The sequence below is a fragment of the Indicator indicator genome, chromosome 4 (assembly GCF_027791375.1).
Source record: "Indicator indicator isolate 239-I01 chromosome 4, UM_Iind_1.1, whole genome shotgun sequence".
Classification (NCBI taxonomy): Eukaryota; Metazoa; Chordata; class Aves; order Piciformes; family Indicatoridae; genus Indicator; species Indicator indicator.
Window position 1 is genome coordinate 745,376 of NC_072013.1, and position 144,179 is coordinate 889,554.

Genomic DNA, 144,179 nt, shown 5'->3' on the forward strand with positions numbered 1-144,179 from the left:
GCCTGAGACTTGCCTAGCAGCGGGAGGGGGAAGAAAGAGCCCTGGGGGGTTTGGGTTTACCCTCAGGTGGGAAGAAGGGAAGGATTGGGAAGCCTCTGGGAATTCTGTGAGGGGTTCTGTACGCTTTGGGATACTCTTTGTCACTATGCTTTGTAGTTTGTAGTTTTTTTTTTGTAGCTTCACCAATTGCTTTTTCCATTTAAACTTTCCATCACTCTCCAATCCGTTTGTGTGTCTCATTCTTTTGTCCCTTTCGGGGCAAGAGAGGATCTGTCTGGCCCCAAACCAGCACAGATTTTTGGTAGCAGAGGATGGTTTCGATCCATCGACCTCTGGGTTATGGGCCCAGCACGCTTCCGCTGGTGGTTTGGCCCTGGACTGTGGTGGTTTGGCCCTGGCCTGGAGGCCAGATGCCCACCAAAGCCGCTCTATCACTCCCCCTCTTAAATGGACAGGGGGAGAGGGGAGGAAGAAAAAAAAAATTGACCAAAGCTAATAATAAGATAGAAGCGGATTTAATAACAATAATATTCAAAAGCAATAGACCGCGCGGAAGCAAGAGAGAGATGTTAGTCTCTACTTCCCATCAGCAGGACGATGGTCGGTCTCGGGAAGTAGGGCTCTCTAAGCTTGGTAGTTGCTTGGGAGGATAGACGCCATGGACCAATCCCCCCCACTTCCTTCTTTTACTTCATTCTTATATCTGAGCTGACGTCATATGGCATGGAATACTTCTTTGGCCAGTCCAGGTATGCCAGCTCAGCCATGTCCCCTCCCAAGATCCTGCCCATCCCTCAATATACTCTTGGGGCAGGGAAACATTGAAAAGACATAGCCTGGGTACTTATTCAACAGTAGCCAAAACATTGCTGTGTTATCAACTGCTGCTGCAAAACACAGCACTGGAGAATTAACTCCAGCTTGGCCAAACCCAATACAATCTCCACCCCTTATTCCATACCATTTGCGTCACGCTCAGGTTCTACACAATTCAGTACCTTTCATCATCTCATTTGATTCTCATGCTTAAATCCTTTCTTACTCGTACTCGTGATTCAATCTACATACTTAAACCATCTCAATATTTCACACAAAGAGACCCATATAAAAATATATAAAAAAAAATTCTTCTGCTCCTCCAGATGTTACTTAGGAGTGTTCAGGATAGGAGAAGCAGGATATTCCACTCTTGGACACCAACACCAGCTTGGTCTCAGCCATTGGGTGGCTCTTGTTCTTTGCAGGCCTTCATCAGTTTGAATCCTTCTCACTTTCTGACTTTCTGCAACATACAACTCACATTACTCACATCTCAAATTACCTTTCCCCCAATGTCATATCTCCTTGAGGCACACACTGGGTTTCCCCATCCTTTCTCATTACCCACCAAGTACATCCAGGCCCCTGAGCAAAGACAATCCCATGAATGGGTTTGCCTTTCCCCATAGGAGGAGCAACCCACACTGCCTTTCCCAGCCACTTTCCCATGTGCACTACAGGGACTTTATCTCCCCCCACAGTGTGCAAGGGTTCTGTTTGGGCAGAGCCAGGACGGTTAACAGATCCTCAGGAATTAACCAGCCAAGTAGCTTCTGCTAAATTTGCCTCCCAGTGCCTCCATGCCCCATTACCCAATGCCTTCAACATAGTCTTTAACAGTCCGTCATATCTTTCAATCTTCCCAGAGGCTTGTGGGTGGTAGGGAATGTGATACACCCATTCAATGCCATGTTTTCTGGCCCAGGAACTGATGGCATTGTTTCTGAAATGAGTCCCATTGTCAGATTCAATTCGCTCAGGTGTACCATGTCGCCACAGGATTTTCCTTTCAAGGCCTAAGATGGTGTTTCGGGCAGTGGCATGGTTTACAGGATATGTTTCCAGCCAGCCTGTAGTTGCTTCTACCATGGTGAGGATGTAGCGCTTGCCCTGGCGTGTTCGTGGCAGTGGTCCGATATAGTCAATCTGCCAGGCCTCACCGTAGCGAAAGCCCAGCCACCGCCCTCTCTTCCAGGGAGACTTAGCTCTGGTGGCTCTCTTGATGGCAGCACAGGTTTCACAGTCATGTGTGACCTGCGTGATGGCTTCCATGGTCAAGTCCACCCCTCGGTCTCGAGCCCATCTGTACGTAGCATCTCTTCCTAGATGTCCCGATGTTTCATGGGCCCATCGAGCCTCAAACAGTTCACCTTTACGTTCCCAGTCCAGATCCACTTGGGCTACATCGATTCTGGCAGCCTTGTCTACATGCTCATTGTTTTGATGTTCTTCATTAGCACGGCTCCTAGGTACATGAGCATCAACATGGCGTACCTTCAGAGTCATGTTCTCTATTCGAGTGGCAATATCCTGCCACAATGGAGCAGCCCAAATAGGCTTGCCCCTGCGTTGCCAGTTGGTCTTCTTCCACTGTTGTAACCATCCCCACAAGGCATTAGCCACCATCCAAGAATCTGTGTAAAGATAAAGTATTGGCCATTTCTCTCTCTCGGCAATCTCTAGAGCCAGTTGGATGGCTTTCACTTCTGCATACTGACTCGATTCACCTTCTCCTTCAGCAGCTTCAACAACTTGTCGTGTAGGACTCCATACAGCAGCCTTCCACTTTCGATGGTTTCCTACCACACGACAGGATCCATCAGTAAACAGAGCGTAAGGCCTTTCATCTTCGGGTAACTCGTTGTATGGTGGTGCCTCCTGGGCACGAGCCACCTCCTCAGGTGATGCTCCGAAGTCTCTGCCTTCTGGCCAGTCCATAATCTCTTCCAGAATTCCTGGGTGGTTGGGTTTCCCTAGTCGAGCTCGCTGCGTAATCAGTGCTACCCACTTACTCCATGTAGCACTAGTCGCATGATGCGTAGAAGGGACGTTCCCTCTGAACATCCAGTGCAGCACAGGTAACCTGGGTGCTAAGAAGAGAGGTGCTTCTGTACCCACTACTTCTGAAGCAGCTCGAACTCCTTCATAGGCTGCTAGAATCTCCTTCTCAGTTGGTGTATAGTGGGCTTCTGATCCTCGATATCCTCTACTCCAAAATCCCAATGGCCGACCTCGGGTTTCACCTGCTGTCTTCTGCCAGAGGCTCCAAGTAAGACCATGTTCCTCGGCCGCGGTGTAAAGGATATTTTGCACCGATGGTCCTGTGCGGATGGGCCCAAGTGCCACTGCACGAGCTATCTCTTGCTTGATCTGTTCAAAGGCTTGTTGTTGCTCACTGCCCCATTCAAATTGATTTTTCTTCCGAGTTACTCGATAGAGAGGGCTCACAAGCTGACTATATCCTGGGACATGCATTTTCCAGAACCCCACAAGGCCTAGGAAAGACTGTGTCTCTTTCTTGTTGGATGGTGGAGACATGGTTGCTATCTTGTTGACCACGTCCATAGGTACATGACGGCGTCCATCCTGCCATTTTATTCCCAGGAACTGAATTTCTTGTGCAGGTCCTTTGACCTTGCTCTTCTTTATAGCAAATCCAGCCTTCAGAAGTATCTGAATAATTTTTTCTCCCTTTTCAAACACTTCTTTTGCCTCGTCACCCCATACAATGATGTCATCAATATATTGTAGATGTTCAGGGGCATCACCTTTTTCCAGTTCACTGTGGATCAGTCCATGACAAATGGTGGAGCTATGTTTCCACCCCTGGGGCAATCGATTCCAGGTGTATTGTACACCCCTCCAGGTGAAGGCAAATTGGGGCCTGCACTCTGCTGCCAATGGAATTGAGAAGAAGGCATTGGCAATATCGATGGTAGCGTACCATTTGGCTGCCTTCGACTCCAGCTCATACTGGAGCTCTAGCATGTCTGGTACAGCAGTACTCAGTGGTGGCGTCACTTCATTCAGGCCACGATAGTCAACCGTTAATCTCCACCCTCCATCAGACTTCCGCACTGGCCAAATGGGACTGTTGAAAGGTGAATGTGTTTTACTGATCACTCCCTGGATCTCCAGCTGGTGGATCAGTTCATGAATGGGAGCCAGGGAATCTCGGTTTGTGCGATACTGCCTACGGTGCACTGTTCTGGTAGCAATTGGCACCTGTTGTTCTTCAATCCGAAGCAATCCCACAACAAAAGGATTTTCTGAAAGGCCAGGCAGGGTAGAGAGCTGTCTGATTTTCTCTGTGTTCACTGTGGCCACACAAAAAGCCCATCGATAACCCTTTGGGTCCTTGAAGTACCCCCTCTTGAGGTAATCTATACCAAGAATACAAGGGGCCTCTGGGCCAGTCACAATGGGATGTTTCTCCCACTTGCTCCCTGTTAGACTCACATCAGCTTCTAATACAGACAGCTCCTGGCAGCCTCCCGTCACTCCAGAAATCCAAATGGATTCAGCACCTTTGTGCCTAGATGGCATCAGCGTGCATTGTGCCCCCGTGTCTACCAATGCCTTATATTTCTGTGGCTTTGATGTGCCAGGCCATCGAATCCACACAGTCCAATATACTCTGTCATCCCTTTCCTTCTCCTGGCCAAAGGCAGGGACCCTCTACTCTTGGTCTTCATCAGAATATTCAATGTCTGATCCAGGTGGTACGTGGCCAGAGGTCCCCTCATCAGGATCAAGGGGTGTAACCTCAGTTCTTTTCCTCCTGGAAGATCGTTGATTGCTCTCCTGGCTTTCTACAGCAGATACCTTTGCTGCCTTCTTAGATGATCCCTTTTTAACTGCCGTCTTCCCTCTTAGTTCACGAACACGAGTTTCCAGTTTATAAGTGGGTTCACCATCCCACTTCCTCATGTCCTCTCCCTGGTCACGCAGGAAGAAACAGAGTACTCCACGTGGCGTGCGCCTGGGTCTCCCCTTCCCTCCAACTGGGGCAGAAGGGGACTGGTTTCTTCGGGTACACCTAATAGGTAAGGCACTGGTTCGTGGGAATGAGTTGGTGCAGAGGTTATCTTCAAAATTCTGGAGCCAGGCTGACACTACCTCCACAGGCCGTGTGTCCTCATCTAGATAGTACATCAACGCTAGGCTGCTTGAGTACAATGCTGGAGCACCTTGGATCACTTTCCTCCACATGGCCCGCGTGCATGGGACATCCTCTGGGTCTGTGGAGACACTTTGATCATCTAAGTCACCATAGATAACTTCCAGCACCGCTAATTCTCTTAGGTACTGGATGCCTTCATCTGCAGTATTCCATTTCCCTGGAGAGCTCATAAGGTCCTCCTTGCATGGGTACCTTGCCCTCACACTTAACAAGAGTCGTCTCCAGAGGCTACATATGCCTGTCTCCTTTGCAATCCCTTTTTCAATACCTCTGTTTCTGGCAATGGGACCCAGTTGTTGGGCCTCTTTCCCTTCTAGCAGTTGACTATCAGCCCCATTGTCCCAGCACCGGAGCAGCCAAGCAGCAATCCGCTCTCCTGGTTGGCGGCTGTAATCCTTGCGCAAGTCTCTCAGCTCTGCCGAGGTTAAGGACCGAGTAGTTTCTGCTTCTTGTTTGATCTCGCTCACTGCCTCTGATCTGCCAGTTGATGGACCAGCCTCTTGATCATAATCTTCCTCATCCCTTATCAATCGATGAGAGGGACCTGTTGACCTCCTTGTCCACTGTTTCTTTTTCACTACTGGGGCAACCTCTTTGGCTGTCATTTGGGTCCCCATCTCAACCATGATATCCTCAGGTAATGTTTGAGTACCTGCCTCAGCCACAGTTTTCTTAGAGCACTGAACTGTGGCTCGGTAAGCACAGGCCAGGCCCCAGTAGAGTGCAAGTTGTTGGTTCTCATTGGGATAGGCAAGGCACCCTTGTATCAGATGGTGAGTCAGCTTAGTGGGATTGCTCAGCTCTTCTGGGGTAAAGTCCCAGGCTATGGGAGGTGATAACCGTCCTAGGAATCTGCCCAAATCCTTCCACACTCCCTGCCACCCAGGGACCGACCACCTCAGGGCACGTTTCAATATATCCCCACCCAAGGGCTGTTTCCTGTCATACCATGATGGAACCAAACTCCACAAAACCCGTAACATGCCAGTGACGTTGATTAGCAGTACTAGAGAGCTCACGTAAGGATGGATCAAAATCTTGGGGGCCTGCATAATAAAATTCTCTATATTCATTTCAGGCGGGGAGAAAGAAATGATAACCTCTCCAGCATAGCTCCCACAGAACAGTAGCCCTACAAGTAGGAGAAACAAACACATAGCCATTATCTGCCTCGGCATGTTCCCAAACAACCGAAATGTTTCCAAAACAAAGCAAATATTATCCACAAGCCACGTGACCAGCACAGAAGCTTGTATCTTCAGCAGGCTTATAGAAAAACTACAGAATTTACAGCTATATTATGTATATATGTATTTTCTTTTTCTTCTTCCCGGGTTTTGGCACCAAAATAGACTGTGGTGGTTTGGCCCTGGCCTGGAGGCCAGATGCCCACCAAAGCCGCTCTATCACTCCCCCTCTTAAATGGACAGAGGGAGAGGGGAGGAAGAAAAAAAAAAATGACCAAAGCTAATAATAAGATAGAAGTGAATTTAATAACAATAATAGTCAAAAGCAATAGACCGCGCGGAAGCAAGAGAGAGATGTTAGTCTCTACTTCCCATCAGCAGGACGATGGTCGGTCTCGGGAAGTAGGGCTCTCTAAGCTTGGTAGTTGTTTGGGAGGATAGACGCCATGGACCAATCCCCCCCACTTCCTTCTTTTACTTCATTCTTATATCTGAGCTGACGTCATATGGCATGGAATACTTCTTTGGCCAGTCCAGGTATGCCAGCTCAGCCATGTCCCCTCCCAAGATCCTGCCCATCCCTCAATATACTCTTGGGGCAGGGAAACATTGAAAAGACATAGCCTGGGTACTTATTCAACAGTAGCCAAAACATTGCTATGTTATCAACTGCTGCTGCAAAACACAGCACTGGAGAATTAACTCCAGCTTGGCCAAACCCAATACAACGAAGTAGCTCAGGAACCCGATAAGCATTATGTTCCATGCACCAATTCATGCACTGGTGGAAAATGAAAAACAACCCTCCTAGGATGTTAGAGGAAGCTTATTTCATAGGATTAATTTATATTATTATTTATAGTACTAGCAATTATTGATTGAGTGGTCTCTGTTTTCTTTATACAGTGTGAAAGACTTGCGTCTTTTGATCAAGTTCTTTGTTTTCACCATTCAGTGCTTGAAACAGCTTCAGAACCTCACTTCTTCGAACAAAGTAGTCTGGGGTTTATAATCTCTTGTTAACAGCAAATAATTAGTATTCATATTACAGGCATATTACAGGTAGGAAGGACTTAATGTGGTAGCTGAATTGATGAAATCTACTACATGTTAATAATTTGAACCCATGCTTTTCCACATTCTAAGGTTTTTGGTTAATGCTTCTGATGTTTCAGTCCTAGCTCCAGACTGTGCACCACATTTATCCTATCCTTTTCTTTTTACTTTCCCAAACTTCATGTCCCTTTTCCTACTTCTCTTTTATTTTAATTGGGCATCAGCTGTTCCTTCATGCTGTTGGTTCTGAAAAGCTCACCCACATTTCTTTGATGCTGCTTTGTACAGAAGTTTTTAGCCTTGCCACCCAATCCTGACTGAACAATAACTAATTCATCTTCCCATGGAAGCTCTTTTGTAGGTATTTTTTCTGAGAACTTCAGTCATATTATGGAAGGGAAAATTACACCTTGGTTCTCCATTTCATATTTAATAATATGTTTCAAAAAGTGATTCTTAGAGTGAAGGTAATATTTCAATTGCATTAGACTTTAAATGAACAATAGGACTCATAATGAACCATATCCTATGGTTCTCCATATTTAGTCTTTATTAAGTAAATGTCAAAGTTGTTTTTAAGAAATTAATCAAAGAGCATTTCATAGAATCATTCCTTTTATTATTAAAACAGGATAGTATTTTTTGCAGGTTAGTAATTCATTGCAAATCCCTACCAATTAATAATCAACATTCCAAAGAAAGATTTCTATGCCTTTGTTAAAAGTACTGAGGAAATGGAAGGCCAGAGGATGCAACTCTGTGGCATGTTGCCTTTGAGAGAGGCCAGCCCAAGAGACTTTTTCCCTGTGGAGTTAATTACCAGCAGACTTGGGGCACCAATCCAACTTTGGGGGTGGCAGCTTCCTCAGCTAACTGTGTGACCAAAAACCCTCTTTCCTTGCTGTGTAGAAACTCACCTCCACTAGGGAATTTTGAAAATAAAAAAATAAATCCAAGACATCCTACATCAGAATAATACCCTGGAAATGCTACTAATGGTAACATTAAATCTCACTATGTTCCAAAGATTAAGTATTTTGACCTGAAAGGAGAAAGACTGCTCACTCAACTTGGGTGTCTTGTGTGAAGGGCTTTGGAGATGAGTGTATAGGCCAGGTCTGAGGCAAGTACACAGTCAGTATTACTTTAGATGCCAAGGAAAGATTTTCAATCAAGTAGATGATGAAAATTTATGAGATTCTGGTGATTTCATTGGAAATTTGAATCAGTCTGTGATTCAGGGCAGAAACTGTTTGTAGATGCTTTTTTGTGGTAGCCTTGCTATTTGATAAAGTGCTGTTGTTGGTCTGCTCTTTCCTTTAAATGTGCTCATACAACCTGGGCACACTTACTGCTTTTATTGGGAAATAGGTGTTAAGTTCAGCCCTCTTGTCTGGAAATTTATTTTTTTCACTATGTTTTGGTTTGATTCATGCCCTACTGCTGTTGTTTCTGTGACAGAGATGGAGTCCTAGAGTTCCCAGGGGCATGGGCTGTTCTATATACATCCAATGTGCCTTCCACCTGAGCTTTTAGTTGAGAGTCAGTTGTGAGGGTAAATAACAGCTAAGATAATTCAGATACTTCTGGAGAAGAAAAAAATGATATGAAATAAAGAGTTGCTCAGTAAGGGGATGATTATTTTTTTCAGAGGAGACCCACATTAGACCACAGGTAATGTACAAAATGCAGAGAACTGAAGATAACTCTTAAATACTTGTCAAACACAACCTTTTGTAGGTTTTTTTTTTAATTTGTGTTTGATCTAGTATGATAATACCTCTATTAATGGAGACAAGGCTATGCACAAAAACTTGTCTGAACCCAGGGGATTTTCCTGATTTATGTAAGGTGAACCCTTCCTTCATGAATTTTTTTTCCCTGTCAGTTGAAACTAATAGTTATTAGTTTCAAAATCTATTCCTTTCCATTTTCCTTCACTTTATTCTTATTGGATTCGGTGATTTGATTTATGTTTTACTTCTGCACAGGAACATGCCATTATTCAAAAGCTGGTGTTTCTTTAAGTGACTTACTCCTCTGTAACATCTGTATTGATGGCATCTCTGGATGTTTTTGTATATTTCACAGAGAATGTGTTGTGAGTTCAAATGGCAGTAATGTCTCCAAAAAGATCATGTCATTGAACTCCAGATATTCCCCCAAAATTTAGACTGTGGTTCCCAAAAGAAGAGACTGCAAAAACAGGACCTATTTAATGAATTCCCTTTAATGAGTATGTGCGGCTTGAATTTGTCTCATTTTTCTTTAATGATGAAAGTAGCATGAGTCTTATCAAGATTGAAAGTATGGTAACTGCTATTAAGGTTGACATTTTCAAGGTATTGTGTGAAAGTATCCCAAATCATTTTAGTCCAAATCATAAACAATTTTGAAAAAAGATCACATTGAGTTTTCCTGCTGACATGCTGTTTTCTACATTTTGCAGACACTCTGTACTCAGAATTAATTTTTAAAGAGATTGTCCCCTTGTCCCACTCCAAAATTTCTTAACTGCTTTTTTGAAGCAAGAAAGCAAACAAGCAAGATAAAAATCATTTGAACTAATGCAGAAAAGCTTTTCACCACCTTTACTCTGGGGACAGTGTGGTAACTATGTAATAAATTTGATGGTCATGAATATTTGTTTTACTCATATGCACTATAATCCCTAATTAATCTGAGATGGCATTTATTCTCAAATGCACTACCAAAGTGCTATAAAAATATTTTCTTCCTTCTTAAAGAAATTAGCTGGTATGAAAATATAGCTTATTCAGTCATGTACAGTATTGGTGTATCTCTGGAGGTCAAAAGTGAGCTTCTGGCAAAATTTTAAATAAATCAGGTGTTTGCTTCTTAGAATGACAAATATCTCCTCCTAATGAACTATATGCTTTAAGCTAATGAACTATATGCTTTCCATATTATTATGTCAAGATATATTGTGATGTTTAGATAAGTAATTAGATGTGTACCTTAAGATCCAGAATAACAAAGTCACCACAAACAGATGCATGCTGTGCTTTAAATACATGTTATGTTGTCCTTAATTAATTTGAATATAGGTATTTGCTTGTTCTTGTTAGGATTTATTGAAGGCAGTCTACTGTATATCTCACAGGTAAAATTCTAATGTGTTGTCATGACCCAGTATCCTGAGGCAACGCTGGGCAGCAGTGCAGGTCGTGCTAGGATTCAAAAAATTCCTTTATGTAAATTAAAGTGAACTGATGCCAAACAGTTAATGAGTTAGGATTGTCAGAGCCAGCAAAAACTCTCAGTAATGGACCAGAGCAGAAGGAAAGTGGGAAGAAAAAAGGAGAGGTAAAAGGAGAGAGAGAGTTAAGAAAACAAAGGATATCACTGCCTTTGGTTCCCATAGGGTCTCATAGGCATAGTAGAAGTTCTTAGTGGTGGATGTACATTCCAGCAGGCAGGGTCTTCTGTGGTAGATGCAACATGTGGACCCTGGAAGCTGTGATCCTTTTATACCCTTTTGGCAGGTGGGGTGATCTCTCCAAGTCACAAAGAGAGGTGTGCATGAGTGGGGTGGTGAGGTGTGCACAGAAGGGTGCCACTGATAATTCAGTGGTGCTGTAGCTATGTCCCAACTGGCATTACTGAAACTTGGTGGGACAACTCCCATGACTGGAGTGTGGTTTATTGGTAGTTATAGACTATTCAGAAGGAAAAGGAAAGGAAGGGCGGGTGGAGGCACTGTCCTCCATGTCAAGAAATGGATAGAGTGTGAGCCTCACCTCCATCCCTGTAAAGATGATGGAACAGCTCATCCTGGAGGTTATCTCTAACCACATGGAAGACAAGAAGGTTATCAGAAGTAGCCAACATGGATTTACCAAGGGGAAATCTTGTCTAACTAATCTGATAGCTTTCTATGAAGTTATGACCAAGTGGGTAGGTGAGGGAAGAGCAGTGGATGTCATATGTCTTGACTTCAGTAAAGCTTTTGATACTGTCTCCCATAGCATCCTCATAGAAAAGCTCAGGAGATGTGGCATAGATGGTTGGTCTGTGATGTGGATTGCAAACTGGCTCCACAATAGAGTTCAGAAGGTCATCATCAATGGCACAGAGTCAACTTGGAGGCCTGTGGCAAGTGGTGTCCCCCAGGGATCAGTACTGGGTCCAGTTTTGTTCAATATCTTTATCAGTGACCTGGACGAGGGGATTGAGAGCACCCTCAGCAAGTTCACTGATGATACAAAACTGGGGGGGTTGGCTGACAGCTGTCAGGCTGTGCAGCCATCCAATGTGATCTGGACAGGCTGAGAGCTGAGTGCAGGCAAACCTCATGAAGTTTAATAAGGACAAGTGCAGGGTCCTACATCTGGGGAGGAATAACAACAGGCACCAGTACAGGTTAGGGACTGCCCTGCTGGAAAGCAGCTCCACAGAGAAAGACCTTGGAGTGCTGGTGGACAGCAAGTTCTGCATGGAACAACAATGTGCTCTTGTGGCAAAGAGAGCCAATGGGATTCTGGGATGTATCAAGAAAGGTGTGTCCAGCAGGTCTAGGGAAGTTCTTCTACCTCTTTATTCTGCACTGGTGAGACCACACCTGTAATACTGTGTCCAGTTTTGGGCTCCCCAGTTCAAGAGAGACAGAGAACTGCTGGAGAGAATCCAATGGAGAGATGGGATGATTCGGGGACTTGAGCATCTGCCCTATGAGGAGAGACTGAGATCTCTGGGGGTATTTAGTCTTGAGAAGACTGAGAGGGGATCTGATCAATGTCTATAAATATCTGAGGGGTGGGTGTCAGGTGGAGTGGGCCAGGCTCTTTTCAGTGGTTCACAGTGATAAGACAAGGAACAATGGGTTCAAACTTGAACATAGAAGATTTCACCTCAGCATGAGGAGAAACTTCTTTACAATGAGGGTGACAGAGTACTGGAACAGGCTTCCCAAGGGGTTGTGGAGTCTCCTCTGGAGAGTTTCAAAACCCACCTGGATGCGTTCCTGTGTGGACTATCCCAAGTGATCCTGCTCTGGCAGGGGGGTTGGACCTGATGATCTCTTGAGGTCCCTTCCAACCTCTGATATACTGTGATACTGTGAATTGACCCCAAAGAATATCCAGGAGAAGGTTGAGATATTATGGGTAAGACTTAGAGACCAAGGCAATAAAGAGAACTTTGTGACTGGTGTCTACCATGGGCAGCCCATTCAAGAGTGGAGCAGAGGGGGAGCAGGCCTTGTTGTAATAGGACAAGGGGTAGTGGTTTTAAACTAAAAAAGGGTAGATTTAGACTAAATACAAGGCAGAAATATTTTACAGTGAGGGTGGTGAAACCCTGGAACAGGTTGCCTGGAGACATGGTAGCAGCCTTATGATGGAAATATTCCAGGTCAGGGTGGACAGTGCTCTGAGCAACCTGATCTAGTTGGGGACATCCCTGCTCATTGTGGGTGAGTTGGACTAGATGACCTTGAAAAGCCTCTTCCAACCTAAGGCATTATATGAAAAGAAGCATTTTGTCAGTGACTGGAGAGGTCAGTCTAGACTTCACTGAGAGAAAGAGGTCAATAAATTTCCACTGTCAGATTTTTTCTTGCTGCCTTTATAACTACTGAAGTAGATGTAAGTATAGGTGAACAAATTCTACATGCTTCCACTGTGAACAATAATAAACTTTATTCACTTCCTTCTGAACACAGTTGAGTTTACCTGTGTTTTGTTTTGTTTTTTTTTTTTTCTTTACTGTGCTGCTGGTGCATTATCTCATTTCTTTTGGATTGTTCTTACTTTTTTTTTTCCCTACTAACTTTTGTAGAGCTTTCACTAAGCTTTCAAAGGCATTTAAGTTTTTTGTGTTTAGTTCTTTCAAAGACTTCTTTTCTTTCATCAGTTTGTAGGAGTTTTGTCTGGTTTTTTTCTTCTTTTTTTTTTTTTTTAGGTTTTACAGCTCTTCAGGTAACACTTTAAGTAATTGCCTTACTCTATTTAATTGGAATGAAAAACAGTAGAGGGTTAATTAACAAAACAAGAAGAAAAGTTCATTTCAGAGCAAATTAGTAGAATGGTAAAGATGTAATGATTTACAGTATTTGCACAACTTTTTTTATAAAGCAATTGTTCTTCATTATAATAATGCCGGGAGAGCAAAGAGAAAAAAAAGTGTTACAATAGCAAACATTAATGAGCATTTGTAGCTGAATGGAACCCACTTTTATGTATTATTTCATTAAAGGTTTACAGGATCCGAGAGACCAGAGAATAAATAAAGGTAATGATTTCAAGGTAATGGTCTCCTAGGGGGCATGAGTATTGAACAAATGTGTTAGTCTTGCCTACTTACCTAAGCCTTAAAACCAGGGGTTTTTGTACCTTAATTTTTCTACTCACTCTTTCATTAAAAGATCAAAGTATGCTATTAGATAAAAGAGAAACTGGCACAGGTATTTCAAAATTATCATTAGAGTTACACTCTCTGTTGTAGCTTAACAAGAATTCCCCTTTTATGTAAAATCCCCCACAATTTAAATCCTTTTTTCCATTGTGAAGGATAGCCCTTTGTGTCCTTGCAGAAAGTAGCAAGCCTTTTGTAGAGGGTGATAACTTTTGAGAGAATGATCAACATTTCCTTGGCTGTATACCAACCTACACTTTTTATTTGGCAGTCTTCCAGCAAATCTGCACCACCAATCTCAATGCCTGGATGCACACTTGTGTAACAGGGAGGCTTTTCAACATCTTCTTCATTGTTCCACTACTTTTTAGGGTGTCAGGTAATGATAGGACTAGGGGGAATGGAACAAAAATAGAAATGGTTAGATTCAGATTGGATGTTAGGAAGAAATTCTTCACCATGAGGGTGGTGAGACACTGGAACAGGTTGCCCAGGGAGGTGGTAGAAGCCTCATCCCTGGAGGTTTTTAAGGCCAGGCTGGATGTGGCTCTGAGCAACCTGATCTAGTGTGAAGTGTCCCTGCCCATGACAGGGAGGGGTTGCACTAGATCATCCTTGAGTCCCTTCCAACCCTAACAATTCTATGATTCTATGATACTTGGCATTTGCAGGAAGACCTAGTTAGCACTAGACAGGTTTGATAATGGTTTCAACACGATACAGCTGTCTTGGTTCCTTATGTCATGAAAATATCACCTAACTGATAGACACAGACTGTCTGCAAAGACAACTGGATTTTCTGTGAAGAAACCTACCCATGAGAATCTTGGGAATTTTAGAATGTTCCCTGAATCCAACAGTTTAGATATGTGCAGAAACAGCTGCTGATGCTCATTTTCTTGTTTTTTTTATCCTGTATTCTTCTGTTGGTTCTTGCCTCACATTTAGATATCAAAAGTTTTAGAAACAAAATTGCCTCTGTTGTGTGTTTCTGCAGAACCCAGCACAAAGGAAAGTCTTGGCTGAGCTTCTTATAAACCAGACGTGAATGTAAATAATTGTCAGGATTCTAGTAAACCTCTGCAAATTTACCACTACTTTACCATGCCCATTTATAACCCTGTCACTGTAGTGTAGAATTATTTTTATCTAGTCCACAAACTGCTCCTCACTTTATTAAATGGCTCTCGAATTTGATAAATGTTGTTTTATTATGAGTGTGGCAGAATTTGGCAAGAATTTGGGCAGGTTATGTGGAACACGAGTGTTCTTTGTGACCATACCACCCGGGTCAGATGTCTTGCACATCTGTGAATTGGGCACAGCCACATGTACTGGACTACCAAATACGAGTTTGCAACATGAGGAAACTTGTAGGCTGACCAATTATCTAAGAGGTGTATTTAAAAGGTAAAAGACTGTTATGCTGTAGTATCAGTTCTTTGTAGTGCTATAATTTTAGTTTCCCCAGCATGCAGACTGTCCATATACTTCCTTTTCAGTTATACTGTATGCTCCACCTCTCTTAAATTAATATTTTGTGGTGAAGTAAGCTAAGAATAGTGCAGACACCTGCTCTAGTCCGGTTGCTTACATTTGCATGCTCCTGGGGTGTAGCAGACATGCTCTTTGTAAGAGGTGAGAGGAAGCAGCACTCAACAAATGTCAGAGAATCACATAGCAGACAATGGGTCCACAGCAGCAGTAAGTACCAGCCTGCAGAACATATTTATAATGGTTTCTGTCACTGTGTGGCTGAATGAGAAGCTGAGATGACCTTGTTCATTTAATTGAATGTGTTATCCTAATATGTTCTCTCTGGAACACAGGATATTCCTTGATAATTAATATTGACCTCTAGCATGTAGGATAACAGGCTGTGAAGCCTGTAATTTGTGAGCAGAAGTGAGAGATAGCATCATAGTAGGGGGCAGTGAAGAGTGTTTGCGGCTGAAACATACGTCATGGGACCAGGGGAAGGACAAAATTGGAAGACTCTCTAAGGTTTTCCTGTCACTTTTGTGGAAGGAAAATCAAGCACAATAACCTGGAAGATTGAGAGGTCACATTGAGACTGCCACTCTTGAGCCAGATTTGCTCAACCTGAAGATGAAGTCTACTGCCTTTTTCTTTTTTTTTTTTCTTTTTTTTTTTTTTTTTAAAGGGGTGGTTGTTTTTTGAGGAGCAATTAATTTTGTTTTTCCAAATTGTGGAGCCATGAATGTCAATACCTAGAATTTTGTACTGCTTTCACATTAGAAGTTATTTACCCCCAACTTTACTCATGTGTAGACAGTTACAAAAGGTAAAGAATACTGGGAATACCTAGGGATGAGGAAAAAGTGGAGGTGTTTAACTTTTTTTTGGGCAGGCTTTAAAATAGACTTCGGGCTGCTCTGATCCTTGAGTTGGAGGACCGTGAAATGTGGGAACAATGGCTTATGTTCTGTGGACACTGTAATTATATGGGACCTAATGGATGAGCTAAATGTCCACAAGTCCATGGGGCCTGATGGGGTACATTCCAGAGTTCTGAAGGAGTTAGTGGATGGTATGGAAGGACCCTTCTCTATCATCTACCAAAGGTCTTGAAAATCTAGAGTGATCTCTGTTGTATAGAAGCTAGCCAATGTTATTCCAATCTAGTAAAAGGCTGTGAGAGAAGACCCAAGGAACTACAGACCTGTTAGTCTAGCCTCAGTTACTGGGAAAAATATGGAGAAGATCATACAGGGTTGTATTGAAAAGCATTTAATGTCAGCATTGGTTCCCAAAGGGAAAGTACTGTTTGATTAATTTGATACCCCTCTATGATAAGGTTACCCACCTAGTGGATGAAGGTAAGGTGGTGTATGTAGTTTTTCTGGATTTTAGTAAGGCATTTGATACTGTTCCTCACTGCATCCTTCTGGACAAGTTGTCCAACTGTGGGATGATGTCACAACCCGGCTTCCTGAGACATCCCTGGTCAGGAGGGGAGGTCCTGCTAAGACTCAAAAATTCCCTTGGAGTAAAATAAGGTGAACCAACATAAAACAGTTGATGAGTTAGTCTTATTTTGATCTAATGAAAGCTCTTGGTCACTTGTGTCTTAAGGATGCTTGGTTGGACCAGAGGAGAGGGAAAATGGGAAGAAAGAGTGGAAAAAAAAAAGTATATGTATTTATATACATATATAGAGACAGAGAGAGCAGTCCAGTAGAAAGGGATCTTGGTGTGCTGGTCAGCAGCAGGCTCAGTTTGAGTCAGCAGCGTGTCCTGGCAGGCAAGAGGGAAAACTGCATCCTGGGGTGCGTCAAACACAGCATAATCAACCGGGCAAAAGAGGTGATTATCCATCTGTATTCATCATTGATGTGACCTCACCTTGAGTGTTGTGTTCAGTTCTGTGCCCTACAATTTAAGAAAGGTGTGAAAATCCTTGAATGTGTCCAGAACAGGGCCACAAATCTGGTGAAAGCTTGAGAGATGTTCTCCTCTCCTTCCTTTCTGCCCTGGTGAGCTCAGACTTGAAGTATTTTGTTCAGTTCTGGGCTCCCCAGTTCAAGAGGGACAGGGAACTACTGGAGAGAATCCAACAAAAGGCTGTGGAGGTGATTAAGGAACTTATGAGGACAGGCTGAGAGACTCAGGGCTCTTTAGCCTGGAATAGAGGAGACTGAGAGGGGAACTTGTAAATGTTGCCCTGAGAGGTTGTGGAGTCTCCTTCTCTGGAGACTTTCAAAACGTGCCTGAACACATTCCTGTGAAAGGTGGTCTAGGTGTAACTTCCTTATTGGGGGGTTGGAATAGATGATCTCCAGATGTTCGTTCTAACCCCTACCATTCTATGAATCTATGGTTCTATGATTCTATAGTAGACAATTAATTGAAATTTAAAGTTCAAAATGTCCAGTATTAGAAAGAATTACATTTTGTCATTGAGATAAGTGACACTATTTTTTCTTCTTAGCTTTATATATTTCTATTCTCTGCAAAGTATTTGAGATATCCAAACTGCAAAACCGAGTGCAGATACATTTATCAGTACATTGTGGCCTGGTAGCTGAAAATTCTTTTGTGGGTTTGTATTAGACTTAACTGAGACAGAGTTAATTTTCCCCACAGAAGCACTCATAGTGCTGTGCTTTGTAGTGTTACCTAAAAAACTGATAACACAACAGTTTTGTCTACTGCTGAACAGTGCTTGCACAGCATCAAGGCCATGTCTCCAGCATTCACCCTCACCAGTAAGCTCTTGGGAAGGTACATGGCCAAGGCAGCTGACCCAAACCTACTAAAGGGATATTCTGTACTGCATGACTTCTGCTCCACAATAAAAATCTGAAAGACAGGCAGTGAAGGGAGAATGACAGAGTAGCTTTGCTGGGCCCCCGGCATCCAGACAAAGTCAACCCACCACAAAATTAGATAAATGAGCTTGGAAGTCTCATTGAAATTAGAGTGATCCTAGATCTCCCTCACTGACCATGAGGATGTGGCCAAAACAGTTAAGTGGAGTGTTATCCTCAGAGTATGACAATCCTACTTTACAGATTCATAATAATTTTACTTACCAAAAAGAGGTGTTTGTTTTTCTTTAAAGATAAATGCATTTAATGATTAATAAGCAGCCTCTAATGGGTACCTGCAGTACTCACATTTTGTGTTGGTGTTTTTTTGTGAATATGCAACATGGTCTTCATTTTGAAAAGGGATATGTAGCAGAACAGCTTTTTCTGGTAGTCCATCAATTCTGAGACTCACCAGTAACACTCACTTTCACTTTATTTCTCTCTGTCTCATGGCACTGATTTAAGAATTGACACTTAAATCATGGCATTCAAGGATGGATTTTAAATACTGGGGAAGACTGAACAAGGGATATGAAATATCTGCACAGTCTTTTGAATACTCAGGAAGGAAATGCCAATGGAGATTGAAGCTTTTCCTGAACTGGCTAAATTGAGATGGAGTCTTTGTGCAACTCTGGATTGCTACATTTTAGTCAAGCCAAATCCATCAGAAGAAGATTCAATAAATTCTAAGTGCAAAAGGGAACTAAAAGCGAGGTGATGAACTTCTCAGAACCACTTTACAAAGGCTGTCTTTAACGTTATTTTGGATTGTGGAATCATCTTATACAAACTGATTCACTTGTATAGAAGGGTTTGCATTCTTTATTAGTTTAATAGTTAGAAAATGTAAAAGGACATCTCTTTCCCCACTCTTCATGCAAAGAACACAGTTTCAAATTATTTTTGTGATTTGTTTGTTTGTTTTAGTTTTTATTTGTGTTTGGGCAGAGAAACTGAGCTCCCTGTGGGAGAGGGAGGCAGTATTTCTCTTCAGACTTGTCCATCTGATTATTTTTCCCAGCTGGTGCTATATGAAGCTTTTTACATGGAAGAAGTAATGGGACTGGAAATAGCTTCATAAAATTGAAGTCCCCTGACATTTCCTGATGAAGCAGGTGATAAAAAAAAGACAAAAAAATGTCTGACAGGCATTGCTTGAAGGTTCTTCCTAATGGGGAGTGACACTTCTTTCTTTTCTTTCTTTTATGTAATTCATCAGGGCAAACCAGGCCACAGATCTTTGCAATGGCATACAAAAATATTTCTAACCCCAAATTCAAACAGCACTTGTACAAGCAGAGTGACAATCTATTGTACTTCTTTAGAGAGTTCATTTTTGGTGTCATTTATAGCATCATAATGTGCATTGTATTGTTGTTCTACTTAGTGAATTGGTGATGTGTATAATGATGCACCTGTTAGTCAAGAAATCTTTCAAAAGCCAAATGGTGCTATAAAATTGACATACTCACACACAGCCAGAACTGTCAGGATATTTCCTCTGCATTATGCAATATTTTCTGCTTTATGGCCATTAAAGGCAATAATAAAACATCTGTTGCTGAGTGGTATGTTGTCAAGTCTCTGTGAAAAGCATCGAGATGATGATAGCAATGTGATGCACTGTGCAATAGCTAAGGATGGGTCAGTGTTTTTATTATCAGCTCAGGGTTTTTTTCCTGTGTGCATATGTCTTTGCCCTAGGCAGGAACTTGCCAGACAGCAGATAAGCCCTGGAGCTATGACCAACTTTTGCACTTGCAAAATTTTCAATAAATCTAACTGTGTAACTTCATTTAGTTTCTGGAAATAAAGTTTTGTGACAGACTGCCAATGAATTTTCCGGCTTTGTGGGTCTAGCACTGCTGCTAATAAGTCTTCTGATTTTGTCTCTCTGTTCAGCTGAACTGACTTTCTTACCAAGAGGTGATGGGAGAGGGTAGAAAAACATTCAGTGATTTTAGTCAAAATATCATAAATAATTTAATAGATATTTGTTTCATTTTGATTACATCTTTCTTAAGTATCTCACAAATGATCTGAATAGTAGGGAGCCCTGAAACCTTCACCCACATATCTATAGCATCTTTTCTGGTCAGCTGAGTTCAGTATGCTGATACCTGCAGTTCTGAGAAACACCTTGGACCTCTGCCAGATTTCTGGCTCTGTTTGGAATCCCCAGTCCTTTGAAACTATAACTTTTTCCTCTATAGTTTCCCCCTTCCCCCTATTTTCCTTCTGTCTACCTCTGCATTTGTTAGATTCAATAGTACTTGTGAGAAAATTTCCTTGGCTAATGAGTGTAGCTTTTGTATCAAAGCTGAAATATAATCTGTAAAATGGTTTTGCAGTTCTTATAACACCACTGGCTACTCATGAGGGTATTAGCATGAGGGTATTAGCATTTATGATAAAATAAAATAATATATCTGGAAGGATATTTGGTAGTAGGAACAGCAGGGTCCCTGTGCGTGGTGGGTAATAGAAACCTTGCATCTCATTTTCATCTTTCTTGGTGTATCTGAAGTGGATATTTCCTAAATGCTCCATTCAGTTTTTCAGTTATTATTATGTACAATTGCTTCTTAGCTTCCAAATAATCTAATTTGATTGAAACTGCTTTTTAAGAGGACTCTCAGCTAAATCTTAAGTTCCAGTCCATATCTCAGGTCCCACGTACTATTTTTGTTTAATACAATTTATTTTAATGTCATTAATTTTAATTATTTAAATTTATTCATATTATTTGAAATGCAGACAGTATCATGGGATCAGCAGCCATGATTCTCATCTTGAAACCAACCAGTACAAATATTGCATATACAAACTTAAACTCAAATGACTGTGAACCTTCTTTTTTTTCTTTGTTTTTGGTTTTTGTTTGATACTGCTTTTAAGCACGCATCCTGGTCTTCCTGTCTAGTGGCTGGAACATTCACTTTGAACAAAGAAGAGGTAATTTTGGATCCTCTTACACTGCAGAACACACTAACTCCAGCTCTCCAACTGCCTGATTACAAGCTCAGACTGCTGTTGTATGGTCTATACTACTGTCATTTTAAAGAAAACAGAGAACCCTGCTACTGGGAGTTACTCTGGACCCTGAATGGTAGGAGGTACACATTTGCTGGATGTAGTCAGAAGGAAGTTTCCTGAACAGTAGTCTACTTTGAACCCTGTTTGAGGTATCATAGTGCAAAGTCTGTAGGTATACAAATCAGCATGCTGGCAAACTTGTATGAGATTAATAGAGAGATAGGGTACAGTAATCAGAAGAAAAACTGAGGATTTATCTGCTAAGGACTGAATTTACTAAAGGAACCTGCGTTTACAGCATAGCCTGCAGTAGGAAACTAGGCTTTAAATTTGGGATTAAAGATGCTTATTTCTTTTCCTAATATTTCAAGATAATTTGTTTCCTATTATTTTTTGTCCCGGTAGGTTGGTACAGATGATTGCATTTTCTGCTGGAACTTGTTAGAATCTTGTTTCTTTTTTTTTTTTTTTCTCATGTTTCAGAGCAAAAGAGCAAACCTCTTTTAAAGCACCTGAGCCTACAATATTTCATGAATATATGGTGCAGGATCAGGAATTCTGTTTTTAGAAAATGATGAAGTGACTGATTTCCTTTATATTTAAGGATTATCTTCTTTAGTGTTAAGGATTAAAATTAAAATTCTAAAAACTTCAACTTTTCATTCTTCATGATATCCTGTATCAGTTTCATGAACTGCCATATGCTGTGTGTGAAAATACTTAAACATATTCGTATGGTTTTCTGGTTTTATTTCAGTTTCTTTGGATGATACCTTTTTGTATGAATGCTAAATGCTATATTTAATCTGAATTATTTTCCCTTTACTTCCAAGACTTCCATCTTACAATTTAAAGGGCCTCTTTCTCTAGGCGTGTTTCAACTGAACTGGTAACAGAATGTTTTGGAACACTATCAAAAACATCAAGGCCTTGAAATAACATATTTCTGACAAACCTGTTAACAGCTGCTTGTACACTTATAAAAGCAAGTATTTTAAATAGATGGTTCATGTTCCTCAGGAGATGAGTTCAGGTTCTTACCTTAAAACTTTATTATGGAAATATCTATCCCTTTATTCGCCCAGAGAAACGAAGATTATAATGGACTCCAAGAATGCTGTTCTGATTACTCTTTTAACATCTCACAACCTTCATTGATTTTTTTAATGAATGATTTATTATAGGCACTATAGCAAAAGTGGTTAATTCACCTGACTGACAGAAACTGGCAGAAGCTAATCCATGACACTGGATTCAGTAAAAATCCAAATGATATTTCAATGTTTACCAAGAAAAGGATGGGAAGAGTATAGCAGGAGTTCTAGTATATTTCAGAAAACATAGGCCTAATGGGATGTGATTTGTGAAGTTAGCTGGGATGACTGGGGAAGCTGAAAATCCACTGTGGAGAGTTCCCCTCCTCAACTGCGTGTCACAGCTCAGCTGTATGTAACACAATTTGAAATTAGATTTGGCATTTCAGGGCAAATACTAGACAAATATTTCATTAACTGTTATGAACATACTGTAAAATAAGGAAAGACTGCTTTAACTTCCAGGGAAAGACATTCAGTGTAAAATATTTCAGTTCAACAATGCTTTCCATAGTGAAGTGGTCAGTTATGTAAGGGTGAATCCTGTCCTTCTTTCCATCTGCAAAAGAGGCAGATGGACTCACTAGATACATGAGTTAAGATTGTTTAAGTACTTGGTGTTGGCCCCTAAATAAATCACCAGTGTTAGTAACTGAGATGATTAAATGGTTAGAAAGGTGGTTTTTTTCCAAGGAATATTGTTTTATAAATATATATTAGACTATCTGTTCTGTTTGCCTCAATTTTACAGTCTAAGGCTTCAGAAAAAATCATGTGATAATCTAACACTTTATGAGTTTAATCTCTTCTTAAAGAGGAATGGGTACAATTTATTAATATGAGAAAATTGCTAGCAAACAACAACACCCAAAACAAACAAAAAACCCCAAGCCAAACAAAAAAAAACCTCTACCAAAATATTTGCATGAATCTTTACCTGAGGATTTATTGACATTATTTGGGAAAACATTCTTGACTTTTCTGAACTCAGGAAAATCCTAAATGCAGAATAAGACTCAAGGAGATACAGTTTGAAGCAGTTAGTGATTAAGAAGATGCTGACCTGGGCATTTGAAGAAATCAAGAGTCAACATGACAGGTGCAAAATGTGTTCATCTCTGACCTCTCTGATAAAATTTATCCTTCATAAGCCTATTTTGCAGTATTTGATACAGAGGTTGATATACTTCAATGACAGAGAAGTCTTCTATTCTTACTTTCATTCCAAACAGTTTTAAAAATGGATAAAGTTGCTGAATGAACCCTCCTTGCTGTCAAGCTTTAATGAGGTGTGAAACCATCATCTTGCAGAGTGAGTTTCCTTTGCCCTTAGAGGCTTTCTTCACTTCATTTTGAAGTTCCTCTGCCAAGATATGTCCCTTTCAATAGCTTCTGTTGTCATCTCACTCTCTCTGAATGCTCAGTAACATAATTTTTTATTCTTCTAGTGTGATACTGCCTTTATATGCCTCAATTTGTTATTGAGTAAAATCCGTCATGAAATGGTAGATACTGTTCAATTCCAGATACTGTGTTCACTGAGATTTACTCTTGCTTGGAACTGTATTGAACACCTTACCATTTCTAGGACTAGAAAGGGGAAAATAAATAAAGTAGTGATTTGGCTGTTTTATGACTTGTTAAGCTGTAATCCCTACATACAATAAGGGGCAATAACAAGTGAGCTGATGTGGACAGCAATGTGGACAGAAAGCAAACCTGAATTTTCTTTTAACCCTGCAATATAGACCTAACTTCAGAGGCTGGGACAACATTCAGGCCATGTGTTCACCACCCCAGATGCTATAAGGATTGTAAGATCAGGAGACTACAAAAAAATATCTACTTGCAAGAGCTGTATCACATTCTCCATTCAGGGTATAATACCAGCATATATTGAAATATAGAGGGACAGGAAAGGCTTAAATCAGCTAAAAGTGCCATTGTGCCTAGTAAGTGGTACCTCATCAAACCCCCTTCATGGCTTCTTTATGGCAAGAAATATGGTTTCAGCCTAGGGAAGTGCTGCCCACCATGCACATTTGGTAGTTTGGTAGACACATTTTGGCAAGGTCTACCTTGTGTGCTGCTGCTAAAAAGAAAATTTACAGGATGAAGCTATCCCACTGGTTACTGAGGAATGAGAGCGCTCCTTATCAGCTGTGGCAAGTTGAATTAAATCTTTGCAGCTAGGTAACAAAAAACAGTGCAGTCTAAGAGGAAAGCAGAAAAATGGACCCCAAAATGTGTTTTGCTGCTCCATTTGTCATTTAGCACCCATTGAAATAAATTTTCTAAGCATGCAAGATATACACATTCTAACTAAATCAGATAGGAAAAATGGGGAAAGGAAGAGAATATCAACTCTTATTATTGCAGAGAAAATCTAAACCAAAAAAGTACTGAGTTTGTTCATCCAAGCCAAAAAAAAAAAAAAAAAAAAAAAAAAAAAAAAAGATCATAACACATTTAGTAAATGTTTTGTACCATTTACCACAGTATCAGGATTGTCACTGCTTCTAGTCTTGTGTATGTTTTATACTTGTCTTTGAGTTAGAAACAGCATGCAGTTACATATCCAGAAGGATAGAGTAGTGGTAGAGTTGTGATTCTTGACTGCGAGGTTCGATTTATGCTGGTGATTTGCAAATGTCAGTTAAGTTTTATGATAGCTAGTGTGGGACATTATGTGTTAATAAGAGAAAATATTTTGATGAACTGCTTTTGTACATAATCATAGTGTGATAATTACAATATGAAATCCAAAGTCTTTTCTCAGTTTAGACAGTGAGACTCCTAGTGTGAGAGTTCTCGAAAGCTTTCATAGTAGATGAGATTATTACATGCTGGAGCTCAGTGAGTTGTGCGGTATTTAATTTACAATATGAATTGTCACTTTGTTTTTATTGTATGTAGACTTTACTGTAGTTTCCCTAGGTCTCACGGAATTTTCATTAGCTTTATAAAAACATAAAGGAAGGACTAGGTGAATCACAGTATTCTAATGAATTACTGGTTACTTGCTGCTAGAAGAACTAGGTCAAGGCTTTGGATATACTAATATTCTTGTTGATTTCCAATCCTTTTTAAGGAGAAATGGTTCAACTGATTGATATTACTTGATGTTACTAAGTACCCAGAGATACTAACACAAAACAGACATGTTGCTTTGGTATCAGGGCAGGTATAATGCCTAATAAGAGAATCATAGAATCATAGAAGGCTTAAAGCCAAGTACTAGGTTCAAAAATATATTGTATACTCTAATGAAAAAGCTAGTAAGTGATTCAGCTGTTATACACCAGGGGAGGATGACAAGGAGATAATATGGGGTCCTTCTGGAAGAACTGTGATGTTACTTGCTTCAAGACAGTGCTGAGCCAGGCTTATGGTTACTCCAAGAACTGACAGTCTCTAGTCATTGCCACCCAGGTATCTGTTCCCTGTAGACCTATGAACTTGAATAAACAAGAAAATCAAATGATGGAGGTTAAGCTCCACTCAAGAGAGCTGAAATGACATATGTAGTCAAAAGCAGAATGAGGAACTGGATGCATGAACTGCTCTATCCTGTGCCCATGCCAATCATATGCTCGATCTGCCTTTTCCAATCCTGAGCTTTCAAAGCAATTAATTTCTTTCTTTGTCTTTTAAATCTGCTCTCACCTTTACCTTTTCTAGTTGCAGATCAAAACCCAGAAATGGTGACTGGAAGATTACATACTCACTATGAGTTTCTATCAAGTACCAGAAACTTAGTCTTGGTAATACTCCTTTAAGCAAAACCTTTAGTACAAGTTTAATTTCTCACATAGAAACCAGAGCAGAGAAAGGCTTGTACAACCTTCTTGTTGACCTTCTGCAAGTAATAGTGTTAGGAAATGTGTCATAGACCTTTGTGAACATGTCTTCTGCTGGTAGTCAGAGTTGTGTAGCTTTTTGAAAGCTAGCATTGGCAAGACCTGACAGATTAATTTCCTAAATGTTTTTGTGAATTAAACAACTCTCTCTTACTGCTTGTTGGAAAGTAGAGATGCCAAAGAGAAATGTGATCAAGATGTATAGATCTGTACATGTCTGGCTTCCACCAAAGGAGCTAATGAAAAGAAGACAGGTCCATTATATACCAAGTTAAAGAAGCAGAGGTGTGTGCAATGTCCTTATGCTTTCAATACTGAGATATAAAGGGTCTAATGTATCTTTGAGATCATCAAATCTAACAACTTTCTTAGAGCTTACAATCCCACCACTACTGTTAAGTTACTACCACTAAACCACTTCTCTATGCACCACATCCATGCATCTTTTAAATACCTCCAGTGATGGTGACTCCATTACTTAAAGTGGTTACTTAAATTACAGTCCTGAGATAGCTTTTGTATACTGTCATAAGCACTGAATCTGGGACAGATCTTAGGTTTCTGCTCAGTGCCCATGCTGGAACATTTGCTAAGTACACAGAGTCAATTCTGGGTTTTTAAAAGCAGAGATTAAATATCCAGATTTTTAAAGCCAGCTTCTGTATATCACTAAGTATCTCTGTATCTCTGTAAGTTAGTTCCTTATTATTAAAACGAGGGATAAAATAGAAATTTCAGAAAATTTTCTGTCAAAATTGATTTACAGTGCTTCAAAAACTCTCGTGGTGTTGCTCTGACGACCTTTCTGATGCCTTTAGTAGGAATGTAGACCTCTTGTGAATATAAGGACTGAAGTTTAGGAGTCCAAGGCTCTTCCTCTCTGTTTCTAGCCTACCAGTTGTGAAAACTGTAAGACTGATCACACGCATATGATTTTCGGAGGAAGTATCTTGTTGCAGCCACTGTTCAGAGGGCAGCTGGTGGACACATGCAGGGTGCATGATTCCTTAGTTGGCCAATTCCTTAGCACGCTGCATAGAGCAAAACAATAACATTCCATGTGTGCCAAGAACAACATCCTCACGTTGGCACCCTGTGGCTGGAACATGCTGCAGAAGCCACTTCCTTGACATGATGAGACCTCTTAGTGGGAAAAGATTTTAGTTTATATATGTGGTTGTAATTTACTGGTTAAGGGATTGATAACAAAGAATATAAAAAACAGCCACTCTGAGCAATAGTTATCTTGGGTTAGGGACTTATGTAGGAACAGCTTCAGTTAGGGCTGCTGGGAACTTCTGCTTCTGTTTGTTAGCTTCTTCTTCTGGCTAGGGCTTTGGTGTAGGGATGCTGTGAGGGATATGCTTGGGACTTCTGTCAGCTGCTTCTTCTGTTAAGGGCTTCTGGGACTTCTTCTGTAAGTGGGACTCTGAGACTCTGTAATGCTAAGGATTCTACAACACAGCAATAAAGGACTTCTGGGAGGACTTCTGAGACTCTCTGCTCTTTGCATTTCTGGAATCTTGTTGCTATACAGGGTTCGTGCCTTCATTCATCACCCAATAGCAGTCCAAATTGGGAGGAGAAAAACAATAGTATGTGTGCAGTATGAGACCTGGCTTCCACTCATACTACAGGTCCTACACTGCCAGTAGTAAAGTTTCCTAAATGCAGTCTGGTTAGTGGATCAATCTTGTTCTGCTTCAATGATATATTTCAGGATTAAAGATAAAACTGAGGGTTAACCTTTTTTTATCTTTCTTCTGTTTCATCCAATTTGATAAAGAAACTTGGCAGGTTGCTTCTCATTCTTCTTCACTTGGCTTACTGCTGCTTATCTATGCCAGGTAACCACAGCAGTATTTAGAATCTGAAACAGGAAAAGTATGAGATACAAATAATTTTAATAGCTGTTTGCATGGTATGGTTTTATGCAAATCTTTTATTCTCACTAGCATTTAGAAAACCTATAGAAAAATGTATTCCTCTTTCTCATCTCCCTGGTAATATCTGATCACATTTGCACAAAGTGCTGGTGGCAACTTCAAAACCTTTAAAAATGCATTTCTTCAGGGAAGTACGTCAGTAATGTTCTTACCTTGTTTTGACTTTGATGCTAGCAACAAGTTAGATCAGAGCTGATAGTGCCAAGGAGACAGCCAGTGGGAAAATTTCTCAATTCAGCATAATCTTATGCATGGTTTGTCTCTTTTTGCTCTCAAATGACTGAAAACATTCATGTAAGGTCAAATCTAGTGTAAATAGAAACCTGTATCCTAAAGCATAAAGTAAACATGCAACATTTTTTCAACCTGTTTTGAACTTATATTTTTCCTTGCAGCTTTATATACTCTGTATAGGAAAGCCTCATAACTACTATTGCTGTTTCTGCTCGCAGGTGCAGTTGTTTGAATCTTCTTTCCCTCATAGGACTTGCTGTTTAGTAGAAAAGCCCTATGCAGTGAAGTTCAATAGCTGTCCTTTCCTTCAGACAATTGAGCTTTCTGTGCTCATGAGTGTGCTGGGAACCCTTTGACCTCTTCTTTCACATTTCTCTGTTGAACAAATAACACTGAGTTGTGGCTTCCACATATAGCACAGAGGGTGACTTCACCAGTTGCTGAAGCTTTCATTATCCCTCTCAAGCAAAACCAAAAAGTACTGTGACTAGGAGTCATGAAAATTACAAACCTGATCTTCAGCTGTAAAATCCAGCAGAACGTTGCTAAGGCTGATGCCAGTTTACAGGAGCTGAATTTCTCAACTTGAAGGGGACAAAAGGAATTTTGAGCTTTAAAATCCATCTTAAATATGGCCACTTTAATATGAACACCTTAAAGTGACCATTTTGTAATCTAGTTTGTCATAGAGTAATGCCCTCATGGTAGAATTTAAGTTCTGTGTTAATGGGAGATATAATAAAATGCTCTGTGTTTTCCCTTCTCTTCCTTCACTTGAGTAGTATCAGCTATAGGGTTTGTGGTATTGGACAGATAGACTTTAAATAGATCAAACTTGAGACATATCTCAGGGAAGATTGTTTTGTTTTGACCCACACATGTTGCATCTTCGTCTCAAACAAAATTATTGCCAAATGGAAAATATCATAGCCTTGTAGCTGTGGTATTGTAGCTTTACAGCAAGTCCTGAGCTGGAAAATGTTGTTGAGATTATATAATCTAATATGGCTGTGCATTACAGCATGGAATCTCTATTTTTTGTCCCCAAAATTCCACAGAAGAGGAACCTTGAAACAGCAAGTAGCTTGATGAGATAAGCACAAGTCTTAAGTGCAAGAAACTGCTCTCCTGCTTCTTAAGTGTGCATCCCAATGACCTTCTTTTAATAGTGTAAGGAACCTAAATGGCTTTGAAGCCAGAAGGCAAGAACCTTGTTCTAAAGATTGCCCAAGTTCTATTGTAAGGACCCAGCAACACTGAATTAAATTTCAAATTCTGCAGCTTTACTCTGGAATTACAACTCAAAAGTGAATATATAAGTTCAACTCTAATTCAATTTAGCCCAAACCCAACATTTTCTTGCATCCATGTTGTATTGCCACTCCACTGCAAAATATTTTTTTCCCAAGAATGCATACATGTGTCTTTATCTTGGTATCAGTCTTATCGTAATAGTTGTCTCATATCCTCAGTAGGATAGGGCATCAGAAAACAATGCAGCTGTAACAATATTAATAGGTCAGCTATCCCTAAGATGCTTCCTGTATGAGATAAAAGGAAGCTCGTTTGTATACTTAGGAGTGTGTATTGAACCTGAAAAAAAAAAATGCTGTGCTACAGATGGCTTTTGTGTGATGGATGATACTATAGGTAGAGAAAAATCGGATTCCCATGGCATCAGGTTGCTGTCTCTGGCAACATGATAACGTGGAGTTACAGATTTGATGACTGTCTTCTAATGTAAAAGGAACAGGAAAAAGAAGTTAACATTTGAAACGTGTTGCAACCATAGCTGGTATTAAGAAACTTCTCCTTGCTACATTCAGAAACTGCCAGTGCCCAAATGCATCACTGGACAAACAGACTTCACAGTGAGGTTACTTCCTACAGAAGGCAAGACTTAAAATGAACAGGCAAACAGTATATAAGAGACTGGCAGGGCCAATGGCTAGAGCTGTTCATTCAGTTACTTCCGTGTTATGACAGTTGCTTCTGAGGCTTAGCAAACTCCTAATTTCCAGTCTATTTTTTCTAGTGGCTGGATACATCTTCAAAGTTAACCCCCAACAAACTGCCAGGGATTATAGAAGAGAGAAAAATGCTTATAAAAACCCTCTTACCCTAGATATGAGTGCTGTGCAGATTTAATAATGACCATTCTGAACACAGAAACTGAAAGTTATTCTAATAGAAAGAAGACATAAAGCTATTCAAGTTGTTTTGAAAGACTGTGATCTAGAATAACAATAAAGAGGCTGAACACACTAATGGCTAAAAATGAAAGGCAAAGTCTCCAATAAGCTGAATTCCTATTGATGTTTCTAATGTTCTGCTCCAGTTTCCAAAAAGTCACTAGGAATACTGGCATATGATTCTTGCAAGTCTTAAGACAATATGTATATTAAGGATTTATTCCCCTGTTCATGGCATTTATTTAATCATGTAAACACCTATGAAAAACAGATAGTTCCCCATAATGAAAGGAGAAATAAAGAAGAATGCAAAACAGTCCTAATTAAAAAAAAAAAAAAAAAAAAAAAAAAATAAGAAGGCAGAGAGCCCATGAAGAAAGGCTCTCTATCCAAAGATGCAGGCTGTGGTAATTTGCTTACAGTCTGCACTGGCTTTGATGCCACTCAGCTACTGTAGTCACAGTTTGTAAGTGTTTTCTCTGAACTTAAATAGGGCAATCCAGCACAGAGGGGAAGAGTAGCTTTGTTAAAAGTCAAATTGTAATATTTAGTTCATCATTGTCATTAACTTTGTTTGTCCAGTGACACACCTTTTTTCTAACCAAGCAGTTATGTGTGCTGCCATTCATTTAGATATTACATGAACAAATCTATTTTGAACTAAAGTGTGCTATGCAGTTATGCAATATTTTAGGACTGATTTAAAAGGATTTTGACATTTAGAATTTTTGAAAACCACTGGAAGTTCCAGTCTGCATTTTCATTAGGGTCTAGAAATAACATAAAGTTCTTCAGAGATGTTCACTGCTTTACAAAATGTCAAAACAAATGAGCATTAGGAAGCTGATGTCTCTGTAACTTGGTGGGTTAGATCAGTTCTGCTGCTTTGAATTACTTTTATCTCTGTGATTATGAGCATCTATCTCACAAGTGTCACTCATTTTTAGGGGTGTCATCCATATTTGCATGCATGTTTATTATGTCTGCCTTATCATTATGTTTATCATGTCTGAAATTTGGGCTCTTTATACCTTAGGAATAAAATCGCCATTTAACTTAAAGAATAAAAATCAATGTTTCCAGAATATGGTTAGCATTTCTACACATCTATGATTTATACAGTAGGTGAAACACAGTTTCTGTTGGACTGTATTTATTTTTTCTAAATTTCTCATTGTTTTGAGTGTTGCATGATTCCACGCCGTTCATTATGGTTTTTAACAGAAAGTATTATCATGCATTTTTCCATGATTTCCAGCACAAGTAACTGAGCTTCTGAGACTTGAGTAGCTAAACCTTACCTAAACTGATCTTTTGACTTTGTAATTTTAAAAATTATTATTATTTGTATATTTGAGTAATTGTTCTTAATCTTTGCTTTCAGTTTTATGTGTGGATAAAAACCTTTGCATACAAGCGAACTGAAAGTAGTCTCAGACTTGCAGTAAAATGAAGCAGGTAAACCTGGGCCTGTTGTTTGTGAGAAGAGTCTTTTTTCCACGTAAGTACACTTTTATTTAAAGCTACTATTTAGAGATTAATCATTTTATTCTGGTTTTTGAATGTTTAATCAGAGAAACCCTGAGATTTAGACAACTGTTTTCTTCCCAGAATCTTGACTTTGCTGTGCATTACAGACTTTTATTCTAAAACCTGTTTCATCAGTATTTCCTTTTTTTTTTGGTCAAAGAGGCAGATGGAATATTTGAACATCTGCCCATCAGATATGGTATTACACCTCATTTATTGAGAGGGTTTACCCATTATCTTTCAACCAGTTTTGACAGGAGATGTTGACCTTGCTGGCCACCTGGGTACACTGCTGGCACATGTTCAGCTGGGTGTACATTAACACTCCCAGATCCTTTTCCACTGGGCTGCTTTCCAGCCACTCTTTTCCAAGCCTGTAATGCTGCCTCAGGTTGTTGTGACCAAAGTGCAGGACCTAGCACTTGGTCTTGTTAAATCTCATCCCATTGGCCAAGCTCATTGATCTAACCTGTCCAGATCTCTCTACTGTGCCCTCCTGCCCTTGATCAGATCAACACTCCTATTCAATTTAGTGTTGTCTGCAAACTTGATGAGGGTGCACTTGATCCCCTCATCCAAATCACTGGTAAAAGATGTTAAACAGAACGGGCACCAATACTGATCCCTGGAGACACCACTTGTGACTGGCTGCCAACTGGATTTAACTCCATTTACCATGATTCTTTGAGCTTGCTCATCCAGACGGTTTTTAATCCAGCAAAGAGCACATCTGTCTATGCCATAGGCCATAAGTTTCTAAAGGAGAATGTTGTGGGAGGTGATGCCGAAGGCTTTACGGAAGTCCAGGTAGACAACGTTGAAAGCCTTTCCCTCATCCACTAGGTGGGTCACCTGGTCGTAGAAGGAGGTCAGGATGGTCAACCAGAATCTGCCTTTCATAAACCCATACAGACTGTGCCTGATCTCACTGTTATCCAGCACTTGCCATGTGAGAGTACCTGAGATGAACTGCTTCATAACCTTTCCTGGTATCGAGGTCAGGCTAACAGGCCTGTAGTTCCCTGAATCTGCCTTTTGGCCCTTTTGGTATATTGGATTTTATAGATCAAATATGTGTCTTCCAAGGCATGATGGTCTTATATCTTCAGGGAAGAGTGTTTGTTGAAAGTTGAGTTACTGTGGTGTGTTGAGGGGAAGGGTTCTGTGAAGATGAACAAGAGCACAAGGTGAGTGCAAGAAACTGCCAGGATTCCTCTGACATCTTATTTCTGCTGAAATGCTCAAATAGCCTGTTGAAATAGTTCTACCTGTCATCGTGAATGTTTTAGGGCTTTCAAGTTTTGCTCAAAACTTTTTATGGAACCCAAAACTTTTTGTATAAAAATTACTTTAGTGTAGGCCATTTCTATAGCTATGGGAAAAGGCAGGTAAAAGGGAACACTGAGATGTTGTTGTTGTAACTTGATAAAATGCAGAGGCCACAGAACAGTAATACACCAACTTTTACATTTGTGGGCTAAACAACCAGAGTAGTCTCACTATACATCTACACTGACATCAGTAAAAAGGTGTGTAAAAATGGGTTGCTTTATCGACACTTTGAATTCTGCAACCTAAAGGGATCTTTTGTGTATCCAAAGACAAGCTGCCAGATTCTTGAGTGTTGGAGATAATCAAAACAGGCTGTGATGGCATACACAGTGCAGGTATCTCATTCCAGCTCCACAAAGCAGAGCAAGCTGATCCTCTGAGACTCCTTGCAGCTCCACACTGTGTGCATTTTATAGCTGAATTTGCCAACCATTGTCTGCAAGTTTGTGAGCTCTGATAGCCCAGTTCTTGGCCAAGCTTCTTAGCTGGGGCACAGCTCCTGGTGAGCATGACTAGATTGCTCCTAGGACTGTGGTGGTTGGTATCCATTTGCCTTAGGTGTCTCTGCTCATTGCTTTCCCACACTTCTTAGTCTGAGGTTATAGCTGATACACCTAAATCGGGTCTGACACATGCTTGCCAGCAGTAAAAATACTTGGCCCTTTGCTTCCCAATGCATTACTCTTATTTGATCTCTGGTGCAGTTTTACACAGAAGTTTACTAGTTTTGCAATACAGACACTTCTCCCCATTGCCAAGACCCTGCTTTCACAGCAAATTAAATACCTGGCAGTACAGGCAGCTAATTATGGTGCATTTACCACACTTTATGAATTGTGAAGATCTAGCAGAAAGTACTACTTCTTACAACTTCAACACGGTTTGTAAGAAATATTACAATGTTCGCAAAAGTTGCTTTCGTATAAAAGATGAACTTGTGTTTATGCATTTCTGTATTCTTCTAGTGCATGAAAGGTAGCAGTGAGTATATTTATGATATAAAAATAAATTCTTCGGTTTTGAATAACACTTCAAACACTTGTCATTAGTGATGAAGTGGTGCTGTACGATGAGTGTTTTTCTTTGCTCAGGGACATCTCTAAAATAAGGAAAGTTAAACTGTTCAGTATAGAATGAACCAGTGTTGTTTACTCATAGTCATAAGCTAAGGTTATATTACAAGCTTCAAAAGTAGAATTCTAATTGAGACGTAGGAATTTAAGTAAACAAGTATTTTAAATTCTAGTTAAAGTTTGGAAAACAAGCAGGCTGTTCCTATGTGTATAGAAATAAAAATGAAACAGAATTAAGGGGTAATAGTAAGTTTAGCACCACGTGTACAGATCTGTACTATTTATAATTTCTTTAGTAATAATATGTGCTGAAGTGAAATAAATTTTAAAATAAGTCCAGAAAAACTGAGCTGTTGTATCAGTATCTTTTCAAGGTTTGCTCAGAGTTAGGAAGACATATCTTACTAAGTCTCACAAAATGTTTCAATTTTGAGGTATCCTGCTTGCCCCATTTTTCCTTTCAAAAGCAATAAATTATTATTTTTTTTGTTTCCTTTTGACTGTCATATCTGTAGATCAGATTACAAGGCAATTCACATATTCAACCTCAGTTTATGCAGTAGAGTGCAGGGAAGGAGAAAGAGGCACCTTCTATACATAACTGGGAAGATGATTCAGATGCAAAAAGGAAACCGTGACACCTTGTCTCTGTTGAGTCTGGTTAAGATGTTACATATTTCCAGCCTCAGCTAGTGTCCTTGGGTATGATTCAATGATCATTCCTGGTGAAAACAGCTGCATAGAAATAGTTACAATGAATGCAACATGGAAGTTGGATTCTGGACTTGATGATGTTTTGTCCCCAAGCACTGAAGCATATTTCTAACCCTGCTATTTCAAGATGCTAATAGCACAATTGATGCAAAGACGAACAAATGCCAATGCCAGCAATGGTTCCACACTATTTTTGTGGTCATTGTAAGCAAAGGTCCAGATGCACAGAGGAGTGCATGCTGTCTTCTCTTGAGTGAGAGAGTAGATGTGAGTTTTCTGGCTCTGCCATGTGTGCCTGTTTGAGATGCAGCAGCTGGAAGCCCTATGGTTAATTGAGAGACCCAAGCCATAGGAAGGGATTGTTGTTCCTCCTCCTCTGTGAACACTGCATGAATCTGCATGATTGCAAGTCCCCTCACTACAGGGATGGCATGCTGTGTGATATTAATGCTTCACTAAAATTAGTACATTGACTCTGATATTGGTTTGGTGCTTTGAAGTTATTCTCTTCTGAACCAATAACAGGAAGCACTGTCAGTCTATAATTTGAAACTATTTTGAAGCAAATAGTTTCATATTTGCTTTAAGTTTTGAAGGAAAATTTGTCTTTCAGAGCTTTCCTCTTTTCCTGTGTTTTAAAGCCAGAAATTCTCATTACATTACAGAGTCTGCATTCTCTGTCTTGTGAAGTGTTAAACTGATCCCATTTACCTCTGCACAGAGTTCAGCAGCTCATGCTTGACTGAAGGTATCTCTTCCGAAAGAGTAACAGACCTTGATTACATGAAAAAAAGATGGAGAGTCCATACCTGTGCTTAGCAGGCTATTAAAATGACTATTCATCTTTGTTGTAAAGAAATACGAGCATAGTTTATAATGAGAACTTGTCAGGCTTTAGCTTCTACTTGCATTTCTTCCATGAATTAATAAACTACTTTTAAATGTTTGTGAAGAAAATAAATGTAATTCCATATTGTAACCAAAACAGTCTTTTGAACCAAGATACTTGGAACCTGTTGCATGTAATGTGACAGAGTTGTAACCTGTGTGGCTTAACAGACAAACTAAACCTTTGAGTTGACAGTGGAAGAGTAGAAAAACACAAACAGCAGCTTGCCAGATTCAGTATCAGTGACTCAGACATCTCCTTTGTCATCTCTTAAAACACCATTAACTCAAGTAACTTGGGCCTGCTGGATATATGGAGATGTTTAGCATTCTCTTCAATTGCTTTCAAACAAAATTTTTCACCCAAAGCTGTGAGAATGAGGCAACCTCAGACACCTTTCCAAATACTGAGTAGCTGTGAAAATCTCTGCCATCATATTAACAGGTAGGCTTTCCATTTTCTAATGGAGCTGCACAACTAGTTTTTGTTTTTCATATTATTTTTTTAAAATATATTTATTCTAAATCATGCCAGACATGAGTCCTCTAATCCCCTCAAGCTCCCCTGCTAACTGCATGTACACCAAAATGTCAGCTTATTCATTCCTGCCCTCTTCTCTTCTCCCCAATACGCACTTTTTATTGGACATATCTGCTTGCCTTTTTTTTTTTTTTTTTCTTTTTTAGTGTTGTGCTATTTACTTTATCACAAATCCAGGATTGGATTTTTATCCCCAAACTGTTCTCTTTCAATCTTAGAATAACATTTAGGCTTTATAATCAGATTTCCATATAAAAGTTTCACTTTCCTGCTTAATATTTTCTGACCAAGAATTTTTGCTGAAATTTTTCTTCAGCTTTGGGAAATTACAAGTAATTTTATTATAGAATCATAGAACCATAGAATTGTTAGACCTTCTCTTCATTGTTTCCCTGTCCTCTCAAATATTCTTGAATACACAAAATATTTAAAAGTGCTTTTCTTAGGTGCTTCCATCAATTCCCGCTCATAGAGATTAATAATTTAACTGCTTGTGTTTTTCTCTTGACTTTGGCTTAACTTGAAGACGCTCTGATTAAAATATGTAAGTTTTTTTATTAAATAGCAAACAATAACATGAATTTTAAAGTGCATATATATTTATGTATATATGTTTATATAAAAGCCCCATCCCTGGAGGTGTTTAAGGCCAGCCTGATCTAGTGTGAGGTGTCCCTACCCATGGCAGGAGGGTTGGAACTAGATGATCCTTGTAGTCCCTTCCAACCCTGACTGATTCTATGATTCTCTATATATGAATTAGAATAGGCAATTTGCAGATGGAAGTAAGTCTCTGATTTGAAATATGAGATGCTCTGGGGTTGCAGAACTGATTATCAGCTGCAAGAGCTATTAAAATGGACATGTACTGGCACTATCAAATCTGAAACAAAAGCACTAAAACCAGACAAACTTCTAAATTTTATTCAAAGTCAAGGAGAATGTAATAAATTAAATAATCTGTGTTCTCTGAGGTTCATTTTACAAATTATTAGACTGGAAAGACCAGTTACATTGTGTCACCTAAGCCAAGGCTTTCTCTACCCAGGGTTGTCCCCTGCAGCCTGATACATTTTGAAGTGAATCTCTGCTGGGAATTGTGTAACTCCTGGGAACCTAACAGCTACCAACGTTAACATATTTCCTTGCTTGGCTTAAGTCCTTCTCCCTTTCCCATTCCTCATGTTTCCACATTTCTTACCAAAATTAATTCCGTTTCACATTATGTATTCACGTCTTAAAGTTCTTGCATGCAGTGCAGATTCATTGATAACAATTTTCCCAGAAACACTGGGATTATTTTGCTCTGAAATGTCCAGCTCTGTAGAAAGACATTGGCCAACATTAGTACAATTCACAGTCAGGCTTTTTTAGTTTTTTACTCATTTTGAAGAACTGAGTGAATATTTATTCCTTTGCTCATGTTTCTTGTATTTATGTCAAGCTATAATCTCCAACAAGCAGCACTGGACTCTCTCATTATTTATTGTTTTGATGCAGAGAGCAATTAAATACAATTAACTGGATGATTATCGTTTGCTTGTAGAATTTGCTAAGAATGCATATGCTCCTGCAGGGAGCTGCTTGCTATTTCCTGCACCACTGATCTGATGCTGTTTGGAGACAGCCTTTTTTCCCTCTCTATTTACTGCTTCACTGATCTGGGGAAGGAAGTAAGTGTGTGAAAATAAAGTATGCCCTGGCTTGTGAGTAACTATCTCACAGAGAGCTAAGGGATAGAGTTTTACTTTGGCTTTGTTACAGTGCTCAGAAGCAAAAACACTAAAATATTCATAATTGGACCATGAAAGAGAAGTAACAAGGAAAGTTTTTTTTTACTGCCTATGTGATACTGGGGAACTCATTTAAGCCATCTTTAATAATAATAATAATAATAATTAGTCATTATTAGTCATTATTATTTATCATTACTATTATCATTATTATTATTTTATTTATTTTCCAAGAGATCTTTGCAGATGTGAGATTCTGTGTCAGTAAGATGCTCTTTAAGTGTGTGGATCTGATAAATTTCCTGCATTATAAGTGTATGTTGTTCTTTCCCCACAAACCCAGTCTGGTCTGCATGCTACTAAGCCCTTACTTAAGTCTTAAGATATTCTCCACATGAATTTAAATGATGCTTGGCTGAGGGATAGATATTCTGCACAATGGTTTTGTAATTGCCACTATTAAGCTGATTCCTCAAACCTGATGTTAATATACTGCTGTTTGCCATCACACAAGGTAGCAATTTGAGCTTCTGAGATATTCAGGAGCTCATCTCAGCTGAAGGTAAAATTCCTCTCATTAACTTGCTCCTTGGTCCTCCCTGTTGGAATTCAGACTTGAATCACATTTAACATTTCATACCTTGCCTTGTTATTAAAGTGAAGAGTTTTCTGTGAAGCCAAACTGTGGGTTGATACAAAAAGGACTATTTTTATACAGACGTCCATTTTACTGTCATCCAGAAAACCATTCATCTATTTTTTGTTTAGATTTAGTACTTTTGAGAACCACTATGACTACTAATCTTTTGCCCATTAGGTTGGTAATTCCAGTAAGCAATAAAGGTAAGAAACCCAACTGACTGCTTAGTACACTGCTTCAGTGAGATTTCTCTGATTGATTCTTGCATTCATATAACGCAACCTTACCTGTAAAATAGTTTCCCCATCTTTGCTTTTGAAAATCTGACTCCTTTCTTGCAGATTTTCAGGACTTTGCAAACTTCTGTGTATTTCTGTTCCTTTAGATTCCGCCATGTTCACTATGTGTGAATGCGAATGTAGCAAGCACCATGCTTAGAAAGAGCCTTCAGATGACTGTGCAAATGTTAGCTAATTATGCCTCCTGTCATTCTGTGAGATGGGCTAGTTTTATCATACATGTTTGCACAGATGGGAAATTCAAACAGATTTTAAAGTGATTTGCCCTCGGCCAAGTTACATGAAACAGTTTCAGAGCAGAAAATGGAGCCTGGGAATTGTTGCCTCCCACAACCCAGAGCAATTCACCTATGTTTTGGAGACTAACTATCTTTGCATAAATAAATCTGGTGAAAGTGCAGGGAGTTTTGTACAAAATAGTCTGTGTTTCTGGCAACAATACCTATCCTGGAGAGAAATGAAGATGCTTGCTTCATAGTGCTGTAAGGGACAGCTGTAATAATCCAGATGTAATTGCTGCAAAATATAGCCTGTGCATCTCACCCAGTACTTCTTGCATCTGGCCCTCAAACACAGAAGCTGAGTCACAGCTTAAACAAGACATTTTTTGGCATAAACGTTTCATGGGATTGTTTGGAGTCCTTTCTTATTGAGTGTCAATATATAAGTACACACACAGTTTTTAAAGGAAAAGCTTCTGGAAGGAATAGGCTTGCCATTTTCTACGTTATTTTAGTAAGTAAACATCATTATATACATAGTATACATATAAAAATGTATATGTGTGAAGCATTTTAATAGTCTTTAAGTCATGAAGCAGTTCTGAAAGAGCAAGAAAGCAGCATCTGAATGTGAGAAGACTCAGGGTGCACCTCACAGTACTCCAGTATTTAAAAGATGGCCATTTTTGTCATGATATCATCTTGATACTCACCTAAGGAGGTACATTCATACTTTCAGTCCAAGCAACTGGGAGAAGCAGTTCTTTCTCATTACTTGAAGGAATTAATTAAATTCAAGTTTGAGATGTTCCTGTCAATGCCTTCACGAGGGATCTGCTACTGTAAGATGAAATACTCTGTGAGGTTTTTCAACCTTTAATGTAGAGTCCTCTGCTTTCTTAGAGTCACACTTTAAAATTACACACAACATATTCTATACATTTAAATACTCCTAATCTGTTCAGAAATGTGATGTTGAGCATTCCTAGATGGACTAGCTCTCAGAGTAACAGTTTAATGAAGTTTCACCCGCTTGAGTCTTATTCTGGTTGTGAGAATTATTCCTCCTTTCTCTCTTTATTTTACTCTCTCTTTTTTTTTTTTCTGACCCTTTTATGCCTTGACAGATATGTTGTGAAATCTTAAAGGCAGTCTCTGAAAGGACCTACTGGAAGCCCGGCTCCTATGGGAGATACTCAGAGCAGGCATATAATCTGACAAAAAATTGCTCTTTCAAGATTTCCCATTGAGATAAGAATGGTGCACATTCTCAGCAGAACAAAATACAATTAAAAAAATTGTTCCTATGTAGAATTAGGATGAAATGTTGACAATTATTAATTAAAAGTAAGCCTGTCCGGTAAAGAATAATCTTCCTGTAGAGAAGTTTACAAGGTTTATTAAAAATTAAAATTAGAGCTTTCTTGTTTGGAGGTGTCAGGTAAAGCTTTCACAAGCACTTTGAGACTGAAGTACAAAAGATAATTGTTTCAATTTGGACTTTAGAGAATTGTAAACAGTGTTTTCCAATAAAAAACACTTTTTCATGAAACTTTTCTGACCAGTTATATCCTGCATTATTCGGCTCTCTGTTTCTGTATGTATAGAGGTATGTGGTACTCTGATTTCATAATAATGTCTGTTAGAAGATCAGAAAGAAAGAACATGTGAGTAAAAACAAGAAAAGGAAAGCGAGGGGATAGTATTACAACCCTATTAATCACACTTATCCTGGGAAGAGCTCCTAGGTAACACTATAGTTACTATCACCATAAAAAAAATATTTTATTTCTGTGTTATTAGGCATTCATTTTTAAGGCCTCCATTATGTAAAGTAGCTGTCAGCTCTGGTGAAATCTATTACAATTATCTTTATAGCTTACATTTCATTTATATGTGCACAGCCTTTTCCCTAGATGAGCTCAATTCTTGCAAGGGAATACTCAAACTATATATATCATTTTTTTTCACATTTATAAACCAATCTAAATATGAATGTAGCATATGTAATCCACCTATAGATGTAACTTCACATTCTTCCAGAAAGTATTTGACTTGGAAAAGTTACTGCTTGTCAGATCACAGGTACATTTCATTAGTAGTAGTTGGAAATTTCCAATACTACTCTATTGTTTTCATGTCTGTCTTCTCAAAACCTGCAACAATCTCTGTATATCTTGTTCCAGCTGCTGGGCTGTTAGCTCTGATAATGGGTTTTGGACTTGCAGGATATAATCGATCGGAGAATTATTTCAAAACACTGAATTAGCTTCTTTGCTGAAAGGTGTCAGATGTGGATCTTAATTCCATCCACTGGCTAAAAGGGGGATGTTTCGAATTTCCTTCCTTCCCTAGCCACAGTTACTGTGTTGTTTGAGAATTTTCTGTATTACCCTACAGTTAAAACTGAAATCTAAAAAACTGCAGAAGACTAAATACTGTATGTGGTATAGCTATTGGCATATGTGTGTTTATTTATTTATTTATCTATCTATCTATTTATTTATATTATTATTCTCAGTGTTATAAAACCTTCTAGAGTTTTTCAGCCCTTTGTAGGTGGTGAAATTGTTTAGGCAAAATTAAATTCAACAGATGACAATGACACTTAAGCCATTTCCTGCTATTTGCAGGAAGACATTATAAGGTTATTGTGTCGGTGTGAGCTGAAATTCCCCCCCCACCAACAATAACCAGGCTAGCCCAGTCTGGAAGCAAATGAAAAGCTGTATTTACAAGCAGAGTCTAAAATCTACAATGAAATGCAATGAATATGTACAAATACACAAAATTCACAACATTCACAAATATATACAATCAACAGAAAGAGTACAATCGATCTCCCTTTGCTTCCCCCCAAGGGGACCCTCCCAAAGGGGCCTCCCTCTCCCAGGAGCTTCCCCCCCAGACCCCCCTGGACAGAGAAGCACAGTTAGTTAAGCAGAAAATTGTTAACTTAGCTGCCAAGGTCAGTGTGTTATCTTCAGCCAGAAGAGAAGAAGAAACAGCAGCCAGACAGCCCAGCAACTGCCCCCACTGCCGAACGCAGAATGTGCAGAATGCCTACTTAATTTTGGGTAATAGTTCTTAAACATTTCTATCTATCCAATGGAAGTGTTTAGAACAATCGTTATTTTGCTTTCTTACACCCAATAGTGACTTATTTACATTCTTTCACTTTCTCTGTTCTGAACTTTGCAAGGAAAAATTAAAAAGACAGTTTCAAACCATCACAGTCCACCCCTTCTAAACAATTCCATTCGCTGCTACTATCATTTATCTAATCTAAAATAATACCTACAACAATAGGTGAATAAAGACCATAGTCCATTCCGGCTATTTCAGATGTAGATGATTCAAAAGAGTCAAATCACAGGAAAAACAGCAAACAGCTTGTTTCCTCGCAGATGGAGCGAAGGAAGGAACAGGGACTCTCAGGTGACTCAGGGCTCTCAGGGTTCGTGCACCGTAGATCTTATGAACTCTCCTCTTGGGCGCAATGCTGTATCTGCGCAACACTCTGAATTTAACCTCTCTCAGCCAAAGTTAGATTTCTTTGTGGAATACATTGAATTTCACCATTTTCTTGCATCACCCAATAGGTGTGACCAGGACCTTCAGCAGAAACCACCCCTCGGACAGGTTTGGCCTCTCCTGAAGGAGAAAATACCCAAACAGTTTTGCCTAACAGATTCTTTTCTCTGATAACAGGAACTCTATCACCTTCTTCCTTTCGCAACAAATCTGATTGGGCAGGTCCAGCTCGATTCACTGAACCTCTACTATTCACCAACCAGGTTGCTTGTGCTAAATGTTTCTCCCAGTTTTTCAAAGATCCACCCCCCATGGCTTTGAGAGTGGTTTTCAGCAAACCGTTGTAGCGTTCGATCTTCCCTGCAGCTGGTGCATAGTAGGGAATGTGGAATATCCACTCGATGCCGTGCTCTTTGGCCCAGTTTTTTACAAGATTGTTCTTGAAATGAGTTCCATTGTCTGACTCAATCCTCTCTGGAGTTCCATGTCTCCACAGGATTTGTCTCTCCAGACCAAGAATGGTGTTACGTGCAGTTGCATGAGGAACTGGATAAGTTTCCAGCCATCCAGTGCTTGCCTCTACCATAGTCAGCACATACTGCTTACCAGATGGAGAACGAGGTAGAGTGATGTAGTCAATCTGCCAGGCTTCACCATACTTGTACTTGGACCATCGGTCACCGTACCACAAGGGCTTGATCCGCTTTGCCTGCTTAATAGCAGCACAAATGTCACAGTCATGGATGACTTGTGTGATAGCATCCATGGAAATGGCAATGGATCTGTCACGAGCCCATCGGTAGGTTGCATCTCTGCCTTGATGTCCTGATGAGTCATGGGCCCACCGAGCTAAAAACAGCTCACCTCGGTGTTTCCAGTCAAGATCAGGATCAGGATCAGAGTTTGTGTCCACCTGGGAAACTCTTGCAGCTAGATCTGCCTGATAGTTGTGTTGTTGTTCCTCAGTAGCTTTGCTCTTAGGAATGTGAGCATCGATGTGTCTCACTTTCACTGGGATTCTCTCAATGCGAGCAGCAATGTCTTGCCACAGATCTGCAGCCCAGATTGGCTTTCCTTTCCTCTGCCAGCCATTCTTCTTCCAGTCTTTCAGCCAACCCCACAAGGCATTGGCTACCATCCACGAGTCGGTGTAGAGATAAAGCTTTGGCCATCTCTCACGTTCAGCTATGTTAAGAGCTAGCTGGACAGCTTTTACCTCTGCAAATTGACTGGATTCTCCTTCTCCATCTCTCGCTTCTGCAACTCTGAGCGTTGGACTCCACACTGCAGATTTCCATCTCCGCTTGTTCCCAACAAGACGACAGGAACCGTCTGTGAACAAAGCATATCTCTTTTCATCATCAGACATATCACTGTAAGGAGGAGCTTCCTCAGCACGAGCTACTCTCTCCTCTGGAGGCTTAGCACAGCTTGTGCCTTCTGGCCAGTTTGTGATCACCTCCACCAAACCAGGCCTTTCGAGATTTCCCATTCGAGCTCGCTGTGTTATCAGAGCCATCCACTTAGACCAGGTAGCATCTGTTGCATGATGTGGTGAAGAACCTTTGCCTTTGAACATCCAATTCAGAACTGGCAATCTAGGAGCTAGAAGAAGTTGTGACTCAGTTCCAATCACTTCAGAAGCAGCTTTCACTCCTTCATAAGCAGCTAAAATCTCTTTCTCTGTTGGAGTGTAGTTTGCCTCTGAGCCTCTGTAGCCACGACCCCAGAAACCAAGAGGACGTCCTCGTGTCTCCCCTGGAGCTCTTTGCCATAAGCACCAGGTTGGACCATTGTCACTCGCGGCCGTGTACAGAATGTTCTTAATGTCTGGACCAGTTCGGACAGGTCCCAGACCCATCGCTTGGACTACCTCTCGCTTGATCTGGTCAAAGGCTGCTTGTTGCTCAGGACCCCATTGGAAACTGTTTCTCTTTCGAGACACATCATAGAGAGGTTTCACAATCTGACTGTATCCAGGAATGTGCAGTCTCCAAAATCCCACTATGCCTAAGAAATGCAGAGTTTCTTTCTTGTTGATGGGATTTGCCATGGTGGAGACTCTGTTTATCACATCCATTGGGATGTGACGGCGACCGTCTTGCCACCGCACTCCCAGAAACTGGATTTCTCTGGCAGGTCCTTTCACCTTGTCTCGCTTGATAGCGAAACCGGCTTGCAAGAGAATGTCAATGATTTTGTTACCTTTCTCGAAGACTTCTTCAGCAGTCTCACCCCAGACGATAATGTCATCGATGAACTGAATGTGTTCTGGAGCTCCACCTTTCTCCAAAGCATCATGGATCACTGCATGGCAGATGGTTGAACTGTGAATCCACCCCTGGGGCAAACGATTGACTGTGTATTGAATGCCTCTCCAGGTGAAAGCAAACTGAGGCCTGCATTCCTCTGCTATGGGAATAGAGAAGAAAGCATTAGCAATGTCTATGGTAGCATACCATTTGGCCTGCTTGGATTCCAGCTCATATTGGAGTTCCATCATGTCTGGTACAGCTGCACTCATGGGTGGAGTTACTTCATTCAAGGCACGGAAATCAACTGTCAGACGCCACTCTCCATTCTGCTTTCTCACAGCCAGATTGGACTGTTGAAAGGTGAATGAGTTTTGCTGATGACTTTCTGACTCTCCAACTGACGAATCAAGTTTTGGATGGGCACCAAAGAGTCACGGTTGGTTCTGTATTGTCTGTGATGCACAGTTTGAGAAGCAACCGGCAGCTTTACATCCTCTATCTCATGTTGTCCCACAACTGCAGATTCATATGAAAGCTCAGGTCTAATGGACAACTTCAATTTCCCTCCATTAATTTCTACAGTTGCTATTCCAAAAGCCCATTTGTAACCCTTAGGGTCTTTAAAACGCCCTTCTCTCAGAAAGTCAATTCCCAAAATACAAGGTGCATTAGGACCTGTTACAATAGTATGTTTCTTCCACTGCTTTCCAGTTAAACTTATATCAACTTCTATCTTAAACAACTCTTGAGATCCACCAGTGACTCCCTGAATAGTTATAGATTCTCCCCCTTGATAATTTGATGGTATGATGGTGCACTGAGCTCCTGTGTCAACCAAGGCCCTGTACTTCTGAAATTTTGAAGTGCCAGGCCACTGGATGTACACATCCCAATAGATTCTGTTATCTCCATTATCCCTTACCTCCCCCTGGCGGAAGGCAGGGCACCCCTAATGGTGGGGATTACATCCACATGTACAGCTGGCACAACGTCCAGCACCAGAATTAGGATCACTGTTGGAGCTATCAGAGTTGTTCTGGGAAACTGAGGAAGCGACAGCTACCCTCCTGGTATTGCTACCTCGGGATTTGCCCCTCTGCAGCTCCCGTAACCTCTTGAAAAGATCAGAAGTTGGTTGACCATCCCATCTGTTCATGTTCTCACCAAACTGATCACGTAGAGTTATCCAGATACTGCCACGTGATTGCCTCTGCTGTCTGTTTTGGTTTGACCTATTCTGGAATGGCCTTCTTGGAGCACGTCTGTTTCTGACAGCTGAAACTTGTATCCATCTGGAGGAAGAGGAATTAGAATCATCCCCCTTCATCAAGTTGGATATGGAGGTTTTAAGTTCCTCCTTCAGCTCTTTCATGCAATTCTCCATCTTTCCAGACAAAGTTTCAATGGCTGAACCCAAAGAAGTACGTGCGAGACTATCCTCCAACTGCCTCATTTGGTCAGTGAAATGGCCAACAGTAGGAGGTGCTCCACCATAATTTCTTGCCACAATCCTGCTTGCCAGAATAGTAGCATAATTAGGAGGAGCAAGCTTAATGAGCTTTTTGGCAAGGTCTGTTCCAACAGGAATTTCATCAGGATTCAGAGTCTTATGATCTCCATACATTACTTCTCTCACAGCAAACTCTCTCAGACGCTTGATTCCCTCAGCTATTGTGGTCCAAGGCTTAGGGTTCCATGGTAAATCATCTCTGCTGGGGTACCTCAGCGAGACTGCCAGTAGGAGGCGTGCCCACAGAGAAACTTTACCAATGCACTTGCCTAGGTGCCTGTCTATGCCTGTATCCTTTGAGAGCATCCCCAACTGAGAGGCCGACTTGTCACTTACCACCAATGCTGGGGCTCCCATATCAAAACACCTGGCTAGCCAAGACAGGACTGGCTCATTATCTCCTCTGATGTAATCCTTCCTCACATGTCTAATTTCCTGTCTGGGTGCATTAGCTGACTGTATGTCATCCTCATCATCATCATCATCATCATCATCATCATCCTGAGGTCGCTGTCCCCATAATCCTATTTTAATCCTCCGTTGAATTTCTTTGAGTTCAGAGGCACTACCAGCAGTTGCTAATCTACCAGGTTCTACATCCTGACCTACATCTCCATCATCCATGTGGGGTCTCAAGAGGTCTACCAGAGTTTTAAGGCTAACCCTCTCTTCCTCATCAGAAGGATCTTTCTTAACAGAGGGACCCTGAGTAGAAGGACCCTCATCTCCATCTGCACCATCTCCTGTTCATCTGCATCTCCTTTACACTTTCTGGTTACAGTGGCCACCAAATTTACTGGCTTAGTTTTCACATTCACAGCAGAGTTGGAAGAGCAAGTAGCCTTATGTCTTTCTTGACACAGTGCTATCAGTAGCCATATGATTATTCCAAGAAGCAACAAAATTAAGGCAAGCACAAGATATCTAGGGTACCACTGGTTCCAAAGACCCTCTGTAGTTGTAAGAGGAGTAACAAACTCATATGTGTCTGCTAGCAGATCCATAGTTGAGTTACCATAGCTTCTTAGCCCAATAAGACCACAACAGAATTCACCAACATTCAGTAACTTGTTCTTAACCCAAAGAAACGACTTATATGCCACATATCTCACAATCTTGTCTATCATGCAAGAAATGGCCCATCTGTAGACAATTGCACCGATAATAGATGAAATAGAATGACTCAGAATCCAAAACAGCTTCATTTTGCTTCCTAATCTGGGCAGAAATAAATCACAAGCAATCGAGCCCCACGTTGGGCGCCAAAAATAAAAAGTGTGTCGGTGTGAGCTGAAATTCCCCCCCCACCGACAATAACCAGGCTAGCCCAGTCTGGAAGCAAATGAAAAGCTGTATTTACAAGCAGAGTCTAAAATCTACAATGAAATGCAATGAATATGTACAAATACACAAAATTCACAACATTCACAAATATATACAATCAACAGAAAGAGTACAATCGATCTCCCTTTGCTTCCCCCCAAGGGGACCCTCCCAAAGGGGCCTCCCTCTCCCAGGAGCTTCCCCCCCAGACCCCCCTGGACAGAGAAGCACAGTTAGTTAAGCAGAAAATTGTTAACTTAGCTGCCAAGGTCAGTGTGTTATCTTCAGCCAGAAGAGAAGAAGAAACAGCAGCCAGACAGCCCAGCAACTGCCCCCACTGCCGAACGCAGAATGTGCCGAATGCCTACTTTGTTTTGGGTAATAGTTCTTAAACATTTCTATCTATCCAATGGAAGTGTTTAGAACAATCGTTATTTTGCTTTCTTACACCCAATAGTGACTTATTTACATTCTTTCACTTTCTCTGTTCTGAACTTTGCAAGGAAAAATTAAAAAGACAGTTTCAAACCATCACAGTTATTGAAAACACATTTACTTCTGTGTTACTAATTTATGTTCCTGGGAAACAAAAATCAAATTCCTTTTATATCCTTTTGCAATATATTTGTAATATCAGCACATGCTTATTTCCTAGCTAAATGTGATCTTTCTGAAAAATTAAAATATTTCTTACCTCCCATTTTTAAAACAGCAGTAAATAATTCACTGTGCCCAAAATGCACAGTGAATTATTTACTGCTGTTTTAAAAAAGAAAACTTATTTGACTCCACTGTTCTCTTTTCAACCCTCTGTTCACTCTGTTTTCCTTCCATGTTCACATTGTGTTTTTCAAGGTATTTTTGGGAGCCATAATCACGAATGTCAGAATAATCAAAGGTAAACACTGCAAAAAAAGGACAACAACCTTGCTAAATTCTGATCAGATCTGCTATTTCAGAAGTATTACTGGGTTCTCTTCACTGTTTATCAAATGTTGAGTGTACACCATGACCAAGCTGAAGTAACAAATCTTGAAAAGTGGCAGTCCAGAAGTAGGGAAGAGCATCATTACAAAATTGCTTCATATAATTAGTGGGAGACTTTGCTATTCCAACATTATTCATGACCCCTACAATCAACATACCAAAAGGACTGAAAGTGAAGGAGGCTGACCTTTTAGCAAAGAATGTGCTTCCTGCCTTTAGCTTGTTTAATGATAACACAAACTCAATTGAGATAGTCTTCAAGGTACAAATAAGCAGAAGGTAATTACTGAGTTGAGGGTCAACTGTCTGCAGTGGATGTGATAAAGTTTCTAATAGCCCATGATAGATTAGTTCTGAACAACTGACTGGAAAAGGAGGAAAGAAGAAAACAGAAAAAAAATGGTCCCTTTCAAACAATATCAAGGCACAAAAATACTTTTTACCACATGGCCTTCCCTGGTGTTATGTGGAAGACAGTTAAAATTTGTCTAATGTTAGCTTTGCTGATTTCTAGCAGATATGGAGTTAATGTGATATATCTTGTAGCAGTTAACAAAAGACCACTGTGCTCTGAAGGTTTATGTTAAGCTAGCAGAGCTATTTCAAACCCTAGCTAGTAACTGGTGCTTTTAGTGGATTAAAAACATTCTCTTGGTAGGTTAGCAGCAGTTGTCCCAGGGTTTTGCATGCAGCCATCCACTGGTCCATTCAGAGTCCCAGCCTGTCCACAGTACTGATGGCTGGTGCCTTAGGCCAGTGGCAGGCTGGTGTGTGGTCTTTGCTATTGAAGGGACAGTATCCCGTCCATTCATGAATAATGGGGAAAGTGGTGACCTCTCTTTGCATAGTTGGTTACTTACCCAGGAACTAAAAGGCTGTGGAGGGAATAAACAATTCTTGTGTGGTGCCTCATCTGTTTGCTCTCTCTTTCCTTCTTATGCAGTGATACTCCACTGATGCGTGGAGTACCTTTGTGCATGTAGCATTCAGAGCAGGAGTCACATCTCTCTAAACATAACAAACTCCCAACTGGGAAAATGTAGGCCAACCCTACAGTCAAGAGATTTGTAACAAATTAATGCATAAAATTAGAGCATAGTTAATTTTGTTGTGCTAGAGGAAACTGCTGGAGAATTGTTACATTCCTACTAAAATTATCATGATTGTACATCCTATATTCAATATTTACAAAGAGAGCAGAGATGGCACATTTGATCATCTGGCAGCGGGCCAGGAGCACTCCTCTAGAACTGTGAGTAGAGGTACCTTGAAGTGAACAGAAAATGCCAGAAGCTTGTAAGAGAAATTACAGCTAATGAAATTATATAGACCTATAAAGTGGGCTCTACCTACAAAAATGTGTAAGTAAATAAGACCATAGGAGAGTATAACAATCAGGGAAAACTGACTGGCATATTTTCAGTCAGCACACTTGAAACAAAATTACAAACTTTTGGGTAAAATAGCAAAATCCAAATTCAAAAGGACTTTACAGATGTTTTACTAAATAGTCAAGGTTTGCAAGAAACTGTGAACTTGTTTGGAAAAGATTTACAAAATACAGGACATCACAATATTAAAGTCAAGAACATACAAAAAGTATGAGCTATTAAAAAAATATGTAGAATGAGAGACATGCAGAAAGTAGTATATTTACAGATTATAAAAGATTGTGTGAAATAAAGACCTGGATATTGAGATTCAATGAATTCAACCTATTTTATAGAGGAAAATGTATTTGTGACAGTGAGAATAAAATTATGTGTATAGTTGTTCATAATGAAATGCACAATGTTTGTTAGGAGAGATATTTGACAATTAATTTTGCATAATATTTTACATTTTAATTATTGTTTTTCCTTGCATTCTGACAGTAATAAATTAATTGTAGGCTAATGGAAAGTGCCAAGACGAACAAAAATAAAGCCTACAAAGGAGCATGCTGCATATCTTTATCTCCAGCAACTCTGACAACAATATTTGCATATAATTGGACTTCTGAGAAATATAGAGATTCTTTGGTGCAGTCTGAGAAGCTGCCTAAAAGCTGGTTAATCACTGTTTGTTTTACAATGATTTGATTTATAGAAAAGAGTTTAAATGATAATAAAATTTACCTTTCAGCCCCTTCCTTCAGCACATCAGTGGTCTTTCCCTTTTCCACTTTATGATTGTATTTAGGGTCTTTGGCTGGCTGAGAGTGAACAGCAGAGTGAAGGCAACATGGAAGGTGAGTTCTGCAAGCAAATAGCAGTGCAACATATCTACTTCTGTCATTGAGGTCAGAGAGACCATCCTTTCAGCTGCTCGGTGTTAAACTTGTCTGACTATTCTCTTATGTGATTCTGACTTCCATCTGATATTAAAGTCTAAGGGGAAAAATGGATTTAGAAATCATTTAGTCCTGTTGCACTTATGGTAGGATTTTTTAAACTGACAAAAAAAAAAGTTATTAGGCACAGTAAAGTTCTACTTAAGAAACAGTATATGCCAATGCATTTAAAGGCATTAAAAGCATGAAAGACAATTTCACAATTGGCTTTTGACATGCATATGCTCACTTAAGTTGCACTCAAGATCAACTGGTCTTATTCTGGCAGCACTCAGGTTTGCTTGCTTCTGTGCCCTGCTGCACTTATTTTGTGTTTAAACTGCTTTCCAGGAAAGTAAGTCATACACAGGAGTAAAAGGGCATCTTCTTCCATAACTCTCTGCTTCCATACCTCACTGTGCTTGATTTGTCCTTTAATGTTATCTAAACAGCATCTGTGGGTTTGCCTTTGCACGGGCTGGGTTGTGGGTCTAAAAAGATCAAATCTGTCAATAATAAATTCAGGGTATCTCACAAGAATTATCACTGGAGATTGATAGAAGTGGCATATTTTTCTAATAAGAATATTGATTTTGTTCTGCTGTAGTGATAAGGCAACCAGAGTTTTAAAGGCCAAGAACATTGCAACCTATAAATCTGTGTTATAAGTACATATATTGCATGTAAGTGTTTTGTGTTTCAGATTCCAAAATTCAAACTAAAAGTGTTATCCTTTATGACATTTATTTTGTTGTAAACTATGGATTTATTGGATCTTTACAATGCTTTATGCAGGGTGAGGCAATGTGGCATTTAATATATGGCATGAACATTTTTGGTTGAAATTTACAGTGCATGCATTATTTCCAATGAAGGAGTGAAAGCTTCTAACATAGTGTATGGTTTCCAGGCAAAATTAAACAGTGATGATGGACTAACTTTATGTTTTCTTGTGAATGCCAGTTTGGGCAGAAAGCCACATGTTATCCAAAACTGAAAAATTCAACAGACAGATAAAAGATAAAAAGGGCTGTATTCGATATACGTATGTCAATGAGTGTGTTGGTGTGAGCTGAAATTCCCCCCCCACCAACAATAACCAGGCTAGCTCAGTCTGGAAGCAAATGAAAAGCTGTATTTACAAGCAGAGTCTAAAATCTACAATGAAATGCAATGAATATATACAAATATACAAAATTCACGACATTCACAAATATATACAATCAGCAGAAAAAGCACAACCGATCTCCCTTTGCTTCCCCCCAAGGGGACCCTCCCAAAGGGGCCTCCCTCTCCCAGGAGCTTCCCCCCCAGACCCCCCTGGACAGAGAAGCAGAGTTAGTTAAGCAGAAAGTTGTTAACTTAGCTGCCAAGGTCAGTGTGTTATCTTCAGCCAGAAGAGAAGAAGAAACAGCAGCCAGACAGCCCAGCAACTGCCCCCACTGCAGAACGCAGAATGTGCAGAATGCCTACTTTGTTTTGGGTAATAGTTCTTAAACATTTCTATCTATCCAATGGAAGTGTTTAGAACAATCGTTATTTTGCTTTCTTACACCCAATAGTGACTTATTTACATTCTTTCACTTTCTCTGTTCTGAACTTTGCAAGGAAAAATTAAAAAGACAGTTTCAAACCATCACAGTCCACCCCTTCTAAACAATTCCATTCGCTGCTACTATCATTTATCTAATCTAAAATAATATCTACAACAATAGGTGAATAAAGACCATAGTCCATTCCGGCTATCTCAGATGTAGATGATTCAAAAGAGTCAAATCACAGGAAAAACAGCAAACAGCTTGTTTCCTCGCAGATGGAGCGAAGGAAGGAACAGGGACTCTCAGGTGACTCAGGGCTCTCAGGGTTCGTGCACCGTAGATCTTATGAACTCTCCTCTTGGGCGCGATGCTGTATCTGCGCAACACTGAATTTAACCTCTCTCAGCCAAAGTTAGATTTCTTTGTGGAATACACTGAATTTCACCATTTTCTTGCATCACCCAATAGGTGTGACCAGGACCTTCAGCAGAAACCACCCCTCGGACAGGTTTGGCCTCTCCTGAAGGAGAAAATACCCAAACAGTTTTGCCTAACAGATTCTTTTCTCTGATAACAGGAACTCTATCACCTTCTTCCTTTCGCAACAAATCTGATTGGGCAGGTCCAGCTCGATTCACTGAACCTCTACTATTCACCAACCAGGCTGCTTGTGCTAAATGTTTCTCCCAGTTTTTCAAAGATCCACCCCCCATGGCTTTGAGAGTGGTTTTCAGCAAACCGTTGTAGCGTTCGATCTTCCCTGCAGCTGGTGCATAGTAGGGAATGTGGAATATCCACTCGATGCCATGCTCTTTGGCCCAGTTTTTTACAAGATTGTTCTTGAAATGAGTTCCGTTGTCTGACTCAATCCTCTCTGGAGTTCCATGTCTCCACAGGATTTGTCTTTCCAGACCAAGAATGGTGTTACGTGCAGTTGCATGAGGAACTGGATAAGTTTCCAGCCATCCAGTGCTTGCCTCTACCATAGTCAGCACATACTGCTTACCAGATGGAGAACGAGGTAGAGTGATGTAGTCAATCTGCCAGGCTTCACCATACTTGTACTTGGACCATCGGTCACCGTACCACAAGGGCTTGATCCGCTTTGCCTGCTTAATAGCAGCACAAATGTCACAGTCATGGATGACTTGTGTGATAGCATCCATGGAAATGGCAATGGATCTGTCACGAGCCCATCGGTAGGTTGCATCTCTGCCTTGATGTCCTGATGAGTCATGGGCCCACCGAGCTAAGAACAGCTCACCTCGGTGTTTCCAGTCAAGATCAGAATCAGAGTTTGTGTCCACCTGGGAAACTCTTGCAGCTAGATCTGCCTGATGGTTGTGTTGTTGTTCCTCAGTAGCTTTGCTCTTGGGAATGGGAGCATCGATGTGTCTCACTTTCACTGGGATTCTGTCGATGCGAGCAGCAATGTCTTGCCACAGATCTGCAGCCCAGATTGGCTTTCCTTTCCTCTGCCAGCCATTCTTCTTCCAGTCTTTCAGCCAACCCCACGAGGCATTGGCTACCATCCACGAGTTGGTGTAGAGATAAAGCTTTGGCCATCTCTCACGTTCAGCTATGTTAAGAGCTAGCTGGACAGCTTTTACCTCTGCAATGAGCAAACCAACTGAACAGATCATGACTTTACTGTAGAGTATTTATAATATCACCAAAAATCCTCTTAAACTCTGAAAGGGTAAAAATTTGTTTCCTGGCACAATTCATTAAAAAGGCACTTCTGTATAGTGTCATAAGAGGAGATGTTATAAATTTGATTTAGGATATGACATATACATCTTTTTTCTCTTTGCTTTGAAATTTGCTTGTCTATCCTGGTCATATATGGGTAGGACTAGATGATGCCCTACCACCTGTGAAACAAAGTCTCAGCATGTTGCGTGTGGATCAGATTCCAGGATATGCAGTGTGCATTTCCTTAGAAGTAGGAAAACTGTATTTGATTTGATGAAATCTTGTGGTACCTCCTTAGTGAAAAATATATTTTCCAATTTCACCATTTCCTTTTGCCCATTAGTTTCCTTTTGTAAGCAATCGCCTCTGCCCCGCTCAAAAGGCCTTTTAATGCTGAAGCTGATATTATCCTGGCAGTTGGAGTAAAACAGATGGAGGACAGTTTAAACCCATGTTTCTAATACTACTTCATCTCACTACTCTTCTCTTTATGCAGCCAAATTTCCATGTATGTCAAGCCTTGATCCATTATAATAATATCAGCTGAAATTAAATAGCAGTTAATATTTATATAGAGAGATCTACAACTTCATGATTTATCATCAGTGAAAAGCATTATGTCAATCCCAGTTTCATGTAATAAAGCAACGTCTATCTTCTGTTTAAGTAAATACCAGAAGTCTATTCTGTCTGTTCTCTTGGCCAGCCAAAATGAAGGTGACCATTCTTGTCATCTAGAAGACATGCTTAGATTAAACACCAAAGTTTGTTCATATTTCTTGTGCCTGAGGTATTTGTTAAATCAAAAGAAAAATTAAAATATGTAAGGCCTAATTAATGAGCTCAAGAGAATAACTCATTTCTAAGACCATGACCTGATTGCCCAAAACTGGGAGTATAAAAGTGAAGAGAAGTTAGACAGCACTGAAAAGTCTATTGTGAGCTTCTTGTTACCTCTGGGACCTAGTCTGCATCATGGCACATCATGTCTGTGCCTTCCCAAACCTAATAGACTCATTCTCAATTCACATAAAAATCTGGTCTCCACTGTGTACATTGCTTGAAAACCATGATTGAGTTATTTTAAAAAAAGATTGACAAATTTGGCTAGATGCATCAGTATTTTTCCTTCCATTTTTCACTGGTACTAGGTATAGTCACCTAATTATTAAAAGTAATAATGTATTTTATTAATATATGCTGTTCGGTGCTTTCAGGAGAATAGTCACCACAGCTTTCTATGTGCACATCTGCCAGTTCAATTCAGGGGATATAAACAAAGGTGTATAACTGTGCAAAGGGATATAACATGAGTAAGTGGAAAGAAGCATCATCATAGCTAAAGCCTCCTCCTTTGATTCTACAGTGTTCTACACATCTCCTCTGGGCTGTATATGACACTCTTTATCAGGCATATTCTGTGGGATTGTACCAAATGAGGCTTCAGAAGAGAAAGGTTTTTCCAGAGAGAATTATTCTGCAATGAATTATTTTCAACCACCTGTATCACTGAACGGAGCACACTTTGTCGTCGGTGTTAAAATATTAGCATCTATCAAAACCAATACCTAAATAAACCTCAAAAGTTCATCTTATCATTTTCTTGTAAAGGAATACTTAGACATTCATTGTGTTGGTAATTAAAACTCACTGGGTTGATAGCAGTCAGATGTCAAAGGCATAGTGAGAGGTATCAAAGATTGGTCAGGTCTAGTTAGGCTGATGTCAGAAGATTGCTAGCTACAGCAACTCACAGCTTAGTCGAAATGCATTGATTGCACAAAGTCAGCTGTTTAAAAGCCTTGATCTTTGTATTGCAAGAAACAAATATGAGAGTTGTAATTGACAAAAAATGACCACTCCAATTTTATGTGGTTAAATTTAAAATTTTATTTGGTAAGTGAGCAAAAGCAGCGCTGGGCAGCCGGGAGAATCTCCTGTTCCTCCACGGCTCGCATCTGACAGTATCGTATAGACTCTTTTTATAGGGTAGGAGTTCAGCATCATCTCAGTCTCCTTGCATTGTTTCAGTTCCTTATCTCTTGTTCTGCATACTCGGAGCCAGTTTATCATTCTGCATATGCGTAGATATCCAGCAAGGAGTCGTGGATCCGGCTTAGGAATGTTAGAATACAGAACTTTGACAGATACAAAAAGCTGCCTATGATACACAAGGCTGTCGTAGTTTAGTTACAAGTCTTGGCAAATAAGCAAAGCAGCCTACATTCCACTATTAAGCTATTATAAAAGATAATTATTAATCTAACATCATTTAAACTTAACATCATATGATTAACAGATAATTCCATTTCTATTTATTACAAAGAGTTCAGATTAGATACGTATTTTATGGGTAAGAAATATGTAGAAAACAATTATTGTTGTGATAGAGTAGGTGGTTCATTACATTTTAAAGTCAAGGAATTTGAAACTCTCCACTAGCTACGGCACAGCAGATTTGTCCAGGCCAGTGAAACTCTTCTCCTTGCCATGAGGAGGGAAGCAATGTATATGATAGACATTATGTAACAGCTACATATTTAGTATCCACTCCTTAAATCTTGTTTTTCATATTTCAGTGGCTTTTTAGACATCCCAGCTCAGCTGCTTTCATTATTGCTGTGATTTGAACTCGAGCTTTTTGTCTGTCTGATACAGGAACTAGTTGAAGTGCCGAACAACCCAAATTCAGAGACCTGATGTCTGAACCCCACAGTTAAACACTCATTGCCCCAGATTTCCTGCTCCTTTAACACTGGCTGCAGGATTTAGCAGATAGGATGAGGAACTCTTTGTCAGAGCACTAACAGAATTTATAAATCCAATCTGCCCAATCTGGAGGCTCCCTAGCGGTATTCACAGCCCATATCAACCTCCCAGGGCCTTCAGTTTCTCCTGATGTGAGTCAGGTCTACAGCTCCCCCACAGCTCTGCCCTGGCCTGGGCATTGTCTCATCAGCAGAGGTCTGAATAGAGGAGACAAGGTGTGAAACGTTCTTCCCCTGCCCTGATGACAGCAATAGTCACCTATTGTCACTGGCCCCACAGGTATTTACCGGTGTGGGGAGAAGCCCTCTGGTATTTGGAAAGGTGATAAGGGGGCTATTTCACATTTTGGCTTGAACAGGTTGTCTAGGAAAGGGTAAGCAGAGAACAGTCAGGGTCCTCACATATGATGAACAAATAATTTCATTTTTATTTATTACAAGAGTACTGCAGATATGGCAAAGGTAGGTGGGGACTATCTTCATCAGAAACATACTTTGATCTACGCTAGCTAGCATCAGGTTTTGAGGACTCCATGGCAACCAGGGTAAAATACCTTGAGTAAAGCAAATGTCTCAGTCAAAAATGTATAGCATACCTTTGTCACTGCTCAGCATGAAAACATTAGAGAGGGTACAGAAGCCTCATCTGTAAGAGCAATGACAGATAACACAGTTCAAATACTTTATTTATTTGAGGTATAAAAAATAGAAGGCAAAAGAGTTGCAGTAATAAGGAAATACTTAAAAGACCTTTATTTTAACAGTATCACTCATCCATCTGCTCTAGCTGTCAATATTGTACCGGGAATTCTCTCATTTCTGTTTTACTGTTTCAGAGTTTTTGAATGAGGTCAATGGCCATCCTTTTTGGAGAAAAAAAAAAACACCCTCATTGTAGGCTAGAGGAGCTTCTTATTTTTACATTTGACTGATTTTAACAGAACTCTCTTTTCCTGAAGAAAGAAGGACAGTGTAAAAAGAGGTTTAAAAAGAAGGCTAAGTAACTCCTACTTTTCACAGTGTGTTTTTCTTAATCTTGCTGCTAAGATGTCACAGGGACAAAGCATGGCTTTTTCATTCAGTTTCAAATGTGGCAAACTTATGCTCAGCAAAGCTATTTAAGCCATTGTCTTCATTTAACACATTTTCTGACAGGCTTAGAGGAAGGCTGTGGAAGATACACTATGGGTCAGTTCAATCAAGCCATTATTAAACTGTAGGGGAAACTGAAGACTGAGAGATGAAGGCAAGGCAAGAAAGCCAGCCTCAGGGAGAAAAGGCTCTGCTTTACTTGCTTAGTGGTACCGAAGATTTATTCAAAACCTGAACTGGCAGTGGGGTCATTTAAGCTAGATTCCTTTGTCTTGCCTGCTCAGACCATCATTATGAGGATGATAAAAATCCATTGACATCCATTGATAACAGCTCTCCTAGAGAAACTAGTTCCTTTCAGCTCATTCATGGCAACAGTATAATAGTGTTAAGTCTTCTGCTGGCTGGTGGGGTAATCTAAGGAGCCTACAAAGTAATTGTGGGTGGAGTCACACACCTTCTCTTTTTCTTTTCTGTGGTGGTAGAATAAAGCCTCATGCCTTTGTGCACTTGTTTTCATGTGTTTAACTGGAAAATACCTTGCAAAAAAATATAATTATTGGTCATGAGATTTTGGAGCATATTGTTTTTGCAGACATTGAAGGAAAATAAAACCAATCAGATAAGGTATAGAAATGTGTTTCCATTATGGCATACTATTGGTCTTCTTTGAAGCTAGAGCAGGATATTTTATAATTTTCATTACAAGTGAAAATTAACTTAGCAAAACTCAAATGGACAGAAAAAGATATGCTCAAGAAACTACAAGCAGATCACTAGATCAGACTCTTCATTAACTAAAAATACCTCAGTATGGTGAATAAAGAGACTATCAGTATCAAATCAACATAAAAAGAAATTGTTTTTATAATGTCTTTTATGGTATACTTTTTAATCTCTAATAACTATATTGGAAATTCACTAGTATGAAGAAAACCATAGGAACCATATAGAAATATATCTTACAAAGGACCAGCACACAATAAATTTTACAAAAGGCATAAAATACCTTTAGGATGAATGATTGTTCTGAAAGTAATGTGGACTAAAATTGTAGGAGTGGTATTCACTCATTAGTTGTATGAAGCCATTAAGTGCCTAAAATCATTCTTTTTTGCATAACCATTTTTCATATAAAATCATTAGCTCCCTCATAAAATTGCTAGGAATGTGAAATGAATTTTCAAAAAAATCATTAGTTACAGGGTATTACATTATAAAAATCAGCAGCATATTACTTCATCATTTTCTGCATAAAAATGTGTCAGTTATGCAAAACCATTTATGTTGATAAATAACTTTTTAAGTAGCTTTATTGTCCAATAGTCAAGCTGTTAGCTGTTCGGTTTCAATAGTAATTTTTATGGCCAAGACATTTATTAGTTATGAAAAACTCCAAAATGAACTAGAACAAACATTACTTTCTACCCTGCTAAAATTGACAGTTTTAAAAAGTGATCCTGTTCCCTGTACATTTGCTCTCAGAGTTTTCAGAAGTGGCAGCTGTTCCCATTTATTTACTATCATTTTGTTACTGTTTGAATTATATTCATTACAGCTTTCAAATTGTCATTCTTGCATTCTAAGCTAAATTAGAGTCTTTCATTGTGGTGTTTTCGGTCTTCGCATGGATGGTTTTATACAGACCCCAGTTATACTAGGAAGAGTGATTTACAAATCAAATTGGTATACATTGTCTTGCTCTCCCTCGTAGTAGTCAGGAAACTTTTAATTGCATTGCCATCAATTATTTTTTGGAGATGAGAAATTTGAAATCTGCAAGTTGTGGTTTATCAGGAACTAATAGCTCTGAGAGCCACATGAAGATAGCCAGTGTCATGGAGGAAAACCCACAGATTTGTAGATCATAAGACCTTTGCTGGGGAAAGCAACTTTCTTTCAAGGCCAATTATTTGTGCACTTATTTTTTAATAATTTAGTTATAACACAGCATTGTGTGCAGTTCCCCAGAAGAGGGAAAATTATTTTCTCATGAGGACTCTATAGGATAAAACTTACCTATGGATAATGAATAAGAGAGAAACAGGCAACACATCACATGTTGAACTCAGTGTCACAGAAGTAATCTATGTCACGCCAAATACACTGAAGTTCCTTGAATTTCACTTGTAGTGGATTGTCTCTGGCGGGCAACTAGGCACCCACCCAGCTGGTTGCTCACTCCTTTCCCGTGTGGGAGAGGGAAATCAGAAAAGCAAAAGTGAGAAACAAATCCTAGGTCAAAGTGAACACAATTTAATAAGTGAAAGAAAGAGAGAAAAAAAAAAAGTGATGCAAAGGCAATCATTTACCACATTCCACAAGCAAGATCATTACCCAGACAGTCTCTGAGCAGTGGCTACACTACAAAAACTACATCCTCAGTTGTTATTGCTGAGCATGATGTTACAGGGTAGGGAATATCCCTTAAGTCACTTTGGGCTGGCTGTTCTGGCTGTGCTCCCTCACAACTTCTTGCCCACCTCCAGCTTGTTTACTGTGGTGGCAGAGTAAGAAACCTCATCAGAGAGAGACTTCATCCTGCTCCAGTACTGTTCACCAAGTGCTAAAACACCAATATTTATCAATACTGTTTTAGTCACAAATCCAACTATATGAGCTGCTATGAAGAAAGTTAACTCCATCCCAGCCACAGTACATCACTATATCACCTGTCTAGCAAAACTGGATCTAAGAGATAGCAAACAAAAACAGAGGAAAAAAACCCCACAAAATCAAAACCAGAAAAATCTGCCCCAAATTCCCACCCTTAAAGCTATGTTGAATTATTTTGAGGAGGCATGGCCACTGACTCAGAAATATGTTCTATCTGTAGCAAAAATGAATAGCTTAAGACAGTATTTATCTTTGTTTCATCTGTGTAGCTGTTAAAGTAGAAAACATCAACAAAATTGAAATTCAGCCTTATATAAATGTTTTAAGTGCACACAGAAGTACTGGTTTTTTGCTCTGGGCAGGTAACTTCTGGTTAAGAGCTAGGATCTGTACCAGCTTTACTTTCTAAGGTTAAGAATGAAGGAATGTAAATGGGCTAATGAACAAAGAAGCAGTAAACTGAACAAAAGTTAATTTCAAAAGATGTTGCACATATTCTCTTCGATCCCTATCTCACCCTGTTTCAAGAAATTTACTTCTCTTTAAGTCTTGCTGCATCTCTCCCTTTGGAATTTCATGGTTGGTCGTATTAGGCTCAAGAGCTTAAATGTTAACAGAGATCATCTATTTATCTATATAAAAGTGAAGAACAGTTCGCCTGTAGTCCTTCATGACTCTCTGTGAAGGTGTCTTTTTGCTTCTGCATGTGCTTTCATGAAATATTCCAGATTAAGTCCTCCAGTCCTGAATTGCTAATTCTGTGGCACAGTCCACAGGTATATTGTGAAGGGATTGATTTACTTGTCACAGAGAGAGTTTGGTCTTTCTGGTTGTGCAAATGCTTGGTAACAGGAAAAGTCAGATCCGGAGGCAATGCTTTATTCTTAGAATAGCAGCTAATTGGAATTTAAGTTTTCTTACTGTTACTGTTATGAGTATTGCTGTTGTAAGAAGGAATTTTTGTGACACAGATATATGCAACCCTGCATATGCAAACGTTTCAGCAAGTTAAGGGGAAAAAACACGGGAGAAATCAAGAGAGTGAGAGAGACAGAGATGGAGAGCATGAGAGGAGGCATGCAATTCCTCACAGGCTCCCAACAATTCATCCTGAAGAGGCAAATGACTCAAATGTGTGGAGTAGCTGAACAACTCCACTTAAAGTAGAAAGCATAAAAATCAATATGCCCTCCCTAAGCTATTTAAAAGTACTGCAGTTGTGGACATCATTATGCAGCAAACAGGCAGTGCATTTTTCACTAAGAAACATGTATTATGGGAAAAACAAGTTCAAGGCTTGGAAAAATCTCTTGCTGCTTTAACTCTTGTTGGGTGTCTAGCCACAAACCTGGCTGCTGGAATGAATAGATACGCCATGATGTTCCCCAGCTGGCGTCACCTCTTTCACCTCAAGGTATTGGTCTTGGCTTATGTATTTACAATCCTTGTTGTCTCTCATTCTCATTGCAGAGGGACATATCTTTAGAGACTTTTCAAGTGATGCTTGTAATTGCAGTTTTTCCTCCTCCAACCGCCATCTATCTTGTTTACATTTTCTCAATTTAGTGATTTTCCTCACTTAAAACCTGAAAGTAATATTATAAATGTGATTTGAGCTCCATTAGGTCTTCATTCTTCCTGAACTTTTTGCGGTCTATAATTTGACCATGCTATAATTTATTTATTTTCTGAGAGCCTATAACAATGCCCAGGAGGATAGAAAAAGCTTTGAAAGAATACCTGAACTATAGTCCTAAATGTTACCAAATTATAACTAGTACAGGTCAGTCTTAAGAGTGATTCTGTAAAGAAAATAGGGTTGGAAAAGATCTCAAAAGGACATTGCAATTTGTTCACCGCTGTTGCTGATAGATACTTGCCTAGCTTGTTCCTAACAACCTCTCCTTATTTCCAGGAGAAATTCTATAGCATTCTCCTGACTTTTTTTTCCCAATGTTTAAATCTTTGATATTAGTAATATTCCCCTTTTTGTGCAATTTAAGCTCATTGTTTCTTGCCTTGTCATAACTGATCCACAGCCTATGTTCTTACCCATTTGTCATAAAAACTAACTGTCCCACATGACTCTCTAGAACAGTGGAGCAACAGTTACAGATTTGGAAATTTTCTTTTCAATTCCTTCATTCTTCCCTCCCTACCCTCCCCCCCATTCTGATGCTTATAACAGAACAAATGCAACTCCACTTGACAAGACTGGGAGGCTAGTCTAAGCTGACCCATGAAAAAGTGCATGCCCTTTGGAGTCCTTGTCCAGTCTAAATTATTGGTGTTTTCATAGGAACAGCACAATGCTGGCATGTATAGAAACCACAAGCCAATCTATTTATTTATTTATTTATTTATTTATTTTAAAAGATTGTTTCAAAACAGATAAATGTGTTCTGTTTAAAATTATGGTTCAGAAATCAAAACAGAAACCAACCCATAAATTTCAATCTGAGGCAGGTGCTCAACATGAAAACTATCGCTCAAATACTCACAGACTGGATAATTTACATGCAGATAATAACTGTTGCTTATAGAGAGATGGGCAATTTTATTAACAAAGAATAGGAAGCCTCATCACTATCATGCCCATACTATTTGATTAAAATAAAATTTTCCAAAGTTGAAATAAATGTGAATAGATGTCTTCTCCTCCTATCCATGAAAAATAATCAGAACATGCAACATCCTATTTGAAGTGCAATCTTCCATGTCTGTGTGGAGGTTATCAACTGAGTCCTGAATTAGTCCCAGCAGCTTAGGTTGAAATAAGAGGTTGTCGTTGTTATGGTTGAATGCCCCAATGTCATATCTATGCATGTTGTGAAATCAGTGATAAATAAGATATGGGGTTTTTTTTGCCCTGAATGTTCTTTGTCAATAGAATATTTGTTGAGCTAGATAAGTGTTCTGCAATGAACCTATATGCCCTGGACTGCAAAACTTTACTTGGCCATGTTTCCTATCCTGCTCAGAAGAGAGGCTGATCCAGATAGCTCATGGCTTGTAGGATATTATACTGTTTCAAATAAATGCTGAGAAAAATTCAACCACTTTTACCTTGGGAACTTGATTGTGATTATAATCAGTCTAGTAAGCAACATGACTTTCATGTGAAATATTTTGTCGTCCTGCAGTAGCGCACTGATTGATGTATGTTAGTTTAGATTAAATGCAAATCCTCACCCAAACTATGCTTTCATGGGAAAACAGGATATACCCCTGCGAGCTAAGATCAGCACAACCTGTTCTATGTTAGGCTGAACATCTCTTTGTGCTGTGACCATCTCTGATGGTCACATGAATTACATGGGTTTTAAGGAGCTGCAGAACACAGGCATATATTCTAGAACCTTTTCTACAACCTTTCTCTGGATAAACATGTTTTTCTTTCCCTTCTTCCTGGATCTATAATGCACAAAACTGGAAAACTGAAGAGTAAACATTTTAGACCTCCATGTTACATGTTCATTCTCTAACCCAGCCTGTATTCTGATGGGAGGCTGTGGTGTGAGTTATGTCAAATTGCTTGGTTATTTTAGGTCCAAGTGGGTTAGGAACCATCAGTAAAAAGCAAAGGCCATGAACACCTATTCCACATGTGTCAATATGCTCATCACTGCTTGACATCTAAATCAAACCTGTAGCTCTCTGGCATCTGATTAAGCTCTGGTGCAATTGCTAGCTATGGCATTGTCCTGCAAGAGCTGAATATTTGACTACAGACATTTCCAGTACAACCAAATGCAGATGTCGATATTTGACTTGGAGATATGACTTCATTTAACAGCTAGTAGTGTCAATATGCAGTCATGCATATAGATAATCTGTCATGCAAATCAAGTGTTGCCAAATGCCCCTCCTTTGTTTGTGTGAGCTGGTTGCCAGTATATGTGCCAATTATCTTAGCATAGCTTTGTTAGCCTCAACTAGGAGACAATTTAGACATTTATTAGAAATGCCTGTAGCCAGCATCCCTGTTCAGCTATCAATGTTAATTTTTTGCTAATGTAAAGCAGGAGGCCCACAGCTCAGTTCTTTAATTTTTTAAAAGTTTTAATTTTTTTTCCCCCTGTAACTAAAGCTGCCAGCAGAGATGAAGCAGTATTAGTACATTAACTCCTTGAATACCCTTGGTCCAGTGTGGTAAGGATTAACAGTATGAACAACAAGTTTTACATTTGGAAGTACATACTTGCTACATGCATGTACCTTTAACATACAGTAAACATACATAAGGTCACTGTAAAGTTCTTGCTAGGTTACTGCCTCCTTTATTTAACTAAGGCTAAATTTTAAACTAGTGCCTGAATGGACCAAAGCTGTGATACGTCCATAGCTTCTGAGAGTGTCCACCTAAGGTTTAATGTCATGAAAGCACAAGAGGTTTCATTCAGCTGTCCCAGCTGGCCCTCCCCAGCATCAACCACTACGTAAGCCCATGCCTAAGCAGTGTAAATGACTGGAATTCACCTTCCAAACTAACAAAATGGTAAAGACATATACCCGTCAGTATTAATGTTTCATTGTTTTAAGCCTGTAAGTGAAACATTTCTTTTTCATATTGGAGAAAAAAAGAGAACGAAGCTACAATGTCTATTTTAAGATTAAATATATTTAATAACTAGTTTGGAAAAAAAGCCATAGAATTTGGTGTAAAGTTTCAGTTTTGCTTCTCTTTTCTTATGAAATGCAATGACTCTTCCGTGTGTTCCCTCTTGTGCTGGAATTTCTTGCCTTCACCTCATTTCCCTCTTCTAATCTTTGCTTTTAACTGCCTACTCCTTTCTTCTTTCCAAGAATCATCTTCTTTTGTCTGATTAGTGTCAGTCTCTCCCTCATCAGTTTTGAAACCTTTAAAATTATTGAATATTGTGTTACTATAATAAACTCATGCCTTATATTGGAAAGAACTATGAGGAAAAAAACACAACAAACAACAACCAACCAACAATAAATTTTATGAAAATAAACTGAAATCAAAGAGCCTGACATTAGGAATTTCAAATCTAGTGTAATAACAGAATTGATATTTATGAATTAAGAAATACTACTAATATTTTAAATATGATATAAGTAGCCATTTATTTTAGGCACCTACCTGTCTGGAACATTGATTAAAAATAATGAATATGCATATTAAATTTTAAAGCTATCTGTGTTAAACTACCTCATTAGCCTAAAAATTATGTTTGTCTGCCTTGCTACGCAGGGGAATATCTCTTAACACACCAAATCCTGATCTACAGGTGGATACACAGACTAAATGAACACCATTGTAGGTTTGGGTTGAGCCTGAAAGCTTTTAGATCTATAGATTTAGTTTTGCTTCTCATGGAGTTTGTATATAAACCAGCCCTAATCAACTGAGCTCTCTCCAGAATTTTCAGAGCAGCAGGATAGCTGTACCTAAGCGTCTGTTTGGAAGAGTAATTTTAAGTTAGCTTTATGTTTATAAAGGAATAAAATTTATTAATAACATAATGCTTTAAAGAAATAATTTACTTATTCAATAACTTTGGATGCAGTAAGTCTAGTTTAAACCAAAGAGCAATACCTTGTTGTCTTAGGTCTGTTTTCAAGAGTTTGCAATCTAAATAAAGAGAACAGGAGAGATTGAACAGACTCAAGTATCCTGAGTTTTATTGATGGAAAGTGAACAGAGATTAAAGTGTTTGCCTAGGGACACATTACAGGAGAATGATTATTAGTTTAATGAATACTTTTACTTAAGATGCCGTGTACTTCAATGTCTTCATATGTGTCTGCTTTGATCAGTGAATATCAATGCCACTTTTTAAGACATTTTAAAAGAGCTCATAAGGCAATTGAGAACATAAGGCAGAGCTGTTGGAGGAATATGTCATGGTTCAAAGAGTATTAAGAATATCTTCAGTTTTGTTCCTTTAACCTTGAAGTGTAACAGTCATTAGTGTGATGCCTAGGTAGAAGACAGGATATGAATTTTGTTTCCTAGTCCAAGTAAACATAAATACACTCTTAACAGGTATTTCAGACAAAATTTTGTGTTCAGGGAAGAACTGAGAAACAATTCTTGTGTATTTCTGTCATGTTGTTTGACAGGCATAAAAGCATATGGCAGAGAAAAAAAGCCACACCTGCAGCAGTCAGTGATAAGGCAGAGGTGCTTTCTTTGGAAGGAGCTGCCCTTGCTTTAAGTGATGTGGACACACCATGAAGGCATGCACTTGGTTGTCCCAGCAGGAAGCTTACACTTTTAACTTCTCTCTGGGATTCTGTGCCTGCCTCTGACTGTGTTCACAGCTGTCTCCTGCTGCCCTTGAAGTGTGACATCTCTCTCTTTTAGAGATTCTATTAAAGCTTCCTATCATCTCAACTCCATTACCCCAACACCTGAGAAGCAGCTGTGGTGTATAGTGCAACAATAAGCCTTAAAAGAGATGATTCATGAAAGGAAGGAATAATCAGGCCTAGTTTTCAAACAACCAATTGCACACACATGGCAAGTGTTCAGGGATTGAGATGCTTAGCCTGTACAGCTGTGGTTTGTTGCTGAGTGAGAACCGCACAAAAGTAATTTGCAAATGTGTGGCATCTTATGAAACAACCTGTGGACTGCCAGCTGCAGATGACTTTGTGCTTTATAATTTTCTGTCCATAATTTTGTAATCTCATAGTTTGACAGGGCTACAATGGCCAGGGATTTCAGGTGCTCAGAGATAGAAAGTAATGATTTGAAGAATGTTACACTTGTGGAAGAGGCAAATGTAGACAGTGTTGTTGTACCCAGGAGCCTAGCTGACTCATGAGCCTCCTGTACTATCTAGCAGTGTGCAGTATGCACCCTCACAAACAAGAGGTATGGTATTTTCTGACAGAAAAAGGGGGAAAAAAAGCAAACCAGAGCGTGCATCGATAACTACAAGAATTTTGTTGTAGCTGTTGCAAAATATGTTGCCATTTATTCCTGAACAGGAAAAGAAGGGAAAATACAGAATTCTGGAAATGTTCCTTTTCTGCCTCTGTGGATTGAAAGGATTTGTGGTTGATTGGGATTGTTGAAAGATCCTCATCATCGTTGCACATTTCAAAAGATTTAGCTGCTGGAAAAAATTGTTGAAGGAATCTGTTTTGTTGTGGTTTGTGGGAGGCAAGACTGCAGTGGAGGAACTTTGTGTTTCCAGCAGACCACTAGACAAAAGGAAATCAGCAAAGTGATTTGGTTCCATCTGAGCCATTTGAGGGCTAGATTTAGCTATTTACACACAGACAGTAGTTCTACAAACCTGAAATTATTTTTTCCAGCCCATGGTAGAGGTTATCTGAAGAGGTTACATCTGTCACCTGGAAATATTCAGACATTAGTTTATCATGTGAATATCCTCCTGCTTTGCACTAGAAAATAGTTACTTCTAGAAATATCTAGGACTTGTGAACAGTTTGGCTTGCCAAGGCATTGTCAAGGAGTAGTCCATATCTTCAGTCCTGTGTAAGGAGCAAGAGCATAGCAGAGAATTGTAGAAGTTGAAACATCTCAAAAAAGCTTATAGAAACTGTAACAGCCTCAGGCAGTTCAAGTCCATCAGCTTGTGAATATTAGTCAGTGGTAAATGATGGAATTTCTGTTCTGAAAGTATTTCAATGTTCTTTTGAGGAAAAGAAGAAGCAGAAACTAGGAATTTTGGTCAAAATTAAGAGATGAACTGTTGCAGAAATTTCAGGGACTATTTTTGATACATTGCCCATTCCCTCCAGCTGCACATTGGGATCTCACCAATTTTCTTTGAGGGTGGTACCTAATGCTTGTTAAAGTATTTCCATGTTCCCAATTCTGTATTGAGCCGAAGCTGAGACTTCCTAAAGACCAAACTCACTCACTTTCAAAAGAGGAAAAACATTCTTCCTAGTGCTTATTTAATTTGATTCTCTTATGCTTGTACCTGAGTATCTTAATGCATAGAAACAGGACAGAGCATTTTTGTTCTTCAGAAGAGACTATCTGGACATAGAGTAGTCTTCCTACACACCTGAAATTACCTGAAAAGCATTCAGAGTTTTAAAAATTGGAATAAATTAAAAACCATACACCGCACTGGAATTCCTACACCAGTGTCAACAAATAATTTCCTAGGAATCTATTACTACAAAAGAGAAGGTTGCCTTTCTCTGCATATCTGCCAGCAAGGGCAACCAACAAGGTTTGCATAATTCTTACGCTGCTCATATAGACATGCACTATCAGCTTGTAGACCCTCTACCTCCTCAATTACTACACTCACCAAGCACTCTCCACCTTCAGGGTGGCACTTGGTGAAAGAAAGAAAGAAAAAAAAATATTTTATATTTTAAAAGTAGAAAGAAAACCACTTGAGTGATAGGAGACAAAATTATCATAGGTATATCTGTTGTGGGAAAATTGCTTGTTGATACCACTACCCTAAGCATCTGTTTATTTAGTTAAAAAGGAGATTCACAGTGGCTTTTAAAGTGGCTTTGAAACTGATCAATAAATGACACTAAATTGTTTTTTCTGGTTTATTAAATAATACTGATTGAAGAATATTTGTATTCACTCTAAATGAACTGAAATGGAAGATAATATTTATTTTCTTTGCATAGAGGAGCATTACGATCTAATAAATGTACAAATATATTAAAATCCTGTGTGGTAGGGATCTGTTGAAATTAGAATAGAATAGAATAGAATAGAATCAAGAAGGTTGGAAGAGACCTCAAGGATCATCGAGTCCAACATGTCACCCTACACCTCATGCCTATCTAAACCATGGCACCAAGTGCCACGTCCAATCCTCTCTTGAACACCTCCAGGGATGGTGACTCCACCACCTCCCTGGGCAGCACATTCCAATGGCCAACCACTCTCTCTGTGAAGAACTTTCTCCTCACCTCCAGCCTAAACCTCCCCTGGCGCAGCTTGAGACTGTGTCCTCTTGTTCTGCTGCTGGTTGCCTGGGAGAAGAGACCAACCCCCTCCTGGCTACAACCTCCCTTCAGGTAGTTGTAGACAGCTATGAGGTCTCCCCTGAGCCTTCTCTTCTCCAGGCTAAACAGTCCCAGCTCCCTCAGCCTCTCCTCATAGGGCTTGTGCCCAAGGCCTCTCACCAGCCTCGTTGCCCTTCTCTGGACATGCTCCAGCAATTCAACATCTTTCCTAAACTGAGGGGCCCAGAACTGGACACAGTACTCAAGGTGTGGCCTAACCAGTGCTGTGTACAGGGGTACAATGACCTCCCTGCTCCTGCTGGCCAAACTATGCCTGATGCAGGCCAGGATGCCATTGGCTCTCTTGGCCACCTGGGCACACTGCTGGCTCATGTTCAGGCGCCTGTCAACCAGTACCCCCAGGTCCCTTTCCACCTGGCTGCTCTCCAGCCACTCTGACCCCAGCCTGTAGCTCTGCATGGGGTTGTTGTGGCCGAAGTGCAGCACCCGGCACTTGGATTTGTTGAATGCCATCATGTTGGACTCTGTCCATCTGTCCAGCCTGTCAAGGTCCCTCTGCAGAGCCCTTCTACCTTCTAACAGATCAACACCTGCTCCCAGCTTGGTGTCATCTGCAAATTTACTGATGATGGACTCAATCCCCTCATCCAGATCATCAATAAAGATATTGAACAGGATGGGGCCCAGCACTGATCCCTGGGGGACACCACTAGTGACAGGCTGCCAGCTGGATGTGGCACCATTCACCACCATTCTCTGGGCTCGGCCCTCCAGCCAGTTCCTAACCCAGCGCAGAGTGCTGCTGTCCAAGCCACAAGCTGCCAGTTTGGCCAAGAGTTTGCTGTGGGGGACAGTGTCAAAGGCCTTGCTGAAGTCCAGGTAGACTACATCCACAGCCTTTCCCACGTCCACCAGGCGGGTCACCTGATCATAGAAGGAGATCAGGTTGGTGAGGCAGGACCTGCCCTTCCTAAATCCATGTTGGCTGGGCCTGATTCCTTGGCTGTCCTTCAGGTATGCAGTGATTGCCCCCAAGACAATGTGTTCCATGATTTTCCCTGGCACTGAGGTCAGGCTGACAGGCCTGTAGTTCCCAGGTTCTTCTGTTCGTCCCTTCTTGTGGATGGGCGTCACATTGGCCAGTTTCCAGTCTTCTGGGACCTCTCCAGTGAGCCAGGACTGGTGGAAAATGATGGACAGAGGCTTGGCCAGCTCATCTGCCAGCTCTTTCAGCACCCTAGGATGAATCCCATCAGGTCCCATGGACTTGTGAATATCCAAGTGACTCAACAAGTCTCGAACTAATTCCACATGGATTTCAGGAGTACAACACTGCTCCTTGACCCCATCAACCAGCTCAGGAGGCCAGTTATCCTGAAGTCCTCCTGCCTTACTGTTGAAAATGGAGGCAAAGAAGGTATTTAGAATCTCAGCCTTCTCCTCATCCTTAGTTACAATGTTACCCTCCACGTCCAATAAAGAGTGGAGGCTCCTCTTGCCCCTCTTTTTAGCATTAATATAGTTATAAAAATGCTTTTTGTTGTCTTTCACAGAAGCGGCCAGTTTAATTTCTAACTGTGCTTTTGCCTCTCTAATTTTTCTTCTACATGATCTAACAACATCCTTAAACATATCACTAGTTGCCTCCCCCCCGTTCCAAAGCTGATAAACCCTCTTTTTTTTCCCTTAAATCCTTCAGGAGCTCCTTGCTCATCCAGGCCGGTCGTCTTCCACGCCGGCTCGTCTTACAGCATGTGGGAACTGCCAGTTCCTGTGCCTTTAAGAGCTCCTGTTTGAAGTAGGTCCAACCATCCTGGACCCCTTTGTTCTTAAGGGCTGTTACCCAGGGAACTTTCTGAATAAGTTGCCTGAACAACCTGAAGTTTGCCCTCCGAAAGTCCAAAGTGAGGGTTCTGTTACTGCTCCTCCCTATTTCCCTGCATATTGAAAACTCCACTATCTCATGGTTGCTGCACCCTAGACAGCCTCCAACCATCACATCTCCCACCAGCCCTTCTAATCCTTCTAATCCTTCCATCCAGTCTAAATCTTTACTTAATCAAAATATCCTGGTTTGTTTTTTAAAGGGAAAAATTGTAACAGTGGTGCTGATTTCAATCTATTTGCAATTTTAAATTACCAGATTTGCCAGATTTATGCTAATAAAAAACTAGCAGAAGTAAGATGAGAACTAACCCCAGCAGGTGCTCAGTAGCTTTTAGCCTTAAGATTTTGATTCGTAAGTGCTCTTGTGACCTTCACATTATATTTTCTCTAAAACGAGATTCTAAATCATCTGCTTGTGTTTCTTGATGAATAAATTACTCCTCCCTGGCAACTTAGAGAAACTCAGGGAGGAAAAACCAAAACCAAACCACCCCACACTTCACAGAATCACAGAATGAACCTTTTCCAGACAGCTTTTGAATATCTCCAGAGAGGGAGACTCCAGAACCTCTCTAAGCAAATTCTGCCAGTGCTCCTTGTGGTCAGACAGAGCTTCTCACCTTTCAACTTGCACCCTTTTATTTGGTCCTGTCACTGAGCACCATTGAAATGAGCCTGGCTCTGTCCTCATTGCACTCAGGTTTTTGTACATGTTGCTATGATCTCCCAGGAATCTTCTTTACTCCAGGCTGAACAGTCCCAGCTTCCTCAGCCATTTAGAGATGCTAAAGTTCCTTCATCACCTTGTTCTGCTTCTCAAGACTGAAGTGACATCAGATGTAATGAGGAGCTGAAACCAAAAATTTCTCTTCTTCCCATTTTGGTAACAGGGATGTGGCAGTTACCATCCTCTTCCATGCTGATATTTTCCATCAGCACTAAAGTTACCTGCTCTAAAATACTCATGGCCAGAGTCTGATTGTAGCATGACATTAGCAGTGGTGCTGTTACTATGGATTTTTGCAACTAGAGAAACTGAGAATAAAATCAAACCTTTATACATCCTAAATATCTTTTTCCTAAATGTGTCACATCATTGTTAAGCATAAACGGCTTTTAAAACCAAAGTAATCATCTTAAATACAAACATTATGTGAAGTTGGGACATTAACTGTCTCTTTACATAAACCTCAAAATAGGCTTCCAGTAGCAGACTCTGAAACTTGATCACAAAGAACTGAATGATCAGTCTCCTTAATTTTATAAATAACAGAGGGAACTTAATTATTAAATTTACTAGGCATCATGATGGAAGAAAAGGTTTTAAAATTAGAAAAATGTAAGCCACCAGGTTTGTATAAATATGTAAATGAAACAGTATTGTTAAAGGGAGATAGGAATAAATCTAATACATTTACAAGGGAGATGTGAAAAGATGACGTTACCATTTCTTGGAGTAATGATCATTAAGAAAGATGATTGTCTTTCACAGTTCAAAGGAAGGATACCAATTCAGATGCCAATTTAAATTATAAATCAAATATTTATCCTACAGTTCCAATGTAAAGTAGTCAAAACACTTGACAATTAAGTACTTAAGAGTTGTGAAGCAGAATTCTGGAAGAAGAGGAAGTTATTCATATTAGAACTACATTGCTGAACACCAGTTTTCATTTGCAACCCATTAACAAAAGTAAAATAGAAAGACGTGTTCAGTCTGAAGGAACGAAGGAAAAATAGTTTCCATATGAAAATAAAACAACGCCTAGTACATGGTATACAACAAGGGATGCTCAGAAATGTTCAGTCTTACCTAAGTGAGGGGTATGGATATTCCCCAGTTCAGGAGAATTTCTGGCTCATTTTGTGGAGCTTGGGTTCCTTTAGGAAGGCATGAGATTGCTACACATAAAAGTGAAACACATGTTTTGAGCCTAAAGGAATACTGAGTGTTGTGTGGGGTAAGAGTGAACCAAAAAGTCAGTTATTTCACATTAAGGTCCTACCAGAACTGCAGACAATTAACTGCAAGTCCAAAGTTTTAAGGGTCCTTTTTTTTTTCTTCTTTCTTCTTCCTGTAATTACTTTCAAAAACTTACACACCCTTTTCTCTCCCTCTTACAAGCTTTCCATGGGACCATACTGATAGTTAAAGACAGATGAGAGAGGCAATTCTTAGACTTAGCATCCTAGTATGATTCTAGTGCGTCATAAGACCTGGAAACAGCTCAGCAACAACAGGCAATAACATTTGAAAGCCTTATAGCAATGGACAACCTTTTTCATTTTAATAGGACTTCCCCCCCCCCCCCCCCCCCCCAGTATTCGTATTGGAGGATTAAATTAAATTTTGTCTTTCAAGGTAGGCAAAAATCGCATGAGATTACTCAGTCATGAGTTTCAGGAAAGTGTCCTGCATCAGCATTCCAAGGCCAAAAGAGCCCTTCTCTAAGTTTCTTTAAACGTTCCCCTCTATTATGGCCCATTCTCACAAATGGCAGATGAGAGCATGTTCCCTTTTTCCCATTCAGGATTTTCTGATTTATTCTGAGAGAACAACCTTAGAACATCCCCAGAGTGTTGAGAAGACAGCTAGATTTTCATGAATAGAGGATTCTCAGCTGACAACAGCAATTGGTTAATGTCCTTGAACAAGATAGCACCATTATTCATGCTATATGGCAAAATTGGCATTGGGTCACCTGTCTCTAGAGAAAGAGAAAGTTTTTTGTTTGTGGGCTACTGCTAGAGTTCTGGGCCAGTATTTCTTTCCTGTATAACAATTTTTTTTTTTTTCATAAGTGAATTGCATGCTTTCTCTGGTGTCCTAAGCAACAGATGTCTCATTAGCACCTGAGCTATGCCAACTTCTTTAGAAGGCTGCAAACTGATTAAACACATGCTCCATTTTTATCTCTTTATGAGTCATTACTTAAAGGTTTTATCACCAGATTGCCACACTTAATTACATGTAGCCATAATTAAATATGAATATCTGCAGACATGACTTTTTATTTTTGCTATGACTTCAATAATATTTTCCTGTTTGCTAATGAATTGCTGTAGGAAAGGAGAGAAATAAAAAAGGAAAGAAAAATCCAAGGGAACTATCAAAGATATATAAAGTATCAAATATCCTCATGAACTATTTAGAAAAGAACCTTTTGTTTTGTTTTGCTTTCTTCTTTTTGCTAAAGATAAAGTTAGAAGGGAGAAAGCAAATATTTGATATTTAAAGATGTCATATCTGTTATCTACTACGCAGTTGTAAGCATGCAGAATTTACTCCATGGGTCCATGGGAAACTCACAGAGTGAGTTTTCTTTGGAATGTGATTTCGGGCACATGAAGGAGAAGTCTTTTGGAACTGTCAACATGTATTTACCAGGGCTAAACAATGCCTAAGAAATGTCTTCATCTTTTATGATAAAACTACTAGGTTGGTGGACGGATAGAAAGCAATAGGTGTCATTTACTTTGACTGCTATGGTTTGGCTGAATAGACAACTAGCTGAGTGAACAAATGTTTGTGCACCCTCCACCCATTGAAATTTTCAAGACCAGACCAGGGATAAAACCCTGAACTACCTGGTATGATCTTGCTTGAAGCAAGTAGGACTGGAGACCTCCTGCATTTTCAACCAACCTGAGTATGACCATAATGTTTGCCTATTTAGGAAAGTGTCAGGATCTCTATTGATGCAGGATTTTGCCCACAGAAAGCCATGGCACTAGACTTTTTGTTGCATTAAAAATGTGAGAATTGTGAATTAGAAAATCACACAGAAAACTCTGAATTTTAAAAAAATATTCAGGTCAGAGTCTGGAATATGACAAATTATGCAATTCAAATGACTTCAGTACATTATGGACACATAATGATTGTTAAGTATATAAACAACCTTGTTCCTTTAAAGGAAAAGATGCATATAGACAGTTTCAATGTCCAGAAGTTCCCCACATAGATATAGTAACAAAAAAACAAAACAAACAAACAAAAAGTAATTGTTTCATTGAGATTATTTCACCAAGAAAATTGGTACGGCAAGAGCAGTGATAATGTTTTTTGAATGCTTACAAGTTTAGAAAGTACAACCTGACCAGAGCGTAGCACAGTTCATTAAATGTACCCTGCTGTCTTTTCTAGCTGACCTGACTCCTGAGTAGTTTCCAAACATACTGATGAGAGTGTTTTTTTTCTCCAAAGACTCTTTATCTAGCTGATTATACCTCTTTTAGTAATATAATATGCCTACTGCATGTCATTTGTTGAATGTGCTGTTATTCCTTATTCTTTATGTAGGTTGAGATCTGAGAAAATTTTCTCTGAGTTTCAGACCAACTTCTGTTCCATAAAGCTGACTTAGACATTTATAGATAAAATAGCTTCTGCATTTTCAAATTCTACTCCTAGCCCATGAAAATTGTCATTCTAATCACAGAGCATTCCCTTTCCCATCAGTCTCAGAATAGTATATTAGCTTTGAATTGTCTCATTATAACAAACCAAAATGGGATATTTAAAAAGAGAAAAAAGTCCAAACCTGAAAAACTTTCCATCACTGTTTAGTAATGATTTAGACAACCCTTTAATCTAAATTCTCTAGACAGACTCTAAACTACATTAGAATTCTGCAATGAGTAGAATAATATTATAATGCACGGTGAGATGTCATACCCTAAAAGAGCTGGAGTTTGAGAGGAATTAGAAGGGAAGTTAAAATTGGTTAAAATCTGTCTCTGTTGAAAGCAATGGGAATTATGTGCTGGGGATTTAATCCACTGTGGGTTAATTTTTCTTAACTGTTGAGTTAGTGGTTTTGAGTTGATATTTTGAGTGAAGAGATATATCTGGGTCCCCAGAGTATGGAATACTTCATCAGAAGAAAGGCTGCAATTTAATGGTATATATAGTCCTGGATTAGGAGTGTTGTGTAAACTGGACTGCCAGGAGAGAGGTGCAGTCTGCTGGGTGAACTGACTCACAGAGTTCATGACCACATTAAAGCAAGGAAATATTTTTTGCTGGTAGTCTGTATTAGCAATAAAGGTGCTCACTTGTGAGGTTCTGAATGTTGGAAAGTTGCCCTGGTATGCACAAATTTCTGAAATCACTGCTAATAAGCTCCATTAATATTTTTAAGAAAAAGAGCAAAATATCCTTTTCATTATTTCACAAGAGATCTGGGACCTGAAATTGATTAATACATGTTAATTGCCTGAAATATAACAAAGATGCTATATTATATATATGCTAGAAATGGAAATTACTTGCCCAAATAATTTCAATATTATAGAATTTAAAATATATTATTATGCAGTAGGTAGATGAAGATGTTTTTAAATGTAAAATAGTTTAATTTAGTTTCATTTTTAAATTCTAATCAGAATAAAGACTAAGATTTTTTTAAGGCAATAATTTTCATTATTTTTTTTCCCACAAAAGTTTTGAGTACACAAGTATAAAAGACACCTTTGAATTGGCAGTGGTAATTCATGTGAGTGAATTAATTTGTAAACTGTTGTTTGCCTGAGAACTCTTAAATACATGTCTTTGACATCTTTATAAGCTCTTTAAACTTTCTCTGGAAAACATCAGTGTTTCAGATGACATTGACACAGGCTGCTAAAGAAAGTCTGAGTATAATTAAAGACACCTGCTAGCATTTCCACGCGTGTTTGAAGTTGGGAAAAAAAGAGCTGATTTGAAACATCTGTGAAAATGGAAGGGAAAAAAGGGAAAAAAAAAAAAAAGAGAAAGTGAAAAGCAAGTCACATCATACTATCACTCTTTGAGAGGACTGGCTGCTTGAATGGTAACACATCCTCCCATGGTGTCTGGCAGTTACAGGCTTCCTGTACTCCCTGCGGGGACCTCAGGTTTCGGAAGGTGAGGGGAGTTTTGTTTCCTGGATCTTCGCCTTTCAGAGTACGTGAAACATTTTTCTCCTCCAAACCACAGAATCAGCAACAATGTGTTCAAAAGGAGGGCTAAGAGCTTTTTTCCTGGTTTTATTACCCTGGGAGTTCTTAGCACAGTGCATTAGTTTTATTTAATACTTTTACAGGCACAGATAGTGGTTTTATGCTGAAGCTCGTAAAGTTTCATAGCTCTGCCTCAGTGCCTAACTAACTTCTCTGGGCACTAACACAATGGCAGTTACACAAGTGAGATGAGGAGAGAATAAACTATATAATGAAACTAATGAATAAATGCTTGATAATAATTTTAAACATCTATAAACTGCAATACTTGACAGCATAGATGTCTAACTGCTGGAAGACGTATTCCAGATATAATTTCTGAGAATACTTTCTTATCTTTGTGGGCTAGAAGAATGCTGCAGTTCAAACATAAAGAGAAATTCCTGCAATTTAGAAATCATGGTCATTTTCTTGGATAAAATGACAATATCCATTAGTTATAAGGGAATATGTGCATCCAGGATTATACAGGACATAAAAGAAAAGAGCTTTAGGAGACTGAAGCCAATAAATACCCTACTAAAATCCCTAGGACCAATCCAAGGCCTATCAGAGAATTTTTGAGGATGAGGTTACAAGAGTAGACATTTCAAACACATGCAGCCACATCTTGCGTGACTGCAGTCACAACCTTTGTATGATCATAGAGAAATACTGTCATCACGCACATCTAGAATTGTATATGTAGACTCAGCAGGACAAATTAATATGGCAGAATCTCCAGTGTTCTCTTGCCTGACTAATTCTAGAACCTGAGGTAGATCAAGCTCTGTGGTGGCACAGCACACTCTACACTCAATCACAGCCTCTTTTTGCAGGATGATAATGGAATCAATGTACTGTGGAAAAGTTCCTTTTCCTCAAGTCATTGTCAGTTCTGTCACTGGGAAGTGGCTTCTTCATACGGAGATATCACAATGAACTACCTGATGTTACTATTTTAGAATATGAATTATGATAGACAAACAAATACATGACCAAGGAACTCTCCACTGAAGACAGAGCAAACTGCTGCAATTTACTGGGCTGGGCTGGGGGTGGGAACATGACATAACATAATGAGATGCTAGTTTATCAAGCAGGTTTATCTAGTCAAGTTACCTAGTAAGAGCTGAGTAAGTGGTGCTTCCAATGCCTAGATTAAAAGTCTGATATTCACAACTGAAATGTGCAGACAAATGATTCAGCCACATAGTGAAAGAAAGAAAAAAAAATAGTACGGTAGGAAAGAAGGAATAAAAGCTAGATTAATCTATTAACCTCTTGATGTTAAATCATGACAGAAAAGCTCTTAGTAGAATCAGTTCTAGGTTTGATTGTGGGTAATATTTTCTCCACTGGTATGCATACTTGGTGCATACACACCTGGTCTATGTACCTTAGTAAGCGTTAAACTCAAGGGAATAAATTAATCTGAACTGGTCCCTGTGCTAGGATGAGACTAAATGCAGTAATCCCAAGGGAAACAGATGACTGAACAAATACAATCATGTATGTTTGTTATGATTTACTCACGTGGTTAAACCTCACATTCAGCTTATATGGGATAGTTATCATGGGCCGTAATATCAGACTTCAAGTATGTATCCTTTATCTGGCCAACAACTTCGGTCTGACTCTGTAGTTCCTAACCTTTGCAAATGAGTCAATGAACTCTTCCTCCTCTACAACTGACCACATAGTTACCACACTACCCTAACAAGATTTAAGAAGCAACTGTTTAGCCTGGAGAAGAGGAGGCTCAGGGGTGACCTCATTGCTGTCTACAACTACCTGAAGGGAGGTTGTAGCCAGGAGGGGGTTGGTCTCTTCTCCCAGGCAACCAGCAACAGAACAAGAGGACACAGTCTCAAGCTGCGCCAGAGGAGGTTTAGGCTGGAGGTGAGGAGAAAGTTCTTCACAGAGAGAGTGGTTGGCCATTGGAATGTGCTGCCCAGGGAGGTGGTGGAGTCACCATCCCTGGAGGTGTTCAAGGGGGGATTGGACATGGCACTTGGTGCCATGGTTTAGATAGTCATGAGGTGTAGGGTGACAGGTTGGACTCGATGATCTTTGAGGTCTCTTCCAGCCTTCTTGATTCTATGATTCTATAATGAAACATATAGTTTTGAAGTCATAATTAGCAAAATAAAAGATCAAATGTCTTTGAGTCAGAAGAGAAAGGTGTAAGATAGCAGCACAACGTCTAATAACTGCTCACTGTGCAACTAAAGGGAAATTATTTACAGGAATATTTTCTGCTCTTAATCTCTTCCAGTGGCTAGTTCCTCAAAGGAAAGACAGGTCTGCAGGTACATGTACAGTGTTGCATTTCTGCACAAAATTATTGCATAGCTGTAGGAAATCTTAAAGAAAGCCACTCTATTGTTTGATTTGGTAGGCAACATCTGTAGAAATTGCTGCAAAAGGAATAAACTGAGCCATCGGGATAAGAATGGGAGTAGCTCTAATTCTTTGAATAAGTTGTGTGAATATTAAGCATCTTGGTTTCCAAAGCTTGGTTTCTAAATGGAAATAATAATACTGTTCTCCTTTGTGAATACTATGAGATCTACTGATGAAAAGAATATGTTAAACTATAGTAAAGATATCAGTAGTTCAATTTCTGAACATATGGTAGTTGCAGTAATGGATTCAAACAGTTAAATATATGCATTTTCAGATACTACAGTAATGAGTACTTCACATAATGTTATAGTTTTGCAAATGTACCAATAATTGGTTTAGAAGTGGTTTAGTTTCATCAACTGTTCATAAGCTATTCTGGGTGATTAACAGATTATTCAGAACCAAGTGTTTACATTCAATCTTTGATTTAAAAAAAAATCATAAAGATGTTTGTCATATTGATTCAAGTAACAAGCACATTCAAGAACATTTTGATGTCCCTCTGGCTATTTGTTGCCAGAGTACAGGATTAAACAGATTAAATGAATTATTCAATGAGAATTTTTGTTCAACTCTAAAGGAAATTTATTGGAAAAGTTACAGCTGCGTAAACTTGAAGCACAAGGTCTATTGAAATATGTAGGAAAATGCTGAGAATGAAATATTTATTTATGAAGCAGAAAGGAACAATATGCTTTCACCAGTCTGCAAAACAGGACCAAGATCAAGCCACAGGTAGGCAAAACCTGTGAAAGGGAAGACTTTCTACCTTATCAAAATTAACATTAAATAGGGAATGAATCTCTTTCCAAGTGATAACAGTGGTGCCATTTTACTGCTGCTCTTTGGCTAATCAAGCTTTTTGGATTAAATTTTTTCTTGTCCTTCTTTAAATTCAGTAAAGCATAAGAAAGAAAGAAACAAAAAAGAAACAAGGTAATATAAACATTAAATATATAAATATCTAAATATTAATATCTAAGTATTAAATATATAAATATCCAAAATGAAGGGTTTTAAGTAGAAGTGTTTTGGAACTGATATGATCAGTAGCAAGATATAAGTGGAGTTTGAGTTTTATAAAAGTTGTCAACTTATTGAATTAGAAGTCTCATAAAAATGATTTTTTTCTTAAAATCAGAGTGATCTGAGTAGTGTGATTGTGTAAGGATTGTGACTTTCCTTATTTTGTTGTTTTTACAAGACAGAAATCTTCATACATGAATATATATATATATATGAATTTTTCTAAAACCTGATTATCTCTCTAAAGATTTGTGAATTAGCCATGCTAATTTCAGTCATTTCTGAGAATAGACTACTCTTGTTTTCTAAACTTAAGATTTTATGTCTCCAAAGGATACAGAGAATTTCTCATTAGCTGAATCCAAACAGTGCATGGTAAAATTTGATGTTAAATGTTGTGTCAAGTAGCCTCTTTATTCTCCTACAACAAATTATCATTTGTCCATGAAAAATTATACATCTTTACATAAACCCACTAGAGTTCATTTGACTTGAAACAAGAGTTCTCTGGTACAGTGAAGAAGGCTCCAAGGATGGAGATGAAGTAAAACAAAGTCGTGCTCAAAGGTGTTTTTCACAATCTCAACAATTACATAACTACAGAAGGAGAATTTCATACATTCTGGGGACTTGAATATTGATAGTCCTATAGTGTGCAGCATTTCATATCAATACCTTGAATTTTGCTTCTTTTTCTTCCCTGGGCATATCCAGAAATAGTGATTTCCTCAAATGTAGTCATTATCTAAAAGGATTGGACTTCTTTATTGTAAGAAGATGAAGTTCATGAACATTGCTCTGCTGAATTTGTGTCTGAACTGTGCTCTTTCATTATTAACTAAGCAATGCCATATAGCACCTGTTCCTTGGGCACAAATGCTTTTGCATTTACCTTATATACGTTCTCTGAATATGAGTACACTTTAACACCATCTTTTGAATATGCAAAAGGCAACATGTATAAATTTATGCATTTTACATGAAAAAAAAAATCAACAAACCAAGAGCACTCAAACCAAACCTCCCTAAATCCTTTTTTTTTTTTTTGTTTGTGGGTTTGTATGCATATGTCTGGGTGTGGTATTTTTTTTAGCATTCTTAGCAGAGAAGCAGACATAAAGCAGAATCAAAATGTGACCATACTTGACACATGATTCATTAAGAGTAAACAGTGGCAGATGGGAGCTTGCAGATAAACTCCCATTGCCTAAAATAAGCTGCCTGGACTCTCACATGTCTCCAGAGAGTCCAGACATTACAAGGAGGTCAGAGTCCAAAAGATGAACGTATCCAAGAGAGGTGACTGAGATTCTGCTTTGGCCAGGTCTAATTGGTGAATCTCACATACCTTTGATATATTTATAATATTCCAACTCCTGAAATCCTGTGATTTTTACATTATTACTTATTTAAAATATTACTTAAATAATAAAAAAATACTTAAGAGGAAAAAAATAGCAAAAAAATTAAGACTGATCTCGTTTTTTTTTTCAAATTTGATGTGGATTTTTAATACTTGATGTCAGCACTGCTGTGTAAGGGAAGACAGGACTAACACTGTTGCTGTAGCAGGATTACTCCCTTTATGATGTCTCTTTCAGGTTAATGCCATAAATGGAAAGACACACCTAAGTCACTCTGTGGAGTAAAACAGAAGGGTCAGAACACAAAGCAGTGAAGCTTAAGCTACACAAAAACCTCCAGTCATGAAACAAAGTCATGAAATTGATGTTATTGCTTGTCTTTAGATTAATTTGCTACTCAGCATTTTTGTAGAAAGATTTGGAAACACCCCTTTTTAATGTGATCTATCGGTGATTATGTTTAGTCAGTAAATTTAAGCACAGTCTACACATGTTTATGAGGAATTGAGATCCAATCTTATAAGGTATAAAAAATTCATTACATTTAAATATTCATTGTTAGAAGCTGGGTTTCTGTTTGTGATAACAGAAATCAATTTGAGCAGGCAGACAAAATATATTAGGAAGATAATTCAGAAGAAAAAATAAAACCATGCAAAGTCTTTACATGTGTCTGATTTACTAAAAAATGCATAAGGACAAGGATATGAAACTGGCTTTGAAAAATTGTATTAGTTCATTGCAGAAATCAGATATAAACAATTAGAAACACCTCCCTTTTAATCACAAAGGTCACGAGCTTGTAAATTAATCCTTGGTGGTATTTCCTTGAGGAGTGAGCACCTGTCAGTTATTATTTCTGTAGTGCCCCCTCAAAGACTACATCTGTGCTGTGGGGCAGCTACACCACTTTGGCATCCCATATTCCTGGTTCCTCATTGCTGGAGCTGAGAGTAGCTCTCTTCTTTCCAGACACTTGTGTTTCTTTCCATGGGAAATCAAGGCAAATGGGGCATTTGGATCTGTCATGTTTCTTCCCATTATGCACTTATGATGCAGCTAGGAGGCACATCTGGGTACCAGAACCACAGAGGAAACACAGCCCATGGTATTGGCACAGCTGTAAATGTGTTGATGCAGGAAGTAACATAAACATATCCTAATATCTTAACAAGTCTGATTTAAATGCCTCAGACAAGGTGATAAAGATATATTTTATCTTGTAAAGGAACTCCAGAGGTTCAGGGTATGATAATGAGACATAAAGACTCTAAGCATTCTGTGTTCAACCTATGCTTATTGATAAAGTGAAGCATCTTACTAACAGATGGTTGTGGGGTGACTTCAGCCTCAGCAGAACTAGAACATCCTCTAGCCTTCACACAGTTCAGAACCTAAGGTAGTTTCAAAAGAGGGAGTTCAAGGAGAGAGAAAAATAAAATGTGTGCTCTAATGATGTCCCTCCAGAACAACACTGGGCTGTATTTGGAGAGCAATATGAGCAAATTTCTGAAGCTGCTTCTCTGGTTTGTAGGTTAAAACCCACAGAATTAGCTCTCTGGAATTTTTACCTGTACTGGAATTACACTGTATATTACAATTAACATGAAAATCCCCTTATAGTTTCCTAATTTATTTGCCAAAGAAAAAAAAACATATCTTCAATTTATTAACAACATTTTAGCATGCTGCTTCAATCTAAAAAGTCATTCTGCTTTAAGTTAGTGTCATCAACAATGATCAATGTAATTTATTGATGATCACTTACTGAAAAGAATTAATCTCTAATGAATTTTAAACTCTTTTTAGGGAGACTCAGAAAATCAATCACAAGACAGAAAATGTCATGAGAGAAGATGTTTCTGTCTTCTTAAAATATAGATACTGAATCCTGTCAGTAGATTGTTTACTGATGGTCTAATATTACATCTACCAAAAAGCATATGGATGAAAATGAGATAAAAGAAAAAAAGAAAAGTTTTGCAAATGAGAATAAGTGGAAGAAACTATGTGTTACTCTAATAATGCATAACACATACTATGGAAATGACTGTCAGGAGATATGGCCTCACCCAGACTAAACCTACTTGCTAAGTACCTTTAGCAACTTTATTCATCAAAGAGGCAATTAGGTCATGCTTAAGATCACCACTATGAATCTCCCAAGAATCAATTACTAGACAAAGGAATCTCAGACAACGTATAAGGCATCACCCAATGATACTCCAGTGCAGTATGGAAAAACCCCTGAATTTCTGCTTTTCCTTTCACTCTCATGTTTAGCAGTATTGTGTTCAACTGCTTGTAGAGGTCTTATGGAAAAGCAAAATAAGATGATGAAGTCAAATTATTTTTCATCTTATACTGTCCCACTTATTTCTATTGCAATTTGATCTTGCATTTAGGCTTTTTGCCCCCATTTTTAAGGCCTGCCATGACTCTGCTATAGTTTAACCTGGTGTTCCCTCTACAGTCTAGCCAGAACCTCTCTTTTAAGAAACACGTTTGTGTCCTTTCTTACTTCATCTCACAATTATTGTTTCATCTGTGAACTAGCTTAAGCTTCACCACTGCTCTCTCCTTTGCACCATCACAAGGACATGATCTTACACATGGCTATGGAAGACATCGGACAAGTCACTGCACATCTGAGGAGCCTTAGTCCATGAGTAGAACACCAGTATTGACTAAGCTTAGTGGAGTGCACTTTCACTGTGACCTAAACCTGAGTTAGTCACAACTGCCTTTTGAGTTTAAATTATTGTGATTGTTCAGGTAACATTGCCTACCAATTAATATACTTTTGCTTTTCAGTATACAAATTGTTTGGTGTATATCTAATATATTTAATGTTATATCTACATTCTAATTCTGGATTTATAAGGAGGCTTAGCCATTTATATGTCAACAACTGAGAATATCATATTTTAATGAATACTGTTGATGCACAATGTCTGTTATTTCAGAATACAGTCTAAGCTAAAACACAATATGACAGGACTAGTGAATACCTTTCAAATATTTCTTGAAATGCAAAGGAAACAAGGAAGTATTTGCCTCTCCTTCTTAGAGGAATTCAAACCAAAGTGGTGAGGTGTGTTTATCTTTCACCATACAACTTTAACTGACAAAAAAAGGGAGGAAAAATTCTATTTTAAGATACTAGGTGTAGTAGCATCAATGGTGACACAGAAATGCAACCGTGTCCTCTATTTTGGCTAACATTCATCCTTTTAACAAAAGGAATTCATATGCAGGACATTAAAATTGTAATTAATATAGCAACCTTTTTCCACCAGAAAACAGAAAGAAAGATAAAACTGACACCTGAAATCTAAGAAGAAATATTTTTTTCTTTAGTAAAATGTGTTTTCCTTTGAAAATGTGAATAACAAAAGCATTTTTTTTCATATTGGTAAACTGAAAGAGATTAAGCATATTGGTGTTGAAAAGAAGAAAAGCCTATGTGTCAGTGCAAGAATAAGGAGTATGTAAAAGTGCATGTGTTAGAGATATCTGAAGGGGTGAGGGTCTAGGCAAATAGCAGGTAAAAATCCACAAGTTAATTCACCAGAATTGTGTCTTAGATCAAATCCCCACAGCTGGAGTGTAGAGGCATTTTTTTGTTTGGGGGATTGGTTGTGGTGTTCTTGGGTTTTGTTTTTGGTTGGGCTTTGTTTGTTTATTTGGTTCTAAATATATTTTGCTGTTAATTCAATCTTTACATGGATCTGAGATTGATGGAAGTTTTGGGGTTTGTTTTCTTCCAGGCAGCAGGACCATCGTTCTTTTTCTTGCTGAATGAATGCATGCTAAACATCATCCATATGTACAGACACCCATGCTAAAGAATATAGTTACTGAAGTAACACAGCAAACCAACTCCTAAGTATGCGTATTGAACCCAAGGCTCTGTCATAGAACCCATCTGTTATCAAGGTCACATATGGCAAAAGCAAAGATAATAACACTTAAGTTTTTGATGCATGCAGGTTATCGTCACTAATATGACTAATACCTGCCTTCTAAGGCAGCTGCTTCATGAATAATCAATGAGGGAGCTGTGAATAAGCAAATGGATTGTAGCTGATGAGTTCCCTCTGGTCAGGCATAACACAGTTAGCAGTTAGGTATAACAAGTATCATATAATACAAGAATCCCACACTACAAGCACATCACTAAAAGACATGGATAACACCAAGGGCAGCTCTGCAAGGGATAGCATGTAAACAGGAAGGGGGACTCTGAAATGTCAAATCTGGAAGTGAGTTTGTTTAAGTGTGTGCTTGTATATGTGTACTTTAAATAAATATTGCACCATGTAGAGATTAGAGGAGAAATCTGCCCTCCAGTAAAGTAATCTGAGAATATATTGTCCTGAATGCTATGAATGTGTATGGCAAATACTAGCTTTATACACACACACACCCCCCAAAAGAAAAAAAAAAAAGAAATTTTATGTAGGAAATAATTATATAAAAGTGGACTTTGGCCAAGATACCGTGTTAACACCTGTCCTGGTTTAACACAGCCTGCTCTCATGAGCCTATCTCCCCCAACACAGGGGTGAGGGAAAGTAAAAAAAAGTCCCACAACCCTCCAGGTTGAGATAAGAGTTGAGATAGAGAGTTTTACTGGAAATTAGATAATACATATCATAGTTGCAGGAAAGAAAAGCCTAACACCCAAACCCCAGAAACTGAAAGCAGCAATCAGAACAGCAAGCCTCTCCTGTTACAATCTGAACTTCAAGCCTTGTAATACTTGGCTCCAGCCAGTGCTTTTCATTTTGAAACTGGCTCCATGGCAGCATGGTATTGAATATCATCAGCAGATTCAACTCAACCCATGGCAACACCAAGCTTTGAAGCAAAGCACCATATAATTTTTAAAGATTATGACTGATGAAGAAATTAAGTTTAACAATGATAGGTATATGGAGTACCACTTGAGAGAATGGCATTGCTGGATGCAGAGAGCTGATGGAGAGTTAGCTTTCCTAGTTACAGGCAATTTCATTTTCCAAGAATGCTGTTAAAAGAAAATTATGAACTACATCCACTAGTGAACGATATTTTCTGTGACATAATTTTCTTCATCATAGCTCTCTCAATATAGTGATGACCTGTTCCAATTTTATGAAATACAAAATGACTCCCAAGATGGTGTGTGGGGTGTTCTGCAATCATCATGCCCTTCACAAGTAGTATGGTATGTAATATCCAGACATCATGACACTAGTATATCGCAATGATGACAGTACTCTGTCACAAATACAATCATTTCATATGTCTTGGGTAGAGAGTTGAAATTTTTGTAAAATGGGTCAAGCATAGCACAAATATGAATAATGATGAAAGTCCGTAGTGAATCCACAGTTAATTTTATTATTTATCTCTAAACTTGTTATGGTTTTAATTTTCAATTTCTGCATTATAATTGAAAATATATAATACTAAATGACTCAGCCTGGCTACCCACTGTCTGTATCTCTTATATATAAAGTAGATACACAAGGTGCTGTCCTTGTAAGGGGCTCAGAAACATTAGCTGTAGTAAGTGCTATCGGGCTTAAATGTGCCTTAATCTACCTATTATTTTTTTTTCTAGTTCTGGTGCTGGCTTAAATGCTGTAAAAAACCTCACGTGCCATAAGCAAAAGAACAAGGAAGAGTGTCCATCTTTGACTGGAGACCAAAGATGAAAGCTTCTTTTATCTTCTCTGATTCCCTTCATCTGTTTTAAGAGAGTGAGGCACATACAGATTTAAACAAAACTCTGTAGATCGAAAACAGTGAGATGCTGCACATCATCTTCATTATTGAAAAAACAGAGTGAAATGAAAATCCACTTCTTGTTGTCCAAATTAATGGAAAATTATCTGGGTCAAAAGCTATCGTGAGCATAAGAGACCATAATTATCCTAAAAACAAACAAAACTTCAGCAAGGAAATTGCAGCTGAATGTAACAAATGGGAGGAATTAACAAACAGAGATGAACCACAAAAGTGAGTGTCCATAAATGGATCTTTTGAACAAGGCAATAATTAATCTGACTTATCTTTAAGCAGAGATTTCTTTTACTTATTGGAGAAATGTTACCTGGGAGATAATGGGATGAAAAGAGTAATCCAAATCTTTCCAGCAGATGGTTTAAATACTACCTGACATGTCCCTGCCTGCTAGAAATCAATATTAAGCTTGGCAGTCATTCTTTTCATTTTCAAGTTTTTTTCTTTTTGTCCCTTCTCTCTCCTCACTGCATATTCTCATATATTGTGAAAAATTGTTAAATGCAAGAACACTGAGGTCTCTGTGGAAAATGTAATTGCTGATAAATGGCCTCACCATTTCTATCGAAGAGACACATACTGAGTCACAGAAACACACATGCATAGTTTTACACATACACACTGCTTGGGCTTCAATAAACACCTTTTCGCACTTTTTGCTGCAAGCTTTTTAAATTTTAGGGTTTTTTTTTGATCAAAATCATTATCTCTGCCAACAAGGTTGATTTATTATTAAATTGCTTTAACAAATGGAGCAAAGACTCTTTCGGGCTGGCTTCAGAGACCTTTCCAAGACTCTGCATGTTTTAACAACTTTTAATTAGTGGTCACATGCTTAAACTGGAATATAGCTATGAGCCAGCTGCAACCCTGAGTGACAGTAATCAGAGGTGTTGTTTTTTTTTAACCTACCTTATCCACAGAATATACCATTGTTTTCATGGCACAGAAAGGCTGCTTTTTTTCATAGACTGAATTAATTTGCTATGTAAAAGGAAAAAACAGACTGTTACTTTAACTTGTCAATGCTTTATTTTTAGCTTCTCCTTTATTATACTTGGAGTTGTGATAGCTTATGACACATTTCATTAAAGGTTTGCATATCATTTACATGGGTTCTACATAGGAAATTCAGTCTTTAAAATGTGAATTTTGTTCCTTTATTACAGTCACAGTTCCGTTATTGTAACTCTCGTATAGTAACACTACCAGGAATTCTCATCACATGATGAGATCTTTCTCCATGTTTTAGGCATGCAAACCACACAGCTGGTGACTTTTGGTTTTTAACATGAATTTAAAATACATCTTGATTTAAAATTTATTATCAGTTGTCATGCATATGAAATATTTCAAACAATGACCCTTCCCCTTGATGTACCTAAGGCACATGATCTAGCAAGTCACTGATCACAGAATGGGTATCTTCTTGAGCCAACACTGCCGTTTGTATTGATAAAGTTGCTTTTACCATTGAAGCCTAACATCTGGATTTAGAATTGTATTTACTCCTAAATATAGCTGATGTAATACAGAATGGTATATGACACAGTCCTTTCCTACAGTTGAGCTTGTTCTTGAGGAACCCTAACATGGGTATGCCATAACCATTGCACACAGTGGGGTGAGGGAATCCTCTCTTGAACCTGTAATTCACCTTGTGATCATGATGGTTACATTAAGAACTGAGAAGTGTCTCAAAAAAGATAAGATCATCCTGATGTGTCATCTCTACCCACTGAGACAGGAACTGTCCAGGGGATGTGGTGGACAGTGGACAGCAAAGAGGGGTGGAGGCTGCTTGGCACTGACACCTGCAAGTACATGTGAAGAACCCCCCTGGAAGTCCACATATGCATTGTTAATGTGAGCCAGGTGGAGCTATGATGGTTGAACCAGGAACATAATAAACCCCTGGGCTATGCCAGTTTACTGGGAGGAACATCACTGGGGACATCTCAGGCTGTAGGCAGCAGCCCAGGACGTCTCACCCCTCCCCCGATCCCACCCAAAGAAGGACCTTGGGGTGGTAGTTATCTCTCCGGCTGTCTCTTTCTCCATTCTCTCTCTCTTTCCCCCTTTTTCTTTATTTCTCTGTTTTGTTTGCTCCATTCTCTCTCTCTCTCTTAATTAAGTGTCTTAATTTCACTCATGGGAATGTTTGAAAGAACTGTGTCTTCCCAACTTCTGGACTGAGACATGGAGACATCTGGGTTTGTGCCACTGCTGCGAGAAGCCTTGGCATACCCCCTAGAGGTTGGCAAAGTCACCACCATTTGTTAAAACCTTTGCAGAGCCACGCTCTCCTCAGCAGTGACACTGCAAAGGAGGTGAACTGTCCCTGTGCCTTCCCACCCACAATAGATGGGAAAAATTTATCCCTGAATGCTGATGGGAGAGGGTGGCAATTAGTCTTTTACACTCATGAGTTTTAAAACGTGAATATTCGGTTAAGTGATCAAAAGCCTTCTACAGAATTTATAAAGCGGTGGCAAAACAAATAGACTATCCATTACAGAGCAGACATTTCTGTGTCTGCAGCAGCTGTGCTAATCTCACAGCTTTGAGGGGGTAATGCATGCCCATTAAAGCATGCTTGTACCACCTCTGCTGACCATCTATCATTTCTTTGTGCAGCTATTAAAGGGAGTGACATTACAGTTTATAAGAAATCAAATTGCAGGACAGTCAGGAAACTAATGCTTCAGCACTTCATTATAGGATCAAAGGGTAACAACCTGTGCATTCTTTTAATTAGTTGTTCACCAGGAGCTATTTCATCTCTCAAACTGCTGTGTATTGTTGATAAATTTACTCATGGCTATTCGTGGCACAGGAATGTCCTGTGGTTCCTGAAAAATAATTGCTGAACATCACTAACAATGTTTAACACTTGACTTTAAGAAGTAGAAATCCTCTTAAAGTTCAGATAGCGGATACTCTGTTGGATTTTCTAGATGTTTAACAAATTCACTGCCTGAGCAGAACAGATCATTAAAACATTATAAATACTTTCATTGGAAGTTAGGGAGGGACAGATGAATGTGATGAGGTTCATATGGAGAAGACCAAGCATAGATGACAAAAATCACTTTTGGTGCTCTAAGATGTTTAGTGCTTGCTGGAGAATGAGGCTTTTTAGCATCCAGGAAGAAGGGTAGTGTGGGGGTCATAGGCTTAAATTAACTGCCACTAGTTGGTTACCCTGAATGAGGAAGGTATGTTTGAAGAAGGCTTGGTGGTCAATTTAAAATTGTGTCTGAAAAATAATGAGGCCTCATAATGTTCACTGATGGCTTGAATATTGAATACCTGATTTTGCCGTGCTACAAGCATTATAAGAGAACAAAGATTACAGTAATGTATTTCAGAAGAGGTATAAACAAAGAACATGAAGAAAGAGTGTGATTGAGTTCCTTTTTCCAAGAATAAAATGTATTGGTGGCTAAGAATAACCTTTTCATAAAGAACTCAACATTTACTTCTGAATGCAGCTTAAGACAGGTCACTGAGCTACTTCATTCGAAAAGAATAGTGTGTCATAGCCTGCTCCATTTAAATATGTAAGGAGTGAAATATGAATTGGATATGGCATTATAACACTATTTAGGGAAGATTACAAAATATACAAGAAAGTTAGAATATGCTAGGTTTCTGCAACTTCACTTTGTAGCTAATGACTTTCTTCATTAAAACCATCAGGACCATTATACTGATATCACATTATATAGTCATCAACAGCTTCTGTTAGTATAGACATAATGAAAAGTTGTGTGTCCATTTATGACATTTTTCTTCACCCTAAATATTCATATATGTTTTTAACAGATGTTACATTGTTTCTAACATATGCTGCTTTTGACGGATCATAAGCAAAATTCTACAGTTACAATTTACTGTTTGTATAACAAAAGGTGTTTATATCAGGCCTGTCTTCATCACCAGCACTGTGTTGATCATTTAATGCCATCAAATAAGATAAGGAAGAGCCATGGTCAGGTGTGGAAAACGAGCTCCCTCCTGTGTGCCACAAGTATTTGAAAAGAAAGTCACTTAATTAAAGATAAGTCTGAAAATTTCTCACCAGGACATAACATGTGAAGTGTTGAAGAAAGTATAAAAACAAAACCACAACAAAATATCTACTATGTGATTCTGGAAACCTTCCAAGGGGATTCACGGAAGGATTTTTGTTATAGTTGCTGCCGTCAGGTAAACATTTAATTATTCTTACACAGACTATCACTTAGCAAATTGTCAAAAATATATATCTATCAGCTGAATCTTTCCCATTCACAAGAGGCTGGATGAGGGCTCTTGAATCGTGATGATCTGAAGTCCGTCTTCATATCCCTCTATTTTTTTACTGTTGTTTTTGGTTTTGTTTTTGTTTTGCTTTGTTTTGCTTTGGTTTTTGTCTTAATACTGTATATGGTGTAGCATGCTATGGTGCCAGGCAGGTCTGAGGCCCCAGCCTACATTTTAGGGCTGGGATACCATAAGGAATTGGAACAGCGAAGTCTTCCAGCATGATAAGCTTGATATTTAAGCACGTGTCTTGCATTGTGTGTTTTTAACTTGAACAAGCACGGTAGTCTGAGCAGAAATGAGGCATTTGGCCATATACTGACTTTTACACTTTGTGTACAATCATGTGTTACATCCATTTCTGAAGGGCTTTACATATTTTTGCTTATGAGATGGATCATTTCCACTGATAGGAGAAGCTCTTGTGAGACAATGTGAAGCTCCATCTGAGACATGTGTTCTCCTGAACAGATGTACATTTGTTCCTGTGCCATAATGTTTAAAAACAAAAATAACAGGTATGTGTAAAGAGTAATGTCATCTCTCTTCTGCAAATAGGGACATGAAACACACTGTCTGAATTCCCTGATGTAACCCTAAAACGAATGGATAGAACACTGCAATTTCTTCAGGACCTGCTTCTCAATATGCTCAAAGTCACATTGAAAGAAGATCTAAGGAAACACCTTGAATTTCTTGCTTTCTTCTCAAGCTGCTTTATCTTGAATCCATTTTTAATTTATAATAGTCAGGACCCCATACTTTATTCCCAGTTAGATGTGAGGTTTATTGAATATGACACAGTGGTCCAATATGTCTTATTCAGTTGTGTCACCATGTGTAAAGTTCAGTTGTTTTTAACTTAGAATGGAGTGATTACTTTATTAATTTCTCTAGACTTTTGTTATATAAGTGTCATGTATGCAGAATATTGCCATCTTGTTTTTTTAGGAAAATCTCAAAGACACTCTGAAACTGTACTTTGGAGATATTATATGCAACTGTGTTGCAGTAAGGAGACAAAGACTGCGTAGTTCTATTCTTTCCAAGTCTTTTTAAATAATTTTCTGCTCCATGTTCTTTAAATATGTTTCCTATTTAGAGAGATTTGGGAATATAACCCCTTCCTTGTAGTGCTAATGAAGTTCTCTCATTCGTTGTAACAATAGCAGCAAACAAAGATGGAAAAGCTGAAATAAATTATCCCCTGGAATAGAAACTAAAATATCTCTATGCTTAAAAACACTTGTTCTCCCCATCTCCCCCAATTCTTTCTTAAGAACTTAAATCTACTTTCTGAAAGACATACAATTCTGTCAGTACTACAATCCAGACAACATGTAGACCATTAACAGCATTATGCAGTGTATGCTAATGTTAAATTCAGATTCATAAAACCTTTTCCTTGAGCTAATAATTAGATTAAAATTACACCAGCAAAGCCCCTCTTTTTACTTATTAATACATGAAATTTACTTTTTCTGCTTGAAATCCTTCAGTTCCAGGATATAGATCATATATACCTTTTGACAGTAAAATTAAAGACATAGAAAATTGCTGCAACTCTGCTTATTACTACTTGAAAGACTGCTATAATCCTTGAAACAGGCAGTTTTGTAATCGATTTATGGTGAGCTACATGGCTGACGGGTTATTGTCTCAGGAACTGGGGGTAGTTAGAAAAAATACTACTCCTTCATCTCCATTTTATGGCAATGGAAACAGGAGAAGGAGTTTTTTCTGGAATAACTAAACTTCCTTTTCTTCCTATTTCCATATAAACTACTTGTTTTACTATTGGAAAACAAGCATGCTGGGGGAAAATCTTATCACTTGCAAACTCTTACCGCCTGAAGTCTGTATATTTCCCCAGAAATAATCTTGGGTTTTTGAGGTTCTGCTTACAAAACAATATGAGGCAAACGACTTTGAGATCACCCAGCAGATGACAGGTGCCATACAAGTCTGTCATTGCTCTCTGCATCTTGGAAAGTACTGACCTGGTATTTTAAAGTCAGATTTTTTTCTTTCAGCCCTTCTGTTAGTGCAGAACAATTGTTAGTTCATTTTCTTTCCTCATGGAGCTTTTACAAATCTTGTAACACATAAGCAGATATTCTGTGTGATTCTTTCTAGTCCTTATCTTATTCAGCATTCCCACATTTTTCTGGGTGCTTATAATCTTCTAAATGATGGATAATCCGTGCCAATGCAGGACTTGATTTTTTGGGTGGAGATTCCTTTCTGTTTTCCCTAAACAATTTTGCACTGTGATGAACTCTACATTTAAATGCTTCTCTCTAAGTGGAAGCTCACTGAAATAAATAACACGCATTGATGTAGATTTTAAAAGTTTTCCAATTTTATATTCAAAACTATATTAAAAAACAGGCTACCTTACTGGCACCTGCACTTTTCTGTGACCATTGTAGCAGTGAGTGAAAGAAACTAGCCTGACTGGTATCTGAGTGGGTAACACTGATGAACTCCACAGAATCCCTCAAAAGGATACTCAAATACTGTCTTTCTTAAGATGACAGGTGGTCTCTTTAGATGACTGAGTACTACTTAGTTCTGCAATCAGAACGTTACCTGAGTCCTCAATAAATAACCAGTCTTTCCAATTATCGGCAGGAGAGATGAACAGTGAAAAATATTTTCTAAAACTGTTTAGTTTGCTTTGAACAAAAAAAAGAATGCTTTGTTTTTTATAACGGGTAAAAAGTACAATTACATTGTTTTCCTCAAGACTTTGACTTACACCAGGTATACTGGAGATAGCAGTGGCCTGTGGTGTATCTCCAGCAGAAAATGCACTAGGGCAGTGTTAAAAGAAGTAGTATATAAATACATGTGAATGAACAAAAAATAATTACAGAAATATGGAATTTAACTGGGAAAATATGGAATGAAAATGCAAATTCGGTCTAGAAATCTTGATGTTGGCTTTGCGTATCCTCCAAGATAATGTCTCACTCATCCAATAGACCAGTCTATGTTTGAAAGACAGTAATGACTTCAAAGGATTGTGGCCTTGTGTGTTATCAATACCACTCTCTACTGCCTATTTTCCCCAGTCTGAGGACTGTCCTGTTTAAGTTACAAGACATAATTCATGGAGCTGGTAAACATCTGGCGTGGCAAAACTTTCTCCTGCAGACTGTTGAACTTCCTTTATCTCTGAAGTTTTTCCAAATACTTTGTTATGCTTTCTATAGCTTTTTTTCTTCTTCTTTTATGAAGCAGATTATTTTTAGATTTCCTACATTTATAAAGCCAAAATCTAAACTTGAACTGTTTAAAAATCGCAACAAGTGAAAGGGATGAAAAAATTCAGATTATCTAAAGGTTTGAAAATTGCCCTTTGTGTAGTCATGTAGGTGTAGCCACAGTAATGCTGTAGCACGCTCAGTGAACCTGAGTCAGTGAACACAGTGCAATTTGAAACTGGTAAAGCACTCTCTCTAAAACAAAACAAATAGGACTGTTTTAATTTTGAAAAGTCTTAAAGCCCTTCTTTTAAAGAGTTACAGTACAAGTGCCACTCAAATGTTGACTGTCATTCCCTGGCATTATACATTATAAAGATGGCTCAAGGCAGTTCCACAACAGGAATATGCCTGCGTAGTTATGTTGGAAGTAAACTTTAGCTAGAAATATAGACCTAACAGTGCAATGACAGCTTTCAGTCAGTGATGGATATCTAGGACAAGCAAAATTCAACTGATTTGCTATTGATGTCTGAGAAAAGCAGGTCAAAGTCACAAAACACATCCAGCTAGACAGCGTCCATTAGCTGTATGTTCTGTCATTCCAGAGGAACCTTCAAAAAGCTCACACAGAAATAAGGACATGAAAGATGAAGCATGTATGCTAATATCAGAATTTCTATCAAAAAAGTGGCTCCAGTCCCATAAGAAATGGAGCATTTCTGCATTTATGCAAATACCTACTTAAAGTGAGTGAGTTAGCCCAGGGATTTTTCCTCCCAGGATCTGGGCCAGCATGAAATTCTGGAGAGAACAGGTGGTATAAATATAAGGATGCAGAAGGCAGAAAATAGGAGAATCAGTTATGCTGACATCATACAGAAAATACTGGCAAATCTTGTGACTGCAATTAATACTATCAGTTTGTCAGCAACAGGATCTTTGTAGTGGGATCCAAGCTTAAAGTTATTTAAAAAGGTGAAAAAAATAATCTTTGAGTTATATCTGGTGACAGTATTGGGGAATTTATGAACATGAGTCAGATGTGAGAGCAGGAGAGAATGTTACTTATGCAGTGCAGGGAAGAATGCTCTGGAGGCTAGATGTATGCAAATTGCTTTATGTTTTCACTAAATTCTGCCAGATGCACAGTGCATTTCAAGAACTGTTTTGGTGCAGCTGGGAATCTTCTCTGTTATTGCTGCCTGTTTTTTTTTTCACAGTAGAAAGTTTTTGGTTTGGCAAGGCCACAACACTCCATCAAAGGATAATGGCTATGCAGTGTGTTTCTCATCAGTCCAGCTCCAAGAACAACAGTGGCTTCAGCAGAATGAAGCACTGCAGTCAGACCTCTCTAATGCTGAATTTACATGACTCCTGTGACATAGGCTGTTCCAGGTAGCAAAGTGACCATGGTCAGATATACATTCCAACAGCATCACCCAACAGTTAAGTCACACCTCTTCCCCTGATTCTTGGGACTGAAACCAGGTAGGTTCCTTCTTTTCCAGTGCTCTTCCTGTTTGTACTACTTAGGGCTACATCTGTGCAATGATATTCTACCAAATGGGAAACCTGCAGACCTGTTGCTGAGCAACAGGTTGGTGCGTTGGTGAAGCTGCACCCTGAGTCCTGTGTTCAGTTTTGGGCACCTCAGTACAGGAAAGACATTGAGGCGTTGGAGTGGGTGCAGAGAAGGGCTACTAAACTGGTGAAAGGCCTGGAGAGCAAGTCCTGTGAGGAGTGGCTGAGAGAACTGGGACTGTTTAGTCTACATAAAAGGAGGCTGAGCAGAGTCTTTATCACTCTCTACAACTACCTCAAAGGAACTTGCAGAGAGGTAGGCACTGGTCTCTTCTCACAAGTAGCCAATGATAGAACGAGAGAAAATGGCCTTGAGCTGCACCAGGGGAGGTTTAGGCTAGACATTAGGAAAAAAAATCACAAAAAGGGTTGTCAGGCACTGGAACAGGCTGCCCAGGGAGGTGGTTGAGTTGCCATCCCTGGATGTGTTTAAAAGCCATATAAATGTGCTGCTTGGAGACATGGTGTGGTGACAGACTCGGTGGAGTGGGTGAAATGGCTGGACTTGATGATCTCGGAGGTCCTTTCCAGCCTGAATTATTCTGTGATTCCATGATTCTGTTCTGCACTCACATCTACAGGCCATTGTCTGAGAGGTGCCACATTTCTTCTCACCACACTGTTTTACTACAATGCCTAGAAAGGGGTGAGAGAAATTAGTGGTCTCTACATCATTCTCTGTTTTCCTAGCAGCAGATCAAAGGGTCAGTGGCAGATGAATATGCTCAAGCTGCTTTCAATATGGAGCACGGTGTTGAGATGAGGGAAATTGAAACAGATCCTTGTTTTTCAACACCAGCATTGCTGTATGTGTGCATGTGAGACAGGTAAGTGAGAATGAGATTAGGATGGAGCTTTTCTGCTTTTCTGATTTCCAGTGAGGGGGAAAAAAGAGAAAACCAGGCAGGTAGAGTACAAAGCACCCTCACCCATTCTGATTCCTTTTTATATTGTTATTACCAGACACTTTTTTCTCCTCTTGCCATAATTTCTTGTTATCTTTCTGTTTTGTGACATAAATACTGCATGGAAGTTGGGAAAATTTATTTCTAAAAATTGAAGTAGTTACACACACTGAAAGCCCAAAGAGTTATGGTTCTGCCCCTGACCTGAGATTCTTGTAAAAGAAATGTTTGTTCCTCTAAACATAAAAAGGTTGGGGGCTGAATGTGTGTTATCCTTAGCTGGAGAAAGGAGATGAAATGGAGAGATAGAAAAGTATGCTCTTGGTCCAGGTCTGAGCTGCTCCAGTGTGCAAGTTCAGAATGTCTCCAGGACTTCTTAAAGATTATGTAATTTTCACATCTGGTGGTCATTGCCAACCTTAAAGTAAGAGGTGGGTGAAAAAGTGCATGAATGCAGAATGTCAAGAACATTAACTCAGCAACCTTAAAAAGAGTTTGGTGAAGAAATGGGTAAACCTTCACATACGACCTGTTCCCAAATCATCAGGAACTCTTTTATAGGAACTTTCACTGTAGGTTTAACTGATATTGTAATCTATGGGGATTTTGTCACAGTACTTAAGTGACAAGGCATGTACTGCTATCTAATAACAGTAGCTTCACAGATGGATAATTTTCATTTTAGAGAAAAACAGACTCCATACCCTTACATTCTTACAAGGATTCTTTGCCTGAGAAGACAAGAGGAAATGCCATGCAGACCTTTCTGTTGAGTTTATTTACACAGAAACTTTTGTTTGAACTTAAGACACTTCCATTCAAAGAACTAGTTTATGCAATGTGCATGCATCAGAATAGGAGTAACATTTGTGGTTAGAGAGAGCACAGCTAGAAAGCTGGTGTTATTTGCTGAAATTCACAGGATACTGACCTTATTTATTTTGACTGAAGGAGGACAAAGAAATGTGCAAGCAGAAAGCCATAGTAAAAGGAACAGTTTCACACAAACCATAGTCAAGTGGTTTTTCTAGAAACACTAATCACTGCGTAAACTCTTTAACAGGTTATGGAGCTCAATGGATTAAGTTTCAAGATGCTTATAACTAGTGGGAGGACAACATAATAAGTACCACTGTTCAGAAATTACAGAAATTGTCAAAGACAAAAGGAAGTTCAGTGGCAGTCAGGAACAATCTAAAGTTAAACCAGTATCCTGATATCATGCCCAGAAGGCTTTTGGTCCAAGTATGAGATGTTGCTTTTTCCCTGATGTACTTTCTGTTTACTTTGTCAGTGTGTCTCTGAAACCAAAATAACCAGGACATAGCTTCTTACTTCCAAATAAAACAGTTTTCCAAAATATATGAGGTCTTACAACACTTTGTGAATCCAAAGTAAGCATGGAGTTCCCCCCAAAAGTAACACTTATTTGGCAGTTCTTTACATTAATTTTCAGTTGATATAAATCACTGCTTATATATAAGGTTCATGACATAGCATCTGAATGGTTTGACTGCAATCACTGTATGTAAGGTGTTTTAAGGTTCTCTCATGTCTAATACATTCATTTGGAATAGAAGGGGAAAAATAGTTAAAATCATTAATAAATCAGTTTGGTTGTCATGGGAACCAGTTGTCTCAGGTGCTTGGTTCCCATACAGCTATTACCCCGTGTCCATATTTAATATTCAAGGGAAATAATTGACTCGAGAAAGGAAAATTGGTTGTCACAAAAAAGACAAGCCACTCGGCTAAATCTGAGTCATTTGCATGCCGTGAAAATGAATTAAGGAGGATGAATGTTCTTCAGCCCTAAAATGATTTACATTTGTGTTAGTGCTCTATTTTTCTCAGCTCTCAATATTTAGGGTGTCAAATAGAACTGGGATTAGCAGGTCTGGAATGAAATACAGTACTCTACAATTTGAATACCCCAATTTTGGTCTTTTTCCAGCACATACCAGGTGGCAAAATACGTAGGAAGAAGTCCCATTATTAATAATGTTTCGGTTGGTTTGTCTGTTTGGATTTTTGCTTGGGTTTGTTTTGTTTTGTTTTTGTTTGGGTTTTTTGTTTGTTTGGGGTTTTGTTTGGTGGTTTTTTTGGGGGGGTTTTGTTTGGTTGGGGGGGTTGTTTGTTTGAGGGTTTTTTTTGTTTGTTTGGAGGTTTTTTTGTTACTCCATTTAACTCGACTGAAGAAAAAGGGGACTGCTCAGTGGGCATTTTAAAAGAAGGTGCACAAAGGTATTTTCTTGATACAAAAATATCAATCAACAGGGAATCAACAGATAAAGATTTATTTGGAAAACTTTTTTTTTTTTTTAATATGTGTGTGTGTAATCATTGCCATGTATTATCCAAGGTATGTAAATTATGTAGCATATCAGTTCTTCTCTGGAAAGTGTTGGCCTTCATTTATTTTGTCTGTTTTACTGTGTACCCAATATGTTCTGAAACCAAATCCTCCTTTTGCAGTGAACAGTTTTGTTACAGATTCCTTCACCGAATTCACATCTGTTCAACCTGCATGGGAATTACGTTTTGGATGATAGGTGACAATGTGATGATTTATTTAATTATTTCCCCTGCCCTCCCCATATAATAAAAGGAACTTACACCTTTTCCTAGACTAGACTAAAAGCAAGTATTTTACTCTCTAGTTTTAGTGATGTTGTACCAATCACAAAATAACTATAAAGCATGTTTTTTACCAAGGTTATTAGTAATAAAGAAGAAATGTTTTCCTGATTGCTTGAAATAAGGGATTTTCAAGTGATTACTCAGAGGCTGAATTTTTTTTGTTTAAATTTTTGCTAACGGAGCACTTTATTGGATCAAAATTAGGGCACGGTGATCTCATGTTTAGAAATATTGAAAACTCTGCATTTTGTGTTTATTCTTAAGAAGCTGTCAAACTTTCCCTAGACACAAAATAGATACAACATATAACAAAAAAAAAAATTCCATAAATCTATATCTATAGAAGTCCTGTGAGGCACTTGAAATCTTGGTATAGAAGGTGATATAAGTCAGTGTACTGGTTAGAGGAAGATGAAGAAGAATCTGGCATTTAGCCTTTGTTGCCACATTTCCTTTCTGGCAGGTCCTTTTTCACTTTTGCCAGTTAATAATATATATATGTTGGTTGGTAATTCTTGATGTGAGTTTACCGTTTCTGGGAGAACAAACAAACACAACCTCTTCTCTTTTCTCTCTGTTTTCATTTACTCTTTGCCTGTTGCACACTGTCACTGCTATTACGTAGTGACACCTACCACTGATAGCGTAGGCAGATTCATTTATCAACCTGAGAACCGATAAAACTTTGTACAGTATTCTCAGTAGTGCAGACAGCTACTAATCTTTTCTATGACAGAAGGTCCCTGTAGTAACAGTACCTCTGTCCTTGCAATCTTTTTCAAATCATGCATTACATCTGCTTGCAAATAATGCAATTTTTCTATAGGTGGCAGCAGACTTACACTGTAAGGCCAAAGTTAGACCTGTCGTTTACTTGCAACCATTTGCACACAGTCATCTAATCTCTGTGAAGACAGCGTACAGGAGAAAAGGGACATAGAGACAAATACACAAGTGGATTAGGCCATAATTTAAAAAACTCAGGAGAAATAGAAAAGGAACAAGAGAGAAAAAGATTTGAAAGGAGGGGAAACTTCCATGTAATTGTAAAGTTTACTTTGCAGATGATAGTAATTCTCTGTATCCTATCATCTGGGAATTAACCTAAATATTTGAGTAACATATCTTTGCAGCTGGACTCCATAGAGTTTGAACAGAGCTCTACAGTTGATATTCTGTATTGTTCTTTTCATCATAAAATGTGTAAAGCAAAGCTTTTCTTAATCGTGTCTGTAGGAAACCACTATGAGAATATTTATGTGCATACATCATAGAGTAAGTGGACACGCTTCAAGGGACCAGTTAGACTCTGTATTAGGTTTCAGTGGCTGAAAACGATCATTGAATGTTCTATTGCCATAGTCTTAATATCTTATGGTTCTTCCTCAGAATCATAAAAGAGATTAAATTCAATTTATTGAAAGACAGGCCATTAAACCCTTGATATGTGCTGCATTGCTTGCATCAGATTTCATAGTGAAAAATTGATATCTTATGGGAGATAATAGAAGATAATGAAGGTAAAAACAATTACAGAAACTAGGGTCCAGTGATTATTAGCACTATCAATATTCACATATTAGGCCCCAAGGACTTATTCAGAGAACATCTGCTGATTACTGAACTTACATGAGCCAAAGAGGATTTTGTTATGTATTTGTCACTGTTTTTTTATAAACCTACATGAAAGAAGAAAAGTGCACCTTCAAATTTTTAGGATTCCTGCCCTTCAACCAAAACTGGTATAAGGCATCTTATGGGTGAGAATAAGCAATGTACCATGAAATTGTCAGAGACAAGAACAGCATGCAGATAAAATGTTTGCTCTTTCCCTCTCAGATGATTTATTGGCAATGAACTGACAGCAAAGAATTGGAAAGCCTCAGTTTTGATTGGGTGTATGTGGACGCACAAAAGAAAGGTCAAGGGCAGAATCAGTCTAATTTGTATTTTCAAAATATTTTAAACTTGTTTTACTCTGGCAAAGTAAGACTCTCCATTCATTGTTCACCTTGAGAAAGTCTAGTTTGCTGGTTCAAGGACACTCATTGGTGTCAGGGTCTGACAATGATCTTGACTTCTTCTGTTGTCTGTGATCCTTCTTGTAGGAACAAGTCAGGCTGGTTCAGCACATAGCCATCTGAGACCAGAAGACAGGGAACAATAAAGGAAGAGTGCTTAGGTGAACACTACCCACTTTTTTGCATAACTGAGACACCTTGTGGCCATGTAGAAGTCAAACCTGGAGGTGCTGAGAGCCCTGAAAATCACAGCCAAAAGCACTCCTACAAATTGGGTGACAGCTGAGGATCAGGACTCTGGGTTTCAGAAACAAATTTCCACTTTAAAAGGCTAAAACTTCTTCATGTTTGTGATACTTTATATTAGATTTGCTAGGCTTGAGTCCTTTGATGTAAGTGAAGAATTCTGTAACTAGACTAAAATTTTTGGTGTTTACATAGCACAGGTGTCGGATTTTGTATGCTTTATTATATAAATTGCACTTTAACTATAACAACAGGAGACTCTGTAGAGAAGTATTTTTGTTCCTTTTGAACAGGTTCTCCTCTTGTATGGCATATCCATAGCAGAAGATGTAAAATGGCTTACAGATTAACTCAAAGAACTGAAGGTTAAAAGAAGGTAGGTCAGCTCAGCTAACAATATGCACAAGCCTTCATGGGCTGGTGTCTCAAGTCTTAACCCTCAGTTGACTTTCTGCCTTTTTTTTTTTTCCCCTGCATTGTTAATTCCTAATTTGACCAAAAAAGCAGAACGATGTTCTTCCAGTACCTGTTTTTCTCATGATTTGATGTGACATTCAGCACAATTGTGCTGTAGTGATAGGACAGATACACTTTTCACATACTCCACCAGAAAGAAATTTTCCTTTTAAGAAATCTAAGAAATGTCACGGTCTATAGAGATGAAGCTTCTTAGAGTAATGCACTTTATTTCATTTTATGTCTGTTATGCAAGAAACAATGAATTAGGTTTTATCCAAGAGAACGAGTCCATTGAAAATTTCTGCTTTACCCTGAGAAGTATCTTGGTTAGTGGCTGGAGTCCTTGGTGAAAGTGAATAATCTTCATCATGGCAATAATAATAGAACTTTAGTACTTTAATATTTAGAAACCTCCAACTTGAAGGCATAGGCATAAATGCCTCTAGTGGTTAGAGGTAGTTCTGAATAATCATTAACACTGGAAAATGCTATCTGTAGCCAGTAGGACATAGCTTCCTTAGATGAAGTTGTGCTTACCACGTAACATATGTCTTGTAGACATAACATTTGTCTGCAAGATTGTGCCCTTTGCTTCCTGAAAGCTTTCTCTCTGCATTTAACTCCTCTCCAGAAACAACAGAAATTTTAGAAGAATTAAAGAGTAGATAGAACAAAGATACTAAGCTCATAGAATCTAGCTGCTGAGGTACTGCGTCTCTGGTCCTTTTGACCCCAAGGTGCTGTGTGGAAGACACAGTCTAGTGTGTGCATTTTCTTTCCTGTGCATCAGATGGCGTGGGATGTTTCCCTGATATCTGAGATCCAAGAAGACTACTAGAAATAGGGAAAAATCAAGTTTTCTGCACAGGCTCAAAAAGGTTCATCTTATTATTCTCATTTCTAAAGCAGTGCCTTTAACTACCACAGGTTTACAGCTGTCTTCTCCAAAAGTCTTTCACAAAGCCCTGGCAATGGTGTAAGTGATCCTTTAGTTAAAAGCCATGGCACTGTGCCAGCAGACAGAGATGACCTCCTGCATCTAGGAGGGACATGTCTCCACAAGTTCCTTGCTGCTTGCTAGTTGGATGTCAGTTCAGCCAATTCATTCAAACATCAGCTGAAGTGTGTACCACAGATGATTTTAAATGAAGTGGGTCAGGTTGAGCTCAAACAAATTTGCATATGACAAGTTTGGAGGAAGGAGAATAATGCCTGGAAGACAGGAGATATAATAGATCAGTGAGTGACTGTAATGTTGTAAGGCTGTGCAACTGTTTACTAAGTCTTAAGCCTTAGTCTTCCTCTCCTAATATGGAGAGGACTTCAACAGTTTATAAGCAGATTCAGCTTTCTTTCACTGTTGTGCTCCAGTTAAAGAGAAAAATATTGCCTGCCATTTTAAAGACAGCTTCTTGCAAAATCTGATCATTCTATTTGACTATTCTGCTAACCTCTCCCACTAGAACTAGATAATGGTGTCTAAAAAGGAACAGCTTTAAAAAAAATAACTCAGCAAGGGGAAAGAAAGAAACAAAAGAGTGGATAAAATGGGAGAATGCACAGTGAAGTAACTGCTTGTAGGTGGAGTTTTATCAGGTGACTCTTTTGGTAGATAAATATTTACAATTAGTACTATTAATGTATTATACAAAAGTATTTATTTTAGTTTTTTATCTGTTTTTAGAGTAACAAAATGAAGGGTACTTTAGGACAGCAATGCTTTAGCACATGAAATGACAGTATGCTTTTCAGTCACCTCTTTCTATGAAATCCACTGGATATATTTCTTATATATCCAACTTTGATACTGAAGAATAGCTAATAGAATGTAAAAAGAAAAAAAAAGGAAAGACATACAATATTTTTGATAATACTTGTGACCTTCATAAAAATCCTTTGGTAGGATTTTCATATTCCATGAATAAAGGTGAGTGCTTTTTGGTAACTCTTCAGATCCAAAGGAAAACAAAAGAAAACGTGTTTCCAGGCTATTTTTTATATTTACAAGATTAAAAAGATGGAATAATTCCTTATTTCTTCTTTAGTCAGAATTTTGCTTTAATTTCCATGCCATTTTGGAGAGAAGAAAATCTATAGTGAGGTGATGTAGAAGGAGAGTTAGAGGAAGAGTCAATTTGGTTATGAAAAAAGTTATTTCTTTCTTGAAATATACAAACACGTTTTGGAGTGCTCCTACCAGGGATGAAAGGTGAAGGATGTGAAGCATCAGGAATAAATAGGGTGAAAAAATATAAGTATGTGAAACCAGACAGTAATTTTTCATGATACCTGAGATAATCACTTCTTTCTTCAAGTTCAGGGTAAAAAGACATTCTAGTGAAACAGAGAAGCTACATTTCAAATATAGATAATGCAGATCAGCTTGCACGGGGGATTCAGAGATTTCAGGCCCAACTGTAATGATCACAGCCTCCTCTGTCTAATGAGGCTGTCCCACCACCTGTCAGCATATTGGTTTATGCTCACAATTTAACACGGTGCTCTTTTCGTCTTTCACAGCACACTGATGAAATATGACATCTAAAGGCAAGGAGCAGTACAGTCATAAATGCTCACTTTTCTTAAAGACTGTGTTTTGGAGTAATTGCAATGGCTGCAATCTGAAGAACAAGAGAGTGAAAAAGGAAAGCTTTGATTAGTAAATGCTATTATATGTCAAACTATGAACTTCTGTAACATGCATAGAATTTCATAAGGATGTTGTTTTTATCAAGAATTTAGAGAATTATCAGGAATTTAGAGAATTATCAGGAATTTACAGATTTTTTTAGGCCCAAGCTGCAAATAAGTTGAAAGAATTAATCCCTGGAGGGAAAAAAGGCTTAAGAAAGCTTTTACATCTTCAAGGACCACCTCCTCCAACCTCAGGATCCTTGATAGAATTAAATCTGGGCAGGGATGTCATGGGCAACAAGAAAAGTTTCTATAGCTACATTGCTGATAAAAGGAAGACTGGAAAAATTGGGAGCCCTCTCTGCAAAGAAACGAGAGACCTGGTTACCCAGGACATGGAGAAGGCTTTTCTTTGCAGTCTTCACCAGCAAGTGCTCCAGTCATACTACCCAAAACACAGAAAGCAAAAGCAGGGACTGGGAGAATGAAGAACTGCCCTCTGTAGGAGAGGATCATGTTCAAGACCATGTAAATAACCTGAAGTTATACATGTCATGGGACCTGAGGAGATGCTGGTCACTAAGCCACTATCCATTATATCTAAGATGTCATGACAGTTCGGTGAAGTTTTACTGACTGGAAAAAGGGCAGCATAACAGCTATTTTTAAAAAGTAAATAAAAATATAGATGTGGGGAATTACAGACTAGTCAGTCTCACCTCTGTGCCTGGAAAGATCATGGAACAGATGCTCTTGGAAATTGTGCTAAGGTGCCTGGAAAATAAGGAGGTAATTGGTAGCAACCAACATGACTTCACCAATGGCAAATCATGCCTGATTAAGTTTGGTGGCCTTCAATGACAAGGATAGAGCATGGGTGGATAAGGCAAGAACAACTGACACCCTCTACCTGAACTTGTGCAAAGCACTCAACACTATCCTGCATGACATCCTTGCCTCTAAATTGGAGAGAAGAATGAACCACGGTGGATAAGGAATTGTTTGGATATTGCATTCAAAGAGTTGCCGTCAACAGCTCTATGTTCGAGTAGAGACCAGCAGAATGGTGTTTCTCAGGGATCAGTATTTGGGTCAATGCTGTTTAACATCTTCAGCAACATGTGCAGTAGGATTGAGAGGGGCTGTCAGCAAGTTTGTTGACGACACCAAGCTGTGTGGTGTGGCTGACACGCTGAAGTGAAAGAATTGCCATGAAGAGGGACTTTGACAGGCTAGAGAGGTGAGCCAAGTAAACCTTGTGAAGTTCAACAAGGCCAAGTGCTTTGTTGCTATTAGTTTTGGCATATATTCTCTTGTAGGCTTGATTAATAGAAATGCATGAAAATCGTGTCATGTGGAGTAACATCAGGCTGTAAACAATAGCATAAAGTGTTATTAAGTCTGCAGTGTAAACACAGACACGATGAAAAAACAAGCCAAGTGATATTTCATGGATTTATAGTAGCTGGAGTAAATTGACCCACATTAGAACTTGATCACAGCTCTTTGGAGCTCTTTGTAACATTACTATGTTCTAGAAAAATACAGATAAAAATCAGATTTCTTTTTTCAACTCAATTGTATCATTTCAAAAATAAAGCCGAAATATAATGGTTAATACATATTTTCATAAATCAAGTTACAATGAGCTTTGAAAGCGAACTTCCCTCTACCATAGATAATTTTATAATGATTGTAGGGCTTTTCATAATGATTCAAAAATAGCAACAAAATATATTATAGAAGACTGTAATTATGAAACACAGGCAAGGTGAAGACATTTCAGTACAGATTGTATCTGAAAATGGTAATGGGTTCATGAATGTTTTATGTTTGCACAATATTACCCATTTAGCTCTTGATATATTCAGTTATTTTAAGAGAGAAGATATACTTTTAGTAATTGTCATCACATTACTTGATTACAAGAAATGTGTGCTTTATATGAAAAACAAACAGTATTCCTTAGAGAAAAACCTACATGGAGGCAGATGAAGCAATTGTGAATTTTATATTCTGAAGGGAATTAGATTATTATGATCATTTGATGAAGAAACTAGACCATAACTGGCTAAACCAAGGAACTGTGCCTTACTTATTACTGTGATCTGGTTTTCTAAAAACTTCCTGAAGCATAAATGTTCCTGGGCTTGCAGAAGTATAAATGGAACATTTTTTACTGCACATGAAATAGCTATTAAATTAATTGGTGCAGAGACTTTAATTTAAAAATCCCATGTTAATATATCTTGATCTCAGAGTGAAGTATTTGTTTAAATTCATCATTTCAATGGATTTTTTTTTGCCATTGCATAGGATAACAAGCATATTGGACATTCTTACTCATCACAGATGTATAGGACCTCCCAAGATTCAAACAATGCTTCAATAAAATGAGAATGGGAAAAAACAGTGTTCTACTAAATACATTTTAATTTATCCACCATTCTTAACCAGACCAGGGAAATATTAAAAAAGAAGGGCATGGGAACATCATATCAGTGTTTAAAATAATTATATTCTATATCAGTGAAATACTGTATATATTAATATAATTTTCACATACTTTTAATATTTTCATTGGACTAAATAGATCAGACTGCCCATGATAACATGATCATAAATGTTCAGCTTGTCCTGGAAACAAAACAAAACATTTATTTTCACTGTGCCAAGTGCTGTAGTACTTTCCAGTATATTTTAAAGCATTATTACCTTACCTGCATTTAACTGCATTTTTAAATGATCCTTACTTTGTTAAGAATATTGACTGGTAGAAGTCTGCAACCAGTTTTTTCTCTCTAAAAGGCAGGCCTTTACTACTCTCATTCTATGATCGTGGCAATTTTTAAAATATTGAGAACTTTGAACACACCATTAATGACTGCTTTGTTTAAAAACTTTACAAGTCTGTTTATAATTGAAAGACTTGTGGGTGAAGTTAGTAGGGTTCAGGTGTTTTTTGTGGGTTTTTTTTGTTTGTTTTTTTCTTTTGAGGAAGAAGGCATTTTTTCATTAAAACATTAACATGTAAGATGAATATTTTTTTTCAGACTTCTGCTTTAAACTGATGTAAAATCAATACAATTTTACAATGTCTACAGAAAGAAGGACAAAAACTAGTTTGAAAGCTAGTTTTCATCATTTAATGTCACCATTCTTCTGGTGGTTCACCATTTTGCATGGAACAAGATCTGGATTACATTTTCCTTCTCATCCACAAAAACCTTACATTGCTTCTATCAGCTGCTGTTAAGTGCTATGCTAATGCAATGCTTTTTTCTGATGCAATGCTTTTTTCTAATGCCCAGATAAGTTTCTTCAGCCTTAAGGGTGGTGGGATTTAATTTACTTTCTACTGTGGTGTTTTCCACCAGCTATGGTTTTTTGCTTTGTTTTTTGGATTTATATGTAAGTCTCACTTCACAATAGCAGCCAGTAAGTATAATGTCCTTTATACATACATATTTCCAGGTCAAGAGATGTTGATATAACATTTACCTGACATTTCTTACCCATCCAGGTGTTGTCTATAGTCAAAAGAGAGGAATATGTTCTTCGACAATGTGATTCAGATCCTAGGGGGACAAAATTGCCCCTTGTTCAGTTCCATTATTAAAGATGAAAGTGAGGACAAGTTCCAAATACACACATTACATGCTTTCCAGGAGATTAGTCTTGTTTTTCAGAATCTAACTTTAGGGTCTGAGGGTCATAAGAGTGTGTTGGTGTGAGCTGAAATTCCCCTCCCCACCAACAATAACCAGGCTAGCTCAGTCTGGAAGCAAATGAAAAGCTGTATTTACAAGCAGAGTCTAACATCTACAATGAAACGCAATAAATATGTACAAATATACAAAATTCACAACATTCACAAATATATACAATCAACAGAAAATGCACAACCGATCTCCCTTTGCTTCCCCCCAAGGGGACCCTCCCAAAGGGGCCTCTCTCTCCCAGGAGCTTCCCCCCCAGACTCCCCTGGACAGAGAAGCAGAGTTAGTTAAGCAGAAAGTTGTTAACTTAGCTGCCAAGGTCAGTGTGTGTTATCTTCAGCCAGAAGAGAAGAAGAAACAGCAGCCAGACAGCCCAGCAACTGCCCCCACTGCCGAACGCAGAATGTGCAGAGTGCCTACTTTGTTTTGGGTAATAGTTCTTAAACATTTCTATCTATCCAATGGAAGTGTTTAGAACAATCGTTATTTTGCTTTCTTACACCCAATAGTGACTTATTTACATTCTTTCACTTTCTCTGTTCTGAATTTTGCAAGGAAAAATTAAAAAGACAGTTTCAAACCATCACAGTCCACCCCTTCTAAACAATTCCATTCGCTGCTACTATCATTTATCTAATCTAAAATAATACCTACAACAATAGGTGAATAAAGACCATAGTCCATTCCGGCTATTTCAGATGTAGATGATTCAAAAGAGTCAAATCACAGGAAAAACAGCAAACAATTTGTTTCCTCACAGATGGAGCAAAGAAAGGAACAGGGACTCTCAGGTGACTCAGGGCTCTCAGGGTTCGTGCACCGTAGATCTCATGAACTCTCCTCTTGGGCGCGATGCTGTATCTGCGCAACACTCTGAATTTAACCTCTCTCAGCCAAAGTTAGATTTCTTTGTGGAATACACTGAATTTCACCATTTTCTTGCATCACCCAATAGGTGTGACCAGAACCTTCAGCAGAAACCACCCCTCGGACAGGTTTGGCCTCTCCTGAAGGAGAAAATACCCAAACAGTTTTGCCTAACAGATTCTTTTCTCTGATAACAGGAACTCTATCACCTTCTTCCTTTCGCAACAAATCTGATTGGGCAGGTCCAGCTCGATTCACTGAACCTCTACTATTCACCAACCAGGTTGCTTGTGCTAAATGTTTCTCCCAGTTTTTCAAAGATCCACCCCCCATGGCTTTGAGAGTGGTTTTCAGCAAACCGTTGTAGCGTTCGATCTTTCCTGCAGCTGGTGCATAGTAGGGAATGTGGAATATCCACTCGATGCCGTGCTCTTTGGCCCAGTTTTTTACAAGATTGTTCTTGAAATGAGTTCCGTTGTCCGACTCAATCCTCTCTGGAGTTCCGTGTCTCCACAGGATTTGTCTCTCCAGGCCAAGAATGGTGTTACGTGCAGTTGCATGAGGAACTGGATAAGTTTCCAGCCATCCAGTGCTTGCCTCTACCATAGTCAGCACATACTGCTTACCAGATGGAGAACGAGGCAGAGTGATGGAGTCAATCTGCCAGGCTTCACCATACTTGTACTTGGACCATCGGTCACCGTACCACAAGGGCTTGATCCACTTTGCCTGCTTAATAGCAGCACAAATGTCACAGTCATGGATGACTTGTGTGATAGCATCCGTGGAAATGTCAATGGATCTGTCACGAGCCCATCGGTAGGTTGCATCTCTGCCTTGATGTCCTGATGAGTCATGGGCCCACCGAGCTAAGAACAGCTCACCTCGGTGTTTCCAGTCAAGATCAGGATCAGGATCAGAGTTTGTGTCCACCTGGGAAACTCTTGCAGCTAGATCTGCCTGATGGTTGTGTTGTTGTTCCTCTGTAGCTTTGCTCTTAGGAATGTGAGCATCGATGTGTCTCACTTTCACTGGGATTCTCTCAATGCGAGCAGCAATGTCTTGCCACAGATCTGCAGCCCAGATTGGCTTTCCTTTCCTCTGCCAGCCATTCTTCTTCCAGTCTTTCAGCCAACCCCACGAGGCATTGGCTACCATCCACGAGTCGGTGTAGAGATAAAGCTTTGGCCATCTCTCACGTTCAGCTATGTTAAGAGCTAGCTGGACAGCTTTTACCTCTGCAAATTGACTGGATTCTCCTTCTCCATCTCTCGCTTCTGCAACTCTGCACATTGGAATCCACACTGCAGATTTCCATCTCCGCTTGTTCCCAACAAGACGACAGGAACCGTCTGTGAACAAAGCATATCTCTTTTCATCATCAGACAGATCACTGTAAGGAGGAGCTTCCTCAACACGAGTTACTCTCTCCTCTGGAGGTTTAGCACAGCTTGTGCCTTCTGGCCAGTTTGTGATCACCTCCACCAAACCAGGCCTTTCGAGATTTCCCATTCGAGCTCGCTGTGTTATCAGAGCCATCCACTTAGACCAGGTAGCATCTGTTGCATGATGTGGTGAAGAACCTTTGCCTTTGAACATCCAATTCAGAACTGGCAATCTAGGAGCTAGAAGAAGTTGTGACTCAGTTCCAATCACTTCAGAAGCAGCTTTCACTCCTTCATAAGCAGCTAAAATCTCTTTCTCTGTTGGAGTGTAGTTTGCCTCTGAGCCTCTGTAGCCACGACCCCAGAAACCAAGAGGACGTCCTCGTGTCTCCCCTGGAGCTCTTTGCCATAAGCACCAGGTTGGACCATTGTCACTCACGGCCGTGTACAGAATGTTCTTAATGTCTGGACCAGTTCGGACAGGTCCCAGACCCATCGCTTGGACTACCTCTCGCTTGATCTGGTCAAAGGCTGCTTGTTACTCAGGACCCCATTGGAAACTGTTTCTCTTTCGAGTCACATCATACAGAGGTTTCACAATCTGACTGTATCCAGGAATGTGCAGTCCCCAAAATCCCACTATTCCTAAGAAACGCAGAGTTTCTTTCTTGTTGATGGGATTTGCCATGGTGGAGACTCTGTTTATCACATCCATTGGGATGTGATGGTGACCATCTTGCCACCGCACTCCCAGAAACTGGATTTCTCTGGCAGGTCCTTTCACCTTGTCTCGCTTGATAGCGAAACCGGCTTGCAAGAGAATGTCAATGATTTTGTTACCTTTCTCGAAGACTTCTTCAGCAGTCTCACCCCAGACGATGATGTCATCGATGAACTGAATGTGTTCTGGAGCTCCTCCTTTCTCCAAAGCATCATGGATCACTGCATGGCAGATGGTTGAACTGTGAATCCACCCCTGGGGCAAACGATTGAATGTGTACTAAATGCCTCTCCAGGTGAAAGCAAACTGAGGCCTGCATTCCTCTGCTATGGGAATAGAGAAGAAAGCATTAGCAATGTCTATGGTAGCATACCATTTGGCCTGCTTGGATTCCAGCTCATATTGGAGTTCCATCATGTCTGGTACAGCTGCACTCATGGGTGGAGTTACTTCATTCAAGGCACGGAAATCAACTGTCAGACGCCACTCTCCATTCTGCTTTCTCACAGGCCAGATTGGACTGTTGAAAGGTGAATGAGTTTTGCTGATGACTTTCTGACTCTCCAACTGACGAATCAAGTTTTGAATGGGCACCAAAGAGTCACGGTTGGTTCTGTACTGTCTGTGATGCACAGTTTGAGAAGCAACCGGCAGCTTTACATCCTCTATCTCATGTTGTCCCACAACTGCAGATTCATCTGAAAGCTCAGGTCTAATGGACAACTTCAATTTTCCTCCATCAATTTCTACAGTTGCTATTCCAAAAGCCCATTTGTAACCCTTAGGGTCTTTAAAACGCCCTTCTCTCAGAAAATCAATTCCCAAAATACAAGGTGCATTAGGACCTGTTACAATAGTATGTTTCTTCCACTGCTTCCCAGTTAAACTTATGTCACCCTCTATCTTAAACAACTCTTGAGATCCACCAGTGACTCCCTGAATAGTTATAGATTCTCCCCCTTGATAATTTGATGGTATTATGGTGCACTGAGCTCCTGTGTCAACCAAGGCCCTGTACTTCTGAAATTTTGAAGTGCCAGGCCACTGGATGTACACATCCCAATAGATTCTGTTATCTCCATTATCCCTTACCTCCCCCTGGCAGAAGGCAGGGCACCCCTAATGGTGGGGATTACCTCCACATGTACAGCTGGCACAACGTCCAGCATCAGAATTAGGATCACTGTTGGAGCTATCAGAGTTGTTCTGGGAAACTGAGGAAGCAACAGCTACCCTACTGGTATTGCTACCTCGGGATCTGCCTCTCTGCAGCTCCCGTAACCTCTTGAAAAGATCAGAAGTTGGTTGACCATCCCATCTGTTCATGTTCTCACCAAACTGATCACGCAGAGTTATCCAGATACTGCCACGTGATTGCTTCTGCTGTCTGTTTTGGTTTGACCTATTCTGGAATGGCCTTCTTGGAGCACGTCTGTTCCTAACAGCTGAAACTTGTATCCATCTGGAGGAAGAGGAATCAGAATCATCCCCCTTCATCAAGTTGGATATGGAGGTTTTAAGTTCCTCCTTCAGCTCTTTCATGCAATTCTTTATTTCTCCAGACAAAGTTTCAATGGCTGAAACCAAAGAAGTACGTGCGAGACTATCCTCCAATTGCCTCATTTGGTCAGTGAAATGGCCAACAGTAGGAGGCACTCCACCATAATTTCTTGCCACAATCCTGCTTGCCAGAATAGTAGCATAATTAGGAGGAGCAAGCTTAATGAGCTTTTTGGCAAGGTCTGTTCCAACAGGAATTTCATCAGGATTCAGAGTCTTATGATCTCCATACATTACTTCTCTCACAGCAAACTCTCTCAGACGCTTGATTCCCTCAGCTATTGTGGTCCAAGGCTTAGGGTTCCATGGTAAATCATCTCTGCTGGGGTACCTCAGCGAGACTGCCAGTAGGAGGCGTGCCCACAGAGAAACTTTACCAATGCACTTGCCTAGGTGCCTGTCTATGCCTGTATCCTTTGAGAGCATCCCCAACTGAGAGGCCGACTTGTCACCTACCACCAATGCTGGGGCTCCCATATCAAAACACCTGGCTAGCCAAGACAGGACTGGCTCATTATCTCCTCTGATGTAATCCTTCCTCACATGTCTAATTTCCTGTCTGGGTGCATTAGCTGACTGTATGTCATCCTCATCCTCATCATCATCATCATCCTGAGGTCGCTGTCCCCATAATCCTGTTGTAATCCTCCGTTGAATTTCCTTGAGTTCAGAGGCTCTGCCAGCAGTTGCTAATCTACCAGGGTCTACATCCTGACCTACATCTCCATCATCCATGTGGGGTCTCAAGAGGTCTACCAGAGTTTTAAGGCTAACCCTCTCTTCCTCATCAGAAGGATCTTTCTTAACAGAGGGACCCTGAGTAGAAGGACCCTCATCTCCATCTGCACCATCTCCTGCAGCATCTGCATCTCCTTTACGCTTTCTGCTTACAGTGGCCACCAAATTTACTGGCTTGGTTTTCACATTCACAGCAGAGTTGGAAGAGCAAGTAGCCTTATGTCTTTCTTGACACAGTGCTATCAGTAGCCATATGATTATTCCAAGAAGCAACAAAATTAAGATTAAGGCTAGTACAAGATATCTAGGGTACCACTGGTTCCAAGGACCCTCTGTAGTTGTAAGAGGAGTAAGAAACTCATATGTGTCTGCTAGCACATCCATAGTTGAGTTACCATAGCTTCTTAGCCCAATAAGACCACAACAGAATTCACCAACATTCAGTAACTTGTTCTTAACCCAAAGAAACGACTTATATGCCACATATCTCACAATCTTGTCTATCATGCAGGAAACAGCCCATCTGTAGACAATTGCACCGATAATAGATGAAATAAAATTACTCAAAATCCAAAACAGCTTCATTTTGCTTCCTAATCTGAGCAGAAATAAATCAAACAAGCAATCGAGCCCCATGTTGGGCGCCAAAAATAAAAAGTGTGTCGGTGTGAGCTGAAATTCCCCTCCCCACCAACAATAACCAGGCTAGCTCAGTCTGGAAGCAAATGAAAAGCTGTATTTACAAGCAGAGTCTAACATCTACAATGAAACGCAATAAATATGTACAAATATACAAAATTCACAACATTCACAAATATATACAATCAACAGAAAAAGCACAACCAATCTCCCTTTGCTTCCCCCCAAGGGGACCCTCCCAAAGGGGCCTCTCTCTCCCAGGAGCTTCCCCCCCAGACTCCCCTGGACAGAGAAGCAGAGTTAGTTAAGCAGAAAGTTGTTAACTTAGCTGCCAAGGTCAGTGTGTTATCTTCAGCCAGAAGAGAAGAAGAAACAGCAACCAGACAGCCCAGCAACTGCCCCCACTGCCGAACGCAGAATGTGCAGAGTGCCTACTTTGTTTTGGGTAATAGTTCTTAAACATTTCTATCTATCCAATGGAAGTGTTTAGAACAATCGTTATTTTGCTTTCTTACACCCAATAGTGACTTATTTACATTCTTTCACTTTCTCTGTTCTGAACTTTGCAAGGAAAAATTAAAAAGACAGTTTCAAACCATCACAAAGAGAGATGAAGAAATTTAATTCTGATGTAAGTTAAATATGGCATTGGATTTGATCTCAGGTCACCTACGTCACAGTGACTCCTAAGGCACTCTGATAAGTTGGTTTAATTTAGCTTTCTAACAAACATCTATGATAAAGTCTGAGTCAAATATTTCATTGTGGCAGACAGTTTAACACCAGATAAATTCAATTTTATTCCTTGTCTCTGATATTTCAAATCATGCATATTTGACTTTTGTGCCTTATGCCTCCAACACCTGTCAACGTGAATGCAAATGCATGTAACTTGCCAAGAAAAGCATGCCTATCACATTAGCGATTACGTTTTGTCTCTTTTCTTTTTCTGATTCTTTCCTTGGAAAGCAGTACAGAATCATCAGTCCTGATTCTCTGAGACATTTATTAAGATCCTTAAAAGATGAGAGATGGGAGGCACTGGGATAAGTACAGCAGATTTCATGGCCAGAGATGCAATGAGGCTCCTGAGAATATCTCAGGGCATTACTTTATTCATGAACTAAAGACAGTGACTGCTGAGTGAACAGTGAACATAATAGCATACCCAATGGGTTTGAAGCCTCTTGCAAGGATATACTAAAAGCTTTTAATATTCTTTCCGCTTGTAGCAAATCCCTTCATTATTTGGTGTGTTAAACGAATGCAAAGTGCACTCATCTAAAAATCTGTCTAAAAATAATATTTTTTGGAAGAGCTACTTGGAAATAGAAAAGAGGAAAAAAACCCCGTTACATGCTTTGACAGAAAGTTATTTTATTTCATATGCATTAGCAAAACTGGAGTCAGCATAAGGGAACAGTGTTGCAAGTTAAAGTTTGCAAGTTAGAGATGCTGTTGGAGAATATGTTGGAAGAGAAGCAGAAGAATAGTAACCATGATATAACAGTTCCAAAGGAAATAAAACTACCAAGAATGCTATCTTACTTTGCAGTAACCTTGTTTAGTGTGGGTTACAAATGCATCTGGATATGTGTACTTTTAAAAATACTGGATACCATCTGGAGATGTGTACATTTTAAAAATACTTCTTTGCAGTGAGATTCTTCATCCCAACCTCAGAGGACTTTAATACATATCATTTTAATGCAGATAAAATTAAAAGTAAACTGAAGAGAGGAATGCTTATTTAATTTTTGAAAGACCATTCAGTCACAATCAAGTTTTGTAGAGTCATGGTCTTTGGCCACCTTCCTCTTAGGTGTACCACGGAGGACTGCTATTACTAGGAGTCATTCTTTTTTGTAATGCATTGCTGCAAGAAATGTTTCAATTTGGTTCACTGCAAACAGAAAGTTGTTAAACCTAATGGTCTCAGGGTTTAGTGACATTAGTGCTTGCAAATATGTCTCTCAGTCTAGCTGCTTTTAACCTGGAGAGAGAGTATTTGTCTGGTAGCACAGAGAGAATACACTTAAACTATCATTTACCTCAACAGATTTTTTCAGAACGCCTCTCCTGTATTATTATTATTTAGTTTTATTTCAGTCTTGAAAATAATAATAAAAAAAAAGGCAAGCACTTTTGCTCTAAAGCAAAGAAGCTGTGGTGACATTTTAGCATTTTTTCATGTCATCACTTATCTACTTAAATTTGATGGTACCATGGGATCTATTTGCCTTCAAAATTGTTGGCATTCTTCAACTTAATCTGCAGTCACATTTCAGAAACATACAGAATTGCTGTCACTTTAGAGTTGGCAAGCACTGGTTGACAATAGATCTCTGAGTTCCCTGCCACACAAAGATATACATGACCTTGTGGTAAAATATGAGCAAGTGGTTTAGTTTGAAGTGGATTTGAAATCTGCCAGGAGACCTTGTCTTTAATTTACTTCCTCTGAATAAAAATGACATTTGTTACAACTTCTCTGTGCAGTGGATTTGCAGAGTGTTAAGATGCAGTCAGAGGTCACTTTGTGTTGCTGAGTCTGTAGAGCGGTCCCCATATGTGTGTTGTCCCCAGAGGTGCAAGTTGTGTTAGTGTTGCCTCTCCACATCTGTCAGGACAGGCTGCAACCAGGTTTCTGCGTTCAACAATCTCCTGACCTTTTAGTGATGTGTGTTGCCTGCTCTGATTCTAAACTCATCTAACACTTGGGAGTTTCGGCTGTGTACTAAGATGCAAGAACACTCAATAACTTTATATTAGTGTAAGAAATGAGGTGGTGGGGAGAATGGTGCAGAAAGTGTGATTTCAGTCCAAGAAAAGGAGGTGGTATGAAGACCTAGATGTATACATGGAAGGGATTATGGTTTTGTTTGAGAGTGCCATGTAGCCGTATTCAGCATAGTTACTGTGCTATATTTTAGCATAGTTGGTGTAATTTTCCTGTACCCACATTGCCAGGGAGTAAGATATACTTCAAAACCAGCACACTTTTATGAATTTAGATGCAAGTGACTAATTCACACCAAAATGGTATGCTGCATTTCTACCCTTAATGTACCTCTTTACAGGTTTCTGTGAAGACAGCTTTTGAATATGCTATTGATGTTCAATTTACATTGTTTGTGGAATGGCTCTTAATGCATCAGACAATTAATATTGGGAACTGTAGACATACAATAAATACAATAAAGTTATTTGTCTACAATATCTTTGTCAGTAGTTATAAAGAATTAAAGTAGTGGATGCTGTGAATTTCATACTGACTACATAACATATTGGTGCTAACTCAGAAGCTTAAAACACTAGAACACTGAAGAGAGCTTTATATCTTCACCTGAGGTCACTGAGAAACACAATTTCTATCTTTCAGGATATTACATCATTTACAATAATTTGATAATAATCCAAACCAAAATGGAATCGTAACATGCCAGTAGCAGAAAAAAAAATCTGTTTTGTATCTCTTGGGATTTTTAGAGCTTCTAAATTTGATATTGCAAACACTTTCTAAAATTAAACAATTCTCTTCAAAAAGATATTTTTAAATATTAATAAAATTAAGCACTTTCAAGCAGTTGCTGAAATCCAGGAATAACTCTGCTTTCAAGCAGGAGAAAACACAGAATAGAAACACAGAAAAGAAACACAGGGTAGAAACATTTTTCAGTTCTAATATCATAAATTGGAAACACACAGATGAAAACCTCTTTGAATGAAAATAGAGGCATCATCAATTAATTACTACTGAAAAAAAAATAAATTTCATTTAGTTATGATTCTGTCCTTAAAGAATTTAGGTCAGTTTCCAATAGCATTGGTTTAAAAAAGAAAAAAAACCAACAACAACAAACACCGCAACCAACCACACACATACAAACACAAAACCCAACAAAACAACAACAACAAGAGAACACCAATCCCCCAAACCAAACCATGGTACATTTAATTTAAAGGAAGCTTTTAAAGTGAAGACAGAAAAAAAACCCAATTTTTTTCAGTGACTTACACCCTTATCTACTTTTCTTCCCTGGAGTTTTGTGACATGAGACTTTTGCTTTAGAAATATCAACTCATTTGCATTTATGCTAGACTATTACACATCATTAAAAATATGCATGCACCAATGTCAGATAAGAGTCCGGAATATGAATTTGTTACTGACCAGAACGTGAGTGAAAGGTTGGCCAATAAAATGCTGATTCAGTAGTGACAAACGGAAAGCCAGATGTTATTCACTTCATCATCGTAGGAGAAGTTGGGAAACATATGGAAACCAAAGTTTTAAATATGTGAAAAAGTCAAAGGTGCAGCTTTTAGAAAAACACATAACTTTTCATCTCTCATAATTTCATAGTGTACATCTAGGAAAAACCATCTTCACTTTCTAAAATTTCCACAGAACATCCGTATTTTATTCTAGCAGATTTGTCACTGGTTAAATAAACTCGCCCAAAGCAAGTCTCTGTGTTCTTAGCCTCTAATAATATGAGGGAAGTATGAAATATTAAATGCACCCCACTATTCATCCACAAGTGACTGAATATTTCCTAGAGATAATGTTCAAATCTGACATCTTTAAAAACAAACTATTATTAGTTATTGCACTTTGAATACATTCTTTTCTTTGAATCATTCTTCAGTGTCAGTCACTGTTTTAAGAATGTCTTAAGCAATAAAAGCAACTATCTTGATGAACTTCAAGGATAGCTGTCAAGAACAGTGCTCCCATTAGCCTCCAACATTTGCTTTAGGCTTTAGAGTAACCTATGTTGCTTGGGATATTACATAAAGGAAAACAAGAATAAATGCTTTTCTATACTTACTGAAAAATAAAAAAAGGGTTTCTTGGCATTATAGGCAAAAATATATGTAAAGTAAATATTAAACACTAATTAAGTGACAACTACTTTTATTTAGATCAGTTTGGATGTAAACTTGATATTCACAAAAATGAATATGGAGATTTTAGAAGACTGATGGCATTAACTCTGTGCTGCATAAGTCTTGGTGGAATGTAAGGGGCTTCTGTGCCCTAATTAAGGAATACAGGTTACAGGATTACCTGACACTTCAGGATCATTAAAATTTTGGTACTTTTATTGATACTTACAAGTCCATACAAAAACAGTACTTCATGATCCATATTTTTCTTTTTCCTTGAAAGATTTTAAGCCAGTTTTCTGAAAATGGAAGTCTTCACATGAATCTTTTCTACAGTGCAAACATTTCCAGTGTTCTATTTCTGAGTAGTCTCAGTTAGACTAAAGTTAGACTTCATTGATTTGTATAATCAGTTGATATATATATATATATATATATATATATATATATATACACATAGAAGGGTATTTTATACTGACAAGCAGAATGTACAGCTTTTCGTATGGCTCTATAAATTAATGCTTTATTTTCCAGAAAGCCACAGTTTCTTACTTCCCATCCATAACCCAGATAAGTGTTGCATATATTAATAATTTTTAAAGCAAAACTTTCCCAGATGGAAAGTGTTAGAAAATTTTAAAATCTAGTTGTATGTGACTGTTTCACACACATGTATTTTATATGAGAATAGGGCTATGAGGTTCCCACTTCCAAAAAACTCAATTATGGAGAATGTAGCAAAATTAATGTTTCATTTTGTATAACAGAGCAAAGGACCCATGGAAGAAACAGGCAAATGGTTTTGCCTACTTTGTCTTCTGTTCTGGTTTGGTTTTGTAATTTATATAACATTGAATGCATGAATTATATTGATGTGATTTTTAAAGTTTGTTTTCTTCTGATGGTGATACTTGAAATAGGTTTTACCATTGTAGGGTTATAGTTTTCACGTTTCTTGCTTTAGTTATAACATACAATATAAAGAAAATATGACTTTTTAGTAAGTCGGTGGAAGAGATCTCCTGATCCAAGTATGAAGTGTGGTAGAAAATGTCAAAATAGAATATATGTAATGCCTGGACTGTCCACAAGTTTGAGGTTTGGAGATCATTGCATCTCCATGGGTGGCTCAGCACATCTGGCCTTTGCTACTAGTCTGTAGTGACTCTCAATATTTTCCTCCCAGAGTCTAACATTACAGATAAATTATTTCTAAATTATAACCAAGTTCTCAGGCAATTCCTTTCACTTTTGGTGAGGTATTTTGGAAATATCTATTATTTTAACCAACCTGGGAAGAAGAAAGCTTGCACAAAAACTTAAATACTTGAAATTAAATTCAAGATCAAATTAACAATTTGTGGCTGATCTCATCTCTCATACTGATGAGAGATGTTCTTGTGAGTTCTTGTGACTGCTAGAGAATCCAGACCAAATGAAAACACTAAATGTCCCAGGTTTAAACAAAATAATTTTTCAGTGAATGTTAATAACTAACTCTTGGAATTGCAGCCTTCATAGAATCATAGAATCAACAAGGTTGGAAAAGACCTTAGAGATCATCAAGTCCAACCTATCACCCCATGACTAACTAAACCAGGGCTTCAAGTGCCACATCCAATCCTTTTTGATTGGCTACACCACCTCCCTGGGCAGCACATTCCAATGGCAGATCACTCTTTCTGTGAAGAACTTTCTCCTCACCTCGAGCCTAATGTTCCATAATGCACTGTTGCTAATGCTAGAACTAACACAGCCAAAAGTAGGAGGATTCATATTCATATATGTGAAGTGCATCCCAGCTGCAGAAGATCTCATCTCATCATCACAGAGATCAACTTTACATCTCTAGAACTGATTTAATAATAAATACAGAATTCCTCCAGTTATGTGCCTTACTTTCTATTGCATTTGTGGCTGCTAAGAACAGATTATCTTTCTGTTTTTCTCTCTCCCCCTCATCTACATATCTGACTGTCTAATCTATCCATCAAACAATTGATCAATCTATTTAATGCATCTATGTAATCTAATAAAAGTATATTTTAGAGATAAAAGAGTGAAGGATAACCCATACTTTGAGGTAAGAATAGTTTTGAGACTGAGAAACGCCTGTTTGGCAGGTAACACTGAGAAAAATTCTTCTAATTGAAAATTTGTAGAAACCTGAAAAACAAAGGCAATGATTTAGGACACAGCTGAGTGTATCAGAAGCAAACTCAGTGATGGCAATGGTGTTTCTTGAAGATCTGATAAAAGCTATTATTCTTTTACATTTCTATTGGTTGTATTACAAAGTAGCCCATTAAGCACAGAGGCTGAATGACATTCACAGGTTGAATGACACAAAAAAAATTGTTTGAGATGTCATTTTATCCTGTGGTAAAGGAGTGACACTATTATGTATAGCAAGACATGAAGAAGATGAACAAGTGATGGCATTCTTTGCTGTGTGTAACTACCTCAAAACCACAGAAATCCTAGTTATGCACTGCCAACATGAGCATATCTCTGCTTAACTGCTACAGATCCACCGAACAAAATTGTGTTGATAAGGACAGTTCATGTCCATAAACAATGTAAACCATACATTTGGGAGATGAATTTTCTTCCAAAAAAAAAAAAAATCCATTCATTCAACTATTCCAATGAAACTACTGGTAGAAATAATTAACTTTGAGTTATTTATTTTAATCTCATCTTCTTTATAGCACAGTAGTATGAAGCCCTTAAAGCCTATGGAAATTCTTAGTACCCAACCAAATTTGCTCCATATTTATTGTTACCTTGAAATGCTTGTATTACAGTTACAGTAAGGTTTTTCTAGGTATAATTTCTTCATATGTGGCTCAGAATTTACTCACAAGCAAGTATTTCTTTGGAAATACACAACTGACTCAGAGTTATTTGTTTTCAACTGAGGGTTGCTTTCATTTTCCTGTCTTTCCCCTTTTCTACAGTAACTGGTTTAAAAATACACTATCTGGTAACACAAAATCAAAATAAAGAGAAGGAAAATAGAGTACTAAGACGTGATTTCATTTTAAGAATCATTAATTTTTTTGGTAAGACTTTTGATGGGTTTTCTTTCCTATTAGCAAAACATTTTTCTGTAACACATGCAGATTTCTGTCTTATGCAATGGGATTTTTATTGGTTCTTTCACAGATAAATATAGCCAGCATCCTGTGAGTCAAAATTCCACTCTTAGCTTCAGGTTAATGTCAGAATATTGTGGAAACTACAGAGATCTGATAATTAAGAAAGTTTCCACAGAATTCTATGTTGTTATATCAAAAGCTGCATCTACATACTGACAAACTGCTAGCTCTTGCCACTTGACATCAATTTCTAAAATACCATAATTACTGTATTATTGCTCTCATGCCTCACTTATTCCTATAAATTGATATTTTTACCCTTCTCTGTCCTGAAAATTATCTCTACAGGCTTGCTGACTAAGAGCTCACAGAATATTTTCATTGCAATGTGCTTCATGTGTACCCCTGAAGTAATGTCAATTCAAAATAGCACTTGTGCAGTAACCAGCTGAGTATTCCAATTTACTAAAAGCACACAAATTTCTGAATATCTGAATAATGTTGGAAAAATGCATCTCCAAAACCTCTACTGCTGTCCTTGTATTGGTTGGTGTTGACTATGGCTCCTATTTTTTGTTTTTAATGTGAAATTAGAATCCAACTTGATTTTTTTAAGCCTGCAAAGGAAACCAGTTATGCTGAGAAGGTTCATTAAAAGTACCTGATAGACAAAAGGTGGGGGCTGTCTGCTGAAATGAGGGAGTGTACATTTGAGAAAGGTAGTTTAGGTTTCCTCTAAGATAGTGAAAATGTGTTTAGTGTAGTTAATCGCATTTAAGGTTTAACTCATCCTTCGGTATATAGCTGCTTTGGAGTGATGCTTCATTTCTTAAACGCCTCTATCTTAACTGGATCTCTACTGGTTATAGTGGGATCCAATGCAGCTGGTTGAGGTATGGACAAATATGGTGTTGCAGATGTCTGAATAAGATTAATTCCATTACAGTGCAATAACTTGTACTGTCAAGGGTGAAAATGGAGTACAGGAAGGAGAATATTTAGAGATCTAACTGAAGGCCCTTGTCCACATTGGAAGTCCATAACCAGAAGAGATGAATAACCTAATCACCTTTAAAACAGAACTTACTGTAGTGAGGGCAGGGAATACGAGTTGAGTGAAGATATCCTTTCCTGACCTATGTCATATTTAAGTAAGCTTAAAGAAATTGGTTCAGTTGCAGTAGAATATTCACATAAGCAAAAGTTAAAGCTTTTCCCAATACTTATTCAAAACCTGATATTTGAAGTAAAAAGAAAAAAAAAACCCTCTAAATAAATTCAAAGGAAATACACACTAATATGAACAGAAGTGCTACAACACAACCAATGAATGCTGTATTTTATACTAGCTAGTACTCACAAAAGGTTTTTCTTAAAGATATTTAACAACTAATTTATGTGTGCATTAGTTGAATACCCTTATAACTTTCATCCTAATTGTTGCTTTTCTTTCCTTATCAGAGCTGGTCAGATAACAAAAAAAAAATCTATTTTAATGAATAAGTAGAGTGAACTGATATGCTGTGTGCCTTATTGTACGTTATTTGACAGTATTCTGACAATTGACACTTTGTTCATGAAAATGAGTGCAAATCCCACGAGTACAAGACAGTGTGATTGTTCATCCATCCATTCACATATCCATTGGGCTCTAGAAACAATATAAGACTTAAGCAAAAGATTAAATATGATGAAGGAATACATAAAATTAACTGATTGTTCTGAAATGTGTCTGAAATGTTAATAATCTTATCAATGATTAAGTATTTATACTATGAATAATTAAGGCTGCAATCAAAGTACAAGGAATCATGGAAAGAGAAATCTTACATGGTTAAACACATTTTTAAGCTCTTTGCTGGTTTGTAGTAAAATTTCTATAGAGATTGTGGTCCTGCTTGCAATGATTAATAAGCAAGAGAGACAAAGAAAGAGGTAAGAAGGTGACAATTGTTCTGTGCTGTTCTGTTTTATACAGATGCCACTCCTCCTGATTGAACTGGGGTAGTTTGGGAGTAAATGCTCAATGAAATATAATATCCACATATACAGTAAAAATTAAAATAAAATTCAGCAAATACAAGTATTTGAATAAACACATAAATACAAAATAGCCTGTGCTCTTATTTTAGGAGTCTGGATAATAGTATATGTGGGCAAGAAATAACTTTCTATTTTACTCTCTGCCACTGCTCATGATAGTTTTTCCCTCACCCTTAAGCAGTATCTGTCTTTTTTCTTTGACTTCTCTATGTCTAATTGTTTTTGTTCCAGCTGCCATCTCATCATTACAAGATCTCATTGTTGTGATAGTTCATCTTTTTAGATAAATATTTCAGGTTTATTACCTTTAGTGAAATGGGATTTAAAAAAAAAAATTCTCTAATTCCTTAATCTTCAAGAGAATAATCTCTTTCATGTCTCTTTCTTCATCTACCATTCATTTAAATACTAGGGTTGGCCTTGGATTTGATTTAATCTCTGTTATAACTTTATAAACCTTTCATGGATTGCTTTGATGTTTCTTTCCATTCAGAGAGAATACATTCAGTTTTTTGAACCTTTTTCGTACTACAAATCTATGAAGCTTGATATCATTTTGTTGCTGAAGCAGGATGCAACCCTCAAGCCACATGTTTAAAAAAACCGATTGAAACAAAATCTATATATTAAACAAATTACTGCTACTTTTAACAGAGGTTAACTAGACTTTTTAATAGATCTTATAGATCTTTAAATATATAGCATGAGTCGTTTGAACAGCTCATCTTGAGAAGAGATGAATTCTGTTGTATTTGCAATCTGCCTTTACATCTGTGCTTTATACTAACTTTAGGTGTGTTTCTAAGAATTCTATATATGCCAATTTATACCATCTGAGGATTTTTCTTGTAGTCTGTTTCAAATATTCCTTCTCCATGTTAGTTAGTCATGGTGGTACAAAGAAATCAGCATGTAAGAGAAAGCATTAACAGCTGCACCCCATGCTGAACTAATGTGAATATTAACAGAATCTCACCTTTACATGTTAGTCAGTCTCCTGTCTGGAAGAAATAGGGAATAATCTCCTGTTTGGTGGAAAACACACGGAAGGTAACTGAAGATTAAGCCCTAGTTCTGGTAATGAAAGGAAAAACTGCTACTAGCTATGGTGAGATTCCATATTTGCTTGTGTATGCCTCTGGCCTTAGGTGTTTGATAAAAGGATGTTGATGAACAAACTTTGCTGAGTATGAACTATGCTCATTTTAGGAACCGCTAGAAATCAAAGCTTATTTTCTCCCTGCTGCTGGTCACATTTGGGTCTACATGTTTACTGTTTCAGTCACTGACTGCATGCACTTTATTTAAAGGAGTTCAGTCAACTGTACAAATAAAGGAGTTCCTAGCAGTAGATTAATTGTCTGTTAGTTGCCTGTTTGTCTTCCCACTTGAACTGGCTTCACAAATTGCTGATTTAATGCGAATATGGCAGGGTAGGAGAACAACAGGACACAAATTTTCTTTAGCAAAGTCTTTGCAATCCACACCTGAATGACACTGTGCTTATCACAGTCTAATATTGTATCAACACATCTGCAAATAAAAGAAATATCTAGGGATAGATATTTGGACATAAAAATGACCAAAAAGCACTATAAGGAAAAGTACAATTTCCTTTTAACTTAATCCCTTTGTCCCCTGATTAATTGATTATGTATTTTGCTTAATAGAAGGTGATTTTATTATCAAGGGCCTGATTCATATAAAAAAGGATGTAGGCAGCACTTGAGTGCCCAGATCTGAAATACATCTGAAGTCTCATATGCATGTACCATCTATTCTAGAGGCCCTGAGCACCTTAGTTTTTTAGAGTTTTTTAGAGTTGTTCTTTTATGCTTTAATTGTGCTACATAACTTAAAATGTCCCTCTCGAAAGGATTTATGCAGCCCAAACTTCCTCACACATAAGGATAAGCAGTCTAAGAATGATATGACTGATATTTGCTTTGATTTATGTCAGATGTAAGGAAGTTAAAATATGTAACTGTACGTAGACATTTTTTAATATGGCAAAACTGTCAATACCAGAATCAGCAATAAATATATTGCAACACATCTGAACATAAAAGTGATATGTAGCTGCAAACAGGCAAATGGAGATTTGTGGTATATTTGCTCCAACACGGTGGTTTGTGCAAGTAGCAAATTCTACAAAGTAAGAACAAAGGAGGTATAATGAGAGATGCCTGACAGAATTAACTTTTCAGAACGAGCATGAAAGATGCCTGGTGAAACCAGAACTATCCCCAAAAAGATGAGCTATGTCATGAGAAGAGATAACTCCTTTTTTTTTTTTTTTTTTTTAAGTGTTGAGCAGAACAAAACAAGTGTAAGAAAAATGGAGAGGAAAAAACCCATACATACTGGGTCACGGTTTTCTTCAATAAAAAGTTCTCAGTTCTGGCCACTTCATGGTACCTTAGTCATGAGCTTGAACTGACTGTGGTCACAAGGTGGCATTATGCTCCCTCAGCCTTTATTTTCATAACTCTGCTTGAGTGATGGCCACCAATGGCAGTTGTGATGGATGTGTCTGGTTGTGATGGCAGCATTCATCTTGCAGTGGATTTGGGGGAGATTGGTGGCAGCACAATAGCTGGGAGCTGATTTGAGCAGTGTCCTCACTTAGCCACAGTGCTTGTCAAGGTCTGACTCAAGCGAAGTTTAGAAGAAAGTAGTATCTGTAGTCAGTATGTAGGTGTGACTGGGACAACCATTGAGCTCCACGGGTGATGGATGGCCCGGGGCCCATTGAACTCTCCTGCATGGCAGTGAGCTGCAAACCTGGATCTTCCCTTGTCTTCCAAGGTTATGTCTACTGCAAGGTTCTTTACTCCTCAAAGCTGAGAGATTTCTTGATGTAACAGATTCTGAGTAAGTGATTAATAGATGCTGAGTTTTGAAATCTTATCTGATATAAAGTGACAAATAAAATCCTTTACACATAAATTGTTGATATAACTAAGTCTGAATTCAGTCATACCTAAACGCACCTCTGAGAAGGAGTTTAGAATGCAAAAGGGTCCTTTCTGAACTTCATGCTTCAACAGAAGGGTCTCTCTGGAAGTTTTGCCTGAACACTGTCCTCTGTGCAGTGTATCTTGTCATCAAATATTGTTAACAACTGTTGCATTTACTATCAAACTGTTAAATCACTTTTTTATATCAATAAACATATTGATACTTCTGTCCCATGAGTGAAGTGCATCACTTCATCTGCGACACAACCCTAACTTGCCCTGACAAGAGGTGTCTGGTATTATTCATCTTCACCCCATTTAGGATAAAATTGTTAAGGATTAACTGTTTGAATATATAGTGATATTATATTGACCATGTATGTTGTCAACAAACATCAGTCCAGTAAAATGTTGAAGTTTGAATGTAGCCTGATTTATCCATCTTTTTGGTATTTCTATCAGAATACTGTCTAATGCATTCAGTCTGTGGCACAGTAAGTCTATCTTGAGACTTTTCTCTGTATTGGAAGAATTGTTTCTTAATGTGTGTTCTTAGTATCCAAAATTATTTTCTTAGCTTATACTTTTCAGTGCTACTGTAGGACAATTAAATAAGAATTATTTATTATTGTATTAACAAAATACTGAAATCTCACCCAAGGCAATTATTTTGTAGACAAGAATTCTATTCTAAGGACAAATAAATAGATCTGGTTTAAATGCACCTACAAAGACCTAAAAGGACTTTAAGATGAAGCCTTATTTTTGTTTTCTGGCTTTTTAATATTTTTTTCCTTTTAATTATATATTATGCTCTAACAACAGTAATACAGTACATGAATGTATTTTAGATGTGCAGCAGATATCAGCATATGGGTGTATTTGGCAAATCCAACACTTTACCACACATTCCTAGAACATTTAAAAATGAACAAATGTGTGAAGATAAACCCCCTCAGATATCCTCCTGTCTCCAGTGGCACAAAGTAGGTCTCTAGCACTCTGAAGCAGCATGGTCCTTCTATTTTTCAGACTGATTTGTCTAGTGAAATCCAGCAAATTACAGATTAGAATTGGAGAAGTATTAAAGAGTGAAAAGCTCAAGAAAATTTTCAAATTTTATTCTTTTATTTTTTTTAATTTTATATACATTTTGGAAAATAAAATAAATAAAATAAATAAAATGAAATAGTGTAAAGCCCTTTGAAACCTGTTTTGCCCAAGAAGGAGGGGACTTCATCTACATATATCCCAAGGGAAATGACAGTCAGTAGGTAAGGTGCTAATGGAGGCTACATCTCTATAGATGTGACTTCTAAAATTACAGAATGCAGGCTGTCTGAAAGTAAAATGGACTGTTTGCTTTCCAGTGCAATCTCACCCCCTCTTTAGCCCTTGCTTGCAAGTTCTGGCAACACAGTGCTGTTGAAAGAGTTTTGGCTGAATACAGATGGTCTCTAAAAAGGCAATCATGTAGCTGCCTCTGATTTGAGTAGAAGCTGGATGATGTAGGCTGTAACTTCCAGAATTAGTCAAAGTACTGCTGTGACAGATTCTTGAACCAGCCTCTGATTATATAATGTGATAGCTTCTGGATTCAGAGATGTAGGGTCTAAGTTGTAGGCAGTCAAGTACACGCCTAAAGGTCCCAACAAAGGAAAAAGTATAAGTGCAACTTTGAATCAACCACATAGTTATGATCCGTTAGCATACACAATTCCTTAAGTCTATGTCTAATATTAAACAAATACTCATACATTTTATCAAATATAGATAGATTACCTACATTGGAATCATGAAGAGCTTTACTGCAAGAGTACTCTGTAGAAAGCAAAGGCATAACTATAACTTCCTATATTGCTAACATGCCATAAAGTGCCTCTGTGAATATTTCAGTCCGCACACAGAATCACAGAATGTATCTGGTTGGAAAAGACCCCAAAGATCATCCAGTCCAACTCTTGACCCAGCACTGATGGCTCAATACTAAACTATGTCCCTAATCTCCAGGACCACACAAAGCTTGAACACCCCCAGGGATGGTGACTCCACCAGAGCCCTGGGCAGACCATTCCAGTGTTTCATAAACCTTTCAGTGAAGAAGTATTTCCTAACATTCAGCCTAAGCCTCCCCTGGCACAGCTTGAAACCATTTCCTCTAGTCCTGTTGCTTGTCGTCAAGGAAATGCTGGCCCTCTCCTTGCTCCAACCTTCCTTCAGCCTCTTCTTCTCTAGACTGAACAACCCTGGCTCCCTCAGATGCTGGACATGATCCAGCGCTTCAATATCCTTTCTATAGTGGGGGGCTCAGAACTGAACACAATACTCAAGGCATGGCCTCACCATTGCTGAGTACAGGGGGAAGATCATCTCTCTGTTCCTGCTGGCCACAGTGTTTCTAAATACAAACCAGGATGCCACTGGTATTCCTGACCACCTGGGCCCACTACTGAATCATGTTCAGATGACTTATCAACCAATACCCCCAGGTGCCTCTCCAAGTCACAGCTTTCTAACCACACATCCCCAACTCTGTAGCTTACCATGGGGTTGTTGTGAAGGAAGGTAGGAAAAGGCTTCTTAGGTCTGCTGATACATATATACCTTGGTTCTAGTAAGAATTAAGAATGGATCATCACTAAAGACCATAGGAATTAGAAAAAAGCCTGACGAACACTTGCTTGACTAGGGACCTCTCTATGCTTAGTTCAGTTAGGCCCTGTATTTAATCTTCTGTTTGTCAGTTCTTGCCTTATTCCTTCTTGACCCTTTCCTTCTACTTCCTCATTGTTATCCACCTGAGCCCCTTATTCTTTGCTTACCTGTCTTGGATTTCAGAGGTACATTTTTCTTAATTTCTCCCCTTTACCTTTCATGGCATGGCAATTTTTCTCTGAATCTGTGCCAGATTACTCATATTCTCCACTCTGTATTTAATTTCTGTCTTTGCTAACCAATGTCTGCCCTACTTTTTGCACCAGCAATTCTGTTTGCCCACAATAATAAAAGAAAAAAGACATGACATAGGCCTACACACTGATTCATTATCCTCAGGACTGGTTAGTAGCCACCAAGTTCCCAGGTACAGTTTGGCTCATCCCTGACTGTACTTTTGTGGGCAGTTGCAGGCATGATTCAAGACATAGCAAATGCCAAGGACCTTCTCCATAAGCAGCAAGAGCAAGGCAACACCAGTTTGATTTCCTTATCCCAAAGTCATCCAACACAATATAACTTGGCTTTGATCCCTCAACCAGTTCCAAACACCCTCATGACACAAATCAGGTTATGCACCATGCTCTCAGGCTTTTTTTTTTTTTTTTTTTTTTTTTTTTGCTGATTGTCTGCCATACTACCCATATATTATTTTGGATCTTCTGAACTGACCAGATGTATATTTGTATTTTACAGTGCCTAAGGGCTTCAGCAGTACTACATGGGGGCAACCTCTGTGTAATGTATATTTGAATACTCTGCTTTAGAGAGTACATTGTAGCTGTGAGCCAATCTGTGCCACTTGGTCTCAAATAAGAAATTGCCCTCGACTTGTTTTACACATCAGTGTAGTTTTATTCTAAGGACAGCAGGGATTGGCTTTGCAAATACATCTTGTTTCCCAATTGCATCTTTTGAAGCACACCTAGGAGGAGTGATCAGAAGCTCTCCACAAGAGAAAATGGCCGGGAGCAAGCTGCTTCCATGTTGCCTTGTGCTAGAAGTCCATCATAGTTTTCATGACAATGTATCTTTAACAAAGCACCTTAAGGGTAAACTGTACAAATATAAGTAGAGCTGTCAATGAACAGGCCCTGCCACCCAAATGTGAGGTTGTAATTAAGCCTGCTGGAGAATAACTTTTTAAAAGACATAGAAATGTAATGGTCAAATTGTAATGATGTTTATGTAGGGACAAGAAGATGGTTATTGGTGGAAACTTAATTTATGTCTAGGAATATTCACTGGTGGCTTACCTTTATCTCCCACTAAAGATGCTCCAATTCAGTCTAATTATTTTTACTCCAGTAAAGAAAATGTGAAAAAGCAGAATTGGTTGCCAAGGAGTCTGTCTTTAAAATATTTTCAGAAAGCAGCTATTTAATGAAAATATCTGTTGTTAGCAGAAAAAACCCATGCACCAAAAGGGGATTTTGAGTGTTGTGGGATTTTTTCAGCCCCTGCTTAGGCTTAAGAATTTAGTTTTTACATCACATCCTTATTTTATCTTCTTGATCATTATTTTTATGAATTATCACAGATAAAATATGGTTAGTCACTTCTCCTCCCTATAGCTGCAATCACAAAGGCAAAAATAATCAGAAACATTTTGATGAACATCCTTCTTACAGATTCAGGGATCATTTACATCTTTTGCAAATGCCTTAGTATTGTACTACAGGTATAAGAAGAACCAGTAGATGGCTCTGCAATTCCTGAATTATAAGCAAGGAAACAAGGGAGGCTTTGATAGCTTTGACTTTTGTGAGCAAATTTGATTTGGTGACACCAATGACAGGAATAAAATTCATGCCGACTTGCTGAAATGAGACACTTCCATTTGTTATGCCACACTGTTTCAAAATGGCCAGTCTGTCCTCTATCCACATCGACCTTGAGGACTTCCGATGGAGCAACAGGAATGCTGTCATTCTGTACAGGCAACAGCTCCAAATAAATTGGCAGGAGGATGACACCCAGTGTACAGGAGAGGGCAGAGTTACAAAGCATTGCCATGTCCTGCTTGCTGCAGAGTGATAAACATGAAGATCTGGAGACTGTTACAGATGCCTGCACCCAGCAGTGCGGTACCCTGAGAAATGGGAATAAATTTGAGCACAGAACAACTGTGCTGAACATATGCCTGCACAGAAATTAACTACCAAACACTCAGAAAAGGTTGTTCCTATTTTGCTCATAGAATAAATCTGGCCAAGAATGAAAAAAGATAAAATCAGGAAGAATATGCACTGTAAAAACCTTACTTTTATTAGTCAAGGGGTTTAATCATATCACAGGCAATTTACATTGAGTAGCAGGGTTTCCTCTCTTCCTAGGCCCCATTCCAGAGCTGTTTTAAAAAGAAAGATGAATCAATTTAATACATACGGCAAAAATGCGTGAGGATGTTGATATTTAACATTAACATTAACACACTAAACATTATATATTTATGCTGCTAACTCACAAATAAATATGTTCTTTAAGCCCCTTACCAGCTTCTTTCACCATTGGTACTGAGTTTCAGAGCAAGGCAAGTAAGATTACAATGAAGAAAATTCATATAACACTATTCTTTATTTCACTGCATAGAGGCTGCATATGGAGAGATCATTCCATTTATACAATGCAGTAAATTTCTGTGACCTTCCATTTACTTAGGAAAGGCTGAAGTATCTCACAGAATTCAGTATTCGACCCCGGTATTCTCTTGGAAAACAATGTTCTTTAAATAATATGAGGTGCAACCATTAACATATTTTAGAATGTATAAATGCAGTCATATTTAGTTGGGTAAAAGAAAAACCTAAGTTTAAGGCAATGCTTAAAGCAGCCTCTCTAAAATTATATAACCTTAAATGTATTTTAACTTTACCTTATTAATGACAATTAAATAAACCGTGTTTCTATTGAGAATAACATTACCAGGGTAAACTATCTGAAATTACATTATATTCACTACTCAAGTGCAGGCAGTCATAATGGAATAGCTGATGTATGGCAAAACACTTCCATGACAGCTGCATTCAACTTCTGCCCTATGGCAAGCCTGAGATAATTAGATTTCAATGTGTGTATCCAATATAACTCTTGGATTCCAATACCTAGAGAACTGAGGGGGAGAGAAATACCCCCAGGTTCAAGTAAATACAGTCTGTGTACCCACTTAACTGTATTCAGTGGTGATAACCACCTACATCAAATGTGGTATTATTTGGTAGTACTAGTTCATCATCAACATTTGACTCCTTCATCCTTACTTTGTCATGTGAAAAATCAGTGTCATTCCAAAACAGGATTACTTCTGAATCTTTCAGCTTTAACCAGCATCACAGAACTGAGAGAGGCTGATTGAAGAAATGCTTCTCTGTTTATTCCTGAATTACAGAATTGCCTTTATATTCATTCCTGTCCTGTATCAGGAGTGTGTTTGAACACAGCAGTCATATCACATTTCAAAATTAGAATGGAGAATTTTATGGCCTGTGAAAACTAGTCTCTTAAGGTTACAGGGAGAGTACAGAGAAATCTTTTTATATTAACACTATATTTAGTAGCTCTTTGTATTTTTAAATCTTTTTTTAATCCATCTCCCATTCAGTAAATGTCTATATATTCCATTTTGTATTCTAACCACTAGCATATTACCATTACAATAACAATTCATATTAGTTGAGATAAATACAATAATTTTACTAAATATTTAAGACAGAAACCCCAGAAAACTGAATTTCTGGTAATTTTAAGTCAAACACTAGTAAATAATCCCCGTTCCTAAATATGCAGTATTAAGACCAGATTTTTTTCAATGTTTCAAATTATTACACTTACCCATTTTAATATAATAGCTACTGGTTAAGTTCAAAACACATATATTCCCTTCTCACCTATGCTGTAACTTGTATATAGTATACACTTCATGTAAAAAATGTTTAATATACATCTACATTCGAGCTAATATAGAATTTTCACTACAGATACAGTGTAAAGGGTAAAAAAAAAAAAAAGAAAAGGAACTTGAAGACACTAACAGATATCTCTCACTGGAGACCTTCCAAATGTTTTAGAAGTTTATGGATACAAAAAAAGAACAAAGGCAATTACCACTTTCTTATAAAAACCAAAACCAAACCCATATGTTAGGTGCTGTACATAATGTAATTGTTTGCCCTAATTGTTCTAGGCTTTTGGTATAGTTGTTGTTCTTTTTTTTTAAACAGAAAAGGTTGGGGGCTTGCATTTTCTGCTTCCTAAACCTACTGCATCCTTATCCTCTGTCAAGTAAAATTGGAGAGAACTCAGAGCAGATGGTATAAAGTAACCAGAGTGAGAGATGAAGCAAATATTTCAGAAAGAACTGTGAGAAAGCCTTTCTATCCCCATCATGCCAGGACACTTCCCAGCCCACATCCACTCTAAAATTAAGTATCATATGGGATTCAAGGCTAGTAATGCTTTCATACAAGAAGCTCAGAATGATTTAGTACAAAATTTAGAAAATATCCAGATGGATGTCTTTTTGTCACATTAGGGTGTCTATATTTAAAAAATGTTTTGATATGTATTTGTAAAAGGTTTTAAATATATACACATATAATAACATCAAATCATAAATATATCATCATTTACCTTAAAGTGTGTCTATTTTTCACTGCTGTGTACCTGTGTTCTGCTTTATATAAAAGAAAATTCATGCAGTAAACATGTCTTAAGATCATTCTTGATGGCAATATTGGGTGAGAAAGCAGCCTTTCCCTGTAAAAGTTCTGTGTTGGTATTCTTTAAGGAATACTCCTATTTGTGTAAATGGAAAGTATGTTTCTCTAGAGAAATAGCTGTACCATTGACCGAGTGAAGAAAACCACAGACTCCACAAACTCTGCTAGGAATAAGCAGCCAATGACAACATATCTCCTTTCGGGCCAGAACAAATTATATGCTATCCAGACCTCTCTAACAGGGTTTATTTTATTGATTTCAGGAAGCTGTATGAATTCAATGACAGAAATGAATACATTACTAACATGCAACAGCCTTAAAAAATATAGATTTAGATCAGGTCTCCAATATTTGATCATTGGCACCTTACCAACAGCCCAGAGGTCACATATAATTTATATAAAGTGTATCAGATTTCCTCCCATCTCATCTATTTAAAGATAGGATGAGATGCACAGATTCATTTGTTCCAAGGGGTGTTGGTGGTTAGTCCTTGTGTGATTGATAAAGGACTATTTTTATAGGCCATAATATGACCTTGAAATACAAGGAATTTGCCTTTCCTTAGTTACAAACAGGTATTGGAATAGTGACAAGGTATATTGTTTTTATTTTGTTTCCTATTCAATATTTAAAATGCTGCCTTTTTTTTTCTATCTTTTTTCTCTCTGAAAAAAAGATTTAATAAATTAGAATCACAGAATCACAGAATCCTGTGATTCTAATTCATTAAGGTATATTCATTAAGGTATAATTCATCAAGGTATATTGTTTTTCTTTTGTTTCTTTTTTGTATTGAAAATACTGCTCTTTTTTCCTCTCTGAAAAAAATGATTAAATGAATTCATAACTTCTGAATTAGGAATAAAAAAAATCCTTATACATTAATCAAATACTCCAGTTCTCTAATGGCCACCTTGACTAAAAACTATCTTCCTTTTGTGCACCTGGGCTCTGGTAGACAGACATGATCATGAAGATTATTAATCTGTTTGACAGTAAAAAGCATATTGGGACACACTGTAAATCGTCACTAGTATGCATTAAAGAAATATATTAAGAGTGGCAAAACCAAACTGTAACATTCAGAAACGAATCCTTAACAGTATAAGCATAGTTATTTAAAGGAATAAGTGGAAGTTTTGTACAGATTAATGTATAGCAACTGTTTTGGACGCTTAAATGATAACAAACTGACCATTCCTTATTAAAGAAGAATCTGAAGAGAAGTGATTCATAGAAAGATGTTCTTCTGAAAGCTGTGGGTTTGACTTTTTCCTAACTCCAAAATAAAATTACACTGCTAGTTGGAAATATGAATTTATATTTATTCACAATTAAACACTCAAAATGCAGGAAAGCTATATTGAATTCATTGTGTAAAGATAAATAGTTTAATCTTTGCTGTAAGTAAAGTGCTGAACACAATATTAATCATTAATTAGGAATTCCTGAACCTAAGACTAACTATAGAACAGCTACTGATCAAGGGCCTGCTCTTGAATGAACAAGGATACTTGCTGTGGGAATTTGAGATGATAAATTCCTCTAAGCTACTGAGCTGAAACATTTGAAGTTCTGCCCACAAGTACTTCAGAAAGTGTCAAATGACAGTTCCAGTAAGAGTCTGTTGCTAGTAGTGAAGATTTAATAAAGAGATTGATCAGCAGAGGAGGAGTTGATATAACAGTAAGAACAAGTACATTCACAGTGACTGAAATAGCCTATAGTGCATTATGTCCACCCATGATGAAAGAGATAAGGAATGCTTCTTAGTAGCAGACAATGGTTATTTGAAGCAATTGCATGTCCAGAACAGCTTCAATTCAAAACCACAGGAGCACTACTGTTTGTTTTTTTTTTTTACATCTTAAGGTTTACCAATGCAGTGTCAAACAGCAGACCACGATTCGCTACAGGAGAATGCCAACCACTTGCAGAGCTCAACAGCAGGAAATACTCACAGACTGTTATCTTAAAGGCAACAGAGACAGGCACTTGAGAATAAATACTGAGTCTGAAGAAACAAAATGATCCTAATCTGCTGCCTGGTAAACACTGCACCATATGAAAGTGTGCTCAAAATTCCTGTATCTGGAGACTGTCTTTTCTCAAATCTAATTTGTCTTCCCTCTGGACTATGCTGTTAATAAATAGATGAAAAGCCCAATGTGGTACAGCTCAAGGTAAATTTTTTAAATAGAAAAGTTGGAAAGAGGATCACAGAAGCCTTTTCTTAAGCAATTTGATAAACATGTATGGAATGGCTTTATCTAAAACTCACAATACAGGTATCTGAATATATTTTACCCTCAGGACAAGAAGATAAACTCAGAACGGTTTAAAATTGAATATAATTTAGAATTGTTTTCTTACTGTAGAATTGAAACTTTTTCAGTTTGGACTATCACAAATACAACTGGGAACAAAGCAGCAACAAGGAGATAGTTTGAAAGATATGCTGAAACCCATGGCCAGTGCATGGCTTTCAGTGTACCTTTCAAACAAATAACAGTAAGTACAAAGCTGAAAGCTACTACACAGCTGGCATCTGAAATAAAGATAAGCATTCCAAAAAGACTGCATATGTGATGCAAATGGGATAGTGTGTGGTTAAATCAGGTTAGCCAAAATATCTTCTAACAAGGGACAAAATGAATTTTAAGATCCTCATATGTATCCAGCAACTGGGGTTCATTACTTTGTATCTTTGCAGTGTTCTGCATATTAAATAACAAATCTTAATATTGAAGTCAATGATTAATGCACTGATGATTTACCCGTAAAGCAGTCTCTGGTTTGGATCATGTGATATTAGCCCCTACTCTTTTTGTAGTTTCTCCCTGTTAAAATCACATCTGGTTTTAAGAGCAGATCAATGAATTTCAACTACATTGAATGTTTCTTTTGGGAAGGAAAAACAATTTTCATGGTTGGAGAACTAGGAAAGGATCGGATATGTGAATTCTACTCTAGACTGCATAAGAACACAGAGACTACTAACTCAAAATTGGAAAACTTCATAAAATTTTTTTCTCTGCATCACAGAATCCTTTTATAGGTTACTAATTTGCTTGTGATGGTAGCTACTATGCACTGTGTGATAAGATAACATCAGTTGCATGCTTTCACATCATGAAGTATAACACATATATCTTTGAAGAGAGTGTATATGAAAGATTGCGTTACAAAATCTGAATTTATACAAAATACCTGATAATTTTGGATAATTTAATTAAGATTGGACTATTTAGATTTCGAAATTTTCACTAGCTGCAAACATTTTGCTGGCTTATCTTTCATTAATTTACATATCTCTCTCTAACACTGGTAAAGAAAATAATTCCTTAAGATAAATCTATTTGTGATTTATAAACATCCCTAAGCAGTTGCAGAAAAAGTCTAATTTCCTGATTTCAAAGTACAAAAGAATGTGGTTAAAAAAAATTCATAATAGTAATAGTAGCAGTAATAATACCAATAACAGTAAGCATATTAATCAAAAGTATTTATGAACATTTCAGTGGAATACATAGGTTCCAATGAACATTCACGATGTCCTGAACATGACAATAACTGAACACAACAGGACAAGACCAGTTTTCACAAATGTCTGAAGTTAAGATCACCCAAAATTGGACCACCTAAATATAATAGGGAAGAGATGGCATTTAAGGATCAGACCTCTGCTTACTTGATCTCTATTGCTAGATGTTCCTGAGTTTCCTGTGGTCAATAGTTTTTAACCAGGAGAGACATGAGGTCCTGCAGCAGTTCTAGAGAAGGACAAAGAAACTGGTGAAGGGGGAAGAGGTCTTATGAGGAGTGACTGAGGGAACTGAGGTTATGTAGTCTGGAGAAAAGGAGGCTGAGGAGGGACCTTATCAATCTCTACAACTACTTGAAAGAAGATTTTACCAAGGTATTGGTCTCTTCTCCATAGCAGCAAGTTACAGGACAAGAGAAAATGGCCTCAAGTTGCACCATGGGAAGTTTAAAATGAAGATTGGAAGAAACTTCTTCACTGAAAGGTTTTCAAACACTGCAATAGTTCTCCTCAAGGAGATGCTTCAGATGTTTAAAAGACACATGGTTGTGGTGCTATGAAACATGGTTTAGTACTAGAATTGGTAGAGTTATATGATGGTTGGACTAGATGATCTTGAAGATCTTTTCCAACTGAAACAATTCGATGTTTCTGTGACTCTGTGAAAGCAAACCCAAGAAGAAACTCATTAGTTATCTTACTTTGGTATGAAGACACTCACAATTGCTCTTCTGAAGCTACTCCAGCACACTCATCCTCCCTGCCCTCCAAAACTGAGCACTGGAAATAAAGAGAGAATAAAATGTTATTGTTTTGTGTATAGGGCACACACCAAGGAGAGAGATAATCTCAATTATATTCTCTGTGCTGAGGATTGTTTATGCATTTTCAAAAATGCATTGAGTGTCCTGAGCTGAGGAAGAAAATGTCTGCTTCCAAGCATCTCCATTAGGGCAGAGAAACATGATCTCAAGTGATCACACTGATTTGTATTTTCAGCCCTAAAATCTTGATTTAATTTCTTTACTGTGACATACAAGAATAACTCAATTATGCTCACCAACCAACACATACTGCTGCTATTTATAGCCACAGACTTACTAGAGGGATACAAGCATTTGAATCTCTGCCTTCCAGATCTCTTAAAAAGGCTTTCCCTCCTATACGACTGAAGTAGAAATTAGTTTCCTGAATTATACATCCCTCTAAGGAATGAAATTATATTTCTAATTGGCAGAGTAGCACTTAAAAGTCCCATTTCCACACAGTCCTCAAACTGTACTGTGAAATATCATGGTATTTTTCCTCTTGGTGTAATAGTTTACTAAAAGGAAACAGAGGCCAAAGTGCTGAATCAGTAAGGTAGGTATGGGATTGGTATTACAGTGAAATATTAAAAATTATTTCTTTATCAGAAACATTTTATTTTTACTTTTGGTTTCTCATTTATCTGGCTGGAAGACTGAACATTTTGAATTCCCTCTGTAAGTGAATAGACCACCTCTGAGCTCTCAAGGAGATGTGGCTTTTGGAAGGCTTTAAAAGTCTTGGAGACCATCTGCCAGAAAGCAGTCTCAACATAGGTGAATTGGCAAAGAATCAGGCAGATGCTGAAAACTTAACAAAACCCGACTTGTGTCTGTAAAACTTCCTTAATTTGATGAATAAGCAAAATCCAATGACACCCAAATCTAATCACTTGCTTTGTCATCAGCCCTTTCCATGCACAAGTGATTTTGTGACAAGTAGAGTTTGAAAGAAATATGTAAAAGAGAAAATCAGCTCATTCCATGCCCTTGCTAGGTATGTGGAAGAGCACGTTGTTCAGGTGCATGTGGGATGTGGAAACAAATTGTCTCAGCCTTCTGGCCAGAACCAGGCTCTAACCACACCTTTTACAACTAGGACTGCAAACTTTCATTGCTTGGTGTGAATGTGTCAAGGAAAAAATGACTGTGAAGGGTCACAAACAGCCAGTACATCTGGCTTTTATCCTTCTCATTGCCTCACTCAGGAAGGAATATGGTTATTTTTAAATCTAAAGTCCTTGTGTGGAGCCAAATAAACATAATTCTACAGCTGGTTCAAAGATGATAAGAACAGATATTAAATGCTCTGAATTGTATAAACTTTTCTCATCTGCTGAGTCCTTTCCCCAAAAGAATCAAAGGCCTCATTTATTCTTCAATAATAAATTGAAGCTTTGGTCACCCTACAAAAGCCTCAAAAAACGCCCCCCAAATCCAATGCCAAAATATTTCATTTCTGTATTCTGGTACATTCTCACATAACAGAATACAAATAGCAGACACAAATATTTTTCATGGGCATCTCATCAACACATTATGGTACAGAATATATTAATTAATTGGAACTTTTCAACCAGCTGTAACATTTAAAGAGTTGAACAATATTCCCACCATTATGATGTAGCTGATTCTGACCAGGAATAGGAAACCAAAACTCCCCCAAATTGCCATTGATTTGTTACACAGTTCTTCCTGTTACCAAGGGTTTTTTGCTTTTCATCTTTTACACTCAATTATTTGGGGTGGGGTTTAGTTGTTGTTGTTTGTTTGTTTGCTAGGTTTACTGTTGAAAATAATGTCTTAAACCATGTTTGAGAATAAATATGTGATTTCAGTGGACACTGCAACCACAATTACCAGGATTTTTTTGAAGGTTTTAGCAATCAAGTATCTCAACCTCTGTTCCTATAGCTTCTATGGATGGTACTTCTGGAATCCACTATGCATGACTATTTTGCAGCTAATTACAGGTTGTAAGATTCATTTGGATATATAGTACTTCAATTTCTGTCAGCCTATTTAAAGAATGACAAAACAAAAATAAATTGCATATATAGACTTGTTTAAACATATAAACGAGTTTCCTTTTTCTAAGAATATTTTGTATATTTGCAAAATAAGGTTTGGTTGGTATTTCAAATGACTGAAGTATCTGAAGTTTTGCCTAATTAAGTTAAGCAAACTTTAGAGGATATTACTACTTAAATATAGAAAGCTGTAGTGATTCAATTATTATTTCTTGATCATTTTGTTAGTGTTCTGTTTTTCATCTGGTCTCAACACTGTTAGAAACTTCAGAAGGTATAATAGCGAGACTTCATAGTATGCTAAGTAAAGATTTTCTTTAAATACCACTTTAGCAAAGCAAACCCAGACAACTATGTTTATATTATTTAAAGGGTTGTAACATTTAATATGGGTATGGACCTGTCGAGATGGGATTAAAAAAAAACCCTAAAACAAAACCAACAAAACAAAACAACACCAAGAGATGAAAGTAAAACATGCTATTAAAATTGGAAGCTCATGGTAAAAACATGAGTCCAAAGCTCAGAGCTCTATTTGTACTTTCTATCTTTTCTTGTAGGGAAAGTACATTTCTAGTAACTTTACCACTGTTTGAAAACTCCAAATCACAGATGATTTCTTTTGCCTGTTCAATGGTATACATATTTACATTATATATTGTAAATCCCATTAACCTGTCATTAATTAATTGGATACATCTGCATTAGACATAGCTGATGCTGGTTATCAAAATTTGTTCCTTATATTCAGCCTTTCCAAAATATTTATATTCCTCTCTTCACTTTCCTGTCCTTGTTGACTTATTGTTCATGTGTTTGTTAAATCATTCTTTCTATGTAAATCAGAAGACTAGGACTTTTATTTTCATGTCACATATTATTCTTTCTGGTTTTCATCAGTGGTCCCAGTTATTTAAGTGAAAACAGGTAAGATCTTTTGGGGAAAGGAGTGAAAAAAACAGTGAGGTTTTGTAACTGCAGGAAAACAGCTAAAGAATATTATTTTTTCCTTTGTTTGAACAGGCTATTCATTTTTGAGATTCTAACAATCAAATTATCAGCCCAATTTGAACCCCTTTCTGCTATTCTAATTGTGCACAGGATACATGAATTCAAACTGAAGGAGCAAGTGGAGTTTTTTCCTTCTCACCCAAACTTGCTCCCCATCTGGTATTAATCCTGGACTCCCGGCCTCTGCCACACCATTTTGGCCCCAGGCCAGGATAAACCTTTTTTTCCTCTTCCCTAAAGTCCCCTGCTACTCCCTCTCCTGTTGGGAGTACAAGGCCTACAGTATCGTGCACTCGACTATCAAAGCATGGTAATGGAAGAGAAATCCTTGTCTTACTCAGGTGAAGCTGTTTTGCCCTGTGCTGGTTTGGGGCCAGACAGATCGTCTCTTGCCCCGAAAGGGAC